The following is a 144,179-nucleotide window of genomic DNA, read 5'->3' as shown; positions in this document are numbered from 1 at the left end:
CATATTGCAGAAGTAGGACGGGCGATCCTAAATGAGAAAAACATGCCTGATTATTTTTGGGCTGAAGCAGTAGCAACTACTGTTTATATTATGAACAGAACCCCCACTGCAGCTGTCCATGGCATGACGCCTGAAGAAATGTATACAGGTCAAAAACCAGATATTTCTCACTTGAAGGTATTTGGTTGCATAGCTTATGTTCATGTTCCTGATGAGAAGAGAACAAAGCTGGATCCAAAGGCAGAAAAATGCATCTTTATTGGATATGCTCAGCACCAGAAAGGGTATCGCTGTTATAACCCTTCCACCCGCAAAATAAGTGAGCAGAGATGTTGTTTTTGATGAAATGAGCAGCTGGTATGCACCAACTGTTATGGTAGGAGATGCAGATGCAGGAAATGGGAATGCTGCAATAAATGCAGAGCAGCAATCTCAAGCCTTGAGTGGACCCAGAGAGTCCTCTACTAGTGGATCTAATGCATGGACAGGGAGATTGAGATCTAGTGAATCGTCACATGGCAGTCCTGATAGTGTTGTGCAGGTATCACATAAGGGAAAAGAAAAAGTGGACCATGTTCCAGTGTTTGATGTGTCTGCTGGTAGCTCTCATGTTGATGGAGAGTCAAGTGGCTCTGAAATGAGCCTTGATGAGGAACTTGGGATTCCTTCTGTTGTTACACCTGGTGCAAGGAAAAGCAGGCATGATTTAAAGACTCCTGCAACTGATCCAGTTGTACGGAGGTCCACTCGTATTAAGTATCCAGTTGACAGGCTGAGATATGATGGGTATACAGCACATCACTATGCTTATATGGTCAAGGTTCTAGAGGAGCCAGAGCCCACATGTTTTGAGGATGCAGCAGGGCATAAAAATTGGGAAGCAGCTATGGATGAAGAGATGGCTGCCTTGGATGCAAACCACACTTGGGATTTGATGCCTTTGCCTCATGATAAGAAGGCTATTGGCTGCAAGTGGGTTTACAAAGTAAAGCACAATGCTGATGGGCCTGTTAGCAAGTACAAGGCAAGATTGGTTGCCAAAGGTTTTGCACAGACATATGGAATTGACTATGAGGAAACTTTCAACCCAGTTGCAAGGATGGCAACCGTGAGAGCAGTAATTGCTATGGCTGCTGGAAAGGGATGGTCTTTGCATCAGATGGATGTGAAAAATGCCTTCTTGCATGGTGACTTGCAGGAAGAGGTTTATATGATGCAGCCAGAAGGTTATGAGGATAAAGCACACCCCGATTTTGTATGCAGGTTGCGCAAAGCCTTGTATGGCTTAAAACAGGCGCCGAGGGCATGGTCAGACAAGATAGGGCAATATCTTGTCACTATTGGATTTCAGATTTCCAATTCAGATTTTTCACTTTATGTGAAAAGGACAAACAGAGGGATTGTGCTTATAGTCATCTATGTTGATGACTTGATTATTACAGGTGATAGTGATGCAGACATTAATGAAGTGAAGCTGCTGTTGAAGCAGAAATTTGAGATGAAGGATTTGGGAGAGCTGCGTTACTTCTTGGGCATTGAGGTTATTAGATCCCCGAGTGGGATATGGCTGTTGCAAAGGCAATACGGTTTGGACATGCTGTCCAAATATGGGATGACAGGCTGTAAGCCTATCTCTGTTCCATTGGAGCAGAATGTGAAGCTCAATGCAGAGTCAGGTGAGCTTCTTGAAGATATTACTATGTACAGGCGCATAGTAGGTAGCTTGATTTACATGACTATAACCCGACCAGATTTGAGCTATGCTGTGGGGCTGGTGAGTCAGTTTATGCAGACACCGAGGAAGCCACATTTGGATGCGGCTAGGCGCATACTGCAGTATGTGAAGTCCACATTGCATTATGGACTGTTTTATGAAGCTGGGTGTGCATTACAGGTACATGGATACACAGATGCTGACTGGGCTGGTAGTGTCTCAGACAGGAGATCTACTAGTGGTTTTATGTTTTCCCTTGGGAGTGGTGCTATCAGTTGGAGCAGCAAGAAGCAGCCAACAGTTGCCTTGTCGAGCACAGAGGCTGAGTACAGGGGTGCAGCAATGGCTGCATGTGAGGTAGCTTGGTTACGGAAGCTACTTGCAGATATGGGACAGTCAGTTCATGCAGCAGTTGTCATTCATTGTGACAACATTAGCAGCATCATGCTTGCTAATAACCCAGTTTATCATGCTAGAACGAAGCACATTGAGGTGCATTATCACTTTGTGAGAGAGAAGGTTCTAGCTGGTGAGATTGATCTTGTCTATGTCAGCACTGAGGAGCAGGTGGCTGATATTTTTACGAAGGCATTGGGTACCGAGAAGCTTCGCAGATTTAGGAGCTTGCTTGGTGTACGTGAGATGGATTTGAGCTTGAGGGGGAGTGTTGAGATATCAAGCTCTATCCCCGACATATCTCCTGGATGACTATCATTTATGTCACCGCCTATGTTAGTTGTACTCGTGGTGTAGTTAGACTACCACGTATGTTTTTGGTTTGGGTTCACATATGAACCACGTATTCTAGGTTTTGACATATAGGGTATTTCCCTCTTCTATTGTATTGTTGTTGTGTGCAAAAGTGAAGAAAGGCTTCACCCTCCAACCTTGTGTCCTCTCTCTTTTGTGTGTTGTGAAGAAAGCTGAACTTGAGTCTCCTATCTCTCTCCCTTATTTCTTTACAACACACACACAGGGGAGAGAGAGAGAGAGAGAGAGAGAGAGAGAGAGAGAGAGAGAGAGAGAGAGAGAGAGAGAGAGTATCATAGCTTCTAATGGTAGGTTGCATTTAATTATATTCATTTTGCATTAACACCCAATGGAGTGGAAAATTCTCTCTTGAAATTTTAAGAGGTCATGGATCAAAATTGAATTTCAACTATCTTTGAATTAGGTAAATTTAAATACAAATTTAAAGAAAATATCACAGCGACAACAATTTGAGGCTAAAGTATCCCATCAAGTAGCATTGAACCTTCAAGATGTTCTTGAGATAATGTTAAGAATGCAAGTTCAAATTTTTATTTTTTAGAATTCCATCAAAGACTATCAAATATTCAAGATGTAAATGTATGTAGATTATTTTGAATTTTACAATTTTAAGATAATCTTAAAAGTGCAAGTTCAAATTTTTCTTTTTTCAAAATATCAACATGATCAACTAAAGATATCATTGAATTTTATTATTCAAAATGCCACGTTCCTTTTTATTTTGGAAAGATCAATATATCCTCAAAATTTTCTCATTAAAAATGCCATGTAGTTTGCCATTTTATAAATCCTCAAAAACTTTTGGGTAAATGACAAAAAGGAGCAAGCATACAGGGATATGTAGTGGAGTTAGTTAATAGATAGAAGGAAAGACACTGTGTAAAGTGCATGCATGGGTGTATGTATCCAACCTTGTTGCATAAAAGACATTATATATAGAAAACATTTATACATCCTAAGATTTGACAAGAATTTGACTTAGTTATGACTACAAAAAGTTCTTTTTTCTTTGTTGGTATCATTGCATTAACTTCATTCAAATATTCTTTTTGTATGCATTAGATTCAAAATGATGTTAAAACATCTTCTTTGAAAGACATAATCAAATGGTGACATATCAAATATGTGGACGTTCCCTATAGTCCTTGAAGGTGGAGCTAGACTTACTCTAGTTCACAGAGATTGATCCATCATTTGTTCCATCAAGTGAGTAAAAGGGACCTCGCCTTAAAGGTCCAAAATCCTAAATTTTGAAATAAAAAACTTAAGGGATTGAATCTTCTTCCAAGAGTGTTGCTTTTCATAACTTCACATCCCTTAGGTAGTCAAAGTTACCCTAGTTCTATTCTAGTGCATCTAGCCACCAAAGCATGCTGATAAGAGAGGGGTGACATAAAAAGGTTACACTTGATTTGATAATCACAAGATAAGTGTTTGGAAGAAAATAGTCTCATATCTTTCGACACATAAGGAAACTGTCACCTCATTCCATCGAAGAAAGGATGCATTTGAGATGGAAATGATGTCCACATTTGGTAAGTTTCTTTGGGTTGTTTTTTTCATAAGTTGCAATGTGGAGATTCAAAATTAGAAATAGCGATCAAATAAGCTATTAACCAATTATAAAACCACCATTTACTTGCACTTCCTCCTTCAAGGTAGTGCTATACTAAAGGATTGAAACTCTTTTTTGAATTTTTACCTGTAATTTTATTTTATTTTTGCTTAAGATGTTTGTTTCGAATTGCCATTTATGGAGATCATCCTATAAAAAAGTGCACTACCCAAGTGCACTTGTGCACTCTTGTTTATATATGTTTTTAAAAGAGCTATACATCTTAAGAAATTTTTAAACTAGGAGTCAATACCCAAGTGCAATTGTGCACTCTTAAGAAAATTTAAGAAAAGCTACACATCTTAAGAAAATTAAAAAAAAAGTCTAATTGGTTTGAGCATTGGAGTTCCAATCCTTAAGCCATAGGTTCAAGTCTTGGAGGACGGGTCTGGTTTCTCGTGTACATGAGTTAACCACTATTGTGGACCTTGTGCCCACGGGGAAGGGCAGAGTGCCCCTTCCTTTAAAAAAACAAGGAAAAGAAGATGAATAGCATTCAAAGAGGCATGCACGTTTAAAAGAAGCCGCCATTTTACTTTTACATGGTGGATGGACGAAATAAAATCCCACAAAATAAATTTATCTTCCAAAATGAACACTCACTAAGATCGAGTAGGCTAAAAAGCTCTAATTAATAAAAAGACTAGGTTCACACCACTCGTCCCCCATCCTCCAATAGGAGAATGCCACTAGTGCCATTATCTCCTTGCAAAGACAAAATCATGCCTTTGCAAGGGAAGAATTGGGTTGTGATATAGTCGTTTGGAGTGCCAACATGTATTCATCTTCAGTTAATTGTGTAGCAGCCAAAAAACCATTGTAGTTTAATGACAATGTACTATCTTGTAAGAGAATGGATTTGATGAGTTTTATTTATTGTGCGACGGTACTTTTGTTGGATTCATCTTGCAATAGCGGCATAAATACTTTTGTGGAGGGCATGGGTTTATGTGGGAATCCAAAGCGGCACTTTCTTTTGTTTTTGAAACATGTTTTCCGGTGCTTGTGTGTTTGTATTTTTCTTTGTTGACATGGGAAGGCTTTACGCATGCAAGCCCATGAGGATGATAGAACTTGACTTACTAAAATTTTCATTGTCTTGAAGCAAAGGTTGTCTATGGAGAAGGAAAAGCAATGATCCACATTTGTTAATTCCCACCTCGCAATGTCTTGATATGATATGTTCTTGGGAATGTTGTAATTTTGTGGATTATCAAAGAAAAAATTGGGAACCAAAAGTTTCTCACAAAATTTGTCTTTGAAAATGCTTAACAGGGAGAAACCTTTGGATGGTGCAATTGCAATAGTTTGAGCTTTGAAGTCCACCAATTGTTGGCTTGTGTGAATTCCATGACCTAAAGATTCAGTCATAACTTCTTCTTTTGTAGGTTCTTGGAGGTTTTTGTCATTGTTCTCTTGTTCTTTGTCTTGTAATTGTATAAGTTTGAGATGGTCTTCCCAAAGATGGTTAATATGTATGTTGTTATCTTGATATAGGGGAGTTGCAAATAACTCTTATAATGCAAGCATTGCAAAAGTGGGTCGCATGATTCCGCTCATGTAGTTATGTTTGAATGCGAGTTTGCGCTTCAAGGCTACTCCATCAGTATCATGCTCATTTAAAAAACTTGGTAGCACTTGTTTGGGCTTGGTCTACGTCAGCAAATACATTGACAACACTTCCATGTAGGCCATATTGACCTTCATACATTAGCTCCCTAATTTGAGCAAATGGTATTCTAATAGACACCAACCATGCTTCAATGCCATTGAGATTCCTTGTGTATTTTGTTTTTTGATTCATTTGCATGTTCTTTGAAGATAGTAAAGAAATTTTTTCATTCTTCACATCTTTATTAGCAAAGTGAACATAAGACCTTAGTTGATGACTAGTTTGTCACTACATTTACTCCATTTTCTTGACTAAATATTTGCCATGGTTGTCTTAAGCTTTTTCATCATTGATTGAGATTTTAATGAACCACAACATACACATGGAAAGCATCTGGTGGTTTTTGGGCTGAGGCAATCAAGACTGCAGTGCATGTGATCAATAGATCACCTAGCAAGAGTTTGGATGGTGGTATTCCTGAAGAGGCATGGAGTGGCAAGAAGCCCTCTTACTCTCATTTACATATATTTGGGTGTGAGGCATATGCACATGTGCCAAAAGAGATTCGGAAGAAGCTAGATCCTAAGTCTAGGAAATGCATCTTACTGGGTTATGGTGAAAGTGGAGAGATGGTCTATCGTCTCTGGGATCTAGAAGCAAAGAAAATCATACGAAGCCATGGTGTGGTCTTCAATGAGAAGAAGATGCATAAGACACCCATGAGGGATGTGGAAATGAGGAGAATCACTTTCTAGGATGTGAATCCACCCGCATATGTTGATAGAAAGCAAGTTGTCCATGCACTGAATGTGTAAGAAATAGTGCAACCAGGTACTCCCATAGGTACACAATCAAGGGTAGATGATGGATCATCTATTGGTGGTAATGATGAGCCAAATGTGGTTGATATGCAAGTGGGACAACAAGCTGAAATGCCCTTGAGAAGAACATCTAGAGTGTCTAGATCGCTTGAGAGATTTGTTCCAGGGGTAGACTATGTGATGCTTATATTGATTGCGTGAAGCCTTCTTGCTACAGAGAGGCTATGATGCACGAGGATTAGTGCAAGTGGGAGTATGCTATGCAATCAGAGATGAGTTCACTCATAAAGAATAGGACTTGGTACTTGGTTTCTTTTCCACATGGAAAGAAAGCATTGCCATGTAAATGGGTCTACAAGATGAAGGCCACAAGTGATGATGTGCCTAAGTACAAGGCCCATTTGGTTGCTCAAGGGTTCAAGCAAGAGAAGGTGTGGACTTTGATGAGACATAATCTCCAATTGTGAAGATGACCACACTTGTGTACTTGGACTTGTGGCAATAGAGGATATGGAGCTTATGCAGATGGATGTCAAGACAGATTTCTTGCATGGGGATTTGCATGAGGAAATTTACATGGTACATCCTGAAGGCTTTGAAGAAAAGGGCAAAGAGCATTTGGTTTGCAAGCTGAAAAAGAGTCTCTATGGCCTTAAGCAAGCACCTAGATAATGGTATCACAAGTTTGATGCTTTTATTCAGTCCTAGGGTTTCAGAAGAAGTGAGATTAATCAATGCCTCTACCCAAAAAGGGCTAAGGATAATAGTTTGATACTCATGGCACTTTATGTGGATGATATGTTATTCTCTAGCAAGAACACTTATGAGCTTGATGCATTGAAGGACAAATTGCATGAGGCCTTTAACATGAAGGATTTGGGACCTGCAGGTCATATTCTTGGTATGTGAACACGCGTGACCGGCATAGGAAACTCCTTTGGCTTTCATAGAAGGAGTATGTCACAAAAGTGTTGTAGCATTTCAATATGGAGGGGCGGAAGGCAGAGTACTCCATTTCCTCCATACATGAAACTAAGTCAAACAAATAGACCCAAATCAGATGAGGAGAGATCCATGATGTCCAAGGTTCCTTATGCATTAGCGGTTGGGAGTCTTATGTATGCTATGATAGCTACTAGGCCGGACATTGCATTTGGAGTGGGAGTTGTGAGCTGATATATGGCTAATCTAGGAAAGAGGCATTGGGAGGCAGTTAAGTGCATCATAAGGTATATGAAGGGTACCAAGGAGGTGTGTATCTGCTTTGGCAGAGGAGAGATGCGTGTATTTGGGTGCACAGATTCAGACTATGTAGGGCATGTGGATAGCAAGAGATCCACTTCTGGTTATGTGTTCACCTTTGCAGGTGGTGCAGTGTCATGGATGTCTCACACATAGAAGTGCATTGCTTTGTCTACCATAGAGGCCGAGTATGTTGCAGCCACAGAGGGTTGCAAGGAGGCTATATGGCTTGACTGGCTAGTGAGAGATTTGGAAATTCATACAGGTGTACCGATATTAAATAGTGATTCCATGAGTGCTATTCAGCTAGCACAGAATCCGGTCTTTCATGCAAAGACCAAACACATTGAGGTCAGGTACCATTTTATCAGGGAGGTACTTGAGGACAAGCGCATAGAGCTTGTTAAGGTTCATAAAGATGATAACCTTGCAGATATGCTGACAAAGAGTCTACCTAGTGAGCGGTTTGAGTATTGTCATGTTTTGATCTGCATTGGATAGTATGGTGTTGTTCTCCCTTAAAGGCACATTGGCCTTTAAGTGGGACGTTGTGGGGGTTAAAGGCCACTGTATATTAACCCCAGTTATGTACAATACTCAAACACACACACATATATATATATATGGATGACATAGAAGATAAGGGCATTCTGCACCCACCAAAACTTGTGTGACTCTCTCTTTTGGCTCTCTCTCACCTTCTTCCATTCCGTTTCCGTTGTTGAGATCTCTCAGAAGCTCCCACTAGGCTTACAAGTCCTCAGCTTGCTTCTAGCCATTATCAAATCTTCTTTGTACAATTGGATAAAGGGAAAAGGAAAACAAAGCACAATGTCCACATATGGGCCTCTAATGTGAACTGGCACTTGTGTTCACCTCCATGTAGGGAAAAAATTAGGGGCGAATTTTAGCCCAAGGTCTAATTTACAGGCTTTCCCAAGTTGGTTGGGCTAATATTTAGAGCTTAAATTTGATAAATTAGCCCAAAAATATAGGTGGGCTAATTTTTAGAGCCTCAAATTTGATAAATTTGCCCTAAAAGTGGTAGCATGGCTAATATTTATAACTCTATATGAGGAAAGATTCGCCATTGACCTACACTATCATGATCTTGTTCCCCTTTTATTTTTTACCCTCCCTCCACGTTGCACAATATCTCCAGTAAGAGAAGGAACTTGTACATTAGTTTGGTGCATGAGCAGCAATAAAGATGAAGGTGGTCTCTGCTAACACAAACACCTCCACATGCCTCACAAATGTGCTCAATCAAGTCATCATTGATATTCATAAAATGTAGAATGCCAAATACCTACAATCATAAAAAAGCTCTCACATAAGCATTTGTTAGCAAAAGAAGACATAGATATTCCAAGTGAAGGGAGGTGCCTTTGTCCCATAGCCCAAGCATGAAACTTGGATGACAAAAGCTTGCTTCAAATCGTCTTTGGTTGGGCCATCGGGAACCTCAACTAAAATACTAAAGTCAAATACACAAATGGTACACTTTTCTTTCAGAAATGATACATTCTTCAAGATATACATCACCACACCTTCTTTGTTGAACTCTTGTATAAATTGAGTGAGAGTGGATTTCCTTTCATTGACAAATGAAAACAATACCAAAGACAACGAGTCAATTGTAGGAAAGAAAAAATGAACCTTACTTCTCTAAATGTGAAATGCAAACTAAGTTCCAATGTAACTTACTATAGCTCTATCCTCATTGCATGGCCCATCAACAACAATGATTTGATCTTCCATGCCTTCACTACTTGCAACTTTAATGATGATAGTCGCAATTGTCCCCATTAGATTTGCTATCAACAATTTACCAAAGTTGATCATTGCAGCAGTAGAAACATATGCGCGTAGTGATTGATCGGGTAATAAATGAAGATTGGGCCTGCAAAAGGTTTCCCTCTAATGATGTATGTAGTGGCATCAAGTAGTAGGAAAGATATACAAGTTCCACCTTCATTTGTGCCTCTTGCTACAACACTTGCCCCTTCTATCCTATAGACTCCTCAAACTTGCAAGAAGTTCACAAATTGGTGAATGTAAGCATTTGGTATGAGCAATGTTATTGTGTGAGAACAAAACTTGTACATAAGGTCTCCTTTTAAGAAAGTAAGGTACTTTTGATTTATAACTTTGTAAGCACCATACTTGCAAAGAAATTTTCCTCAAAGGAAAATCTATGAGGTGCACAATCAGACAATTGAGTGATGCTTAGAGATACTAATGAATTCCCCCCTACAAAGTATTCTTTTGATGGAATTATTTCTTTTGCAATGATTGGATTGTGTGGTGATGGTAGGAAATTGTTAGAGTCTTCACATCCTTTGTAGGAATTCACTTCATCATTCTCTTCTTTGGACATAAGTTGTTTGCTTGCTGCAAATAAAAAATATGAAAAGACATTTGCAATTAGTGAAGCTATTTTAAGAGGTTATATCGTTTACATGTTACTGTGTATTGCTCTTTGTTATGAAGTTAAATTACATTATATCTTATCAATGTACCATCAATTCAAAAATCATAATTTGGAAGAAACAAAGTAATAAACACACAATTTGACTTATATATTTAAATCCTCAATAGCAAAACATGGTTTTCATACATGTTACAAATTCAAATCTATGGAACAAAAAACAAATCCACCTCACATTTCAAATGAGTTCTTTTGGCATGCTGATTTTCACCAATAAAGTAAAAATAAATAAACATGGAAAAAAATAGATTCAGGTTCAATCCGAGTCAATGTTAATGATGTCATTTACGCCAACTTTATGTGCACATTCCTTGTCCTCCATTGGTCTCACATGTTTGTTTCTAGTTGAATGTTGGACATAGGATGTATTGGTATATTTAAAAATAATGTATTCTGAGTTCTCCCGTATAAGCCTCTTCATTGATAACATAAACACACAAAAAACAATGACAACATGAAAATAGAGCCATAAAAAAATAGAAGCAAAGTTGGCTGATTACCTTGAGCGTAGGCCTCTTGGGCAACCTCCTAAAGTGAGTTTTTTAGAGAACAACATGGGGTCTTCTTGATTGGGAAATAATTCAACAAAGTTTCTTTGGGAGGCTTGCTCGGGGAGGCACAAACTAAAGGAGTGGATTTCGGAGTAATCGGGGACACACTCTTTTCCATGTAAGAGCATGCAGAGGCTGCAGTACCCCCTACCACAACAGTTGACAGATGGCAAAAAGAATGTGTTAGAATACTTTTAAAGGAAAATACAAAGTAATTTAAGAATAATTTTAAAGGAAAATACAAAGTAATTTATTAACAATTGTTGTTTTCGTTCTACTAAATGGGGCACAATACAAACCCAATGTTTAAAAAAAAAAGCATTCGAAGGATGTTTCTCCAACAATTAATGTGTTGTTGAAGCAACAAAGAAAAACTTGTGTAAAGCTTTCACAAATTGATGTACATTTCTAATGAAACTCCAAAACAAACTTTCATCAAAAGAAGGAAATAAAAGCTCCCACGAGGGTCAAGGTGTTCTTGGGTGTAGCCAATCATGAAACTATTTTAGGGGCCATTTTAGGGCCATGACGCGATGCGCTGTTGGGTGAATATTTGAATTTTGCATGGACCCATGCTCTTGCTTAAAATTTTCCCGGTCATGAATGCGCACTGGCGTAATAATGAGATGAAATCTTTTAGTTTTGAACACCACATAGCTCGACATATAGCATCTTTGGCACAGTGCAATCTTTGGCCTACGCCGCTTGATCACTTATCATCACACAGCCTTTTGCCGTAGCTTTACCACCTGTCACTGGGCACTGCACATATGCAGATCATTAAAATTGAAGTTTGGCTTGGAGAGACCAACTCGCTAGTTCTTGGAGTAATAATTAGATGCAATACATCATTCTGAGCACCACCGCAATGTAGTCTCTGGCCTGTATCAACATAGTCTTTGGCCTATCATTGTGCAGCCTTTTGCTACATCTTTGCCCATAGTCCATGCAAATCATAGGTTGGCTTGGAGAGACCACCGTTCTTTCAAGGTTGTCATGGAGAGACCACTGCACTGGTTCTTGGAGTTATAGCTCCGCTACCTATTTTTCCATATTACAGGAGGTGGTCTATGATGACCAGCGCGTTGGCAAATAGAAGGAGATCTATGATAGCCACACCATTGGTTCTTGGAGTTATATATTTGTGTACCAAGGTAAATGTATTCATTGTACAACCAAGCAAAATGCAATTGATGATATGGCACTTCAAGGGTCCCCTTTAGAGGCAAGGGCCATATCGACATGCCATTTTTGTCCAATGGCATCCTCGATATTGTATAATGCCGTCGATATGGCCCTTGCCCCTAGAGGGGACCCCTCAAGGGCCATATCATCAATTGCATTTTTTGAAAGTTTAATTGTATTTTTCTAGATGTATCTCCATGCAACCACAATGGTGGGTTGTTGGAGATATTTTAGCACTATTTTGGTCATAAACTAAGAAAATTGTAGTCCTTCTTTCTTGGTATTTTAGTCCTTGTTGCGATAAATATAAATGAGGGCAAAAGTACAATTTATAAAGTGAAAATTGAGCAAAAGACATTAGAATGTACATCTGCATCCAATAACAGGTTATATAAAAATTAACAACTTATACCGAGCAAAAATTGAATAGAGGATCTTATATTTATAAAAACTCGACAATTGTTGAGAGCCTTAAAGGCCAAAAGATTATAGCTAGCGGCCATAACCATTCAAATATAAAAGTTAACAACAGTACATATTGAGAACCTCAAATTGAACAAAAAGAGATTACATAGATATAATAAAAACTCAGGAATTGCTGAGAGCCTTAGAGACCAAAACATTACATCCAGTGAGCCAAAAGATTGTTGAGAGCCTTAGAGGCCAAAAGATTACATTTAACCATTGTTGAGAGCCTTTTTTTAGCAAGAGGGAATTTGTACAACTTAGTTTTCTGCTAGTCTAGCTTGTTGCATTAAAAAAATTTAGGGAGCCAAATGATGATACGATGGAGAGGTCGAAGACCATGCACATTTCCAGGACTTAGATTATGGCCCCCTCAACAAGTCGAGAGTACTTTGCTCTGAAAATACTAAGGCCTTTGTCAACATCTAGGGGGAACCCATACAACACAACCATAAAGAGGCCGTCTATGAGCATGCCATCTAAGGTGGTGACATGCAGATGTGTGGGGAATCGACTATGGGAATGAATGGTCTCCACCAGTGCTAGCATTTCTTCTCCAAGTGAGTACAACACAATCACCTTATATGAGAAGGTAGATAACATTGGGATCAAAGAGCATCAAGGGGGGGTGGTAGTAGGCATGGTGAAGATGAGTGGATGAGTAGCATATGAGTAGGGGAGTGGATGAGTGACGAGAGTTGGAGGAGGGAGGGTGGAGCAAAGTAGAGCAGGGATAGAAAAGAGCTAGAGGAGGGGTGTGGATCAAAGAAGCAGAGTGTTTGGAGCAAAGGAGTAGAGCAGGGGCGGATGAGAGCAATGTAGTAAAATGCCAAATGCCATGGATCTTATATATATTATAAAGTTTAAGCCACCATGGTGGCTTGGAGCCTGGGGTTCCTTCCATATTAATTGCAGGCTACCATGGTATAATCTTAGGCACCACCCTAAACAGGCTGGTAATCATGAAGAAGATGCCATGTGGTGGGTGAGCAGGCCACTCCGATGGCTAGTAATTAACTGCTATGAGCCTGGTGGAATCTTAGCCACCCATGATAGATGTGGCTAATGAGAGCCACCACCACCGGGCAATAATTCCTACAAAGGTAAATCATGAAGCTCTAATCAATCATTACCATGCACTCTCATTCTCTACTAAGCATGCGAGCTCGGTGATTGGTAATTTTTACTACACTTGTAGTGATCATGCATGCTTAAGCATGGTGGTGGGTGAGCGGTGGCTGGTAATTTTAACTGCCAGCCCAGTGGAATCGTAGCCACGATAGATGTGGCTGTAATGCACTCTAGTACTCTACTGAGCATTCAATCCCAGTGACTCATAATTTTTACTACACTCATAGTAATCATGCATTCTTAAGCCCAGTGGTGGTGAGTGGTGGCTGGTAATTTTAACTGCTAGCTAGTGGAATCATAGCCGTGATAGACGTGGTGGATGATGAACAACCACCATCATCGGGTAGTAATTCCCACAAAAGTAAATAATGAAGCCTAATCACCTCCAATCCCTCATTACCATGCACTCTAATACTCTCCTGAGCATGCAAGCCTAGTGACTGGTAATTTACTGCACTCGTAGTAATCATGCATGCAAGCCCGGTGGTGGTAACTAGAAGCTGAGTGATTGTGGGCCACTGCAGTGGCTGGTAATTAACTGCTAGCCTAGTGGGTCTTAGCTGCCACCACAAACATGGCTGGGAATCTTAGATGCCACCACCTCTAATCATTCATTACCATGCAAGTTAGTACTGTCACCTTGAATTAGTTAAAATTCGAACCAACCACCGCAGTGGCTCTCACCTTGACAGTGTAGTTGGTGGGCTACAACCACCGTGGTAGCTCTCACCATGACAGTGTAGTTGGGCTACAAACCACTATTATGTTCCCTTAACCGTTTCATCTTCTATCCCTCTTGACCATTTCATTCTCCCTTGCAATATCAAGCCTCCACTATTCCATTTCCTTCACTGTTTCATCTTCTATCCCTCTCCACCATTTCTTTCTCCCTTGCAATCGGACTACAAACTCAAGCCTCTACTATTCCATTTCCTTCACTATTTCATCTTCTATCCCTCTCGACCATTTCTATCTCCCTTGCAATCTTCTTGAACTTCTATCCCCTCTCGTAATGGACCCTGCACAGTCTGGGAGCTTCCTCACACAATCTTTCCTCCCCCTCTATAGCATAGTGCGAGAGCCCCTCTTCCCTTGATCTTGAAATCATGACATATGCGAGCTCCTCTCTCACTCTTAAGAAGCCCAATTTGGATGCTCTCCAAAACTTCATCAAGTTGGTATAGGAGGTGAATGTGAAAGAGGGGCAACTAGTTTATCAAGGTCAGAAGATTACCATCAATGAAAGCATGATTGAAAATGCTCTAGGAATTTATTAATTGTAAATGTGGTGGAGTCAAGACTTCGAGCTTGCCAATAGACCTCCAAGATGTGCTGAAGGGTCATTGTTTGCTTGGGTGTAGCCATTTTTGGTGAGGTTCAAGGACTTTTCTGAATATGGATATCTTGCATGACCCATAACTTATGCATTGCTCAACGGAATTTGGCTAACTTTGTCTTCAAGTTGTAGTACACATTCCAAAGTTACTTGAACATGAGAGCAAAAAATTATGGAATAAGGATTTAGAATGAGACCGTTAAAGCATTACAAGTGCTATGTTGCATGTGAAGCATGCATCCTGAAGACTATAGGATATAGCAATTTATTCAAAAACATTAGAATATTGTTCTATACATACATGCAACCAAGTAATCACTCTAAAGTACACTACGTGAGCTTCTCCTCAACCCAAGAACACACCTAGATGAGATCATTATGCATGGCTTAATGGGCCTCCAATGTTGTGTTAAGATATCGAGCTCCACTCGTGATATGCCAGGGTGACCATTATGCATTTATGTCACCGACTTGTTAGCTACAGATGCGGTTGGTACACCGCCCATGAATAATAGCTAGATGACAACTATCTTTATGTACTCTAGTTAGTGGCTCAATTGGTATGCCACCTTAGTTAGATGAGTTTGGTTTGAGACCCACATATAGGGTTCACCTATTCTTTTGTACTTAGAGTTCTTTTGGCTTTCACAACTAAGAAGAGAAAAACTATTTTCAACCTCCACCTTTGTGTATATTCCCCCATTATGTATGTGAGAAAGTTGTAAGTGAGACTCCTTCCTTCTCTCCCACTCTCTTCATATGGTATCAAAGCTCGGTTCGTGGTAAGGAGCTCAAGAAAGCAAACCAAGTTCGCGGTGTCCTAGTAAGAGGATCAGTGTTGTTTTCCTTTTTTTTCGAGTTTGGGAGCAAATCTATGCAGATAGCACAACTGGAAAGTGCAAGAGTGCACTGTCTTAGATTAGGACGCCCTTCACGGTGTGGTGAGAGGGCATTTCGAGGCTTGTTTTGGTGGTGGAAGTTTTTCGCAGGCACTCAGGAAAGTGCCATGTTTTTGCTGTGCAACTACTATTCTTCAGGTCAGTGAAAAGTTATCATAGAAATTACATCGTATGCCTGTGCGCAGAGATATTTGGAGTGACAGAATCATTCTTATTGCCTGTTGATGCATAATCGTCACTAGGAAGTGACTGCATGGTCAAATACCACTCTCATCAATTTTGCAGATTTGCCCTTGTGAGGCAGAAGTTGTGTTTTTTTGCAGTGACATAATATTTTGCAGTGTTCTATAATGGCATCTGATGCTCTTTCACAGATTGTCACTGAAAAGCTTGACAAGAACAACTTCCAAGCATGGAATTTTAGAATGACGAATTTCCTTAAGGGAAAAGGCTATTGGGAGCTGAACAAGAACCAATTATTCCTAATGTTCCCAATCAATAGGAGTTGCAGGCATTTAAAGGCTGGCATGAGAGAGCCAGAAAAGTTATGTACTGGCTATCTATTAGTATTTCAGATTTTATGATTGTGCATATTCAGGATGCAAGCACACTGAAGGAGGCATGGGATACTTTGACAAAAATGTATAGCACAAATACACAAGCCAAGAAAATACAGCTCAAGCAAGAGTTGCATAATGTGCAGAGAGAAAATATGAGCATCAATGACTACCACATGAAGGTGAAGAAGATTGCAAATGTACTTGCTTTTATTGGGTCGCCAGTGGAAGATGATGATTTAGTTTCTGTGACCTTGAATGGTCTAGGAAAGGATTATGCACAATTCCGGACGTCCATTGCCATCCGTGAGAATTTTCCTAATTTTGAGGAGTTGATTGCTCTTCTAATTTTTGAAGAGCAGAGAAATGGTGGTGCATATTCTTCCGGAGGAACTTCAAAAGAAGCTGTCTTCTACTCAAATGCTGGAAGAGGTAGAGCAAATTCAAGAATATGCAGCAAATTCAAGAGGATTTGGAGGCCATGGCAAAAATCAAAATATGCAGCAAATTCAAGAAAACTAGTCCTATGGAGGAGGACGTGGTAACTTTAGAGGCAAGGGAGCTAAAGAGATCGTGGTGGATGGCAGAGAGGTCAAAATGCAAACAAAAATGTTGAATGCTACTACTGTGGTAAAATGGGTCAAATGGTTAAATACTGCTATAAAAAACAAAATGACATCATGACTGGAAAATTGCAGCAAGGCAATTATGAATCCTCTAGTAGACAGGGTGATGACAGAAATGAGCATCTGTTTATGGTGTAGCACATGACCAATTCTGTGACAAGTGCAGAAGAAAGCAATGATGTGTGGTATGTTGACTCAGGTGCGTCAAACCACATGACAGGTCATGCAGAATGGATATAGGATGCAAGGCAAATGGAAAGATGAGGATTTGTGGAGATTGGTGATGATACTGCACATCCTATTGTGTAGATTAGCAAAATTCCTTTGTCTATGTAGGATGGAAAAAAGAAATACCTGTCTGATGGATTTCATGTCCCAAATATCACCAAGAACCTAGTTTCTATTGGTCAAATGGTTGAGCAGGGCTTGCAAGTCAGATTTAATCCTCATGGATGCTTTGTTGAGGATATGAAAAATAAGGGTCGCTTGATAGCAAAAGGGAAGAAGAAGGGCAGGATGTTTACATTAGATGTGGACATGCCTAAATTGAGTGCAGCAATGTTTGCACATGGGATTGGTGTAGTTGCAGATATTGATATCTGGCATAAACACATTGGTCATGTTAATGTACAATGACTTAAATTAATGTAAGCCCAAAATATTATTGTAGGATTGCCTAAGTTCAAGGCTGCAGAAATGCATAAGAAATGTGAAGGCTATCAATTTGGAAAACAGGCAAGGAAACCATTTCCTAGACATGTTCAAGAGAGTAAAGCCATTAGAATTAATCCACTCTGATGTATGGACTACTAAAGCTGCATCTATTGGGGGCTATCATTATTTTGTCCCTTTTATTGATGACTATAGCAAAAAAGTTTGGGTGTATTTTATGAAAAAGAAAAGTGAAGTGTTTGGGCATTTCAAAGCTTTTAAAGCTATGGTTGGAAAAGAAACAGGCCTGCAAATAAAATGCTTAAGGTTAGATGGAGGGGGAGAGTACCTCTCAAATGAGTTTGCAAGTTTGGTACAGGAGCATGGCATAAAGCAGCAATATTCATGTAGTCATACCCCACAGCAAAATGGACTTGCAGAAAGGAAAAACAGGCATATTGGAGAGGTATCTCATGCCATGCTCAACGAAAAAGACCTGCCAGATTATTATTAGGCTGAAGCAGTTGCTACAGCAGTCTACATAATGAACATGAATCCCACTGCAGCAATACATGGCATGATGCCAGAGGAGAGGTATACTGGTAGGAAACCATATATTTCTCATTTGAAAGTTTTTGGTTGCATTGCATGTGTTCATGTGCCAGATGAGTTGAGATCCAAGTTGGATCCAAAAGCTGAGAAGTGCATCTTTATTGGTTATTCTCTGTAGCAAAAAGGGTATAGATGCTATAACCCTTCTACTTGTAAGTTTACATTAAGCAGAGATGTTGTTTTTGATGAGATGAGCACCTGGTATAGACCAGTAAATGTGATTGATGATGTAGATGCACAAAATGGTAATGCTGCACAGAATTCATAGTAGCAATCACAAAATATTAGTGGACCTGTAGTGTCCTCTAGTAGTGATTCACATACTTTGCCATGGACAGGAAGATTGAGATCAGGAGGATCTCCTCAAAGCAATGCAGATAGTGGTATGCAAGTATCACGAAAAGGAAAAGAGAAAGTAGATCAGCCCATGGTTGATGTGAATGTAGGTCACTCTTATGTGGATGGTGAATCTAGTGTCTCAGAACAGAGCCTTGATGATGAGTTGGGTATTCCTTCTATTGTTACACCTAGAGTAAGGAAGACAAGGGATGTTTTGAGAGCACCTGGTAGTGAGCCTATTTTGTACAAGTCTACCAAAGCTAGGTATCCTATGGATAGGCTGAAATATGATGGATTTACAGCCATTCACTATGCCTATATGGTCAAAGTGATACATGAACCAGAACCCACTTCTTTTGAGCAAGCCATGGGAAAAGAAAAATGGGAGAAAGCCATGGATGAAGAAATGGGTGCCTTGGAAGCAAATGCTACATGGGAATTGGTGCCTTTGCCTAAAGACAAGAATGCAATTGGCTGCAAGTGGGTTTATAAGGTGAAGCACAATGCAGATGGTTCTATGAACATATACAAGGCAAGATTAGTTGTCAAGGGGTATGCACAGACATATGGCATTGACTATGAAGAAACATTCAGTTTGGATGGCAACCGTAAGAGCAGTCATTGCTATGGCTGCATCAAAGGGATGGTATTTACAGCAGATGGATGTAAAGAATGCTTTCTTGTATGGTGATTTGCAAGAAGAGGTCTATATGGAGCAGCCACCAGGTTATGTTCATGCTGTTCATCCTGTTTGTAGGTTGAAGAAATCCTTATATGGCTTGAAGCAAGCACCCAGAGCATGGTATAACAAGATAGGACAGTATGTTGTCACTACTGGCTTTCAAATTTCTAAGGTAGATTTCTCACTTTATGTGAGAAAAATAGAGAAAGGCATTATGTTGCTTGTCATTTATGTTGATGATTTGATCATCACAGGTGATAGTGATGAAGATATCCTTCATGTGAAAATGTTATTGAAGCAGAAGTTTGAGATGAAGGATTTGGGAGAGCTGCATTACTTCTTGGGCATTGAGGTGATTAGATCCACAAGTGGGATATGGCTCTTGCACAGACAGTATGGCTTGGACATGCTGTCCAAATATGGGATGATAGGCTCTAAGCCTATTTTAGTTCCTTTGGAGTAGAATGTGAAGTTGAGTGCAGATGTAGGTGAGCTTCTAGAAGACCCTACTATGTACAGATGCATAGTAGGAAGTTTGATTTATATGACTATTACCAAGTCAGTTTTGAGCTATGCTATTGGGTTGGTAAGTCAGTTTATGCAGGCTCCAAGGAAACCGCATTTGGATGCAGCTAGATGCATACTGAGGTATGTGAAGTACACATTACAGTATGGACTGTTTTATGAGACTGGGGTTCAAATACAGTTGCATGGATACATTGATGCTGATTTGGTTGGTAGTATTTCTGATAGACGATCTACAAGTGGATATATGTTCTCTTTTGGGAGTACTGTAGTCACTTGGAGCAGCAAGAAACAGCCTACAGTTGCCTTGTCAAGCACAAAGGCTGAGCATAGGGGTGCAGCAATGGCTGCATGTGAGTTAGCTTGGTTGCATAAGCTACTTTATGATATGCATCAGGGCCAACTGTCATTTATTGTGACAACATGAGTAGTATACGCTTGGCAAATAACCCAGTCTATCATGCTAGAACAAAGCACATTGAGGTGCATTATCACTATGTGTGGGAGAAGGTTCTAGTAGGTTTTATTGATCTAGTTTATATCAACACCGAGGATCAAGTAGCTAACATATTCACGAAGGTATTGGGTGTAGAGAAGCTGCGCAAGTTCAGAGATCTGCTTGGTGTGTAGGAATTGGGATTGAGCTCGAGGGGGAGTGTTGAGATATCGAGCTCCACTCGTGATATGCCAGGGTGACCATTGTGCATTTATGTCACTGACTTGTTAGCTACAGATGCAGTTGGTACACTGCCCAGGAATAATAGCTGGATGACAGTTATCTTTATGTACTCCAGTTAGTGGCTCAGTTAGTATGCCACCTTAGTTAGCTGAGTTTGGTTTGAGACCCACATATAGGGTTGACTTATTCGTTTGTACTTAGAGTTCTTTTGACTTTCACAACTAGGAAGAGGAAAACTATTTTTAGCCTCCACCTTTGTGTATATTCCCCCATTATGTATGTGAGAAAGCTGCAAGTGAGACTCCTTCCTTCTCTCCCACTCTCTTCACATGTTGTGCTAAAGTGATGCATACCCGTTTGAGGGAACACTCCATAACTTTATTTTGATTTGTTGAAAACCAAAACGGATTGAATATTTGGAATTCAAACTATTGGGACTAGTGCATGGTGCTATTAAAACATTGACAGTTGTTGGTATTGGTATCTAGATTCACCCTAAAATGGAAGAAGTCGAAAAGTGCAATTTGTGCATGTGCAAAGATATTTTAATAAATCCAACACTATTTACAATTTTGAATTGTTTCTTTTTCCATGCACTTGCTTGCTATATGGTGTGGGAGAGGAGAGCACACACAAAGGGATAGGAGACACCAAAAGTGGTGGAGCAAAAGCTACTCCAGCTTATTCCTCTATCAAATATATATGAGTATACATGGGCACTGTACACGTGGGTGGGCACACTGCCCTTTACCCCAACAACCTCCCACTTAAAGGCAGTGTGCCTTTATGGGAGTATAGTACACATATAATACAATCAGCCATAGGCTGAAAAACAAGATGACCAGACCGTCATCCTATGCCCATCAACACTTTACAATGTGCAAAGTGCATAGAGGATAAGCTGCTAGCAGACATCAGGTCTGCAGGATAGAAAATGACAAGTTGTAGATGCCTATCAACCAAGATCTCATGCCAGATCTCACTGGGAGAGTGAACTCTCACCACCACATGCTCCTGTGCTAAGTCCATAGCACCCGAACTGTCACTGTGCAGAGAAAATGTCTCTGTACCACCTGTGACCATAAGCACATAACCTACAATAGACCTCTGCTCGTCTACCCAACCTGCATCACCTGCATGCTGCTCCTGGAAGCATAAGGACCTGATGTCCACAACCGCTTCCCTACTGCCAAAATCTACCATAATCATGCTACCAACTCCCACTGCAACGGAAGTAAGAACTGAAAGTGTAGCCCCAATGGCAAACATGTGAGAACCAAGTCTCAACACAATCATGGATGCATGAAGTACTATGGCTACCATAACAACCATAACTTGTTGCTCAACTGATCTGTGATCGTCAAACCTGCTGTGTTTTAAGTATATGGAGCCAATACACGCAATGGAGTACTCAGTAACTTCCCCCTCTCCATACTAAAATAACCAAGTATCTGACAAACATCATCAAGACCATGCAGCTCCCACTGCAAAGCATCCCTGTCCATAAGGAACCATATGGCAAGTAACCTCAGAAGGATAGCAACCTCCTGAATACTGAGACCATAACTTGGCTCACTACGCATCACATCCTGAGCTCTCATAATGGTATCAAACCTATGAAGCCAAGCTCAAGGGGATTGCTTTTGGCCATGGATGCACTTACGAAGCAAACATATCAATGATTCCTACCCATACGCAATATGACCCGAGTCAATAACTGCAGAAACCACATCTGTCCTGGCATAACCAGCCAATGGATCATACCGGGCATCATTAGCCAAGGTATCCTCCTCACCATGCATGGTCTCATCCTCATCTGCAAGAGGCACTCCACATCCTGGGAGTAAACTATAACTGTCCATAGAAGATGCATCAACAATCTCCATAGGAGTATAAACCTGTGGAATACTAGACACATCTGATCGTCTCTGACCAAAGTCAGGAAGTAATTGTGGCTGTCCCAACTTTATAACTTGCTCACCGTGGGAAAAACCTCCCACTCCAAGGGATATAGGCTGTCCCTGTATAGAATTCGGAGGTATCAGTGCACTTACACCCTCCTGGAATACCACTCTCCTGCTATCCACAGTCCTGGGCTATCTAAACATAGCATCCTCTCTGAAATAGACATTATGGCTACATATCAACTCTCTAGTTGAAGAATCCCATAACCTGTAGTCCCTACTGGACTCACTATATCCAAGGAAGATACACCTCCTCGATCGGGAACCATGAGCATAAGCCTCGTAGCCAAACACATGTAAATGCTCATAAAATGGTTCCCTGCTTGTCAATAAGTCAAATGGCACTCTACCATTTAGAGATCTCCTGGGTAACCTGTTAAGCAAGTATGCAACTGTCTTACATGCCTCAGCCCAATAGCATTCGCGGTAAGACCTGCATATCGGAGCATGCTACCAATCCTGTCCAATAGAATCAGATTTATGCCTTCTGCCAAGGCATCATGAGTAGAAAGATGAGGAGTGGTCAACACCCTCCTGATACCAAGTGTATCACATAGATGCTGAATTCTAGAAGAGGTAAACTCTGCATCACCATCAGTCATCAAGCTCAATAGCTTCTTTCCTAACTGATTTTCAGGATTACCCAAGAAGTGCTGAAATGTATCATATACATCATGCTTCTGCCGAATCGGATATACCCATATGTACTTTGTAGCAGCATCAATAAATGTCACAAAGTAAGAGGCACCACCTAGTGAAACGGTAGGCATAGGCCCACAAACTGCACTATGAACCAACTGCAATGGCTCAACATACCTCTCACTTACTGTCTTCCTCATAAAGGAGGATCCTGACTGCTGACCATCATCACAATCATGACATAAAATTTGAGAGACATCCATAACAAGAATGTATCTCAATGTTGTAAGGGCTTCCATACCTGCAGTAGACATATGTCCAAGTCTGGCATACCATAAACTAACTGATGGCTGCTTACTAATCATAAGCATCTTATCTTGGACACCTGATACATGCAATGCATAAGAGAATCCAACCCGTGATCCCCTAGTCATAACCAGATTGCCTCTAGCAATCTTCCATGCATGATCACCCAAAGAGACATGATAACCTACCTCAATCAACTGTCCAGTATTGATCTTGCTCGTATGAAGTCCTGGTATATGTCTAACCCTCTGTAGAACAAGAATAGAGCCACTAGGCATAACAAGGTGGATATCCCCATAACCATAGACATCCATAGAATGATCAATGCCCATCAAACCACTCTCCACAATGCATTCCTGATATGCACTGAACCATGACCTATGAGGGGTCATATGACATGAAGCACATGGATCTAACATCCAATCACCGAGAATGGGTACATCAGTGGCCAAGAAGGAGGTGTCAGACATAGACAAAAGAATGCCTTCATCACTGCTACTATCAGTGGAAACCTTGGCATCCACACCTTGAAGCTCAACATGCTTCTTCTCCTTCTTCCTGTCATTCTTAACCTTGCTCTTCTTCTTGCATTTTCTTAGCCATTTCCAGCAGTACTTTTTCATGTGGCCATACTTTCCACAATAGAAACATCTAACACAAGTCCGAGAGCTAGAATTGCTCTTGGAATTCCCCCTTGAACATGATCTGTTTCTACCAATTGATCGACCTTTGAAGTGCATATCAAGGCTATATTTCAGCCCTGAGCATTTCAACCCATCATGCTGTAACATAAAACTATCATGGTCATACATCCAGCATATACGAGTATAGAACTCATATGCATGGCAGTCTACACCCTGTACACCATCATGTACCTGCAAGTAGACTGACTTCAAGAGTGATGACTGAATGATAGAGCATGCTTGCTCATCCATGTCATCCCAATCACTCTGTTTAATGCCATTAGGCTTGACACCTTTGCATTGAATGGGCTTATGCTGCCTCTTCATCACTAACACATCATAAATCTGCTCTTTCCAATACTGAAAGTTTGATCTATCCAACCTCTCAATATCAAATAGGGCACTACCAGCTGTAGATGCCATATCTGTGGCACAATAGCTCACAACCAAAGAGCAGTATAGTGCAATAGGCAACCCAAATGACAAAAAAATATAGTGTTGTCTAGACCAATCAGGTCTCCAAATAAATTGGCTAATCCAATGCTCAAAAGCACTAAGCCATAAAGTGGCATAAACAAGAATATATGCAGCCCAGTAACCTACCAATGCCTGGCAATCCAAGTAAGAAATGCACTGAACCAAATAAGCAATGTCTGCTCAACCAATGGCAATAGGAGCCCAGCTCAACTATCCATAAACATCAGTGCAGCATCCACCAATGCAAATCCATAATGCATCGAAATGGCATTTACTGCATCACAAATGCATCATCTCAAGTGTGCAACCCTCTGGCATCAAAATCAAGCATTCACCACTTGCCAAATCTGCCAAAGTGACTTGCCAAAATGCCAATAATGCCCCTGAACTGAAGTGAGATCCCAATCACTTTCTGTAATTTACTGTTGTGCAAGAGAAATTCCAACAACAATACCTCACAGCCACTTTGGGCAAGATAACACGCTGTCCTTGTTTTTGAACAGTGATATCTTTTCACCAAAAGACCGGATGCCAAAGCTGTAAACAGCAAAGTTGTAGCTTGTAGAAAGATCTACAACTTATCAGTTGATCTCAAGAGCTAAATCCTTGTGGATTCTCAGATATTCTCACCTGAAAAATAGCTTCTTGCACATTGGTCACAAATAGACAGTAGACTGCAACTTTTTGTGGTCTTGCAGAGGCTGTAACTCCTGCAGCTTATACCGGATGAACTTGCTCCCAAAAGAAAAGTTGTAGTATGTTCTGTGAACTACAACTTTCCAGTTCGGCACAAAGTGCAATACCGCACCAGGAAAGAGATATTCAGTGCTGAAAATGACTGTTTTGTCATAAAAACAGCAACAGCAGCTTCCTTGAATGTTTGCTGCCCTTTACAGCACTCATCTGCTCTGGCAAAAAACAGCCCCAAAAATGGTCAAAATACATCCAGCAGATCACCCCGTATGTCAACTGCAACACCAACAAAATGGCAAGTACAATGCCCAACCAAATCAGCCCTGAGAATGCTCACAGATCAGCAATTAAATAGCCCAAAAGCACTGGCAAAATAGCCCCGAAATGTGCTCCAAACAATGGCAAGTCATTGACAATACATCCTCCTTAGCTGTTCAATGAACTTACATAAACACCACCATACATGTAGGTGTAAAACTGTCAAAATGTCCATTGAATCACTGTCAAAATGAGCTCAAAGCATGTGTCCTCAGTCGACAAAAGTATCTGCAATGGCCTCTGACAAGAGAACTCCTAACCTGAGTCTCTATTAGCCTACTGTCACTCAGGGAGACCTACACCTATCCCCGAGTCAAGCCAAGACCAACTGAAAGAAACTGACACTGTCTAATGCCCAGCACGGACAAGATGCAACAAATTATGCCCAACAGGACCCAAATGCATGGGAAAACACGAGCTAACAAAGCTCAACTGCAACTGAAAGAAGCTGCATAGTGCACAAGCACATATCCCACACAATGTCCACAAGGCGTACTTTTGCAAAATGTCCCGCAAAGAGACCAAAATCAAAAAATGCTTAGCTCCAAGACCTCAAATGCAACACCGGCTATCTCCCAAGCATACAACTGCATCAAACATGCAATCCACAAGCTCCCCAACAGCTCATCTTCTCCAAAGTGGATGTTGTTGCTATCACTAGGCTACTCTTCCTTTGCTCATGGGATGGAGTTGCTGCTAGTGCTGGGATGCTCTTGTTCCTTTGCTCACATCTCTTCCTTTTGAAATAGTGTGTTTCCTGCCATCCTCTCAAGGGCACCTCTAGTGTCCATGGCTCCATCAGCCCTTACAAGTGCCTCAGACTTGAAATACTCTCCTGCTCACGAGCCATCTGCAGCAGCTGCATCTACAAAGAGCTTTTCTACAACCCTCCATGCAATGCCTCACCTCCAATGACGAGCAAGATTCACTTGCTCCATAAGCTGGCAACACACGACATCATGGATGATCTCCATCGACGGTCTCCTTCTAACGCTAGGCGATCGACTCCATAACCCTTCTCATAAATGAGCTCAAGGGCTCACAGGCAATCCAAAATGCCACCACCAGCTGCTCAACAAGCTCCTGGATGGCCTCCGAACAAGCTCCGCAAAATGGCAAAGAAATATGTTTGGATGATGTCTACCCAAAATCTCTCGAAGCAGTGCCTGTTCTCCTCTCACCGAGCTCCTCGTAGATCGAACGCCATGGGCTCTGATACCAATTGTGGGAGAGGAGAGCACACACAAAGGGATAGGAGACACCAAAAGTGGTGGAGCAAAAGCTACTCCAGCTTATTCCTCTATCAAATATATATGAGTATACATGGGCACTATACAAGTGGGTGGGTATACTACCATTTACCCCAACATATGGCTCATAAGCATGCCAAAGGTCATTGCATTTAATAATATATAGCATCACACTCGATAGCGTGCCCTTTGGAGTATTTGTGTTTTGAAGCATTTAGGCCACATTGCACTTGTTTGGGATATCCAATTCTGCTGACGTGTATCATCGGAGGGGGAAAATTGATAGCTAAAATTTTGCTACTCCCGTGAATTTTGAATTTTCACACCTCCTGCCCCATGCTAGTGGGAACCTAGAAATACTAGGAAAGTCTTTATCCTTAGGGTTGGGATTCCTTGGCTCATAAAAGAGAATTCAAGAAATGTCTGTAATATTTTTATTATTTCAAAACACAATGACATTTTGCTTTTTCAAGGAAATTCGAGACTCCAACTATCTTATCAACCTCTCTACAGCAAGCATCTCCCAGCTCTTGAGGCCAGTCTACTGCACAATGGCATACCTCTTCACACACACGGATTACACACTATAAGTTTGCTTGACTTTGTTGACTTATATGCCCATAGTAACTCCTCCTTTCCCTTGGGGTGCTCTTCATCCTGGTCTTTGCGGTCTATACATCTTCGCCCCTGCCAGAAGAAACCTACATCATGAGCTTGAAAATTACCTTAAAGGAGCAAGAAAAACAATAGCCAGGGAAATTAATATTCACTGTCTTTGCTGACTCCAAGTAATAAACCCATCATCGAAGCATGTTCTCCTTGTAGCTATTCTCCTCCTTCTTCTTTGGGTTTTGTTTTTATGAGGATTTCATCCAACATCATTTTCAGATAGAACAAAAGCATTCCAAAGTCTTTTGGGTATACCATAGATTCATAGTAGGTGGATCGGTGTATAGAGTTTGGGGGCTAGATTTAGTACTGGGCTCTTAGTTGTGTTTGCACTCTGCACTTAAATAGGGAGAGAGTTCATTGAGCCCGACCTTCTCATTCGTCAGTCTCATGTTAGTTGTATAACCTAAATCTTTCGTCTCACATTAGTTGTCTAATAGAAATCTTTCGTCTCACATTAGTTGTCTAATCGAAATCTTTCGTCTCACATTAGTTGTCTAATCGAAATCTTTCGTCTTACATTAGTTGACTAATCTAAATATTTCAATCTCACGTTAGTGGTCTACTCGAAATCTTTCGTCTCACATTACTTGTCAAATTGAAATTTTTCGTCTCATTATTTGGAAAGTTGCCTCGTTGTCTTCTCCACCTCGGCTTCTCTCTGCTCCATCCTTCTTGGCATTGAAGCTCTCTTGTAGTTCCTGCATCACCTTTTTGGTTTCTGCATTCTCCCTTTTCAGCTCCTCCATCATCTGGTCTTTTTCAATGTTCAATGCATTCTACATGTTGCAGAGCCATTTGTAAAGACCTTCCTTTTCAGCTCTATGATGTTCAAGGTCCTTTTGCATATTTTCTAGCTCCTTGTCTGCCATGTCCCCATCATTTCTCACTTCTTTGAGCCTATCTCGGAGCTCCTTCATGCGCTTCTTTGCTGCTTCTCTTCTATGCCTTTCCATGCCGAACAATTTTGTAGTGGCTTGCTCTTATGCCTATGAGGCCCTCGTTTGTGCCTCCTCTACCTTGGCTTTTGCACCTTCCATGAGACTTTTCTCAAGTTGTGCTGCCTTTGCTACATCGGTGGATCTCTTGTAGAAAAGTCACCTTCTGAGACATCTACTTCTCGTATTGCTTAAAAGTCCCATTGAGGGTAGATGCCATTAGGTGCATTGCAACTATAGCGGATTGAGATGACAATTGGGATTTGCCATCCACACAATTCTTCAGGTTGGTTAACACACTCTTGGAGATCGCCCTTGAGAAAGATACATCACGTCCTTTTAATTGCTCTACTGCTGCTTGAACCTCTACCAGAACTTGCAGGTTCCTCTCATATCAGGAAAGAAGTGAATGGTCTTCTTCAGCACATCTTGGAGGTCTGTTGGCAAGCTCAAAATCTTGACTCCACCATCTTTACTAATCTGAGTGTTGGGGTATACATCTAGAATATCCTATCTCTTCCACTGCTTCTCAAAAAAGTGTTCTTGCAAAATCCCTCTAGAAATTCCTAGAGCATTTTCAATCACACTTTCATTGATGGTAATCTTTTGACCTTAACAGACTAGTTGCCCCTCCATGTTCACCTCCTGCACCATCCTGGTGAAGTTTTGGAGAGCATCCAAATTGGGCTTTTGAATAACGAGAGAGGAGCTCCCATATGTCACAATTTCAAGATCATGGGAGGAGGGGCTCTCACACTATGCTGCAGAAGGGGGAGGAAAGATTGTGTGAGGAGCTCCCAAATTGTGCAGGGTCCATTACAATAGGGGATAGAAGTTGCAAGAAGAGTGCAAGGAAGAAAGAAATCGTCGAGAGGGATAGAAGATAAGGCAATGAAGGAAATGAAATAGTGGAGGCTTGAGATTGCAAGGGAGAATGAAACGTTCGAGAGGGATAGAAGAAGAAATGGTTAAGGGAATGGAATAGCCTGACTACACTGTCAAGGTGATAGCCACCAGGTGGTTGTAGCCTAGACTACTATCAAGGTGAGAGTCACCATGGTGGTTGGCCTAAATTTTGAATAATTCAAGGTGGCAGTACTGACTTGCATGGTAATGAATGATTAGAGGTGATGGCATCTAAGATTCCCAGCAACGTTTGTGGTTGCACCACCGGGCTAGCAGTTAATTACCAGCTGCCACAATGGCCCGCAATTACTCAGCTTCCAGTTACCACCACCGGGCTTGCATGCATGATTACTACAAGTGCAGTAAATTATGGTAATGAGGGATTTAGAGGTGATTAGGCTTCATGATTTACTTTTGTGGGAATTACTGTCTGACGAAGGTGGCTGTCTCATCAGCCACATCTGTCGTGGCTACGATTCCACTGTGCCACCGCTCACCCACCATCACACTTTAACATGCATAATCACTATGAATGCAATAAAAACTACCAATCACTGGGCTCCATGCTCAGTAGAGAACTAGATTGCATGGTGTTGAGTGAGTAGATGTGCTAATGAGTGATTAGACATGGTAATGAGAATTACTACCCAGTGGTGGTGGCTCTCATCAGCCATGTCTGTCATGGCTAAGATTCCACTAGGCTGGCAGTTAATTACTAGCCACCGAAGTGGCACCACATGGCCTCTTTCTCATGATTACCTACTGGTAGTTTGGGGGATTCCACCACGGAGGCCTGCAATTAATATGGATGGAATCCCGAGCTCCAACCACCATGGTGGCTCGAACTTGATAATATATATAAGATCCGTGGGATTTGGTATTTTACTACGTTGCTCTAATCCACCCATGCTGTGCTACTTTGCTCCACACCCCTCCTCTAGCTCTTTTCCTCCCTGCTCTACTTTGTTCCACACTCCCTCCTCCAACTCTTGACTACATCTGCTCTCGACTTGCTATTGGGGCCGTAATCTGAGTCTTGGCAATATGCATGGTCTTCGCCATCATATCCTCCTTTGGCTCCCTAAAACTTTTTAATGCAACAAGCTAGACTGGTAGAAAATTGAGTTGTACAAATTCCCTCTTGCTCATGAGGCTCTCAGCAATGGCTGGATGTAATCTTTTGGGCTCTCAACGATCTTTTGGCTCATTGGATGTAATGTTTCGGTCTCTGAGGCATTTATGTAATCTCTTTTTGTTCAATTTGAGGCTCTCAGTATGCACAGTTGTTAAATTTTATATTTGTATTTGAATGGTTATGGCCGCTACCTATAATCTTTTGTTTAAGGCTCTCAGCAATTGCCGAGTTTTTATAAATGTAAGGTCCTCTGTTCAATTTTTGCTTGGTATAAGTTGATAATTTTTATATAACCTGTTATTAGACGGAGATGTACATTGTAATCTATTAAATTTCTCAATTTTCACTAGATAAATTGTACTTTTTTCCTCATTTATATTTACTACAACAAGGACTAAAATACCAAGAAAGAAGGACTACAATTTCCTTGGTTTATGACCAAAATAGCACTAAAATAACTCCAACGACCTCACCATTGTGGTTGCATGGAGATAGATCTAGAAAAATACAATTAGACTTTTAGAAAATGCAATTGACAATATGGCCCTTGAGTGGTCCCCTTTAGGAGCAATGGCCATATCGACGTGCATTATACAATATCCAGGATGCCACTGGAAAGAAATGGCATGTCGATATGGCACTTGCCCCTAAAGGGGATCCCTCAAGGGCCATATCATCAATTGAATTTTGCTTGGTTGCACAATGGAATACATTTTCCTAGGTACACAAATATATAACTCCAAGGACCAGCACGGTGGCTTTCATAGATCTCCTTCTATTTGCCACCATGCTGGTCATCATAGACCTCCTCCTGTAATAAGTAAAAATAGGTAACAGAGCTATGACTTCAAGAACCAACATGGTGGTCTCTCCAAGACAACCTTGAATTCTGGGTGATGACAGGTGGTTAGGCCAGAGACTATGCTGAGGCGATGCTCAGAATGATAGATTGCATCTCATTATTATGCATGTGGTGGTCTCTCTAAGTCAACCTATGATTTGCATGGGCTGCGGGCAAAGAAGCGACAAAAGGTTGCATGATGACAGGTGGTCAAAGCCAGAGACTACTGTTGACTCTCTGCCAACATGGAATTAGGTAGAACAGAATGTGTGTGTAGAGTAGCAGCAAAGCTCTACTTGTACTTGCATAAGGCTAGAAATAATCCCTCTTGGGAATCCAACTTGCAAGTTGTATGTGCAAGTTCTACATATGACTTCTACATACAACTTCTACATGCAAGTTCTACATGCGAGTTGTACATGCAACTCCTATATGCAACTCCTACGTGCATGTTGTAAATGCGAGTTCTACATGCGAGTTGTACATGCAACTCCTATATGCAACTCCTACATGCGTGTTGTACATGCGAGTTCTACATGCAAGTTCTACATACGACTTCTACATGCGAGTTGTACATGCAAGTTCTACATGCAAGTTCTAAATATGACTTCTACATATGACTTCTACATACAACTTCTACATGCAAGTTCTACATGTAGAGAGAGAATGTGTTACAGTTCCTACATGCAGAGAGAGAAGCTCTCCAACTTGTATAAATACCCCATAATGGAATGAAGCCCACACTCTTTTGGGCATTGTGTTGAGTTCTACTTTGGTATTCCAAGCAATTGTCTCAAGTGTCTATGCTTCCTTGCACTCCACGTCCAAAAGCATGTCCTAACCTTGCAACTCCTCCTCCCCTCTCCTCCAACCTTGCAACCCATCCTCTCCCTCTCCTCCTCCCTCCTCCTCTGCCTCTCTCCTCCTCCTCTCTCCTCCTCCTCCTCTCTCCTCCTCCCTCCTCCTCCTCCTCCTCATCCTCCCTCCTCTCTCTTCTTTCCCCCGTGCTCTTACACCTTCTTCCTCTCCCACTCCTATGCTCCCCCTAAACTCTTTGTTCCTTAACCCTTAAATTCCATGATCTATGAGGGAGACGAGTTCTCCACCATGTACTCTACCCTAAACCTTGGAACCTCCTAAACCTTGGAACTCCTTCTAACCCTGGAACCTCCTTCTAATCCTTGGAACCTCCTTTTAAACCTTGGAGCTCCTTCTAACCCTGGAACCTCCTTCTAAACCTTGGAACCTCCTTCTAAACCCTAGAATCTCCTTCTAACTCTGGAACCTCCTTCTAACCCTTAAACTCCTCCTAAACCCTGCAACCCCCAATGAAGGCAAAAGCCTTCATTACCTGAATCATGATGATACACATTCCTTTTACACATGCATGCACTTTGTTTGCTTACCACACTTAAGCCTACGTCTCTCATCGGAACACAACTCGAGGTCCTAAGCTACACATATACTATAACCGACAACACCGACATATCTATAGGTGACAAAAAGCCTCGAAACCCTGCATACTGAGAAAACCCTACTCTTCCTACAAAAGCCATAGGAAAGAGCCAACATTTGGTGCCACTGCTGAGGAGACTAGCATCTCAAGTAATGAGTGAACATATGCAAATATGTGCAAAAAAACAAACTACTTCGAACTTTCACGAACATAACACTCAAGGGCAAGGAGAGTAAAAAAAATTTCCATTTCTAGCCAAACATATCTACCCCAAGCATCAACCTTAGGTTACTACCTTAAGAAATTTTCTTTATTTCTTAAATAGAAGCCACTTGATAAACAATCAGGCTAGTAGTTGACACGAATGCATAGAGATTGCAATTTCGATCATTTCACCTTTTTGCAAAAGAGCAAACCGAGCTATCCGTAAAAAGTTATGGCTCGGGAAGAGTTTAAGGTTCAACCCTAAACCTAAACTCATTTCCTATAAAAATCCACTCCACCCCCTCATTCTTCATCCTTCACATTTTGCCTCCATCCTCTTCTTCATTCCAAGCCCTATGCAAGACACTCCTCCATCTCCATCGACCACCACCTTACTCCCATCCTCACATGGTAAGTGACTTTGAGCCCATCTCACAGTGATAACCTAGCCATCGACCCACCGTCCATTGTTCCTCAACAATCCCGTTATATCGAGAAAGACTTGGGGAGCGTTCAGGTGACCACCTCTTCCTCCTTTTGGATTTCCATCCATCAAGTTTTTTTTTCTTCTCTCTTTTTTTCCCCCTCCCATTTCCACCACCCCCTCCCCGCTTGGCGTATGCCTATGCGCCTTCTCAGACATGCACCAAGTTGGATGATAAAGTTGTCAGTTGCATTTTTATTGGGTATAGCTCTTAGAGTAAGGGCTATAAGCTCCACTAGCCCTACATGGGCAAGTGTTTTGTAAGTCAGGATGTTGTGTTTGATGAATCTTCCACTATGCCTTTGCTGGACTGTCAAAAATAGCCCCCTCCCCCCTCCATCTCCACCACCACCCCCTTCCCCCTTCTGCCCCCCCTTCCATCTCCACCACCCCCTCCTCCCTTCCCCCCTCCCCCCTCCATCTCCACCACCCCCTCCCCCCTTTCCCCCTCCCATTTCCACCATCCCCTCCCCCTTTTCCCCCCTCCATCTCCACCACCCCCCTCCATCTCCACCACCATCCCCTCCCCCTTTTCCCCCCTCCATCTCCACCACTCCCTCCCCCCTCCCATTTCCACCACACCCTCCCCCCTTTCCCCCTCCCATTTCCACCATCCCCTCCCCCTTTTCTCCCGTCCATCTCCACCACCCCCTCCCCCCTCCCATTTCCACCACCCCCTCCCCCCTTCCCCCCTCCCCCTCCACCACCATCCCCTCACCCTTTTCCCCCCTCCATCTCCACCACCCCCTCCCCCCCTCCCCCCTCCATCTCCACTACCCTTCCCCCCCTCCCCCCTCCATCTCCCCTCCCCCTCCCCCCTTCCCTCCTCCATCTCCACCACCCCCTCCCCCCCTCCCCCCTCCATCTCCACCACCATCCCCTCCCCCTTTTCCCCCCTCCATCTCCACCACCATCCCCTCCCCCTTTTCCCTCTCCATTCTCCACCACCCCCCCTCCATCTCCACCACCCCCTCCCCCCTCCATCTCCACCACCCCCTCCCCCCCTATCTCCTCCCCCCCTCCATCTTCCCCTCCCCCCTCCCCCCTCCTGTCCTCCTCCCCCTCCCCCTTTCCCCCTCTCTCTCTTTCTATCTTTCCCTCCTCCTCTCTCTCTCTCTCTCTCTCTCTCACTCATACCTCTCTCTCTCTTTCTCTCTCTTTCTTTCTCTATCTTTCTCTCTCTATCCTTCCCCCTCTCCCTCTCTCTTTCTTTCTCTCTCTCTCTCTCTCTCTCTCTCTCTCTCTCTCTCTCACTTTCTCTCTCCCTCTCTCTCTCTTTCCCTCCCCCTCTCTCTTTCTTTCTCTCTCTTTCTCTCTCTATCCCTCCCCTCTCTCTCTCTCTCTCTCTCTCTCTCTCTCACATACCTATCTCTCTCTCTTTCTCTCTCTTTCTTTCTCTATATTTCTCTCTCTATCCTTCCCTCTCTCCCTCTCTCTTTCTTTCTCTCTCTTGCTCTCTCTTTCCCTCCCCCCCTCTCTCTCTCTCTCTCTCACTTTCTCTCTTCCTCTCTCTCTCTCTTAGTATTTAATCCACCAAACTGGTTGATTCTCTCTCTCTCTCTCTCTCTCTCTCTCTACCTTTCTCTCTCTCACTCTCTCTCTCTCTCTCTCTTTTCCCCTCACCCGCCCCTCTCTCTCTCTCTCTCTCTCTCCCCCCCCCATCGTCGGCTGCTCCCTACACTAACCTAACAACAAACTAACCTATATCCCTTATTAAGCAAGGGCCTTAAGGCCCTTGCTACTGCAAGCGATCACGCAGCGCCGATGCGCCAGTGGTGCTCGTCAGCTCCATGCTGTGGTGTCCTCGCCTGCCTCCTCCCCAACCTCCCTCGACCCGCCCCGCTCGTGCAACCCCCACCTCCCTCCCCTCTTGCCCCGACCCCTGCCCCCCTCCCCTCTCGCCCCATGCACCCCTCCCCCCTCCCCATTCCCCCTCCCCTTGCGTGCCCAAGATAGTTTCCTTTAATGTCATGGAAGACACAACAGAATATTATCAGAAGAAAAAGACTATAACACAAATGGGATCCAAATTGATAAGAAGCTATAGTAGTAATCAAGAGTATCATAGTGGCATGCTCACAGGTATTGAGGACATTGTAGTAACAGATGTTGATGTAGAAAAGGTTTCTTGTGTTGCAAGTGACTCAAATATACTCACTGGTATAGAAGACTTGTCTTGTGTTGCAAGTGACTCGAACAGGCTCACTGGTATAGAAGAAATGTCATGTGTTGCAAGTGACTCAAATAGGCTCACTAGTATAGAAGACTCTGTGTTGCAAGTGACTCGAACAAGCTCACTAGTATAGAAGACTTCTCTTGTGTTGCAAGTGACTCAAACATGCTTACTGATATAGAAGACTTGTCTTGTGTTGAGAATAATAAGATGGGACCACAAAGAAAAATACATGCAAAGATCGATGGGATAAGTGATGCAATAATAGGAATTGATGATAGTAGTGACAATGATCATGATGTTTACCACTCAAACACAAGGCAAAAGGGGCAGAGAATCTGAGACTTGTCATGTTGTTCATAATATTGTTGCTAGCATGCCAGAGAATATAGATGGGAGAATCTTGAGTTACAAAGGAGAAATAGTTCAAGCACAAAATTCAAGAGGCAACAAATTGACATCAATGAACATGTCTACCAAATTGCCATTTCCAAGATATTATAAGGTATTAAATAATTCTCAAGCCCACAGAACATTTGATTATAAAGATGAAGATTCAAGGGAAATGGATTTGAGGTTTGATTGTCTTACAACTAGAAAACGCAAGACACTATTTACAAAAAGAAAGTATGTGAGTGTGAAGAGGCGAAGAATCATGGCATCCATTCCAGAACCAAAGAGACATGTAATGCTATCTGAGGAGAATATGGAAAGGATGCTTATGCAAGTTTGTTGCAAGAGAATTTGCATTAGAAAAGTTGGGAAAGATGATTGTGCAGGTATACCCCTTGGTATTTGGAGGAAGACAATGCCTAATAGACATAACTATCTTCTTCAAGAGTTTTCATGCTTTCTTCATCAAGGCACTAATCAAGATTTGAGCACAAGACACTATAAACCTAGATTGAAACTCATGGTTAATGGGAGACCCATTTGCAATCGAGGATATCAATGGTTAAATGGACTATCACATGGCACATACTCGACCATTTGGGCAGAGGTGAAAGAAAAAGTGGTTCATACAATTCATGGAAATACCTACAAGCTTAAATGCCATAGAAGCACTATAAATGCAACCGCAACATTAAAGCAAGTTCTCGAAGACCATGCATTACCGCAGCCTCATCTTCAACAAACAATGCTAGATGGACGCGTCGAATGCCAACAACATCTTCCTTGGGAATGACAAAGAAGGTCGTCCTAGAAACTGTCAATAAAACTTTACAAGACAGAGATGAGAGCATGATTTCACGATCAACCTTGTACAAAATTTGGCGTAGAGATTTTTGCCGTGTCAAGACACCATCAAAGCAAAGGATGTCAAAATATAAGACATGTGATGAATTAAAAAATGCCATTGAACATAGTAAATGTGAGCAGCAGTGAGGAAGATATATTAAATGGCGATCAATCCATTTACGTCATGTGCAGGATGCTCGAAAGTTGTATGCTTCTTGGAGAGAGGAAGCTATTTCACATGTCGATAAGTCCATGTGCATCACCATTGATGGCATGGACCAGAATACAACCACTTTGCCATGATATAGACGTATCCCATTGGCATTGGAGGGCAAACATGGACTAAAACCACACTTGTGTGGAATATTAGTACATGGATACTGAATCCTTTGTGATGTATGGATTGATAGTTTGCATGACCATGATAGTAACCAGGTTGTTACATCAATCATGAAAGCAATAAGAAAGGTCAAAGATGCTCACGGATGTTTACCTAACACATTGCGAATACAAAAGCTGATAATTGTTGGAGAGAGAACAAGAATAAATATATATTTGCTTTATGCTCTATGCTGGTTGGTTTGAAAATATTTGAAGAAGTGGAAGTTGGCTTTCTTCTTGTCGGCCATACACATGAAGACATAGATCAAATCTTCAGTGTTATCTCTGGTGAGTTGAAGGCAATGGATGTTTTGACAATGGAGGATATGCTATTTCGAATTGGGAAAAAATTTGGAGGTTCTCACAAGGAAGAACCAGAAGTGGCTATCTTAGAGAGGATGGTAGATTGGAGAGCATTCATAGAGCCACATTGACAAACAGGAGATGATGCCCTAATAGGACACACAAATCCACACTACTTTCGGTTTCACATGCATAACAATATTCCAGTGATGCAATGGAAGCACTACTCAGTAGATGATCATTTATGGAGTGAGTCATATGCTTTATTACAACGAATGATTCCATTGGAGGAAACTAGATTTGTTCTTGCAAAAAACAAATCACTTGACATAGATGAAATGAAAGGCTTGAAAGCCTTCATTAAACATCTTCAAAGTATGATACAGAAATATCCTGAGCAATCAATTAAGAATTTGGAGACAATTAAAACAAACCCTTACCATAGTTTATACCATCTAATGAGATTGAAGAGGGTCTATTTGTTGCAGTTTGGGCATCTAATCCAGGTTCAGAGTTAGATGACCAAGGTAGCCCAATTTGGGTTGCAAAGGTTGCTAAGATAGAAAGGGATGACAAGGGAACTCCTATAACATTTACAGCTTTATGGTATGAACCAAAGCCATTGAAAATCCTCCCGAGAAGATATACAATAAAACAACTCTATGAGGGATGCTTGCAAAAGAAACGTGAATGGGTTCCAAATAATGAGGGATTAACAAAGGTGGAAGTCAGTAGCATTATTCATTGGTGGAAATCGAGGACACGAAGTTTTAAAAAGAAGCATGGATACAATGTTGAAAAATGTATCACAATCCCTGATCCAAGTCGTGTCCATATTAAACATCATTTGGCAAGACTTGACCCATCAAGCGCAAATACATTACATGAATCTAATGACTCTGAACGAGATTTAGATGCATAAGATAATGTTTTGTATGCTTTTTTCCATACAAATGGTGTATCTATACACCACCAATAAGATAATTTATTGTATGGTTTGTTTTTCAAAAAAAGGGTGTATCTATACACCACTTATATATTGAATTCAACAAACTCTTTTTTTTCAAAAAAATGGTGTATCTATACACCACTTATATGTTGAATTCAACAAACTTTTTTCATATGGTGTCATATTTTCACTTCATAGTGTTAAAATTGAACTAGAGTTAGGAGACTACTATTATTATGATTACAGTTATTGGATGGGGGCACCATGAACGAGTTTGGGAATTATAACTTCACTGAGCCATTTGTTTTAAAATTAGAGGTCACCACTTGACTTTTTAGCTTAGTAAGGCCATATTTGTATATAAGTGACACATTTAGTGCTCTAAAAAACCCAATTTTTGAGCTCACTAAGTGAAGTTGAGTGGAGAAGATATGCTCCAAAAAAAAGTCCAAACCAAGAGAGAAAGTCCAAAAATTTTGAATAGTGTGTTGCTTGAAGAAATGAAACAATCTTTGGTAGTGCATGCCTTCAACATTAACGAGCTGACATGGGAATGCAGAATCTTAAAGGACCAACTTGCTACCGATCAAGAGGCCAGCACTTCACAAGCACAAGACTTGGACCAATGGTCCAATACCCTTGAAGACATTCCTCAACAGGCAAAGGTCACCTTGCAAATGAGAAAGCTTAAGGAGGCCTATACAACCATCTACCATCAATACAAAGAAAAAATGAATGAGATGCACTCCCAAAAGATAATCATCTCCAAGCTTGAACTCCAATTGCTAGTGCACAACAGTGGAAGACAACACCAATGAAACCCCACTTCAATGCACAAGGGTGGTGTACCAAGAGCTTGTGGCTGCTCTACAAGTGGAAGATCACCTCAATACACGCGTGCTTATTCAATGGAAGCAACTCCAAATCAGGATCATATCTGCTCATCCAACAATCAAATGGGAAACCCTGTGCATAATTTGCCAAGACTTGTCCGAAGATGAGAAAAATATCTTCTGCTTGTCTACACATGCTGGGTTTATAACACTCAAGATGGATGCTTTCATTGCATATGTCTGCCTCATGGGTAGTCCTCCCCTCAGGGTTATTGCAGGTTTGTTGCCATTGCTACAAAGGACATCCCTATTATTTGCAAGGTATGACATAACCGACATCCCACCCATGCAGCTGATCATCCCATCACACCAGCAAAAAGAAGTGTCGGAAGATGACAGGGCCTATCTCACATCCAACTTCCCATATCTAACCACTATTTCTACCTCGGGGGGGTCACTCATCATATGTAACCCTATCACGTGAGTTCAACAGAAGGATATTTTTTATTTCTAAAATTTACAGAAATAAATATACATAAGGGACTATTTAAAATAGTTTTGGAAAAATTTTACAGATTTGTATAGAAAAGGGGTACATTTTATTAATGAAAAAATTTACAGATAAGGGATTTTAAATATAGGCCTTGAACGCATGTGATATAGAGGGTTTATACATAGTGACCCCCTTGAGATTTCTACCAACCTCATAACGTCACTTACCCTTGCTGCTACCATCCTCCTAACCTTCCCGAGCTCCATCCTAACATCTATTCCCTCCATCATCTCTTTGCTCATGCCTCTCACCATTTTCAACTAACCCAACAGTCACAAACTTACAAGCCCCTCACACCTAGCTTCTTCCCCTCCCTTGCTAATCCTACCCTTGAGGATTACCAAGTTGCTCAAACCCTTTGCCCAGTTCTTCCCCCCCTCCCCTCTGCTCCCCCTTCTGCAACTAACATTTTGCCATATTTTTCCCCCATGTCACCAGATTCTCTCCCTGCCCTGTCATCACCTCCGACACTACTTGTGCTTCCATCAGCAGAAAATGACATAGTATTTGATTTTGAATATCAGGATCCGGATAATCCAATTCATACGCCCATGCCAAGTTCCAATGATGGGTATGATTTTGATGAGATACCACTTCCCAGTAACCCCATCAAGGAATTTTGGAGCAAATATCATGATATGAAAACTCGAGGTGGATGGACCCTGGACAACTTTCCTACCAACCTTCGTCAACGTCAAATTAGTGAAGGTTGGATTAGCAAGTTGGATCCACAACTTGATTGGCGCTGCCCCAAGCTCTTTGATGTAATCTTCTTGAAGGAGTACTTACGGGCACCTCCATGTCTCAGAACCCATCCCAAGTTCTATGCAGTTCCATGGCATAAAAAATGGGAAGCCAACATACACACTTTGGCTAAAGATCGAACCATTAATTGGCCAATGATCGAACCATACTCTGGTGTAAAATGGAATATCCAAGATACAATGGTCCGAGCACTTCAACAGCATGAGCAAATAATGTGCAGCAACATTGATCACTTCCTTCGCCTAAGTGCTATATTCTGTAAAACATTGGAATTCATTCTTGAGGTCCCATGTTACCTTGATTCCCATTTGCCTCCACTCAGCTTTAATCCCAATGAAAGGCTCGATGCTCAGATTATAAGCTGACTCTATCAAAGAGTGATCTTCTTAGAAGCACGCCACATATCTCTGTTCGAGCAAATGGTGGATACAAGCTACCTAGAAACTGCGCAAAAATTGTATGGTGCTAAGGCTTTGCAGCAGGATCGACTGGCACGACACAAGTTCCACAACCACTGGCTTAAAGGCATGGCAACCCAGGCACGTGCTTGCAATAATCCATAACCCGAGGACGGGTAATAAAATGGATCCGAGAGTATGTTGACTCTGTGCTAACATGGACTTAGGTAGAGTAGAATGTTTGTGTAGAGTAGTGGCAAAGCTCTGCTTATACTTGCATAAGGCTAGAAATAATCCCTCTTAGAAATCCAACTTGCAAGTTGTACATGCAAGTTCTACATACGACTTCTACATACAACTTCTACATACAACTTCTACATGCAAGTTCTACATACGAGTTGTACATGCAACTCCTATATGCAACTCCTACATGCCAGTTCTACATGTGAGTTCTACATGCAAGTTCTACATGCGAGTTGTACATGCAACTCCTACATGCACATTGTACATGCAAGTTCTACATGCAAGTTCTACATACGACTTCTACATGTGAGTTGTACATGTGAGTTCTACATGCAAGTTCTACATATGACTTCTACATACGACTTCTACATACTTCTACATGCAAGTTCTACATGTAGAGAGAGAATGTCTTACAATTCCTACATGCAGAGAGAGAAGCTCTCCAACTTGTATAAATACCCCATAATGGAATGAAGCCCACACTCTTTGGGGCATTGTGTTGAGTTCTACTTTGGTATTCCAAGCAATTGTCTCAAGTGTCCATGCTTCCTTGCACTCCATGTCCAAAAGCATGTCCTAACGGTCTTGCAACTCCTCCTCCCCTCTCCTCCAACCTTGCAACCCATCCTCTCCCTCTCCTCCTCCCTCCTCCTCCTCCTCCTCCTCTCTCCTCCTCCTCTCTCCTCCTCCTTCTCTCTCCTCCTCCCTCCTCCTCCTCCTCCTCCTCCTCCCTCCTCTCTCTTCTTTCCCCCATGCTCTTACAGCTTCTTCCTCTCCCACTCCTATGCTCCCCCTAAACCCTTTGTTCCTTAACCCTTAAACTCCATGATCTATGAGGGAGACGAGTTCTCCACCATGTACTCTACCCTAAACCTTGGAACCTCCTTCTAAACCTTGGAACTCCTAACCCTGGAACCTCCTTCTAAACCTTGGAACCTCCTTCTAAACCTTGGAACTCCTTCTAACCCTGGAACCTCCTTCTAAACCTTGGAACCTCCTTCTAAACCCTGGAACCTCCTTCTAACCCTGGAACCTCCCTTTAACCCTTAAACTCCTCCTAAACCCTGCAACCCCCAATGAAGGTGAAAGCCTTCATTACCTCAATCATGATGACACTGTTCCTTTTACACATGCATGCACTTTGTTTTCTTACCACACTTAAGCCTACGTCTCTCATCGGAACACGACTCGAGGTCCTAAGCTACACATATACTACAACTGACAACCCCGATATATTTGTAGCTGGCAAAAAGCCTCGGAACCTTGCATACTGAGAAAACCCTGCTCTTCCTACGAAAGTTGTAGGAAAGAGCCAACTACACTGTAGCATTGTTTAGAATGATAGATTGCATCTAATTATTATAGAAAGAACTAGCGTGGTGGTCTCTGCAAGCCAACCTTCAATTTTAATGATCTACATGGGTGTGTGCCTAGTGACAGGTGGCAAAGATGCAGCAAAAGGCTGTGTGATGATAGGTGATCAGGTGGCATAGGCCAGAGACTGCACTACGCAAAGCAGCGAAGAGATGCCATGTGTCGATAGGGTTCAAGTAGTTACATAATCACGGGCCTTTTTTATGTTAATAATGTGTGTTAATAACTTCACATTATCACGTTATTAAGAGCTTGGTAACAAGCCAATGTTCAGTGACCTAATAACCTGTAAAAACCGTGGCGAGATTTGGAAAAATCCCACTAGGGCCTGCTGTGAAATATGATTTTCCCGTTGAGCCTAGCGGGAAAACTCAAAAGCCCATCGGGATAATCAAAAATCCCAGCGGGCTATTTATTAACTCACTCATATTTAAGCAATTAGCTCATATTTCATAGAGTTTACAGTATGAACATACAATAATGAAATACTAAACTAACATTTTACAAAACCAATAGGCAATACCACTTACATATACTCTAAATAATTAAAACATTGCAAAATTTAAAAAACATAAGCTTTTGCATACCTAAGACCTAGTAGCAGTCAATAATCTTCTCTCTGGAGTTACCAATGTATAATTGGAAAGCCTCTCTATTGTCTTCACATGTGGTCCTACATAAAAATTATTATTGAAAAATACATGCACGCAGACTACAACACAAGTCTAACAATACAAGATACACATGATTCAAAATATAAAAACACAATAGTGAGCTTTTCTTTAGGACATATACTGCCCAAAACAGGACACAATGCCCAAAAGTCAACCACACAACAAAACACAAATGCAACTAAGATGAATGGCCTCCTCAAGGATTAGTTTTGCCCAACTCATTGTAGGACAACTAATCCAAGATTCATCCACTGCACAATACCTCTGTTAGAAACGTCACACGAGGACTACTACTACCCAATAATAGGACTAGTAGCCCACAATACACAACAAATAGCATACAATAACAAGCAACATGTGAGAATAGATATTAGGACTACTCTTTCCCAAAGAAGGACAAATGGCCCAAATACCTAAACACAAACTCTACAATTAACAAACTGATTGTCCTTGCAATGATACGTATCATGGACTACCCTTGCCCAACAAAGGACAAATAGCCCAATGATCTGTGTAACAAGCTAGGTCTCATCAACACTCTAAAGAAATGTCTATATCAAGGACCAACACAGCCCAAGAGTAGGACAAATGGCCCAATCAACAAATCATTTCAGAGCTTAGTTCTAAGAACAGTGAACAACCAAGCCTTAGCAAGGGTGTGCTGCCCAAGGAGTTGTCTCTACACGCTTCTCCAAATCTGGGGACATTTATATTATGTATTAAGAAAGCCTGCTGGGATGTAGTCATCTCCTGGTGAGGCCCACTGAGCTATTGCAATAGCTCGCCAGGAATAAAATTTCCTGACGGGATACTTGAATATCCTGGCGGGATAATTAAATAGCCAGTTTACCGATTAATCTTTTACCAGTTACGATAATACACACGTTATTAATGTGAGTTTACAACATAAGTACACAATGTTAACGTTTATGATATTACGTTAACATAATCCCTGTGTGTCAAGCTATGGGGTGTTCTGAACAAATAGATTGCATCTCATTATTACGCCAGTGCGCCTTCATGACATCGCCAAAATTTTCAACGAGTGTGGGTTCACGTAAAATTCAAATATTCACCCAAAAGCACATCATGTCGCGGCCCCAAAATGGCCCCAAAAATAGTACTGTGATTGGCTACACCCAAGCAAATGTTGACCCTGAAGAAGACCATTCACTTCTTTCCTAATACAAGAGGAGCCTACAAGTTCTGCTAGGTTTAAGCAACAGTAGAGCAACTGAAAGGACGTGATGTATCTCTCTCAAGGGAGATCTCCAAGACAATATTTACCAACCTAAAGAATTGTGTGGATGGCAAATACCAATTGTCATCTCAGTTTGCTAGAGTTGTAATGCACCTGATGGCATCTACCCTCAAAGGGATTTTTGAGCAATACGAGAAGCAAATGTCTCAGAAGGTGACTTTTTTCTATAAGAGAAATCCACCGATGCAACAAAGGCAGTGCAACTTGAGAAAAGTCTTAGGGAAGGTGCAGAAGCCAAGGTAGAGGAGGCACAAGCGAGGGCCTTATAGGCACAAGACCAAGCTAAGGCTGCTACAAAATTGGTCAACATGGAAAGGCATAGAAGAGAAGAAGCAGGGAAGTGCATGAACGAGGCTCTAAGATAGGCTCGAAGAAGTGAGAAATGACGGGGACATGGCGAACAAGGAGCTAGAAAAGATGCAAAAGGACCTTGAAGATCAGAGAGCCGAAAAGGAGGGTCTTTACAAACGGCTCTACAACATGCAGAACACATTGAACGTTGAAAAAGACCAGATGATGGAGTTGCAAAAAAGGGAGAATGCAGAAACTGGAAAGGTGATACAGGAACTGCGAGAGAGCTTCAAGGCCAGGAAGGATGTGGCAGAGAGTAGCCAGGGTGGAGAAGACAATGAGGCAGATCCCCAGGCTAGGAAGGATGCAGAGAGTAGGCACGGTGGAGCAATTTGCAATAGCCATGGTGAGGGTTGTTTTTTCAAAATACTGTTGTTGGAAGTCCAAAGAGTAAGCTACAAGACCCTGCAAGAAGATCACAATAGATGTTTGCATGAGCTTGCCATGGCTTTTGATAGTTATGAAAAGCAGTCCGTTGTCTTGAGAGATTTCCAAACTAGAGTGGAAGTCTTGGAAATGACCCATGAATATGTTTTTGGGCACTTTACGCAACTTCAATAGATGCTGATGGATTTAGATGAAGATGTTCTTCAAAGTGAGCAAAAAGTGGAGGAGATGAAGATGAACATCCGCAGCCTTAGGATGAGGGAGGAAGGAATCAAGAAGCAACTTTGTCATGTACAAAGAAAGACTGTGGTATTGATGGCCGCAATAGCTAAATTGGATGCCTATCTTCCTATGCAGCAGGGTCCAAAATGCATCGTCTTGCTGGATCTGATGGCCTGTGTGCTACCACCCTATGCACATTTTTTGCTTTGGGGTGTTTGTGCATACAAAATCACTATGTAGAGAATGCCATTTGCCATTGCCCAGGGCATGGATGGATCAAATGTGCCTGCTTGCTATAGCTATCTATGACAAGAAAGTAGATGTTGCAGCTCAATTTGCCATTTGTGCAAAAGATACAAAAGACAAGGAGCTCAAATTGAAGAAGGTTGAGACCAAGCCTGACTGTGAGAAAAAGGAGCCTAAAGGGAGGAACCAGCCCCCTTCAGGAAAGGAGCAAGAAGGGCCAAGCCTACAACTAGAAAGCTCAAATCAAAGAAAGCGAAAGCGGCATGAAGGGAGGTTCTAGGACCCTACAGGAAGGAACTAACCCCATTCTGGAAAGGAGGGCCGAGCCTATAATCAAGGAGCTCAACAAGGAGTCCTTGCGATGTAATCTATGTAATCTGTGTGTAATCTATTGAATTGTTAATCTTCTCTAGAGTTTACTTGGGCAATGTTTTCTCAGCTATGTGACTAGATAGTGTCCTTTGATCCACGCTAGCGCGATGATAATAATGAGACGAAAGATTTTGATTTGACAAGTAATGTGAGACGAAAGATTTCGAGTAGACCACTAATGTGAGACTAAAATATTTTGATTAGTCAACTAATATAAGATGAAATATTTTGATTAGACAACTAACATGAAACTGAAGAATGAGAAGGTCGGGCTCAATGAACTCAAAGATTTCGATTACCAAAATAACATGAGACTGAAGATTGAGAATGTCGGGCTCAATGAACCCTCTCCCTATTTAAGTGCAGTGTAGACACAACTAGGAGCCCATTATGAAATCTAGCCCCAAGACTCTGTACAGCGATTTAAAATTTGTACACCGATCCACCTACAGTGCACAGTATGGACTTGTCCAATCTAGCTATATAAAGAGTACTATTCATAGCACTATTAGTAGTAAGTACTTAGTATGTACTTAGCTAACTATTAATTCTAACAAAATCTAATTACTTATATGAGTAAATAGTATCTAGAGTGCACAGTATGTACATAGTGTAATACAATGGAATCCAACAAGATATAGTATTTTCTGGAATACTATTAGTCGAGAATACATACTATGTACTTAGCAAATCTAAATGTACTATGTATGTACTATTGTAGATAGTACTCTTGATACCAAGGGCTAGTGCACATGCCGCCATGAATGCACAGCTGGTGCCTTGCTTTGGAGAGTTGCACGAAATTCTAGGTTCATGTGGAGCACCACTGGTGCTCACAAAACACATGTTTCCTTGACGGATTTGAAATCTGATGAGAGATATGCATCCCTATCCTGCAAAGAATTTTCTTCATGAACACTTTGAGAAGGTTCACTGGTAGGATATGTGAAAATACCTTTCCTACTGCATGAAGATGCTATGCACACACACACACACACACACACACACACACACAGAGCAGTTGGTAGCGCCAACATTGAGTTATATTTATAGACACTTTGTTAATGTAGCATTCAATGTATGAGGGTGGCAGTTTTCAAAATTCTAGCCAAATTAGTATCCAAAGCATACTCTTAGCATACTATTCAGAACCAAAGTACTCTTCAAGCCTCGAGGCCAAAAACAATACTTTTTTATACACCCTACCATGCTTAGACCATAAATTCATGTCGAAAAGATCATTACCAAATCTACACAAACATATGTTAAGAATCGACAGATCTATAAAAACTCTCTCCATAGATATGAGAGGCCTACTATATAGAGAGAATTCATAGTAAAAAATTTAGCTGTATGACGATTTTTTATCAATAGAAATAGTTTTTGGAATATATGCATATTGATGATCTGGCATATTCTTCATAAAGATGATGTGGCAAGTGTCCATGTCACCAAATTTTGACCCATTTCATATAATTTGGATATTTTTGTGAATTTTTTAGTCTTTGTATTTAGAAGTTTACACCTACCTTATAAATTTACTTATGGATGTTCAATATAATTTATGTATACCATTGGCATGATGTAAGCATTTTCTTGAAGCATGATTATTATACAAAAAAATTGTGCCTAAAAATGCAAGGAGAAAAACAATTTTAAAGAATCTTAACAAATCATAGATTTTTAGGTTCCACAATTTATAGAAATTTAAGTATACATATGGGATCACAAAGTCCATTTTGTAGCCATCATTCCATGATTTATATTATTAGTTATTGAAATAGAAGTATTCATCACCTTCATTTAGATGGCAATGCATAGTACCTTAAAGCTTTTATATAGAAAGAAATATCAATAATACTTTATAATACCATCCAAGCTTTGCATGGTATGCATAAATATATTCCACGATTAATTCAAGTGAGTACGCCATTGGAGTTTTCATTACTTTATACTAAGCATTCAAACTCAAAGCTCTTACACACAAAGAAATTATAGTCCAAGCTTTGCATGGTATGCATAATTGTGCAACCAATGGAAAAAGATGTTACACAAGTTTAGATAAGTACTATTGGTGATCTCTAGCTTTTGAATGGTATGAGTATTGTTTAGGAGGTATTGATTTATTCAATCATTAACCTTTTAGTAGTTTCACCAAATTGGTTCAAATATAACAATTTGATTTTATAAGGCCAACCCACCCATGATTATCTCCAAAATTTGCATGGACGAGAAACAATGGAGCAATTCATATCATAATAGATCATACCTATATTTCAATATTCATACCTTATCTATGGTTAGAGCATACACTATAAGTTATGAAAAGTAAACGACCTTAATGACCTTACATGCATGCACACATGACTACTAAGATGGAAATTTGATTTGCCTACCTATGAACTTGGTCATTCCAAAGTTCATTCTAAGGTAAATTAATGTAGTGTTTATGGGTTTTAAGAACTGTGTGGACCAAATAATTTGTGCTTTCTAATATGGTGCAATAGTCAAAGAAATGGCATGGTGAGCAAAGATGATGGGTCTTGAAACACTTCAAAGAAGTTATTTGAGGAGTTAATTAGCCCGGCGGAGAGTTATTTCCACAAGGGTTGGAAATATAAATGAGGGCCAAATAGACTCTTGAGAAAGCTCAATGGATGTGGGAAGAAATAAAAGTCTCAAGAGACAAAAAAGGGCATGGCATCATGAGTGCTCTTCATGAGTAGTATACATTTTTTGATAGAAAGGGGCATTGACGATGAGCTCTTAGAGTAAGGTCATGTGGATGTCATCCCCTCCCATGGGCTTGATTGACTAGAGGAGCCATCTTCAGGTATAGTAGATGTCTCCCTTGCTCCTTGTAATGGAGCACAATATTGAGATGATGTCCAATGTGCATCTTTGTGCAATCCTCTTAACATGCTTGCTTCTCTCTCTCTCTCTCTCTCTCTCTCTCTCTCTCTCTCTCTCTCTCTCTCTCTCTCTCTCTCTCTCTCATCCCTCCTAATGAAGAACAATATTGGGATGTTGTCCCATGGGACTCCTTGCTCCTTTAGTAGGCATCCCCTATAATATCTATCACACACACATACACATGCACACACACACGAGTGCATGCATGTGCATGCTAATGCACATGCATGCATGTGACTTACTTTATGGGAGGCCTCATTTGTTACAAGCAAAGCTCCCCATGGACACTTTGAAGTGTGCCCAACCAAGAATGACCTTGGATCCATTGAACCTCGGGGCTTGCTGGGAGGAGATGGCGCACTCGAGTGTGCAAGCAATTGAGCAGTGGGGCCTCAGGGCCGCGAGCTACACTAGCACGGTCATTTCACCAACACCATTGGTGGAGGGAGGGAATTACACATAGGTCTCATCCAAGGAGGGAGGTTGACATGCTTCACCACCATGAATTGGGCTTGGGCTTATGGGGAGGCTTTCTCTTCGTGGAGTGTAATGACTTAGAGCTCATGGGGGGAGGAGGGTTAGGCAAGAAGTGGATTCTTCTATCCTCTTTCTTTTTGGCATGGAGGTCGTAGGAAGCCTTAAGGTTAACTTTGGTCATGTACAGTTTGTCCTTGTGCTCATCCTTTGTCAACCTTTGTGGCAACCGCTTCTGATTTGTAACAACAACTGGGCGAGCCACCATCGCTGCTTGATTGCCTGCTTTCTTCTTCGCATTGATCATGGGCTGCTTCCCCCTCGGCGGAGAAGATTGCCTCTGAGAAGAATCGCTCTCCTCGCTTGATTGCATCTCCTCGGCTGGTTTCTGCTTCGTTGGAGCTGCTCTATGCTCTATTGGGCGCTCAACTACCGGAGAAGAATCGGTATCAGAGTCGTCATCAGCAGTATACGTTGGGTGCTTCCTAATTATTCTGGGAGAAGAATGATCGCTGTGATCTGAAAAGTAATCATCTGCTTCCCTATGGGAGGAGGGCCTCGGAGAAGAATCGCTGTGAGAAGCATCCATGTGCTTTCCTCTGGCCGGAGAAGAAGGTCTGGGAGGAGAACGTCTGGGAGGAGAACCTCTGGGAGAAGAAACTATGGGAGAAGAACCTCTGGGAGAAGAACTCCTGGGAGAAGAAACTATGGGAGAAGAACCTCTGGGAGAATAACATCTGGGAGAAGAACGTCTGGGAGAAGACAGCGTCCTTGATTTCTTGCTCGCTTCGTCTTTCTCTCGAATGGCTTCCCCTCCCCATCCTTGTTTACTCCTCTTGTCAACACTAGTTGGTCCAGCCATTTTAGCCTTTTCGGAAGCATTAGGACGAATTTTCTCGTTCACCCTTCGTGTGCTTGAGTCTTCATACTTTGTGTGCTTCCTACTTCTAGGAGAAGGATGATCGCTCTGTGAAGAATACTTATATGCTTCCGTATGGGAGGAGGGAGAAGAATCGCTGTGAGAAGCATCCCTGAGGTTTCCTCTGGGAGGAGAACCTCTAGGAGAAGAACCTCTGGGAGAAGAAACTATGGGAGAAGAACCTCTGGGAGACCAAACTGTGGGAGAAGTACGTCTGGCAGACGACAGCTTCCTTGATTTCTTGCTCGCTTCATCTTTGTCTCGAATGGTTTCCCCTCCCCATCCTTGTTTACTCCTCTTGTCAACACTTGGTCCAGCCATTTTAGCCTTTTTGCTTGCCCTTTCGACATCGCCAGTGTTAGGACCAAATTTGTCCTTCACCCTTTCTGTGCTCGAGTCTTTATACTGCGCTGCAGCCTTGTGCTGTGGATGCTTGGTGTAGCCTCCTTTCTGCGTTTGAACCATTGATTCCTCCATTTTTCTTTTCTTGCTTGCCCTTTCAACTTTGGGACTACTTGCCTCTGTACTTTCCAGTTGGAAATCATCATAGTTTACAGTTTTGTGTGGGCGTTGGGGATGGACTCCTTTCTTCTGAATGTGTGCTACGTGAGGACTCCACCCGTGAATTGGCCGAGATTCTTTGGCCATTTTAGGTTTCTTACTTGTCCTTTTGACATCGCCAGCATTAGGACGAAATTCGTCCTTCGCCCTTGGTGTGCTCTTGTCTTCATATTGCGCTGCAGCTTTGTATTGTGGATGTTTGTTGTGTTTGTCTTGAATCTCTGCTACGCGCTTCGTTTGAACCCTTGATTCGTTCATTTTTCTTTTCTTGCTTGCTCGTTCAACATGAGGACTGCTTGCCTCGGAATCATAATAGTTAACAACTTGTTGTGGAAGTTGGGGATGGGCTCGTTTATTCTGCAACTGTGCTTCGTGAGGACTCGACCCGTGAATTGGCCGAGATTCTTTGTCCTTGGAGCGAGGTTTAACATTTTGTCCCAATGTTATTTCCTGGTGCCGGTGTGTCGACTGAGATTTCCGGTGCGAGTCCCTGTCCATGATATTCCAGCTCACTGGTACGCTAGTCGATAAGCTGGATACCCATGGAAATCAGTAAGCGATAAGTAGGATACGGATGCCGATCACATAACGAAGTTTTCGAGTGTCCTGAGCTATTTACAATGAGAATTTCTGAGTACAGAAGGATTTCAAAACCTGGAGTGAAAAAGCAACGTCGGATATGGAAAGCTGGATAGGGGAAAGGAGAAAAGCGGCGATTAACAAGCGAACATACAGATTTGCTTCCGAGAATGGTCGAGCAGAGGGCTATATCATTTTTGCGACGATCGGCAGATGATCAGTCTACGAAAGTAAAGGTGGCGGATGTACCAGTTCGCCTTAGAGACAACGTTTCATGTTACGCTGCATGGGTCTACTCTATTAAAAAACCTTTAATGGGATTTCTCGCAGTAGCTTGGTAATTTTTTGCTTTAATTTACTCGACATTCAGCGAACACATTCACAAAACCAAAAGCTCACAATTTCAAAAGAAATTTTAGAAAATTATCGTGTACAAAACGTAAACTTTTGATTCTCATTAAAGTATTCTCCCATTAAAGGCTTACAAAACCAAAATTTCTACAAATAGTATTGACTATAGAGATTCATAGGTTGTGTATTCCAACACAAGAAGCTTTCACAAGAGGAAGAAAATCCGAAACTCGAGGTACTGTGCTCCTCCTCAACTCGCTTTCCTCACAACTCAAGACTTGCTCATTTTGTACCCTCACCAATTGCAAGGGACTCGTTCTTGCTTATCATCAATGGGCTTTGACTGCATAACAACATATTCTTACCTGGCACTTCCCTCGCATCTCTTTTCACAACATAGTCGTAATACCTTGGTGTAGATTTAATCAAACCCTTTATCTGATTGTCCACTCGGGGCTTGTACGGGCATCGTTGCAGAAAAAGATATTGCAGATGTCACTAGGCAAGAGCACATAGGACGTGACCATACTCTTCCACAAGCATTGAGCTCGTATGCTTTCCATACCCTTACCTTGAAAAGGAATTACCCAGGATGCTAAGGAACAATAATTCCCACTTTCAAGCATTCTCAGCAAGCACGCACTTAGTGTCACGGCAATCCTGCACTTCAGTTTGAGCTTCCAGAACATGGATGACCTATCAAATATATTTGTGCTAGTAAAACAAACATCATTCTTCATTTCATCAGCTCCATAGCATACGTATAGCTCCATGCCTACCTACAAATCATTAGGAAAAAATGGACCTCATTTTGGGGCCTTTTAGGTTAGACAAAAAATAGAGATCCTCCAATGAGAGAGAGGCCAACGTTACGTTGGAAATTCTTTTTGACTTTCTCTCTCTAGAGATGCTCGATGCACTAAGTTCTTGCTCTTGTTTTCTAGCGTGTCATAAATGCTATACCAAATCCTGAAATGGATAAATTTGCATTTTGAAGTTCCTGCTCGAGCATTTTTTAGTGTGTAATGAATGTCTTCCCAGAGAGGTCAAAACGACCAAAACAGGTGCTTGATAAGAATGTGCTTAAGAAAGCGATTTGGGCAAGTTCCCAAATCGCTTTGAACTTAAGCCCATTCTTGTCAGGCAACTATTCTGGTTGTTTTGACCCCTCTGGGAGGCCAAATTTAGTGATTCAAAAGTTGTTATGGGGGTTTTTCCTGCTTAGGACACAATGGTGATGCCAAAACCACCAAATTCCACACTAAAATAGTAGAAATCCATTTGGATTCTTGGACATAGCATTTATGAAACACTAAATAATGCTCAAGTGGGAATTTCAAAATGTCAGTTTATCTATTTCGCAATTTATATCTCCAATTAAATTCTCAACCACATAAATTTGTGCTTCTCATTCTAGAAATTCTGAATTTTGAGCCAAAAATTTTAGAAAATCATGAATTTCTTACAGGGCCCCAAAATGAGCTCCACTTTTGTAGGCATGCATGGCATCCGAAGTTACTCCCTTGCAAAGACTCTTGAAGTGAGGCTAGCCAACATCCTTCATACACTACCCCAACATCCCTTGGTATGTATGTAGATTCTGTTGCTTGAGTACTCGATACATTCTAGAAATGTAAGTAGTAGAGCACATCACCTCTCTCTATGGCACGAAAGCAAGACATGCACGCCTCCTCAAGATATTTATCCAACTTCAAAACCACACAGTCAACATCTACATGCCTACCTCCAACACCTATCATCACACTCAACTCGATCAGCTTTGGACCTTCGCGCTTCTTCCCCTTCTTCGCAAGCCTTCCTCATGCAAACAAAAATGAAGAGGCAAACCAATAAAAGTTCACATGTACTCAGCAACAAGAGTGCATCTCCATGTAGCAATCCTTTATGAGATTGCCGTTCGAACTGATCAAATGAATTTGATAAGTGATCATTAAGTCTTCACACATGAAGCAAACATGTCATGTGGTTCATCTATGTAGATGAGGATGCACATCACACTCTTCCTCTAGTGTCCCCAAATGTTGCTTTCAGAGACATATTTGCTTTGATGGAAATGTCCTACTACTAAAATGCTTTAGCTAGGCCCTTGAACAATTATCAATCTTGTTGGGTTCTCCATTCATTGCTCAGCCATAGAACTTGAGCAAATGATATTCCCATACCTCATCAAGTTCCTCATCTTCCCATACCTCATTAAGTTCCTCGTTTGAGTGACTACATTTACCATTTGATCTTATAAAATATTAACATTTTCTTTTAGAAATATTTCCATGACATTCAATGTTTTCTCAAAGGGTTAGCTATAGCTCCTATTAGAGTTATTCATTAATACAAGTGTCAACTGCCCCTTTTTTTGCAGAGATTTTCCACTCATCTCGCTTGCTTGTGTGGCTTTGAGATGGAGCCTTAGAGCTAACTTGGAGGCCACTTTGTGCTTGATCTCATTATCCAAGTAGCCTTACTTTTGTTAATTGAGACAAGAGAAATAGCTCCCTTTGTAACCTAAAAACTGATTGAGTCACTCATCATAGTACTAGAGATTGCTAAGTCATACAATTGCATATAATCATCCTCCAACATTCAAGTCATACTATCTTAGATCATCCTCTAGCCAATACGTGCTTGTAGCTTCTTCAGTTTCATTCAATGTTTGTATATCTTGTGGCTCTCTTAACTTAATTTAAGTCCTATTCCAAAAAACTTTTGTTGTCTCCTTGCTATGGTTGGTTGTTGTGTGTGCTCAGAGAATTGCTTCTTGGGAGGCTTTCCTTTGTATGAGCTTTGTATTAAAAGTCCCTAGAACTTGGTTACTAGGGTGCTAACATCACTTAGCATCATAGCATCTAGGTTTTGGATGCTTTTCATTTGTTTTATACATGCTTCAATAGAATATTGGGTGCACCTAAAGATAACATTAGGTTGATCTAATTATGAATTCTTAATCATTGCTCCTTTGCATGTGTGTGTCCTTCTATCTTAAGCTAACTATGGGACTTTGATTGGCATTCCACTTGAGGCTTGGGCCGAGGTACCGCAAGGGGGTGAGGAGTGACTATTGATGGTGAATCATGGTCTTGTTACTCTATAGATACCTAGAATTTACCCTATGCTTAATATCTCATGTGTACTCTGTGTGTATGTGTCATCGACAAAAAACAAGCAAGAATATGTATAACCATGCTTCAAAAAGTTTCTACTTATAAAATGTCCAATAATTATAAGGTAATATTGAATGAATCTTCACTTTCATGTCCTTACAACGTACCTTCAACCTACATCTCCACCGTTGACCTTGTGTGTGTGAGAGAGTAACAAGATACTTAATGCTATGTCAGACTTGGGGATTGTAATATTAAGGAAACCTACATATTGTGTGCATTCGAGGGGTCTTTTGAAAAACCCCTTTTTTTTTAATTTTTCATGAATTCAAATAAAAGCCCCATACATGTATTTATACATATCCATCAATTTACCTTAAATTTTTGAACTGAAAAACCCCCTCCATTTGAACCCATGTGGTAATGTACTTACATATTTGTAGGTAAACCCCTTGGATGTCGGATGTGCCACTAGTCTATAATCAAATATTATCATGTCTGGAATTAGTTAAAATTGTGAAATGAGCAAGAAATTACACCAACAAATGAAGAATGTGGTGCAATACTAGGCATGGACACAAAACTTTAAATGGAAACCTTGGATAGAGTCATTTCTTTTATTTGCTATATACAAAATTTTTCCTTTCTTTTCCAATCGCATGTACAACAATCCCATTTGCAAGAAACATTATGTATAATACTTCAACCTCAGGGGATCTAGTACCAGAAAGGCTACATATATCTATAATTCAAGATATAATAAGAGCCCACTTACATATATAAATTGGAAATCTTTTTTCCCTTTAAACTTTACATTTGTTTATTTTGTGAAATTTATTAAAAACTCTCATGTATGTAGATTTTCTATCAATTTTTGTAGATTAAAACACCTCTCTCTTCAACCCACATCTTAGGGTCCTAGGGTTACATACTTTTAATTGCACACCCTAAGTCTCAATACTTATTAATGGAATTCCTTTGGACATAAATTTATTTCGAATCCACCTTTTTAAAACATGTCTACATATTGACAATACATGAAACTAATACAAAAAAGCTCATGTACAAAATAATATGTATCCCTATCAGACAAGGATATTTTGCTACTATTTAAGCTTGAAATAAATAGCACCATTTGTATACTTACCATGTGTCATGACTCTTTTTGTATTCACCAACATGCCTAAAGCACACAAAAATGAAAACCTAAGCATAGTGTAAGCATGATGTGAGTGGAAGCAAGGTAAGAACAACTAGACCAAGCATAGAACTATACAATTTTCCTGATTATCCTTTGAAAGCACTTGAGAAACCTATGCTGCTTATTAGCCTATGTAATTGGGGGATAAATATTTTATAATAGCTAACCTTCCAATATACAAATCAAACTCACTTTGAGATTGGGGAAGAGTAAATGTCATGTAACTAGACATGAATGCAACATGCACAAATTCGTTCTTATGTTATTCCTTTTTTCTTTTTCAATGAGTTTCCAACTTCTTGATTTACATAAAGAACAATGCGTTATACTTGATTGGACTCCCTTTATTTTGTGCCTACGCACTTGTGTCAGTTTCCAAATGCACTTTTACATCTTGCAAAGGTAAAATTATCCTTTTTGCTTTGCCTAAAGTCCAAGCACACAACCAAAAAGAAAAATGTATTAATATACTAGAATAGTATCCCTCTTGTAGTGGAGGATTTCAAATCCTAAATGACAATTAAACAGAAGAAAAGGCTCAGGTCCATCTATGGTTCATTCCAGGAGGACCAACAGCAATGGTAGTTGGATATTGTTAGAGTGCACTACTACACATAGGCCTTGTTCTGATGATTAAGCACTGACGTTTAGCACGTGCGGTGTGCTAATTGTCGGTATGTATGGTGGGCTTAAAAAGGTCAGTATATACCAACATTTACTAGACTTGTAAATGGTCGGTATATACCAACATTTTATAGAAGTGTAAAAGGTCGATATATAACAACTATGAGACACTTTCCTATACCGATGTGACAAAATATGAAGAGGGGAGAGGAGAAGAGTGGAGATGAGGAGAGAGGGCATAGCTAGAGAGCACACCTTAAATGACTAACTGTACACTAGATTTAGTTGAAAAAATAGAATATATACAAACCCTTTTAGGGTTAGGGTTAGGGGATCTAACCCTTTCCTTTATAGCACTCTATAAGGTTAGTGCTATGCACATATGATCATGTGATGGTGCTATGCACACATGATCACATGATGTTGAGTGTGAACTCTCAACACCTTCCCTCAAGATCAACATCATGAAGTAGGCCTTCCCTCAAGATGATGATTCTGGGGAATTGAAGAAGGACTAAGCATTACATTCCATCACACCCCTTTAATGGGAATGTCCTTCCTCTATGTCAAACCAAGAGCTAATTGGTGTTTCTCAAAAAGCTCTTTACCGAGTGGTTTGGTAAAGATGTCTGCAACATTTTCTTTGCTATCACAATGTTGTAGTGTGATGTCACCAAGTAACACTCTTTCTCTGATGAAGTGCTCTCTGACATCAATGTGCTTTGTCCTAGAGTGATATACTGGATTTTTGGCCAATGCTTGAGCTGTTTGATTATCACAGTATATTGTTGTTGGCTTTGACTCATCAAAGTAATTTGTTTCTGACAATAGTCTTCTGAGCCATATAGCCTCACATGCACCTGTAGTGAGTGCTCTATATTCTGCTTCAGTCGAAGACAAAGAAATAGTTGGTTGTTTGTTTGACAACCATAATATAGCACCTTCACCAAGGAGAAATGCATATCCCTGTGTCGATCTCCTGGTCTCATGATCTCTGGCATAGTCACTGTCACAGTATCCATGCAACCAAATATGCGGAGATGCCCAATGCGTGGCTTGTGTCCAGTGAATGCTTCATAAGGAGTCATACCCTGTATCGGTTCGGTAGGAAGCCGATTAAGCAAATAGTTTGTAGTGGCTATTGCTTCTATCCAATACTGATTCGGAAGATTCTTTTCACTAAGCATTGCTCTAGCACTGTCTGCTAAAGTCCCATTCTTCCTTTCAACTCTTGAATTGTATTTGCACATGTGAATTGTCTTTGAATGCCGTGATTTTTGCAAAAGTTCATGAATGCTAAAGACATGTATTCACCTCCTCTATCTGATCTCATGACCTTGATCTTTCTGCCTGTTTGGTTTTCTACCATGGCTTTGAATTCTTGAAATCTGGAAAACACTTCAGATTTCTCTTTCAGAAAGTAGACCCAACAATATCTATTGTAGTCATCGATGAAGGTCAAGTAATAAAGTGAACCATTGATGCTGCGGGTCTGGGCATAACCCCATACATCTGTATGTATCAAATCAAGAATACCTCATGCATGAGAGGTACTTCTGACAAAGCTGGTTCGATTTTGTTTGCCGAAGCAACATGCTTCACAAACTTTTCCAAGAAATTGTAGCTTTGAAATCCCAATTGCCATATTCTGATTCCTGAGATCTAACAAGTACTTGAAGTTGACATGACCATATCTCTTGTGCCATTTTGCAAATAGTCACATCTGTTGCGGTTGAGCTGACATGGCATGCTTATTTGGTATTGTAGCTAGCATTCTGTATAAGCGTCCTTCCTTGACACCTTTTGCTACTAGCTAACATCTTTTGTATTTGTCTCTGATAGTGCATTCATCACTATCGAAGATGACTTTGTAGTTGTGTTCTGTCATTTGACCTACTGACAAAAGGTTCTTGCTGAGCTTCGAAACATAGAGCACATCTTTGACTAATCCTTTTGTACCAGTGAAATTGTTCATAGGGATAACACCTGTCCCTTGAACTGCATTCGATGTATTGTCTGCTGTGTAGATGACATTTTTTTGTCCTTCTAATGGCTTCATTTTTGTGAACCATTCCTAATGATTTGTCATATGAGATGATGCACCGCTGTCGATATACCAAGGATCCTGTTCCACTTGGTCGACTTGATAGCTATAATCCTCTTTGGGATTGAAATCAGTGTCTAGGTACACTGTATCAGTCTGATGCAATTTCTCACATGCAAGAAACATATTTCCATGTTCATTTGCAAAATGACTGTGACTAGAATGTCCACCATGATGATTTCCTCTGCCTCGAGAATTCCCTCGATTACTGCTGGATTGACCGTCTTGGTCATACTGCTTCTTGTGGCAATCTCTTTCATAGTGTCCAAACTTGTGACAGTAGTTGCACTGAATGTTTGTCACATTGGTGGATGCATTTCCTTGTCTTGGTCGTACTGCTTCTTGTGGCAATCTCTTTCATAGTGTCCAAACTTGTGACAGTAGTTGCACTGAATGTTTGACACATTGGTGGATGCATTCCCTTGTCCTTGAAATCTTCCTCGGTTGGAATGATTTCTTCTTTGCTGATTCTGATGTTGCTAAGGATATTGATTTTGATTTTGTTGCTGATGACCACTTTTCTGGTATGATCTACCTCTACCTCTGCCTTTGCCTCTGCTTCTGTCTGAAGCTATGAATGCTTGATCATTAGAATGACCTTTACGTGCTTGAATGGCCTGAGTCCTGAGTTCTTCACCAAGTAGAACTAACTGAAGTTCTTCCAGTGTTAGAATTGGCCGTTGGATGGTAATACTCTAGACTAGATTTTCATATCCCTCTCCCAGTCCATTCAGGATTACTTGAACCATTTCTGTGGGGTTCATAGTCTCTCCTGCTGCTGCAAGTTGATTGTTGTAGTCTTTGATGCGGAGTACATAAGCATGACTGCTTTCACTATTGTTGCAAAAACTCTGGTTGATCTGGTTTCTCAGGGTGAGAATCCTGGATGTGTTCTTGGACTCTAGAGAGTTGCGAACATATCCCATGCTTCTTTTGATATCTTGACTGTGTTGAGCTGTCCTAGCATGACATCTTGCACATTATGCTTGATCAGGTGATAGGCATACTTGTCTTTCTTATCCCATTCTGCTTGAGCTCAGGCAATGGCAGGATCTGCTACTGGTGCAGAAACTGTTTGTATAGATGTAGATTCTGTTGTAGATCCCGTTGCTGATGTTGTGACAACAGTTGGAGTAGAGTTACTGGTGGCTGGATTGTCCAATGGTCTAGGTGTAGACCCATCGACATACTCCCATTTGTCTTCAAGCACAAGAATGGTCTCCATTTGGTATTTCCATGTACCATAATTGGAGTTATCTAACTTAGCAGATGCCTCCAGATTGAGGTTGCTAGTCGACATGGTGCAAGAAATGTACTCAAAAAGTGTCGTGAAAATATCTATATGAATCAACTGCAAATACACTGTCTATGCCAAATGAAATCTTTGAACCCTCGGTGAAGATAGAAACTGCAGTATATAAAATCTGATATGTATTACAAGGCCTATGGCAATGATGTCGGGAATAGGCAAGAGGCTTTACAAGGCTAAAATGTTGTGCACGATGCCGTGAGATAGCCGAATAGGCTTTACAATGGTGGCATGTGTGTGTGAAATCAAATGCTATCTGCCCACTATGAATCAATCTGCAATGCCTCTGAACTCTGAAGTCTGCTCACTGAACTGATGAACGTAAGGTTTCAGGTAATGATGTGAAAACGTATGTGAGCATATGGATTGACTCCGAGTACATACTAGTTGGGAATTTCGGGCATGGCTTACATTGGCAACTTGGGGAAATTCAAAGCGTCTCATCTATGGCGATCTAGTCTACTCTGATCTAGATCTAAACCAACCATCGATTGATGAAAGAACAACAAATAATTCCTTTTCTTTTGTTCTTTTTAAGTGCTGGGTCAAATGCGCGATGTAGAGGCAAATGTGCGTGAAGGAAGTGGTTTTGTCAGCGAGGCTAAAATGTGAGTGTAAATTGTGCCGAAATATGCGCATGATGTGACGAGCGCGTAGAGCATGAAAAAATGAGCGACTTTCCTTTTTGGAGAGCCCTCAAATTCTTCCTGGATCAAGAGATACGACTTGATCTAGGTGGAGGGGCAAAAGGACTGCTAATGGTGCTCAATGATGATGTGTCACTGTGAGTCACATGTAGTGATGATGTGGCACTGTGCCTAGCAAGAGGTGTGCCAGTGGAGCCCTGTGTTGAGGTGGCAGAAGTGGTCTCATGAAGTGACTGTGAAGCACTATGTGTGCCTGTAGAGGTCAGTGCTGACTGGATAGCTGAGTTGGCACTATTGAGGTGGCACAAATGATGATGTCAGCAAGGTGACATGGCAATGATGATGTGGTTGTGATGACATGGCACTGATGATGTGGCAAGATGATGTGTCCTAATGATGTGGTAGTGGTGATGTGTCCTGATGATGTGGCTACCATCATGGCAGATGACATGTCAGTGCTGACATGGCAGTGTGGATAAGATGATGATGTGGCCTATTGAGCCGATAGGGGTGATGTGGCAGCCTCATGAGGCTACTGACATGTCAGATAAGGATAACGTGGCACTTGCAGATAGGTGTGCCATGTGGCAATGTGTTGGTGGTGCCACATGTGGATAGGCTAACCAAACTCTGGTAACCCAACCTAAGGTTCAGGTAACTAGCCCTATCCTCAAGTTCTGCCACATGTTGGAAGGAGGTTGACCAGAATCTTATAGATTCTGATGGAATCTCAAAGATTTCGTCTTCTTCTTCGTTGGAGCTCTGCAATGAGACATTAATGGTGCTATTGAAGGTTCTAAGCCATTGATGAGCCGATTGGAAGTAGGTAGTGGCTGGAGACTACCTTTGGAGAATATGGCTGCCATTTGTTGGAGATGCGAATGCGTGTTTGCTGCGTTGTTGAAGAAGCGGACGATTGAGGACCCGTGAGGTGCTGAGGAGCATCAAAGGTCATAGAAGTCATTGTAGAGTCTGCCTTTGGTCGCTTGGAGCAGTCGCGTGTTGGAGATGAGGTACGTTTGCTGGCTAGTAAAGCAGGTCATTTTTTGGTGCTGAGGAGCAGCTCGTGCTACTGTGGAGTTGGCTACGATGAAGATCTTGATGCGCTGTGGTGTGGCCGATTTGCTTGAGTCAGGATAGCTCGTGAGCCATCAACTATTTTTGGTTGGAGAGGTTGCCGGCCAATGTTGTGGAGGCATTAGGACGAAGATGCAGAGTTTGTTGAAAGAGCTAGTGCTGGGCTGTAACCATTGGAGACTCTGTGTAAGGCGATCGCTGTAGGGCTTGGTTGATGACCAATTGAAGGTCGGCTGGCAGAGGTGAGCCATTTTGAGGAGGAGCTCGAAGCTAGGTTGTTGGAGACTAGTCCACAGTATGGTAGAACAAGGTTTTGGAGTCTGCAGAGCTCATGGAGGAGGCTGAAGCTCCTGAGGATTGAGGCACTGGTTTGGCAATGGACTCTTGAGATATGGCATTTGCACTGCAGGTGAGGGAGATGGCCGTCATTCACAAAAGATGGTTGAGCGTTAGATGGCTAGTTGGCACAAAGATAGTTCAGGCTACTGCTGGCCGGTCGTCGAGTTGGTGGATGCAAGGCATATTGGAGAGCTTGGCGGTCCATTGCAGAGGAGCTAGTTGGCCGGTGAGGCATGGAAGAACTACAGCAGGAGTCACCTTCTGTTGGAGTAGCCGCGTTGTCATAGCAAGAGGCTTAGGAGCCCAGCGAGTAGCTTGGTCGTGAGCCGGTGCAGCAACAATTCACGATGGCTTTTGGCTTTCCGTGGAGAGGCTTTGCTGATAAGTTAAAAGCTACAGAGACCTAAAAGTCTCTCTGAAAATGAAGAACTTTCAAACTAGTAGAAATGAGAAGAACTCTCTCTTTGTCTCTGAAAAAAAACAGATCTCGCAAGTTCTCGCAAGGTGCTGAATATCTCACAATCACTCAAAAAGAGATGAACTTTCAACACTCACAACTGAAATCTTTATCTCTTTCTCCTAAAGAATGAATCAAAAAAACTCTCTCTCACACATAGATTAACAGAATGAACAAAGATTCTTCTCAATGGACGGAAATCTCTTTCATTAATGGAATGAAAGAATGCTCACTCAACAGAAGTGAAAGAGCACTCAATCTCTCGATCTCTCAATCTCTCTCACAAGAATGATGGTGCCTCAGCGGAAGGCAGAACCATGCTCTAATACCATGACAAAATATGAAGAGGGGAGAGGAGAAGAGGGGAGATGAGGAGAGAGGGCACAGCTAGAGAGCACACCACAAATGACTAACTGTACACTAGATTTAGTTGAAAAAATAGAATATATACAAAGTCTACAACTTGTCTACAGATTATTCAACTTAAATTGAAGAAAATGCAATCAATGTGAGTTGATGGTAAGGATACCTCACAATACCATTGATCTTGAATATACATTTCTAACATCTTCTTGTAAGCACCCTTTCACTGGAATTGGGAGGACGAACTATCCAAGCAACAAAGAATTCATGTCAATTGAATATAACATAATCATAATTACACTAACACATCACAATTATCGGTACACTAATATTATAGCTTAGAATACCTATAAGACCTTGTGCCAATCATGGGACTTGAGGCCACTAAGATTATTTTCCTTTGAAAATGCTCCTTTAAAGCAACGCATACACCCTGTCATTGGTGTTCAAAAAGAGGCAATGTCTGCCTTGAGGACTGCCTCCTCTCTCTTGGAGAGGATCCAACGGTTGCTTTTGAGAGGACAACTTTATGACCATGCACTTGGGGCCACAAATGAGGCATCCTATTCATAGTGCACAAGTCTTCTCGCACTCCTCTAAAGTCTCTGTCACCAACCAAGTGTGCCCAAATAGAAGCCCCTCACATTCTTGAAGATATGCATGGGATCCAAGAGATGATTGATTTGTAACTGACCCCAATAAGGAAGCTCATGAAAGATGGATAACCTCTTCATGCCAGGAGAAGGATCCTCTCCATTTGCCCTCCAAGCTTGAATCCAATCACTTGCCTTCAAATATGGTGGTGGTGGATCAAGCTGGCCTCCAAGAGCAAGATGGTCCAGCAGAAGGTATTGAGCATGACCTCCATAAACCATTTTCCTCATATGTTTGGAGTGTCCTGCAAGCGCACTCAAACCCTTCCCACAACTGGACAAGCATGGTACCCACTTATTACAAGTCTTGTATGCGTACATGAATGTGTTAGTATAAGACGTGCGCTAGAAAGAGAGTCATAAAAGTATCTAGAAAGAGAGTCATAAAAGTATCATTTTACATGTAAATACACAACCATGTACCTGTGCACTCTCCATATCCTGGGTAGTCATGCATGGTCCACATCAAGATTCCCCTGACCAGAATTTCATTGGTATGTCTAGGGGTTCTGGAAATATCAAAGACCTGTATGCCTCTCCATAACATCTGTAACTCCTCTATCAAAGGTGCCATGTACACATCCATATTTTTGGCCTTGTACTTCCTTGGCACAAGTAGTGCAAGCATGAGATGTTCCTTCTTTATTGTTAGCCATGGTGGGATACTGTAATTCACCAAGACTATAGGACATGTCAACCAAGATGTTGAGCATAACCCAAAAGAGTTCACACCGTCCATGGCGAGCCCAAGATGTAAGTTTTGTGGCTCCCTTGCAAAGTTCGGCCACCACTAATTTCTATGTGCTTCCAAGCAGCACAATCTGTATCCTCAATGTGTCATCAGTGGACCGATGTGTAGCATACTAAGTCATCAACATAACTATGGATTTGCATTGAAACATGTGATGTATTCTAGCATTGATGGGAAAGTGTCTCAAGATCTTTACTGGGATCTACTTACCCTGCAAGTCATCTCTATATCATTGTTCCCCACACTCCGGCAACTAGCCAAATCTCTATGCTCACGACGAAACAGAATGCAATCAGTACGATAAGCATGGATGGTATAATAATCCATACCCACTATTGTCAACATCTTCTTCGCTTCATCTCTTGATGCGGGCATGGTATTTGGTGTAGGCAACATCTTCTGGAGAAACCTATCGCAATTCAAACATATATAGGCTTCGAATAATGAGAAACTATGATGATTCTCAAAATAATCAAGATCTAAATTATGAGATAAATTAATGCAGGAGCTAACCTCATTAAGGTCGAGACACTTGTATCAGACCACCCATACTTTGCCTGCAGATTGAAGATTGAGAGACAAACCTGTAGTTTTGACATCCTAGCACCCTCGTACAACCATGTTGATTGCAAGTCTCACATATTGGCCTTAGACTCAGACATCACATGTACATGTGATGTAGTGTCCCTAAAAATAGGATCCATCATGTCCCCCATACCCTCGTCATCATTTGGCACATCCAAGAGACTATCCTCTTGCTCAAAGTGTGAAGGTATACGTGCCTCATCTTGTCTCAAGGTTTCATGTAAATATAAGATCCTATCTCAAGGTTTCGTGTAAAGTACGCATGCACTCATGAACTCAAATAGCATTGACTTACGAGTGATCTATCACCACGTGCACCACCAATGGCCAGTATTGGTGTAGGCTCCTCCCCATACATTTGCAAGTGGCACATGACAATATGGCATTGATATTGTATTTCTCGCTTGCAATGAGTGCAATGACAATACAACCTTTTTGTAAACCACTCCGCGCTCTCAAGCATTGTTGCATCATCTGACAAGCTTCCCTTCCATTTGCACACAGGTCTCCAAAATTGCAACACAAAATGCAAGGAAATTCACTCATGTTAACACCCACAAAGTACAGTTGCCGAGTGCAGGGTAATTAGTGATTAGAGGTGATTAGGCTTCATGATTTAGTACAAGCTCAGGGAGTTTGATCCCCAAATACCCCAAGGCCAAAGATTGCAGGCAATGTACACAAGTTGCAGGTTCTATCTTATCGTATTGCAAGTTCCAGGTGATAGGTTGTATGTTCCAGCTGCAAGCTGCGGTTAAGTGTCTTGTAAGAGTTAAGCCTAACCATTCCAGGTTTTGAGCCTCATACAGGGGGTTTGAGCCCCAAATAGCTTAAGGCTTGGAGGCACGAGGCTAACACAAGCACTATTTCGGAGCTGGTTAGGAACACCTCCTAATTCCAGGCTTGTCCCAAGTGCTCTTATATGGTTAACAAAAGTGCTATTTCTACTAGTAGGGAGAGATGGAAAAAATAGCAATATGCCTTGGCACACTACGGGCCCAAGATCCTTTTATGTAAAGAGAGGGAGAGTGCTAAAAGGAAAAGGGTTGGCCCTCCCTTCAAAAGGTGACATACATGTATAAAAAGCCAAAGGGTTGACTTTGTTCTTCATTGTTGTTTGCACAAGTTTGAATACAAGTGCTCCCTCTTCTCTTCCAAGAGTGTTTTGGGTGCTCCCTTGTTTCCATTGTAGTGCCCTTGTGTTTTCCACTCCATTCCCCTTCACTCTCCTCTTCCCTTCTCCTTCTCCCTCCCTTCTCCCCTCTCTTCTCCCCTCTCCCCCTTCCCTCTTTTTCTCATGGAAACACATTGCAACAATCCAGAGGCCGCTTGAGCAACACTTTCGGATGGCTCGGAAAAGGTATGTGATAAGGAAAGAATTAAAGTAGCCACCCTAGGATGTGGACTACAAGATGTGAAGATGTGGATTGAGGATACCCACAAGGAGAGATGTGGATGAGAGGATCCCACATGTGTTGACTATTCAAAGGGCACTCTCTATATAAGAGGCCTATCATGTATTGTTGAGAACACACACACATTACAAGAGATATAGATTTGTTATCTCCCTCTCATGTCTTATTTAGTGTGCTTTGAGCCTCCTTAGTTCTTCTGCTAATCTTGTGTGCACTAGGCTAGTATGATCTGCACTTTGTCATGGTATCAGAGCTTAGGTCTAGTCTCCTAAATCCATTGTAGGCACACCTTAGGAAGCTTATGTTTTCTCCTAGGTTAGTTCTGGTTTTAGATTGAGAGTTATCTTCCATGGCAGGGATGATTTTAGTTTGTTTTGGGGAAGTTCCACTCATTGAGAGCTTGAGAGCTGTTTGACTCTGTTCTTTGAGAGAGAGAGAGTCAAGGGAGAGTCTCTTTGGTCTCCATCTACAAGCCTAGACTACAATCGATTGGTGACTTCTATGTGGATTCCATCCACCATAGTGGCTGCTTGTGTGAACTCGCACCATCAGGCTGCCAATGGAAATTTCCCTCGATTGCGGACTTCTGTAAGTTAGCAGCCCCCATGATTCTCAAAATCTAGAGACAGTAGCTAACTGACAAGCACAGCCGTGGACAGATTACACTCGACTTGTTCCAGAATCTCCATCTCTAATTAGAAGAACCAACCTGCGCATACAACGATCTCGTGGCTCCTACTTGACCTGTTCCATCTCCAACGAGCTCATGAACTGCAGCAAACAACGAGGACCATCTTCTTCATGGCTGATCTCTCTAACCACAATGAAGTCCACAGTGCCATCAGCCTTGTAGAGGTCGCAGCTCTCCAAAAGGCTCCAGCTAAAGCTTCTACAAACGAACATGACGCACCAGCCATTTGATCCCACGTCCAGTAACTGACTCCATCGACAGCCCATCCAAGCAATTGTTCTCTGCAACGACCCTCTACTAGCTCTCCTTCAATGGATGCACTAGCTCCAGTCTTGCAACGCTATCGCCGTCTGTACAGCAGAAACGAATTCTCTGCACATCTTCATCTTCAGATGGAGAAGGAAGAACAACAGATAGAGGAGCCTCTCCTTTTGAGGTCCGCGACTAGTTATCAATAGCTTCTATTTGAGGAGGGGCAAGAGTGTCGTCTTTGTAAGCTGCAGACGTGCAGCGCCATATCTGTCCTCTCCATCGCCGTTCGCGTCGTCGGCACAGAGAAGCTTCAAAGCTTCTTCTATGTTTTCTCTCTAAGGTGAGACCTTAGGACATGTGGCAACTATTGCCAGAAACACGTGGCAAGATAGAATATTACCCGGGTAAGGTTAATTAACCTTGGGTTGGGAGTGGTTAATTCTTTGCCACGTGGTAGAGAGTTGGTCAAACTAACTGTGGTTTAGTTAAACCGTGATTAAAGGCTTAAGGTTAGGCTACCAAGTGCCACCTAAGCACATAGCCCTTGCCAAGCATAGTTTGGAATTTAACATATGAATCCCTCTACCACATCATCTAGGCCCCCTCTTCTTCACAAAAACTTCGACAAGCCGTAACTTGCAATCCAGGAGGAATTTGGACATGCTCCAAAAAGAAAAAGTGATTGTCTTTTCAAGCTCTACGTGCCTTTCAAGTCAAAAACATTGTTAGCAATTAGACACTACCAATATTGAAAGAAATTAATTGGTAAGACCTTTGCAACAAATGACAAATCAAAGCATGAATGCACACATCATTGTTATAAGCATGCCGAAAGCACAAGTGCATGAGATGACCATAGCAAAAATCATGGCATCCACACACAAAGCATCAAAGCACATGGAAGAACAAAGCATCATGCATCCAGCTACGTCAAGCAAAGAAGCAAATGCCATCGACATGAAGCATTGAAAAGCAAAAACCTTGCCAACCTTGCCTATGTTTTGTAAATCAAACCTGACCACCTGAGAGTAGCTATGAAAGCACCCAGGGGAGGTATTGACATGTTAACCACACTTTACCACCTTAAGTAGCAATGCAAGCACTAAGGGGAGGTGATGGAATGTAACTCACATCTGACCACCATGTAGTAGCCAAAGGGTCATGCCACCAAGGGGAGGTGTTGAGAGATATGGTGCCATGAGCACATAGATTAAAAGGCAAAGGTATGTGATAAGGAAAGAATTAAAGTAGCCACCCTAGGATGTGGACTATAAGATGTGAAGATGTGGATTGAGGATACCCACAAGGAGAGATGTGGATGAGAGGATCCCACATGTGTTGACTATTCAAAGGGCACTCTCTATATAAGAGGCCTATCATGTATTGTTGAGAACACACACACATTACAAGAGATATAGATTTGTTATCTCCCTCTCATGTCTTATTTAGTGTGCTTTGAGCCTCCTTAGTTCTTCTGCTAATCTTGTGTGCACTAGGCTAGTATGATCTGCACTTTGTCAGTGTGTCCTACCCTTCCAGGGCTAGGTTTACCTCTTTGACTAGCGCTAGCCCATCGTACCCTTGAGAAAAACCGTCCTCTTGAGATCTTTTGTCCTGTTAGTATAAGATCTTACGATCTTGGTATAGGCCTTGTAGTGGGCTGGTACCTACCATAGGACTTCTTAATCCTCAATCTCCTCCTTTTTTGTTGCCGAAGTAGTGGACTTTTTGGCCTTAGCCTTGCCTTTGGATACAGAGTATTTAGGACCTAAAGGGGGCTCTTCCATTGTACTTATAGAGCCGACAGGTGTGGTTACCCTACTTACCATGTTTCCCCAGTTAGAGGAGAACTCATGGTGAGCAGTAGTGGCACCTATGTAGGACAGCCAGTCAAGACCTGATTTTACCCTTATGGTTCCCTTGCTTACCTCTTGGGGTTTGAGCATGTTAAACATCCTTAGGGGAACCACCGAGATCAGACCCTCGAGCTCTGGGGTGGTGATCTAAAACCCTACTCTTTTTGTGACATCTATGTTGGCTAAGATGTGCATCTAGTTCTGCAATAATTTAAACTCGAGGAGAGGTGCATACCAAAAGTCGTCAGACTCCTTCTCATCCTCTTCCTTGTCATAGGGTTGGAATAGTTTTATGGAGGTGGTTCAGGCAGTGGTATTGGACTCCGCGGCAAAAAGGTGTCCTAACAATGGGAAGGCCTTGTAGGTGTACAGGTCCACTCTCATGGTCTGCTCCTCATGCCGTAAGTAGATATTATCATTGCGCCAGTCATGCATGAGTCTAGACATTCGCAAGAATGGTCTACCTAGGATAGCTTCATATCCTGGCTATTGAGTGAATTCCATGACCACGAACCTAATAGGGTACGTGAATCCAAACACCTTAATGTTGATGCCAGTCAACACTCCCTGGGGTTCAGCAGTTCCTCCATCAGCTAGCTTTACTACCAGATGGGTCTTCTCGAGTGTGGGTTTTCCCCATTTCTCCGAGCATTCCTTAGTGCAGACAATCACTCCTGCTCCCCCATCCAGGATGGCTTCCAACTTTTAGTTTTGGTAGACTACAAGGATAGAGGCATTTGTGTCATCACCCTTCAAATACTGGCCTAGCTTATTGATGCGAATCTTGGGTAGGTTCTACCCATTTTCTAGTGTTGATTGGTTGGGCTTAGGGCTAGCAGGGGTTGGAGGTAGCAACGGTCTATTCATCCAATTGGACAAATCATGCCATAGGATGGGATTTTCTCTTAGCAGAGAAGCAATCGGCATTTTCACCTCCTTCGACAAGAAGGCAACTAGCCCGGCACTATCGTAGGATCCTGGTGTAGCTTCTTCCTCCATGGATAACATCTTATTGAAGCCATACAAGTCTCTATCATCCTGGAGGTTATGCAACACTAGGTCTTCTTGGAACATATCCGGAGCATCTATACATTATTAACTTAAAAACTAATATAAATATAATGTAATTATTGTATAAATTTAAATAAATATATAAATTATTAATATTATACATTAATAACATTTTAAATTATGTATATTATATACTAATAACCTTTAAATTTTAAAAAGGTAGCCAATCAAAGAATTGAATTAATTTAAAACATAAGGAAATATTAAATTTTACACACGTGATTTTAGCATGTATCCTTTTCTTCCATGTGTATAATAGTTGTTAGTCAAAGAATCAAGAATTAGAGAATGTATTTGTAAGGTAGGTATTTAAAACCATAGAATCTGGAAGAGGTTTAGCATACTTGCTTATCTTTGTTATAGTATGTAATACTTTGCAAAAGCCTTAAACTTTGTTTAAGGCTTTGCACAAAACTGTAGTACCATTGAATCCATTAGGATATCATTTTTTTACTTTAGCAACCACTAGATATCCATGGTATGAATCCATGATATGGAATACATATTTCTTCTGAATATTTCTTATCACATACTTCTTCATTTCTTCTGATACACCATGCAACATGAATGTAAGAAAATATGAATCGGTGTGCTTTTAGCCTATGTGCTTGTCCCTAATCAGTAGGATACTTTGACTAGGTCTTATAATCACTTAAAGTAAATCCTTTGCAAAGGATCATACCTAGTATTGGATATAAACAAAACACTTTGGAAAGCATATATTATATATTCTATATATATCGAAACTAAATACTTTGGAATGCATATTTTATATAGTCTATATACCTTAAATCTTACACCCTAAATCTTAAATCCTAAAGTTCCCTAAATCTTAGGTTATACAATCTAAGCTCTAAAACTTATATAATAGTCCTTATCCCTAAACCCTAAACCCTAAACCTTAAACCCTAACCCCAATACCTTAAATTCTAAAACCTAATTTCCAGATCCTAAACCCTAGATTCTAGACTCTAAGGTCATGACCTTATATACTAAACCCTAAACCCTAAAACAATAATCATTATCCCTAAACCTAAATGCTAAATCCTAAATCCTTGTCCCTAAACCCTAAATCCTAGATCCTAAACCCTAAAACCATAATCATAAACCCAAAACCCTAAACACTAAATCTTAAACCCTAAGCCCTAAATCCTTAACCCTAGATACTAAATCCTAAACCTTAACCCTAAAATACAACCAAAATTTAATGATTTTTTTCAATTTGTGCAATAGGTTGAATATATCCCCCAACATGTGGCTTGAGCAATAGGTTGGGGGATATATCCAACCTGTTGCACAAATCAAGAAATTTCTTGACTTGTGGAACAGGTTGGATATATCTCCCAACCTGTTGGATATATCCCCCAACCTGTTGCTCAATTTCTTGATTTGTGGAACAGGTTGGATATATCCCCCAACCTATTGCTCAAGCAATAGGTTGGATATATCCCCCAACCTATTTCTCAAGCAACAAGTTGGGGGGTATATCCAACCTATTGCACAAATCAAGAAAATTCCTTGATTTTGCAAAAGGTTGGGTGCACCCTTAACCTATTGCACTTACAATAGGTTGGGGGATATATCAAACATATTGTACAAATCAAAAAAATTCATTAAATTTTGGTTGTATTTTAGGGTTAGGATTTAGGGTTTAGGGTTAAGGATTTAGGATTTAAGATTTAGGGTTTAGGATTTAGAGTTTAGGGTTTAGGGTTTAGGGTTTAGTGTTTAGGAGTTTAGGATTTAGGGTTTAGGGATTAAATGTTTAAAGTTTAGGATCTAGGGTTTAGGTTTAATGCCTTCTCTGCTAGTTTTGATATAAAAGTTATTAAGTAATAATAAGCTCAATGATCATTTATTGTGACTTTTTTTGAGTTGTTAATCTACTTTTGTACATAAAATAGGTATTCACCTAACAGAGGGTATGGATGTGGTATTATATAAGAAGAATGAAGTGGTAGCTTTTGCACGAATTCATAGACTTGATCCTATGAATGTGTGTCATTTCCAACATTGTGGTGAGAGAAGATGTGTAGTGATAATCACCATTAGGGGAGAATTGGGGTCTTAAAAGGGCCTCATAAGAAATGTATTACGGATTGCTTAGTGGGCTAATGCAAGGGGCTTGGAGGGTCGAGGCCTAACCAGCCCAACTTAGGTGGGTTAAGCCCACATTTGAGCCCACCTCTCCCCCCATCAATGAGGGGAGGGGGCCACTTTTTGAAATTGGAATTTCAAATTTTGAATCTCCCTCCCTCTCTTTCTCTCTCTCTCCCTCCCTCCCTCTTTCTCCCTCCCTCCCTCCATCCCTCCCTCCTCCTCCTCCCTCTCCCTCTCCCTCTCCCTCCCTCCCCCTCCCTCCTCCTCTCTTCTCCTCCGTCTCGCTCCTCCTCCTCCCTCTCCCCTCCTCCTCCTCCTTCTAGCTCCTCCTCCCTCCTTCCTCTCCCCTCCTTCTCCAACCGCCCAGGATCCCTCTCCTCTGCTCCTCCCTCCTGCAGAATCTCTCCCCTCCTCCTCCCTCCTATAGCATCTCTCCCCTCCTCCTCCCTTCTACAGTAGCTCCTTCCCTCCCTTCTACACCTATCACCCTACTCTTCTCCTCCTCTTCCTCTTGCCCTCATCTGCTTCTCCTCCTCCCTCTTCCTTGCTACTCTCTCCCTCTCACTGCTCCATCTTTGCTAGCTCTCCCCTACATTTTAGCTTGCATCACTGATACCTCTCTTTGAGTACTCATGGCACCATTCAAGGACATATCCAACAAGTACCATGTGAACCTACAACTGGAGGCAAAATATGCAAGCACACACTCTTTGGGATATAATGGAACTCCTCAAAGTGTGCTCCACAGTCTTCGATTGAAAGGGAAGAAGCATCTTGACCTTGGGTGGATGGAAACTGGTATCCTTTAGACCGTGCCACCCAAAAGAGTCCTCCTTTTCATACAGTGCATGATGTTGTTCGGTTTGTTGGAAAGGGACATGCTGGATTGCTCGGTTATTGCAATCAATTGAACCATTCTCAGACATTGGCTATGCAAGCAAGCGAGGTGCAGAGAGCCCAAGCAGAAGAACTTACACATTTGGGAAATATTACTATTGTGGCAATGCATACTAGTATGCAAGATCTCCAATTGCAAAACAAAGAACTCAGTGACAAAGCACATGCACTAGACTTGGAGCAACATGAATTGGAAGAATCAATCCAGAAGCTTGCTGAAAGCAAACAAGATTTAGAAAGGTCTATCTATGGCCAAGTTCAACGTGCTGTGGAGAAGGAACGAGAGAAGTCAATAGAACGAGTACAAAAGTTGAAGGGAACACCTTTGGGACTGAAGGAGAGGAAAAGACAATTGCAATCTATGGATGCATTATCAACCAATAGTGGTGCCCAAAAGAGGAGAATACGGGCTGCAAGGTTAGTTCCCCAAATTTTCAATAAAATGTCTTACCCCAAAATATTTGTGGTGTTGCATTCTTTCCACTAAGACTCATTTGTACTCTACTTTAGGAATTTCATGGAGAATGTGATGGGAACAATGGAAATGGATGATAGTGATCCTTCATATGTTCTAAGAAGTTTAATAAAGCCAAGTGATGTCATGGAAGTGTTGAAGGACCCTAGATAAAAAGGGCTCCGTAACAAGTTGCTAGAGAGGTAATGAAGGATTTCAAGGGCCTCGTCCATGCAAAGGAGGTGCTTGGAGCTTGTGATGCTGCTGGTGTAAGTCGTGAAGCTTACAACTCTGTTTTTAAAATTTTCAAGTCTGCTATGGAGGAAAAGTATAAGTTATCTACAATGTCATTGCCAACACCATGGTCTGTAAGGCTTGCACATCAAGAAACAAACCAATGTGCTAGAGAAAAGCTTGGAGGATACCATTGTGTAAGTGGCACAATGACTTGGAAGAGTAAAAAGACATCTGGCATCCAAACATTTGAGATGAATGCTTTCAATAATGTTTACATGGATGTAGAGAATTTGTAGAGAGCCATGGTCAAACTCTATGGGATGAGAGAAGAAGGTAAGAGAAATTCCCTCTTCACATTCAATGTTATTTCTTCTGATTTCTATATCCTTACTGAATTTCTCTTTCATTGTACAGATGGCAAGCTAGTATTTGTTATAAAAATGGATGAAGCTCAATTGGTAAAAGAGCACAAGCTAGAGAGGGTGAGCATTTGTATTATGAACGACGCCATGTGCTTTGCTCAAGGGGATGAGGAAGTTGAGCAAGGTTTCTCAGTCCAATCTGAGAAGGACATATGGTGACTTGTAGCCTTTGAGACCGCAAAGGAGTGCCACGAGACATTGAAGTGGGTTTTGGAGAGAACCAGCATCCGGTTGATTATTCGAAGACAAGAGGTAAGGCAAACATCAATTGTGGATGGGCATGGAACGTTTCAAATTGAATGGCATCTAGCTGGTGACTTGAAGACCCTCAAGTGCTTGTATGGTTGTGATATAGGTGCAAAATGCAAAATGGACATGCTTGTATTGCACCCTCTCAGAAGATGCAAAAGGGAAGCCTACAGTGGGAAAATGGCATCCTTTCTTGCAACCAAAGTGCAGCCCCTGATCATCACAAAAAGGATCCTAAGTGGGACCCCATTCTACCAATTCCATTGGAGTGGGTACACGTGTGTACTTTGCATGCTAAACTGTGTATACTTAATAAGTTACTCTATTTCCATCTAGTTTATGCTTGGAATTTGAGGCCACAACAAGTATTTGCACAGTGCATTGCAAAAGCTGAAGAACTACTCTCACTAATGGGACTTCACGGAGGCAATGTGAAGCATAAGAGGACAAGAAACAATCAAGAAAGACACAAAATCTTCCTGCTAAAGTGTCCATGGGTGGAGGAAAGGCAAGGAGGTTCTTGTTCAACCACAATGCTGATAAAGAAAAACATACATCGGCTCAAAGCACCCTAGGTTGGGAGTACTAGAAAGATTTGTGTGAGTGCACCATAAATCAAGCTTCACCTCTGCGAATTACTACTTTGAGAGAGAAACTGTGGACAAAAGCTTGATGCATTTATAAAGTTGCTTAGACAAGGTCAAACAGATGAGCTTTATTATGAGAGATTCAAGACAGCATTGGGAGAATTCATATCATTGATGGTAGAAGCATGGGGGGAGTCACATATTACACATTACATGGTAATCCTCCTTAGGTTGAAATTTTGTGCTTTAAACTTGAGTCAGTTTATGTTTCTAATACAATGCTTTTCTTTACAACATATTCTTTACGCACACGCACCATGGTTTGTGGAGCAATGGGGCCCTCTGTCCATTTGGAATACTCAAAGAATGGAGAAATCACACTATAGAACAAAGGCACCATACTTCAAGAATACAAGGTATGGGGGTGGTATTGCACGAAGCAATGCACTACACAAAATGTTCGATTGGTTTTATTGATGTCTAGAGGCCAGGACTCTCAAGCGCAATAAGGTAGAGGTCTCAAGTCTCGCAAAAGCAGTTCAATATGTCAAGAAGACAAGGAGATGTGTTGCTTGGAAGTCCTCAATAGGGAGCCAAGGGGTTGCGCTTTGGTTGCAATGCTTTGGTTGCAATGTAGAGCCAGACAAGGGAGGCGTTGGGTCCTAAGAGAGCCCCAAATGAAAAATGTTTGATGAATAAAGTTAACACTATTTTGAGTCAATCATAGATTCCAAAATTCACAAATTTATTTGAAAATTGCAGAATTGCATGTGCGACATGGTAGGGCAGAGGGGTGAGTGGGGTGGGAGGGAGGGTGGTGAAGATTAAGTATTACCAAACTAGCAACAAAACACTGGGGGGGGAGGAGGTGCACTCAAAAAACCCTAATTTAAAAGAAAAACCCTAAAGTGCTTTAAAAAAGACTATATAAAGCACTTCAAAACCCTAAAATCTTTCATTTCTATGGCACGAGTTAAATAAACTGCTAGACCCACTAGATGCCGTTTAGACACTACCCGCTGTCCTCCTCAGAACGCCATGGCCTCCGAACACACTGCAAGCCCCAGTGGCCAAGAGGGCAATGATCACCAGGGATCTGAAGGCGGTTCTCATCATCAGGATTCCAAGCAACATGAGTCCCCACCATCCGACTCTCATGGGGGATCCCAGGGATCTCTGCACCATGAGGAATCCCAACACGATGAAGGATCGAAGCATGATCAGGGGTCCTCTCAATCCTTCCACAAAACTAACCATGGAAGTAGAGAGGTCTCCCAAGAGGGGTAAAATAGTCCAGTCAATCCTAATCAACTTCCCCTCCCTCCTCCGTGGTGTCTTGGCGTGGAGCATCTAGATGAACAAGGGGAGCAAGAAAGGCAAAGAGAGGAGATGGAGAGATTATAGGGGCCACAATAAGAGGAAGTATTTGGCAGGCTCGCAGATATAATGAACCTTGGCCCCAATCCTCCAACCAAGCAGACCGCATGGAAGAGCACCATCAACCCTCTATGCCTCGAGATGATCAGATATGAGGAGCCTCTAGTACGAGCTGAGCAAGAGCCTTAGTCTGCTGTCTCATAGCCTTGTGAAAAGGAAAAGAGACCAAGGACAAAGAAAAACCCTAGGCGCGAGAAGCCACCTTGAATGACCCACCAGACACAGGAAGAGGAGTCTGAAGAGGTGGTTGCAAGGGAGGAGAGGCGAAAGAAGTTTAAAGCGGATAAGCACCCATGGAGCCATGTCCACAGGCCAATGCAAGGTCCCCCAAAGATTAAGAGGCGCAAAAAATCATGCATGAAGGCACTTCAGGAGATCCGCAAGTTCCAAACCACTATGGACAATCTCATTCCCCGTGCACCCTTCCAGTGTACTGTACGTGAAATAGTACAGCATTACAAGAGTGATGTGCATTTCACTTCAAGTGCTATGGAAGCAATTCAAGAGGCGACGGAGCAGATGACAATAGGTCTTTTGGAATACGCGAACTTATGTGCTATCCATGCCAAAAGAGTAAAAGTGATGGACAAGGACCTTGCACTCACCAAGCGCATCCGTCCCTCCCTTAGGCCCTAGATGTTGTTTAGGTTCATTTGGTGTAACCTGAATCATTTTTTAAATCTCTGCCCTTTGAGACCAATGAATAAAAGATATCTTTATGTTCTATTACTATTCCATGTTATTATACATGTTACGTGATGCTTTCCATCAGTTTATGCAAGTTCAGTGTGAATTTGAGTGGTCAAATGATGTTTTTCAACCGTGCAATAGAAGGCAAATGTGTTCGGCATCGCGCGGGGAGCCTAAAAATGGTAAAACCTGCTATGGCGCATATGGGGCCTATTTGACCAAGTCAAACAGGCCCCATATGCACCATAGCGGGTTTTACGTGATCTCGAACACATTTGCCTTTTGCCGCGTCGTGAGATTCTTATGGGATTGCTCAGAAATGACCATTATAGTGCAAATATTTATCTGATCACATACTTTTGGATAGAATAATGAATGAAAATATTAATGCCAACAACAATTAAAGTTACGAAATACAATGACAGTATAAAAAAAATTTTGTAAAAGAACAAAAAATGGGGCGCTGTACAAAAGTATAGCTATATTCATATAAATTAAAATTTATATACAATAAGGTTTTAGAGCCTTTCTCTCTTCCCTAAAACACTGAGAACATCGGGCTTTAAATTCCCAAATACACTCCTAGCTCTAAACCTAGTCGATAGAGAGTCAATGCTATTGTCGTTGCTGGCCAGGGACATGGCTACTGCCATCAAGGCCATACCTTGAAAATTGGTTCCAAAGGCATTGAGGGCAGCCATGCGGTTCACCAAAATGACCTTGTCAGCATTGCGATTGTTGTCAACATGACCAATCACTCTTGACAAGGCCTTGCACTTCAGGACGTCATCAGTGCCATGTGGAGAAAACTTTGTGGATAACCACAAAGTGCCCTCTTGCTTGTCCAAGGTAATGTGCCAGTGAGTGATCTTGGCCGAAGCTACTGCGAACAAGGCGTTGCCGAGATGAGAATAGGTCGACCTCAAATGCCTCCTACAACAGTCCAACATTACATTAGAATTCCATTAAAGCAAAAGTATACCAAGAGAGAAGAAATTCAAAGCTCATAGTTTCTTACCACTATGAAGTCATCATGCTCAATCTCTTCCTCTTTGTCAATGAGGATGGATGCAGAGGCCTCATGCTATTTGGAGTGAGATGTGGAGGCTTCTTCCGGAACATCAGGTAGGTTAGAGTAGATTGATGTCTCTGCATCTTTGATTTGGGCTAGTGTTAAAGCAAGAACCTCTTCTATTGAATCATCTGCTCCCAAAAACCCAGGTTCTTGCATAGTCGTGTCCACCTTGTATCCACACAGGATACCAAGAGCTTCATCCTCCCGGAGACCAAACATAACCTCTATGTCATGGAGAACGAGGTATTGTTCTCCATCGACAAGAAGGGGAGCAAGAAACCATATCATTGTCGCGGGGTCAATAGAGGTGGTGCCCGAGGTGGATGGAATTTGAGAAGTAGAATGGGGTTCAGGAGGTCGCTGGAGCACTTCCAGGGCCAATGCATCTTCCCACTCCTCAGCTTCTTCATCTATGGGCTCTTCATTATAGATGTTGGGCTCATCTATAGAAATAAGAGTATCGAAAAGGGCAGGGGCAGGGTCAGGGCTTGAGGTCGAGGCCTCCTCTTCCATTTGTCTCTCCTGGAGAAGGAAAATAAAGGTCATTTCCCAAGATAGGAACCTATTTCCTGTCTTCCATTTGTCTCTCCTGGAGAAGGAAAATAAAGGTCATTTCCCAAGATAGGAACCTATTTCCTGTCTTTCTGATGACTCCACATGCTAGGAGGTCATCAGTGTCCACCTCCCTAAACCTTAGGGGTGTGAGCTGGGCTCGAAAGCGATCTAAACGCTTCACAAACCTAGGTTCTTGATGAACAAGTACTTCAAATAATCAATTGGGACCCATCTTTTTGTAGACTCATCAAGTTGATATACAAAACTCGCGATGTAGTCTTGCATGTACTTGATGAGGTCTTCAAAATCATCTCGGGCTCCCAAGTAGGTGCCTAGGACATCTGTGCTCTTATCAAAGACTGGAAATAACTCCTCCTCTCTATCAATTAATGGAGTATGGGAGATGAAATCGTGGAAGGTAGACCTAGCAGAATCCATGGTAGTTTGGTAGCTAGGAGAACTATGGCTATGATAGTGAAACTTTGAAACTAAAGTAACTTTATAACCTATATATACCCAAATGTTCTAAATATAAAAAATAAAAAGAATTATAATTTTTTTGGGAAAAACTTGACATTGACATAAAACAAAACCATTCAAAACATCAAAGTTAATTGCACCATTATTAATTGGAAAATGTCAAAATCCACAATTGTTCCACCCCACATTTTCTAGACAATCTTCAATATTGCAGGAGGGATAAAAGTGGCACTATGCAAGAGCTTCTCTACACGCTTTCTTATCTTTTCACCATTTAAGGTAAAGTGAAAGGATTCAGACATTCCATTCTCCATGACCAATAGGTGTTCCCGCACGTCCCTGAGAGTCCACTGTGACGTGACAGTCACATTCTTAACATCTCCTAAATGAGAACCAATACATAAACTTACCCCTGTATTATCATCATCGTTAGAGTCAAGGGGGAGCCAATTGCCACTTGTTTTCTTCCAGTGCCTATATTGGAAAGCAAAATATAACATTTGGCGGGAGATGTGGTACTTGACAACCACATTGTCCTTACATACATGGCATTGAAACAGATCACCCTTTTGTTCACCTGACCTACTTCCCCAATTCACCCCAAGCAATTCCTCAAGGGCATTCTCATGTAGGCACTTGCATGACCACATGGTTTTTGTTCTGTGCATCTAGATATTATGAAAACAAGAAGCAAAAATGTGTAGAGGCATAAACCAAGACAACCTTACCCATTTAGAGCCAAATGTAAACTTCATGGCCATGCCCACATCCTTTGTAATATTTTCCTTGTATGATTGCATTGTTCTTGTGTCCACCATGTTGCAATCCATGTCTTCAAGTTGTGGTGTTGCAATGCATTGAAGATGGCCATAGCCTATGCCATCCTTGGAGTAATGTACTTGGCATTATACTAATAGATATTTCTCTGTTTCAAAGCAAAGGACTTCTCTCCAGCATGCATTTGCCTTCCTAAATCCTCATGAATGGCAGTAAACTTACCTAAGAAGCACTCAACTGGTTCCCTCTCCTCAAAGTCTGAAGGAAATACATCTGCTATGCACAAGTGCTATTTCAAAATGCAATTTCAAACTGACTCATTACACTGGTTCTATTTAAAAATACAATTTCAAGCTGACTCATTACACTTCAAAATCTTACACAAAATGCAGACTTACAATGCGACGGTATTGTCGATTGATTGCTTGACATAGGAAGGCGCATGTCCTTCCCCATGTAGATGTATTGCACCTTTGCAAGCAATCCTTTCTTCCCAAGCTTGAACTTTATGATGTGGCCCTTCCATTCATGCAAAAGGTCACCTCTTTTGCTCTTGGGAAGCTTATGTGGACCCTTGGTAGACCCTCTCATGACTATCCAATCATTCAAGCTGTAGGTGCAAGGCACCCATTCACCTAGTGCATTTTTGCTCCTAGGGGACACAGAGTACATGTATGGTCTCCTCACCATGCTTGTACAAAGTTCACAACAGCAATAGTGGACTAGAAAGTGCAGCTTGGAGGGAGAGAGCAGCTCCAATAGAGGGAGAGAGAGGGAGAAGGTATAGAGGGTGCAATTGAAGGTTGAGAGAAGCTCCAAGAGATGCTATAGCTAGGAATGGAGGGAGAAAGAGTAGAGAGGGATGAGCAACTACTCTAGGAGGTGTTGTAGCTAGGAATGGAGGGAGAAAGAACAGAGGGGGATGAGCAACCACTACAGGAGGTAGGGAGGTAGCAAGCTAAGGGTGTCCACTTCCGGACCACTTTCGGGTGAGTGTGACACCCGCTCGAGTGAAAATACAAAGGTTTTGCTTCGGTGTGCAATACCTCGATTGAGGTATTATCTCCAATGAAACTCACACACAAGGACAACCGCGCCAAGCCAATACCTCGATCGAGGTCCTAGACTTTTTTCACCGAACCGAGCCTATACCTTGATCGAGGTCTCGTGACATGCCACCTATACCTCGTTCGAGGTATCGTGGCAATCCAGCTATACCTCGATCGAGGTATTGTGGCAAGTCCACATACCTCGATCGAGGTATCGTGGATAGATGTCTTCGATCGTGTCAAATACCTCGATCGAGGTATGTGCCATCCGACGGGGCAATTGACATACCTCGATCCAGGTAACGTGGCAAGTCCACGAACCTCGACCTGGTATGCTGGACCGATGACTTGGCCGCATGTCCGATACCATGATCGAGGTATGTGGCATCCGGCTGGCAGCTGACATACCTTGATCGAAGTATCGTGGTAGGTCCATACCTCGATCGAGGTAGATGGACTGATGTGTATGGGGCATGTCAAATACCTCGATCGAGGTATCGAGGTATGACGGAGCGATGTATATGTGGCATGTAAAATACCTCGATCGAGGTATTGTGGCATGTCTATACCTCGATCGAGGTATGATGGATCGATATATATGTGGCATGTGAAATACCTCGATCGAGGTAGCGAAACCCTAAATTTTCGTATATAAAGAGAGGGACCCCCCTCATTCTTCATACCTCAATCGAGCTCCTCCTCATCGAAATCGACGAATTTGTAGGAGCTTAACGGAATTGCGGCAGCGACGGAGAACGACCGATGGACAACGACAGAGATGGACAGAGCGGGAGATTCCAGGTAAGGTTTTTTTAATGGAGCTTTTTTTTTGCGAAAATTTATTTAAATTTTAGTTTATAGGAATAATTATAAAATATTTCGAAATTTTAAATGCATCTTAAAGTTTTTTTAAATTATCTTTTGAATTACGTAATTTTTTATTTAAAATGTGAAAATGTATATATTTTGTTTTTTAAAATCATCTTTTAAAAAACAGAGATTAAAGTTATTTTTTAAATTAGTGCTATTTTTATTTAAATTAAAAATAGTTTAAATTTTATTTTTAAAAATCATCTTTCTAAAAAAAGAAAATAAGAGTTTAAGGTAGCTTTTATGTTATTTAAGTTATTTAAGTTAGTGAAGTTTTTATTTAAATGTCAAAAAGTATATAATTTATTTTTTAAAATCATCTATTAAAAGAGATTAAAGTAGTTTTTATGTTATTTGGTAAATTACTGAAGTTTTGAATTAAATATAACGTTTAAATTTTATTTTTAGAAATCATCTATTAAAAAAAAGAAAATAAGAGTTTAAAGTAGCTTTTATATTATTTTAGGTTATAGGAATATCTAATTTAATTACAAAATATTTTAAATTTTCAAATGCATTTTAAAGTTTTTTTAAATAAAATTTTTTAATTACGTAATTTTTTATTTAAAATATGAAAATGTATATATTTTGTTTTTTAAAATCATCTATTTAAAAAAAGAGAGATTAAAGTAGGTTTTATGTTATTTTTCAAATTGGTGCTATTTTTATTTAAATAAAAAAACGTTTAAATTTTAGTTTTAAAAATCATCTTTTTAAAAAAAAGAAAATAAGAGTTTAAGGTAGCTTTTATGTTATTTAAGTTAGTGAAGTTTTTATTTAAATGTCAGAAAGTATATATTTTATTTTTTAAAATCATCTATTTAAAAAAAAAGAGATTAAAGTAGTTTGCATGTTATTTTTTAAATTAGTGAAGTTTTGAATTAAATATAATGTTTAAATTTTGTTTTTAGAAATCATCTATTAAAAAAAGAAAATAAGAATTTAAAGCAATTTAATTATAAAATATTTTAAATTTTCAAATGTATTTTAAAGTTTTTTCAAATAATTTTTTTTAATTACGTAATTTTTTATTTAAAATGTAAAAATGTATATATTTTGATTTTTAAAATCATCTATTTAAAAAAAGAGAGATTAAAGTAGTTTTCATGTTATTTTTCAAATTAGTGCTATTTTTATTTAAATAAAAAAACATTTAAATTTTAGTTTTACAAATCATCTTTTTTAAAAAAAGAAAATAAGAGTTTAAGGTAGCTTTTATGCTATTTAAGTTAGTGAAGTTTTTATTTAAATGTCAAAAGGTATATATTTTGTTTTGTAAAATCATCTATTTTAAAAAAAAGAGATTAAAGTAGTTTGCATGTTATTTTTTAAATTACTGAAGTTTTGAATTAAATATAACGTTTCAATTTTGTTTTTAGAAATCATCTATTAAAAAAAAGAAAATAAGAGTTTAAAGTAGCTTTTATATTATTTTAGTTTATAGGAATATCTAATTTAATTATAAAATATTTCAAAATTTCAAATGCATTTTAAAGTTTTTTTAAATTATTTTTTTTAATTACATAATTTTTTATTTAAAATGTGAAAATGTATATATTTTATTTTTTAAAATCATCTATTTAAAAAAAGAGAGATTAAAGTAGTTATTTTTCAAATTAGTGCTATTTTTATTTAAATAAAAAAATATTTAAATTTTAGTTTTAAAAATCATCTTTTTAAAAAAAAGAAAATAAGAGTCCAAAGTAGCTTTTATGTTATTTAAGTTAGTGAAGTTTTTATTTAAATGTCAAAAAGTATATATTTTGTTTTTTAAAATCATTTATTAAAAAAAAGAGAGATTAAAGTAGTTTGCATGTTATTTTTTAAATTAGTGAAGTTTTGAATTAAATATAACATTTAAATTTTATTTTTAGAAATCATCTATTAAAAAAAAGAAAATAAGAGTTTAAAGTAGCTTTTATATTATTTTAGTTTATAGGAATATCTAATTTAATTATAAAATATTTCAAAATTTCAAATGCATTTTAAAGTTTTTTTAAATTATTATTTTTAATTATGTAATCATTATACCTTCCACGTGGCGCATACCAAATCAATTGGAGACCAAATCTTGCATGGATGTACGTCTAGGGTAGCCTAAGAGCCATGCAAAGTTTAATCCCCAACAGATAAGTCCACATGCCTATTTGGTTAGTACGTGCGCCTTTTTTCATACGCAATCACTAGTAGCGAGTGCTTACAAAAATATACGCATTATACCTTCCACATGGCACATACCAAATCAGTTGGAGACCAAATCTTGCATGGATGTACGTCTAGGGTAGCCTAAGAGCCGTGCGAAGTTTCATCCCCAACAGGGTTTAGGATTTAGGGTTTTTTAGGGTTTAGGGTTTAGGGTTTAGTCGTGCTAGTAGGGATTGTAAAAATGTATGCATTATACCTTCCACATGGCGCATACCAAATCAGTTGGAGACCAAATCTTGCCTGGATGTACGTCTAGGGTAGCCTAAGAACCATGCGAAGTTTCATCCCCAATAGGGTTTAGGGTTTAGGGTTTAGGGTTTTCTAGGGTTTAGGGTTTTTTAGGGTTTAGGGTTTAGGGTTTAGGGTTTAGTCGTGCTAGTAGGGATTTGTAAAAATCTATGCATTATACCTTCCACGTTGTGCATACCAAATCAGTTGTAGACCAAATCTTGCATGGATGTATGTCTAGGGTAGCCTAAGAGCCGTGCAAAGTTTAATCCCCAACAGATAAGTCCATACACATATTTTGTTAGTACGTGTGCCATTTTTCATAAGTAGTCATGCTAGTAGCGATTGTAAAAATGTATGCATTATACCTTTCACGTGGCGCATACCAAATCAATTGGAGACCAAATCTTGAATGGATGTACGTCTAGGGTAGCCTAAGAGCCGTGCAAAGTTAAATCCCCAATAGATAAGTCCACATGCATATTTCATTAGTACATGCGCCATTTTTCATACGTAGTCGTGCTAGTAGGGATTGTAAAAATGTATGCATTATACCTTCCAAGTGGCGCATACCAAATCAGTTGGAGACCAAATCTTGCGTGGATGTACGTCTAGGTAGCTTAACAACCATGCAAAGTTTAATCACCAATAGATAAGTCCACATGCCTATTTGGTTAGTACGTGCGCCATTTTTCATACGTAGTCATGGTAGTAGGGATTGTAAAAATGTATGCATTATACCTTCCACGTGGCACATACCAAATCAGTTGGAGACCAAATCTTGCGTGGATGTATGTCTAGGGTGGCCTAAGAGCCGTGCAAAGTTTCATCCCCAACAGATAAGTCCACAAGCATATTTTGTTAGTACGTGTACCATTATTCATACGTAGTCGTGCTAGTAGGGATTGTAAAAATGTATGCATTATACCTTCCATGTGGTGCATACCAACTCAATTGGAGACCAAACCTTGTATGGATGTATGTCTAGGGTGGCCTAAGAGTCATGCGAAGTTTCATTCCCAACAGATAAGTCCACATGCATATTTCATTATACGTGTGCCATAGCTTTGCCACAGTCGTGCTAGTAGGGATTGTAAAAATGTATGCATTATACCTTCCACGTGGTGCATACCAAATCAGTTGGAGACCAAATCTTGCGTGGATGTATGTCTAGGGTTGCCTAAGAGTCATGTGAAGTCTCATCCCCAACAGATAAGTCCACATGCGTATTTCATTAGTACGTGCACCATTTTTCATACGTAGTCATGCTAGTAGGGACCAACAGATAAGTCCACACGCGTATTTCGTTAGTACATGCACGAATTTTCTTAGTCACGTTTTTAAAATGTCCTAAAGCACAAAACACAATTACAACATTACTACTAATAAACAATTTTTTGTTTTACAAACACAACAAATCCCATTGAGAAGACAACAGACATCATGTATAAAATAGAATCTAATACAATGATGTGTATGAATGTGTATACAACCATCATAGTGAAATACAAAAATGAGTCCATGAAAATTACAATGGTACAGTCACACAGTGAGCCTATACATATCGAATACAAAAATATGTAATCAACTAGTGATACCCAATAAAAATCAATCTGATCAACTGATGATCCCAAAAAATATGATATGTAATGTGCTACTCCTCAGGATCAGCTCTCATGCCAATAGTTGCAAGTATGCTCTCGTGATCCGCCACTGCAAGGTGCCATCGTGGAGGAGTCGTGGAGTGGACATCGCCTTGCGAGTGCGAACATGACTCAAAGTAATCTTGATCACAACAACAAGATGAGAATACATATATGCCTCCTGATCCGCCATGTACTCCTTGAACTCAATATAGCAACCACGCCTCTATATCTGCTGAAAATAGTGGCCACCTATGATCATGCTATGAGCATTGAAGTGCATCCCATGCCCATCCACTGTATCCTCATTCAGCACACTCCACCATAGAGCATCGCAACAAGTAATAATCCACACCCTCCTCATTGCCCTCCGAAGCAATAACCGCGAAGATATCACCAATATGCAACATATCTGTAAGCTGGTCATAATCTCTAGAGGAACTGAATCCCGCATCCTGATCATCATGTACCTCCTCCCAAGGCTGGAAGGGAGAAAGCACTCGCCGTGCCCATGGATCGGCCCATGGTATTATGGAGCACCCTCCCCAATCATCATCAATGCATGCAGAGCAAAAACATGCAAACCATCGAGAGAAGATCGTAGGGTGAGACTCACCTATGCTTCTGATGGAATGGAAATCAAGAGTGCCAGACACTGAACGACAATCAAAAGGCCTAGACCGATCAATACTCCCAATGTCCATGCACCAAAAATACCAGCTCACCACCCTATCGTCACGTGACTGAAACGAGGAGATAGCACTAGTGGATAAGTGCTGGGCTGCACCACCGCACCACATCATGTGCATCCTTGAAGCGATTGGCACTGTGACGCAACTGGTATCGATGCAAAGCATGCTTCATGCAAGCACCTACACCATCGTGCTCTCCCTTACCGTGCCCTGTCTCGAAGTTGCTCCATGTGATCGGAATGTCTGTCTCACAGTGCCATCTGTAGAACCAATAAAACTGTCTAGCATATTTGAACTGACCACCATAGCCGTCTGACCAGATCAGTGCCACTGCCATGTGACACCATGATCCCTCAAGAAACTATCATGCAAAGTGAAGCAATGCTGCACAAAATGGGCATCATGCGATCGATCATCACTACTGTAGAAGTGATACTCTCGCACAATGACGCGTGAGTCCAGGGTACTATCCATGCCATCCACATGAGCCTGTGCATGACAATAGCTAATGTGCACAAATATAGCAACCTGCAATATGGCATTGAAAAAAAATATGACTATTGAAATAATTCAATATAATGAGGCCATAAAAAAATAATAACTCAATCACACGTCATTTGTTCGGAGAAATAATACTCCGATTGGATCTCACACTGTGGTGCAAAGGTATGATTCTCCGCAAAGTCCACCACTGAGACAACCACCCCTATAGGAAATGTCCTCAAACATGCACGGAACTGACGATCCTCCCATTTCGCAATGTGCGAGTGGCGTATGTAGCGGTACAGCTTCCCTCGAAAACTATCAATGAATACAACACGTGGTGTCTCCTTCCCCACAAGCTGCAACCTCCTCGACTGTGCACCACCATCTAATGTCAAGGTACCGTACTCATACTGCTGCCAACAAACCATCTGCACATCACAAGTATCTAGTGCAGCTCGTGGCACTCTAGCAAAGTCACCACACAAAGTACACCTACCTTCCACACAATCAAGGGAGTGGAATAAAGCATCACCATCTCGTGTACACAATATGGAATGAATGAAGTCGCGAGGGCTAGTAGGAACCACTCCCCTATGACCATCAAGGGAACGGAATATGTCATACATCAATCCAAAATCCACATGGTAGCAACAACAACATGTGTCACGTGTGAAGATAGTGGGAGAGAGGGAAGGAGTCTCAGTTGAGGCTTTCTCACAATCACAATGGGGGAATACACACAAAGGTGGAGGCTGAAAAACAGTTTTCCTCTTCTTAGTTGTGAAAGCCAAAAGAACTCTAGTACAAAGAAAATAGAAGAACCCTATATGTGGGTCTCAAACCAAACTCAACTAACTAAGGTGGCATACTAACTGAGCCACAAACTAGAGTAGATAAGGATAGCTGTCATCCAGCTATTATTCGTGGGCGGTGTACCAACCGCATCTCCAGCTAACAAGTCGGTGACATAAATACACAACGGTCACCCTGGCATATCGCGAGTGGAGCTCAATATCTCAACACTCCCCCTCGAGCTTAATCCCAATTCCTACACACCAAGCAGGTCTCTAAACTTGCGCAACTTCTTTGCGCCCAATGCTTTCGTGAATATGTCAGCTACCTGATCCTCTGTGCTGACATAAACTAGATCAATAAGACCTAGTAAAACCTTCTCCCGCACATAGTGATAATGCACCTCAATGTGCTTTGTTCTAGCATGAAAGACTGGGTTCTTTGCCAAGTGTATGCTGCTCATGTTGTCACAATAAATGACAACTGGCCCATCTGTAGACTGATGCATATCATAGAGTAGCTTATGCAACCAAGCTACCTCACATGCAGCCATTGCTGCACTCCTGTACTCAGCCTCTGTGCTCGACAAGGCAACTGTAGGCTATTTCTTGCTGCTCCAAGTGACTGCAGCACTCCCAAAAGAGAACACATATCCACTGGTAGATCGTCTATCAGAAATACTACCAGCCCAATCAGCATCAGTGTATCCATGCAACTGTATCTGAACCCCAGCCTCATAAAATAGTCCATACTGCAATGTGGACTTCACATACCTGAGTATGCGTCTAGCCACATCCAAATGCGGTTTCCTTGGAGCCTGCATAAACTGACTTACCAACCCAACAACATAGCTCAAATATGGCCTGGTAATAGTCATGTAAATCAAACTTCCTACTATGCGTCTGTACATAGTAGGGTCTTCCAAAAGCTCACCTGCATCTGCGCTCAGCTTCACATTCTGCTCCAAAGGAACTGAAATAGGCTTACAGCCTGTCATCCCATATTTGGACAGCATGTCCAATCCATACTGCCTCTGCAAGAGCTGTATCCCACTTGGTGATCTAATCACCTCAATGCCCAAGAAATAACGCAGCTCTCCCAAATCCTTCATCTCAAACTTCTGCTTCAATAGCATTTTCACATGAAGGATATCTTCATCACTATCACCTGTGATGATCAAATCATCAACATAAATGACAAGCAGCATAATCCCTTTCTCTATTTTTCTCACATAGAGTGAGAAATCTACCTTGGAAATTCGAAAGCCAATAGTGACAAGATACTGTCCTATCTTGTCAGACCATGCTCTAGGTGCTTGCTTCAAGCCATACAAGGCTTTCTTCAACCTGCAAACATGAATAGCATGAACATAACCTGCTGGCTGCTCCATAAAGACCTCTTCTTGCAAATCACCATGCAAGAAGGCATTCTTTACATCCATCTGATGTAAAGACCATCCCTTTGATGCAGCCATAGCAACGATTGCTCTTACGGTTGCCATCCTTGCAACCGGGCTGAAAGTTTCTTCATAATCAATGCCATATGTCTGTGCATACCCCTTGACAACTAATCTTGCCTTGTATCTATTCACAGAACCATTTGCATTGTGCTTGATCTTATAAACCCACTTACAGCCAATTGCATTCTTGCCTTTAGGCAAAGGCACCAATTCCCATGTAGCATTAGCATCCATTTCTTCATCCATGGCTTTCTCCCATTTTTCATTTCCCATGGTTGCTCAAAAGAAGTGGGTTCTGGTTCCTGTATCACTTTGACCATATAGGCATAGTGAATGGCTGTAAATCCATCATATTTCAGCCTATCCACAGGATACCTAACCCTGCTAGACCTACGCAAAATAGGCTCACTTCTAGGTGCTCTCAAAACATCCCTGGTCTTCCTTACTCCAGGTGTAACAACAGAAGGAATACCCAACTCATCATCAATGCTCTGCTCTGAGCCACTGGATTCACCATCCACATAAGAGTGACGTGCATTCACATCAAACATGGGCTGATCTACCTTCTCTTTTTCTTTTCATGATACCTGCATACCACTCTCTGCATTGCTTTGAGGAGATTCTCATGATCTCAATCTGCCTGTCCATGGCGAAGTATGTGAACCACTGCTAGAGGACACTCCAGGTCCACTGATGTTTTGTGATTGCTGCTGTGAATTCTGTGCAGCATTACCATTTTGTGCATCTACATCAATCATCACATTTACTGGTTTATACCAGCTACTCATCTCATCAAAAACAACATCTCTTCTCACTGTGAACTTACGTGTAGAAGGGTTATAGCATCTATACCCTTTCTGCTGCAGAGAATAACCAATAAAGACGCACTTCTCAGCTTTTGGATCCAACTTGGACCTCAACTCATCTGGCACATGGACATAGGCAATGCAACCAAAAATTTTCAAATGAGAAATATCTGGTTTCCTACCAGTATACATCTCCTCTGGCATCATGCCATGTATTGTTGCAGTGGGAGTCCTGTTCATTATATAAACTGCTGTAGCAACTGCTTCAGCCCAATAATAATCTGGTAGATCTTTTTCATTTAGCATAGCCCGAGATACCTCTCCAATATGCATGTTTTTCCTTTCTGCAATTCCATTTTGCTATGGGGTATGACTGCATGAATATTGTTGCTTTATACCATGCTCCTGCAAGAACCGTGCAAACTCATTTGAGAGGTACTCTCCCCCTCCATCCGACCTTAGGCATTTTATTTGCAGGCCTGTTTCTTTTTCAACCATAGCTTTAAAAGCTTTGAAGTGCCCAAACACTTCACTTTTCTTTTTCATAAAATACACCCAAAGTTTTCTGCTGAAGTCATCAATAAATGTGACAAAATAGTGACAGCCTCCAATAGATGCAGCTTTAGTAGTCCACACATCAGAGTGGATTAATTCCAATGGCTTTTTACTCTCTTGAACATGCTTAGGAAATGGTTTCCTTGCCTGTTTCCCAAATTGACAGGCTTCACAAACCTTGTGCATTTCTGCAACCTTGAATTTAGGCAATCCTGCAATAATATTTTGGGCTTGCATTGATTTAAGTCACTGTATATTAACATGACCAATGCGTTTGTGCCAGATATCAATATCTGCAACTACACTGGTCCCATGTGCAAACATTGCTGCACTCAATTCAGGCATGTCCACATCCAACGTAAACATCCTGCCCTTCTTCTTTCCTTTTGCTATCAAGCGATCATTATTTTTCATATCGTCAACAAAGCATCCAAGCATCCATGAGGATTAAATCTGACCTGCAAGCCCTGCTCAACCATCTGACCAACAGAAACCAGGTTCTTGGTGATGTTTGGGACATGAAATACATCAGACAAGTATTTCTTTTTCCCATCCTGCATAGACAAAGGAATTTTGCCAATCTGCACAATAGGATGTGCAGTATCATCACCAGTCTCCACAAATCCTGGTTTTTCCATTTTCCTTTCATCCTGCATCCATTCAGCATGACCTGTCATGTGGTTTGACGCACCTGAGTCAACATACCACACATCATTGCTTTCTTCTGCACTTGTCACAGAATTTGTCATATGCTGCACCATAAACAAATGCTCATTTCTGTCATCACCTTTGCTACTAGAGGATGCATAATTGCCTTGCTGCAATTTTCCATTCATAATGTCATTCTGCTTTTTGTAGCAGTCTTTAGCCATATGCCCCATTTTACCACAGTAGTAGCATTCAACATTGCTGTTTGCATTTTGGCCTCTCTGCCATCCACCACGACCTCTTTGGCTCCCCCTGCCTCTAGAGTTACCACGTCCTCCTGCATAGCACTGGTTTTCTTGCATTTGCTGCATATTTTGATTTCTACCACGGCCTGCAGATCGGCCTCCTCTACCTCTGCCTCTACCTCTGCCAGCATTTGAGTAGAAGACAGTTTCTTTTGAAGTTCCTGCTGAAGAAGATGCACCACCATTTCTCTGCTCTTCAAAAATTAGAAGAGCAATCAACTCCTCAAAATCAGGAAATTTTTCATGGACGGCAATGGATGTCCGGAACTGTGCATAATCCTTTCCTAGACCATTCAAGGTCACAGAAACTAAATCGTCATCATCCACTGGCGACCCAATGGAAGCAAGTGCATCCGCAATTTTCTTCACCTTCATGTGGTAGTCATTGATGCTCATATTTTCTCTCTGCACATTGTGTAGCTCCTGCTTGAGCTGCATTTTCCTGGCCTGCGTATTTGTGCTGTACATTTTAGCCAAAGTATCCCATGCCACCTTTGGCGTACTTGCATCCTGAATATGCACAATCATTGAATCTGAAATACTGATAGACAGCCAGTACATAACTTTTCTGGCTCTCTCATGCCATCCTTTAAATGCCTGCATTTCCTGTTGATTGGGAACATTAGGAAGAACTGGTTCTTCTTCATTTCCTGTAATGAACTCCCAGTAGCCTTTTCCCATCAAGAAATTCGTCATTCTAAACTTCCATGCCTGGAAGTTGTTCTTGTCAAGCTTTTCAGTGACAATCTGTGAAAGGGAATCAGATGCCATTACAGAACACTGCAAAATATTCTGTCACTGCAAAAACACAGCTTTTGCCTCACACGGGCGAGACACGGGCAGATTTGCAAAACTGACGAAAGTGGTATTTTACCACACAGTCACTTCCTAGTGACGATTTTGCATCAACAGGCAACAAGCATGAATCTGCAACTCCCAAAATCTCTGCACACAGGCATACGATGCAATTTCTGCGGCAACTTTTCACCGACTAGCCGAGTAGTGGTCGCACATCAAAAACAGGGCCTTTTTCTAAGTGCTTGCGGAGAACTTCCGCCTCCAAAATGGGCCCCGAAATGACCTCAAATCAGAAAAATAAAGTCACCACAGCATATAATGCCCTCTTGCCACACCGCGAAGGGCGTCTCAATCTGAGACAGTGCACTCTTGCACTTCCGGCTGTGCTACCTGCACAGATTTGCTCCCAAACTTGAAAAAGGAAAGCAACACTTGTCCTCTTACCAGGACACTACGAACTTGGTTTGCTTTCTTGAGCTCCTTACCACGAACAAGGCTCTGATACCATGTGAAGATAGTGGGAGAGAGGGAAGGAGTCTCACTTGAGGCTTTCTCACAATCACAATCGGGGAATACACACAAAGGTGGAGGCTGAAAAACAATTTTCCTCTTCTTAGTTGTGAAAGCCAAAAGAACTCTAGTATAAAGAAAATATAAGAACCCTATATGTGGGTCTCAAACCAAACTCAACTAACTAAGGTGGCATACTAACTGAGCCACAAACTAGAGTAGATAAGGATAGCTGTCATCCAGCTATTATTCGTGGGCGGTGTACCAACCGCATCTCCAGCTAACAAGTCGGTGACATAAATACACAACGGTCACCCTGGCATATCGCGAGTGGAGCTCGATATCTCAACACTCCCCCTCGAGCTTAATCCCAATTCCTGCACACCAAGCAGGTCTCTGAACTTGTGCAGCTTCTCTGCGCCCAATGCTTGAAGTGCATCCCATGCCCATCCACTGTATCCTCATTCAGCACACTCCACCATAGAGCATCACAACAAGTAATAATCCACACCCTCCTCATTGCCCTCCGAAGCAATAACCGTGAAGATATCACCAATACGCAACATATCTGTAAGCTGGTCATAATCTCTAGAGGAACTGAATCCCGCATCCTGATCATCATGTACCTCCTCCCAAGGCTAGAAGGGAGAAAGCACTCGCTGTGCCCATGGATCGGCCCATGGTATCATGGAGCACCCTCCCCAATCATCATCAATGCATGCAGAGCAAAAACATGCAAACCATCGAGAGAAGATCGTAGGGTGAGACTCACCTATGCTTCTGATGGAATGGAAATCAAGAGTGCCAGACACTGAACGACAATCAAAAGTCCTAGACCGATCAATACTCCCAATGTCCATGCACCAAAAATACCAGCTCACCACCCTATCGTCACGCGACTGAAACGAGGAGATAGCACTAGTGGATAAGTGCTGGGCTGCACCACCGCACCACATCATGTGCATCCTTGAAGCGATTGGCACTGTGACGCAACTGGTATCGATGCAAAGCATGCTTCACGCAAGCACCTACACCATCGTGCTCTCCCTTACCGTGCCCTGTCTCGAAGTTGCTCCATGTGATCGGAATGCCTGTCTCACAGTGCCATCTGTAGAACCAATAAAACTGTCTAGCATATTTGAACTGACCACCATAGCCGTCTGACCAGATCAGTGCCACTGCCATGTGACACCATGATCCCTCAAGAAACTATCATGCAAAGTGAAGCAATGCTGCACAAAATGGGCATCATGCGATCGATCATCACTACTGTAGAAGTGATACTCTCGCACAATGACGCATGAGTCCAGGGTGCTATCCATGCCATCCACATGAGCCTATGCATGACAATAGCTAATGTGCACAAATATAGCAACCTGCAATATGGCATTGAAAAAAAATATGACTATTGAAATAATTCAATATAATGAGGCCATAAAAAAATAATAACTCAATCACACGTCATTTGTTCGGAGAAATAATACTCCGATTGGATCTCACGCTGTGGTGCAAAGGTATGATTCTCCGCAAAGTCCACCACTGAGACAACCACCCCTATAGGAAATGTCCTCAAACATGCACGGAACTAACGATCCTCCCATTTCGCAATGTGCGAGTGGCGTATGTAGCGGTACAGCTTCCCTCGAAAACTATCAATGAATACAACACGTGGTGTCTCCTTCCCCACAAGCTGCAACCTCCTCGACTGTGCACCACCATCTAATGTCAAGGTACCGTACTCATACTGCTGCCAACGAACCATCTGCACATCACAAGTATCTAGTGCAGCTCGTGGCACTCTAGCAAAGTCACCACACAAAGTACACCTACCTTCCACATAATCAAGGGAGTGGAATAAAGCATCACCATCTCGTGTACACAATATGGAATGAATGAAGTCGCGAGGGCTAGTAGGAACCACTCCCCTATGACCATCAAGGGAACGGAATACATCATACATCAATCCAAAATCCACATGGTAGCAACAACAACATGTGTCACGAGTGAAGATAGTGGGAGAGAGGGAAGGAGTCTCACTTGAGGCTTTCTCACAATCACAATGGGGGGATACACACAAAGGTGGAGGCTGAAAAAGAGTTTTCCTCTTCTTAGTTGTGAAAGCCAAAAGAACTCTAGTACAAAGAAAATAGAAGAACCCTATATGTGGGTCTCAAACCAAACTCAACTAACTAAGGTGGCATACTAACTGAGCCACAAACTAGAGTAGATAAGGATAGCTGTCATCCAGCTATTATTTTTGGGCGGTGTACCAACCGCATCTCCAGCTAACAAGTCGGTGACATAAATACACAACGGTCACCCTGGCATATCGCAAGTGGAGCTCGATATCTCAACATCACGCTGCTGAGAGCATCGCACAAACCATGACCTGCATAGCTCAAATCACCTCTGCCCAATCCTAAACTCCAGGTGCGCCTCTACAAACTGAGTGTATAACTCAGCCTGGGTACACTCCAAAAAACATGCACCATGCTCAATGTACACACCACGTGACACCCTCTTCCGCAATGCCTTCTTGAACACCGGGGATGCTCTGCAATGCTCCTCCCAAAACTGTTGTATGAAGGACCTAGTGGAATCATCCAATAATCGATCGCTGCAAGGTGCACGACCACTCGAAGCCCAAAGAGAATCAGTCTCACTATCCTCTAGACTCTGCGTCCTAATCATGCCTGCTCGCAAAATGTGAGCGGTGCAATCTGAAGAAGACGTGAAGCGGTACGCACATGGCCTATCATATGAGGTCTACTAATGGTAGCCACAATAGCACGACGTGTTGCCAAGGCATCACTGGAGTTCCTATGCTTAATAGAAGCATAGGAACGTCGAACACTGCTAAGGACCTCACTACATACAACCCTATCTCTACGTGCACCAAGACCAGCAAGCCTCCTATGCTCTACCAAGTCAGGGTGATCAATCAGGGACATGAGAAGAGCAGATTGTGAAGCTGGCATGAGGTCACTAAAAATAGACTACACAATCTTGCTAGTACGATGACGGATAGTGGACTTCGGTAAGTCACGTCGTGAAGCAACACTGCTGCTGCAAGTTGGGGCAAGGGGATCAATGGGAGATGTTAGGGTGGACGGGGGAAGGGAGGCGCCAAGGGGAATGGGGGGAGGGGGAGGGGGAGGGGGAGGGGGGAGGGTGGAGGGGGAAGAGGTAGAGGTGGAGGCCAAAATGTAGGTGGCTAGGGGAAGGTCAGAGGCTCGAGGTAGGGGAGCGGATGAGGATGGGGGGACAATGGAGGTGGGGGTGGGGGTGGGGGATGGAGGTGGAGGTAGAGGTGGGATGTAGAGGTGGAGGTGGATCGGTGGTGGCAGTGCGAGCTCTAGCTCTAGAGGCTCTCTTGCACTCACGAGCCTTCCGCTTGCGCTCCTTGTCAATGAGATTTGGGGGGGATTCCTACATCTTTCACGTCAACTAGCTCTATGGCTTTGAGGACCCGTTCTCAATGAAAGTAGGATGGAAGGTGTGACAAAGTGATGAGGAGGCAAGAATGGCTAAGAATGGGTGAAATGAACCAAAACGTGGTGTCTTATAGAGAGCCTCAACTCATCCATTAGATTGCTCTTAGATTGCTCTTGATTACTATTGGTGGAGAAGGTGCTAAGATTGAAACTAATTGGCTGGAATCCAATGTTAATTTCAAATATTTGCATCATTTTATTTTATTCCAATTTTGTTACCTCCAAATACCTCGATCGTGGTCATAAACCTCGATCGAGGTATGCTATGCCTAGGTCATATACCTCGATCGAGGCATTCAATGCCTCACGCAGGTCATAAACCTCGATCGAGGTACTCTATACCCCACGGCCATATACCTCGATCGAGGTATTCTATGCCTCACACATCGCGGTCATAAACCTCGATCAAGGTATTCTATGCCTTTCGCACATCGTGATGTGTATACATGTGGCTGATGTGGCACCATGCATGGTCATGATGAGGCAATATGGTGTGGAATATATGAGTCTCTTCCATGACGTGGAAATGTGATGTGGCATGAGTTGGCATTCATGAGGTGGTAGATTGACATGGCAAATTGAGGTGGAGGGATTGGTGATGTGGCAAGGTTGACGAGGTATGCCAAGGTGGCAAGGTGTGATGACATGGCTCCAAGAGTTCCTATGATGTGGAATGATGAGGTGGCACATGTGGCTGATGTGGCAGCATGTGTGGCAATGTAAGGTGACATGGCAAGGAGTGATGTCACATCTCCTTGATGACATGGCACCACGTGGTCTAACAACGTGGCATGGTTACAAGGCAAAAATAGATGACTCAGCCTTCCGCATGGGCAGCATGCACACTCCAAAGGCTTGCCACTAGGGTCGGTGATGCTCCTAGCCTACCTCACCAAGCCTAATACCAAGCCTACCTTGTCTTGGTATTAGGCTTGGGTGGCCCTTTTTCCCCCACAAAAGGGAGATTTCAATCTTGGAGGCCATATCGTATGCTTCCCTTACTCAAATTTAACCAAAATTTTTTCCTCTTATTCATCATGCGGAGGACTAAAAATATTGACATTATAGTGGAGATAATTAAGTTGACTAGTGCAGGTGTCATTCAAAATGCAATGGATAGTACTTCACATCTAGACATCCATAATACTACATCTCATCTACAAGTTCATAGTACTTGTAAATGGGGGTTAGCTTTTTTGAAATCAAGTTTGCCCAAGACAGTTTCCTTCAATGTCATGGAAGACACAACAGAATATTATCAGAAGAAAAGGACTATAACACAAATGGGATACAAATTGATAAGAAGCTATAGTAGTGATCAAGAGTATCATAATGGCATGCTCACAGGTGTTAAGGACATTATAGTAATAGATGTTGATGCGGAAAAGGTTTCTTGTGTTGCAAGTGACTCAAATATACTCACTGGTATAAAAGACTTGTCTTGTGTTGCAAGTGACTCGAACAGGCTCACTGGTATAGAAGACTTGTCCAATGTTGCAAGTGACTCGAACAGGCTCACTGGTATAGAAGACTTGTCTTGTGTTGCAAGTGACTCAAACATGCTTATTGATATAGAAGACTTGTCTTGTGCTGAGAATAATAAGATGGGACCACAAAGAAAAATACACACAAAGATCAATGGGGTAAGTGATGCAATAACAAGAATTGATGATATTAGTGACAATGATCATGATGTTACCACTCGAATGTAGCGCAAAGGGGGCAAAGAATCTGAGACTTGTCATGTTGTTCGTAATATTGTTGCTGGCATGCCAAAGAATATAGATGGGAGAATCTTGAGTTACAAAGGAGAAAGAGTTCAACCACAAAATTCAAGAGGCATTGGCAACAAATTGGCATCAATGAACATGTCTACCAGATTGCCATTTCCAAGATATTATAAGGCATCAAATAATTCTCAAGCCCACACAGCATTTGATTATAGAGATAAAGATTCAAGGGAAATGGATTCGAGGTTTGATAATCTTACAACTGGAAAATGCAAGACACTATTTACAAAAAGAAAGTATATGAGTGTGAAGAGGCAAAGAATCATGGTATCAATTCCAAAACCAAAGAGACATGTAATGTTATCCGAGGAGAATATGGAAAGGATGCTTATGTGAGTTTGTTGCAAGAGACTTTGCATTACAAAAGTTGGGAAAGATGATTATGCAGCCATATGCCTTGGTATTTGGACTAAGACAGTACCTAATAGACATAACTATCTTCTTCAAGAGTTTTCATGCTTTCTTCATCAAGGCACTGAATCTCAAGATTTGAGCACAAGACACTATAAACCTAGATTGAAACCCATGGTTAATGGGAGACCCATTTGCAATTGAGGATATCAATGGTTAACTGGACTATCACATGGCACATACTGGACCATCTGGGTAGAGGTGAAAGAAAAAGTGGTTCATACAATTCATGGAAATATCTACAAGCTTAAATGCCATGGAAGCACTAAATGCAACCGCAACATTAAAGCAAGTTCTCAAAGACCATGCACTACCATAGCCTCATCTTTAACAAACAATGCTAGATGGACATGTCGAATGTTAACAACATCTTCCTTTGGGAATGACAAAGAAGGTCATCCTAGAAACTGTTAATAAAACTTTACAAGATAGAGACGAGAACATGATTTCATGGTCAACCTTGTACAAAATTTGATGTAGAAATTTTTGCCATGTCAAGACACCATCAAAGCAAAGGATGTCAAAATGTAAGACATGTGATGAATTAAGAAATGCCATTGAACATAGTAAATGTGAGCAGTAGCGAGGAAGATATATTAAATGGCGATCAATCCACTTACGTCATGTGCAGGATGCTCGAAAGTTGTATGCTTCTTGGAGAGAGGAAGCTATTTCACATGTCGATAAGTCCATGTGCATCACCATTGATGGCATGGACCAGAATACAACAACTGTGCCACGATATGGACGTATCCCATCGGCATTGGAGGGCAAACGTGGACTAAACATACTTGTGTGGAGTATTAGTACATGGATACCGAATCTTTTGTGATGTATGGATTGATAGTTTGCATGACCATGATAGTAACCAGGTTGTTACATCAATCATGCAAGTAATAAGAAAGGTCAGAGATGCTCGTGGATGTTTACCTAACACGTTGCAGATACAAGCTGATAATTGTTGGAGAGAGAACAAGAATAAATATATATTTGCTTTATGCTCTATGCTAGTTGGTTTGAAAATATTTAAAGAAGTGGAAGTTGGCTTTCTTCTTGTCGGCCATACACATGAAGACATAGATCAAATTTTCAGTGTTATCTCTGGTGAGTTGAAGTCAATGGATATTTTGACAATGGAGGATATGCTATTTCGAATTGCAAAAAATTTTGGAGGGTCTCACAAGGAAGAATCAGAAGTGGCTATGTTAGAGAGGATGGTAGATTGGAGAGCATTCATAGAGCCACATTTACAAGCAGGAGATGATGCCCTAATAGGACACACAAATCCACACTACTTTCGGCCTCACATGCATAACAATATTCCAGTGATGCAATGGAAGCACTACTCTGTAGATGGAGATCATTTATGGAGCGAGTCATATGCTTTATTACAACGAATAATTGCATTGGAGGAAACTAGATTTGTTCTTGCAAAAAACAAATCACTTGACATAGATGAAATGAAAGGCTTGAAATCCTTCATTAAACATCTTCAAAGTATGATGCAAAAATATCCTGAGCAATCAACTAAGAATTTGGAGAATTAAATCAACTGAAGCACTTATCCAATCTTTAGAAAGACAAGAAAACTTAATGACCATTGAATATTGTGAATCCTTTTGGCCGAAACAAGCTAGGTCACCAAGTTTTCCTTTGGATATAAATATGTCAGTAGATATGGAGGAAGCAGAGGAATGCCTTTCACCTTGAAAATATTGTGGCAGGAAGGGAGACAAACCCTTACCAGAGTTTATACCATCTAATGAGATTGAAGAGGGTCTATTTGTTGCAGTTTGGGCATCTGATCCACGTTCAGAGTTGGATGACCAAGGTGGCCCAATTTGGGTTGCAAAGGTTGTTAAGATAAAAAGGGATGACAAGGGAACTCGTATAACATTCACAGCTTTATGGTATGAACCAAAGCCATTGAAAAATCTCCCGAGAAGATATACAATAAAACAACTTTATGAGAGATGCTTGCAAACAAAATGTGAATGGGTTCCAAATAATGAGGGATTAACAGAGGTGGAAGTCAGTAGCATTATTCATTGCTGGAAATCGAGGATACGAACTTTTAAAAAGAAGCATGGATACAATGTTGAAAAATGTATCACAATCCCTGATCCAAGTCGTGTCCATATTAAACATCATTTGGCAAGACTTGTCCCATCAAGTGCAAATACATTACATGAATCTAATGACTCTGAATGAGATTCAGATGCATAAGATAATGTTTTGTATGCTTTTTTCCATACAAATGGTGTATCTATACACCACCAATCAGGTAATGTATTGTATGCTTTGTTTTTCAAAAAAAGGGTGTATCTATATACTAGTTATATATTGAATTCAACAAACTCTTTTTTTTCAAAAAAATGGTGTATCTATACACCACTTATATGTTGAATTCAACAAACTCTTTTCATATGGTGTCATATTTTCACTTTATCAACATAGTGTTAAAATTGAACTAGAGTTAGCAGACTACTACTATTATTATTATTATTATTATAGTTATTGGATGGGGGCACCATGCACAAGTTTGGGAATTATAGCATCATTGAGCCACATTTTTTTTAATTAGAGGTCACCACTTGACCTTTTAGCTTAATAAGACCATATTTGTATACAAGTGATCCATTTAGTGCTCTAAAAAACCCAATTTTTGAGCTCACTAAGTGAAGTTGAGTGGAGAGGATATGCTCCAAAAAAAAGTCCAAACCAGGAGAGAAAGTCCAAAAATTTTGAATAGTGTGTTAATAGAACATTCATGCTTGGCGATATATGAAACATGGATGATATAGAGTGCATGCATGCAATATGGTACAAAATGAAAGTTGTATAGAACGTATGCATAAAACATGATAAAAAATGCATTTTACTAGAATGCATGCATGTAGCATGATACAAAATGAATTTAATGCATGCAAACATGCAAACATGCAAAAAAAACAAAAAAGTCTCCTTCAAGAGAGTCAAGTGATAGAAGTCATCAATGCATGCAATGTGTTTTACCACCCTGGATATTGGATTCAAAGTATGCAATTCTACTCTCTCAACCTACACAGCTTGTTTCTACTAGGTTTATTGTTGTTTACAAATGACGCAAGGCTGAAGAACTGATTCACCTAAGAAACCCATTAGATTAGCAAGTCGATCTTAGACTATAGCAAGGAAGACAGCCATGAGGCGACTCTCATGTGAAGAGCGTGGACAAAGAGAAAGAGCTTGAAGCTCAGAGCCTGTAGATATAGAATCCTCAATGACCTTACTGTAATATCGCCTTCATGATCCTCCTTCCTTCCATAATTCGTGAAACCAACATATTCCTATTAGCTATTCCATGTCCAATACAACAAACTTTGAGGCATGTTATTTTGCATGGGCAGCCACGTTTATCACATGTGTAGCCCCCCAAATTAGTCTAAGGTAAGACGGATGCGTCAATTTTATGAGCAAAAACCTATGAGCAGGTTTATCCGAGCGTGTTTTTCAAGAGACTTAAAAAAATGTATTTCTTAAGGAGACATGGTTTTTACACTTTTATTTTCACTAGAGCTAGATCCCTTTATCATAAAAATATATAGACTAGTCACTCATTCATTTTTACACAACATAATTTTCTTATTTAGAGACATCCCTTTGTACCCCTCTTATTACCTTAAAAAAGTGTTGATTCCTTTAAGAAACATCCCTCATAATCACTCTCAATGTAATAATACTATGCATATATAATTACTTATTAACTCATATCATATGGCAATATCTTTTTAATGTTTTTATAGCATAAATAACAAGATATTTATGGACATGTTTCTAAAGAAGTTTAAATTACTATAAATAAGTATTAACTTGGGCTTATATATCACTCTCATAAAATACATGTAATATCTAATACTATATATGCAAGATTTTCCAAAATATAACTCCACAGATGTGCTCAAATGGGGTGTTCCGAAGTGGTTGAATGACTATATTTGGACATTGGATATGAAAGTTATGTCACTTTTAAAAGTGTTGTCCAAGGTAGTTTCGCCAGCGAAACTACCTTGGGAGACCTGCTTCAAAGGGGTTTTGCTGGCGAAACTACTTGGATGGCTTGCTTCAATGAGTTTTCTTTGAAGAAACCCTTTCATGAAGATAGGTTGAGAGAGGGTTTTCAATGTCACCCCCTATTAAGTAAAAGTTGTAAGAAGGATCATAAGGGAATTTTCACAGAGAAGTCTACTCTACATGTGGGTTTCTTCAAAAGCCATCCCATTATGCTCTCACCATTCCTAAAGATTCACCTAAAGATTTTTGTATAAAATAGGCATTGCTATAATACTTTGCATATTTCTAAGTGAAACTATGTTTTCTTCTGATCGATTTTTGCCATATTTATGCATAGTTGGAAGCTTTTTTTTTCCTTCGCTCGAATGCTCGGAAGATTTCGCTCAAAAAATGCTCGTCCCCAGGTAAGACCACTTGGCATTAAGCCTAACCATTTAAGAAAATTTTGCCAAGGCTCCAAAGGTCCCCCATGATGATTTTGCCAACGTTCCCCCCTAAAAGTGAATGGGGGCTCGGATCGGAGATGAGTTGTAGAGAATAAAAATTTACCACATGATCGGCTACCAAAACACCATCAATTACCATAAGAAGGCACTATGTTGTAAAAACCTTCCGGGTATTTAAAAAACTAAAAGCTAGTAATTTATCATTAATAGTCTAAACAATACTACTAGTAAATGATAGATTTACCACTAGTGAATGCAAGCTTACCACTGATAGAGTACTATAACTCAAAGGCCATAAGTACTTGTGGAAAAATTAGTAAAAAATTGGATTGCCAATACTAACGACTTTACCGACAGTAAAGGCCCAAGGGTCTATTACCACTAGTAACAATCCTACTATTGCTAATAATGATACTATTCTTGGTAGTAATAGTGTCACCCCAACTATATAGGGAGCTCGCCTGGCCATTCTTGATGCTTTGGATTTGAGATCTGATTTTCCTCTTATTTTTAGCCCACCCAGGGCCTAGCCTAGGGAGTGCATTGTGGGTCTCAGCATTCATGAGGAAAGGGTCTAGATGGGACTATTATATCCTTGGGTATAGGCACATGGATGTTGGCATAATCAACACAGGCGCATTGGAAAAATCTTCTTTGGTTTACATAGTGGTCTTAACTAAGGCGTCCGATGCGTCCTATTTTCTTTCAATCCTTTGGTGCCAAAGTTTCCCTCTAGAATGCTCATGTCAAACATTTGTGAACTTTTAGAACCTCCTTAGGTGGCCCTTTTGAGACCCCAAAACTCCCCTAATGAATCCGTAATGCCTTCAAATCATGTGGAAAGGTAGGGATATGAAGTATTCATTATGAGGTGGTCCTTAATTATTGAGTTAAGAATAAGCCCAAAAGAAGATCTCTACATGCTAACCAACCAAAACAATAATTCAAAGAAATCAACACAATTGTGGAGGTACTCCCACTACAACAACATCAACTTAAGGCTCACATACAGAGAGGGGTTTAATGTAAGGTATTGCAAGATTTGTTGTTTTGAAGGTACTTATATTTTGCCAAAAAGTCATCTTAAAAAGCTTTTCCTTTGTATTACACACCATAGGAGGTTTTTCTTGCAAACAGATATACTAATACCCATATGAGGTTTTTCTTGTATGGCTATTCAAAATATATACTATTACAGTACCTAAGCAATACATATTCTATTGCTAAAACCACGTCACTGTATTGAGGGCTCATATGCAATAGATTCCCGGAGCAGACATTCAAAGGTTAAACGTACTGGAAAAGAGCGACGCAGTACTTTGGGCAAGGGTACAACAGTTCTGATACAACCATGTTCATGTTGGTCGACAAACTCTTAGAAAACTCAGGAAAAAGAAGCAAATGATTCTGCAAGCTCAACTGTAACTTTTGGAAGCGTTACATTATTGCCTAGTATATATTTCACCGCCACCCCACAAAATTGAACTGGCAGCTAGCATGGGAACATGCTGCGAGCATGCTGCATAGCTCACGTACATCTTGATCAAATCACAGCAGGCACGGCCATCTCTCTACCCAGCTGGAGATCCAGTCCTCCATCTTACCATGAATTACCTTTGCCGTCACGGCATGAAGTAGAGCTTCACATCGATTTGAGCTCTCATCTAACGACAGCATCGTTAGTTTCTTTTATTTAATACCTTCTCGGGATCACAACTTCTCAGTGAAAGCTCAAGCATCCTCTTGATCGTTAGCTAGCTGCTCACTCAAATCTCCCACAAGCTTGCAGCTGCAGCGATGGCGGCCTCCCGATTCGTCAAGTTAGCCTTCGTGCTGCTGCTGAGTGCTGTTATCAGCGCTTGTCCGTCCGAAGCTACCCACACACATCAACCTTCCTTCCGGATACCCGCTTCCGACGTTATTCCAAGCAAGTCGTCTTCCGTTACGCCCACAGGCACATGCCCCGTTGATCTATCCAAGATTGGTGTTTGCCTTCCTCTCCTGGAAGGCCTGCTGGGAGATCCGCTCCAGAGCGACTGCTGCGCGCTCTTGGGTCTCATCGGACTGGACGTGGAAGTATGCCTTTGTGTCGCCATCGATGCCAATATTTTGGGGCTCATTACTGTCCATGCCAAGATCGACGCAATTGTCTCTATCCTTACCACCTGCGGACGCCAGGTCCCGGCCAGCCTTTCCTGCCCATGAGGTACTTTCCTCGTCCCCAAGAGAAAGTATGCGCTCAAACAAACCCTTCAACATAGTTGTTCATGTTGTTACTCCATGGTATTGTTAATCATGTTTAATCCCCTCATTGCAGGTTCTGAGATGGATGCATCAAGTATTGATAGCGTGATTGGCCACTAGACTCTAGCTTCTGAAGCAGTGATCAGATATTTATGATTCTAGGAAAGAAGGTTTGTGAGGATTTATCGGATTGTACTTATCCGTTGCAGTTTCAATCATTCAGTGTGTGATTTTTATTACATAAGGAAGTTTGTGTTTCATGCACGTCGATCCAACCCGTGGATACCGTAATGTATATGAGAGTTAGCTCTATATAAACTTCGCGATTGCGAACGTAAGACTTTCCAATCATATTTTTGTAAGATCCCATCATGAAAAGATGGCAGTGTATAAAGTTTGGATGTATCAGCGTATCAGCGATGCACTTGTAGTTCTATTTAACGGCGCCTTTCACTTCAATGCTAATTATGAAACCGGCTCAATGAAATTGTTGGGAACTTGCTACACGGTAGATAACAATTATGAATGCAAATTGAAGTTAAGGCACCAATTTCGAATTTTAAAGTTGAGTTTACAAGGCATCCACGTCATTCAAAAGTACAATTTTGATTATTACAAATGTGATAACTTACCGAGATGATGGCTTACTTTTTCTCTCCATCCAATCGGACTCCGGTGCAAACATGTCAATTTTCACACACGATAGTCCAAAGAGGTAGAAAGAATGAACGTTTCATTTAATTAAATCTAATGCAAAATTAAAATAGCACATATATGCATTTATATTTATATATATATAGCATCATTGATACACAAACTTGGGTGGGGCCTTCCATTTCTTTTTGAGTCTTTCAATTTTCTAATTGTTAGGTTTAAGTTCGTCAAAAGCGCCATAAATGAACAAGTGCTAAGATCTCCAAATTACATTGTGGGTAGACATAAAGGTCATCAAAATTGGATTGGTGTTCGACGTGCTTGCATTGTAGGTAAAGGCTCTAGCCTACATACAAATTTAATAATAATGAGATTAACTTACTAAAAATAGCAATAAGGCATTATTTATCAAATTTGAAGGATACTTATGAAACACAAAGGCATTTTCCCATTGAATCTATCAACAACTGAAAAAAACTATTGAAATTATGGCAACCTAGTACTTTAGGACACAAACACTTGGGATGGGGCATGATGTACTCTAAACTATCTTTTCTACTAGAGAATTTCCTATTCTTGTTTTGTTATCAAGCAATCAACAAGTATGTTTAGACAATGTCCTTGAAATACTCACAAGCCATTAGCCCTTTGCAATTCAAAGGGACGGCTCTTTCTTAGGCCTATCACAAGGAATGAAAAATCAAATATAGGACCTAGCCATCCTAGAGCTATATATACTAGAGTCTCATCTCTTACCATAACATTCCTGATTGATGATAGGCATATTGCACAATATCTTGTTGCATGTCAATGCATGCAAATCAAATATAATGTGAATTTTTTGTTCATAGCATAATCTAATGAAAGAGCTTGGTGCATATACATACATGCCTCTATTTAGCATAATCTAACTTTGCCGAAATCGATCTCTATGGAGATTGCACAATATTGATTCAATATTGCAAGCCTTTTTCTTCAATTGAGAAATAGTCTTTGATTGACAAACACAAGGGGCAACATTATAAAGAACTTATGACTCAAGAAATAGTGCCATCAGCATAGTAAACTACATGTGCACTAAAAAATGTTCAGCTATAGAAACGTGACCATGCCACAAGGAAAGCATATTGCTCCATATGCACATGCAGATCCTCCTTATGCTCCCATCACTTTCCCATGTTCTCCTACCTTACCGTCAACATCACAAAAATCTGATCCCCCTGAGTCCATCTACAACAAATTATTTAAACATACCACTATACTTCAACACATGCTCTTGTCCGTGAAGACACTAGTTCATCTTTTAAAATAAGAATCATCAATTTTCTCGAACATTAGAAATCAATAAAATTGTGAGTGGTGCTATGAGAAAAAAAAGCATTGCCAATACATAAATACTAATGGGAGCCTAAAGTAGCACCTCTTTCATGATAGTGAATCTATTCTTTGGTATCATTCTTTTCCACCAAGTACTTGGATAGTTTTGGTATATAACGACTCTCCAAATGCTTCAAGACCTTACACAATGGTGCATGAGCATGGACCTAGCTTCTATAATTACAATTGTCCATTTCTACAAACGAGGTATTTATATTTATATTTAACATTGAATCCTGTACACTTATAGAGGAGAGTCAACAAACGTGTAGAAATATGTAGATTTTTTATTATAAGGCCATTTTATTTGCATGCTTGCTTGCACGTGCTATATGCACATTGGTAGTGACACCTAATAATTTATTGGAAGTTTTTTGAAAGAAAAATGTTGGTCTTTATATACTTTACAACATTTTTTACATTTCACACCATGCCTCAAACTACTTTTCCATCCCATTCATGTGGTCCATCCAAAAAAAAAAGAACTTGGAGACCCTTAAGAGGGAGAGTGCGTAGTTTGGGACCTTTGTGTGCACATGTAAAAAGCACCCCCTACTAAGTGGAGTGGAATACAAATAAGTGTATGCTTGGACCTGCTCAATTGTCACTTTCTGGTCTTGCAATAGCAGATGGACATTGTTACTTTTCAATAGTCCAACCTCAAAATCACCCATAACATAATCTTGGTGTCGCATATTGTACCAAGTATAGGCTTTCATGCATTGATACTATATAACCTGCAATTTACACATCTCAGTAAATCTCACTAACTATATCATAGATTGGAGTGCAAAGAGTGCAAGAACCATCCATCATACATGAATACAATCACAAAAATGTCCAGTCTTACAAAAGCTCTGACATCATAGCTTGCAATTTATGTTCAAATGGAAACAACCAATGAACACAACCATCACAAACCAGAGGCGCACAAACTGTAGACATAGCAGAAATCTAGTTATATTGCAATGAATCAAAAAGAGGGCTTTGAATTACAATGAGTCATTTCAAAATGTAGCAATTCAAGTCCACTGAGCTTTAATAAGCTGCTAACAGGTCCAACGTAGCATCTACCCATACCCTAAGCATTACTTTTACATAAGACTATTATCTTGATCCCTAGAAGGAATCTTGCATTATGTAACTTTTGGCAGGCATTATGCATGCGTTGAGAGCAGTGGGCTAGAGGTCTACAAATGGTTTGCCTATGGAGCCTCCATTACCATCAGCAATCAAAGAGAAAACTAGCAAATATCTTACATCCAAACAAGCTCAAAGCATTTGAAAACGGCATCCTTCTTGATCATTCTACGAATTTCACAAAATCCTTCGATCAAGGCAATGATCCAACCCAAACGCACTGATGCAGTATTTAAAAAGTGCTCCAACTTAAAACACTCCCGAAGCCTCTCACTTCCCATTACCATACCAATTATAAGACAACTGACAATTACAAGAAGAATACAAGGCCACCAGTATGACTACAATTCCAAGCCATAGATAATCCTGTGTTCATCCTCTTACACGAGAATCTCAGTTTGACTGTGGTCCTTCTGTTCATCCTGTGATGGAGATCAATCAACCAACTCAGAAACTCTATTGAAATGTACGGAAAAGTCATGATATTGTTTAAAAAAAGATGGCTGCAGCAAACCTGTCAGTTAACACAATCCAATTAGCATAAAATTTTACTCAGATCCACAACTTCGAGGAGGGAAAAGGGACTCAAATAGAAGAACCCATAAAATAAAATTGCAAACCTCAACACGATGCTTGTTTACCCATTGCTAATCGATACAGAGGTAATTAAACATCGAGGATCTTTAGAACATGATAAATTAGAAGGCCAGGAGTACCTTATCCATCTTTGACCATCAAAAGAAATCCAACTGTCACTATGCCTGGCTTCATTCATTCATTGATGAAACCCTCTCTTCGACCTTCAAAACCAGGCCGCAATAGCTTCTTCTCTCTCTACAAAGGAGCAACATAGCAGAGCAAAAATCATGACTAAGGAGCCATATCGCCAGGTGCCAATCATGCTCTCAAACAGAAATGAGACAAAAGAAAGGAGCTGAACATGCATCACATTAGAGTGTCAAGATCTGCACAGTGAATAAATCACAACTTGTGAAAAATGCACACCCTCAGGATATGAAGCCTTGCACTGATGTCAAGAAACCTGATTAATTTCTCAAAACAAAACTTCCCCAAGTACAGAGCAAATAGGAAGATTCAGACTTATAAGTATCATATATTTATCCACCTTGGCAATTTTTCTTTCCTTCTTTTGTTGTTTGCGTTCTTTGATATGCTCCGACCGGTTCTGCTGTTTTGCCTCAGCTGCCTGTTTGACTGTTTCTTTCCTCTCCAACCTGCCAGACAAGTATCCAATACATGTTTGATTATGATTCTTCCTAAATTGTCAAGTTTATCTTTTGATTAAGACGTGAGACTGCCAACTTTCGCGAACCTCGGTGTGGCAAAAATAATGCAGAGGCAAGAGGATACATCTCAGCATCAGCTTATTCCAATCTCTCATATAATGTAAGACACAGAAATAATGATTACTTGCCATTTCTTAGAACTCTTCTGTCGTTGGTGCTTTTCTTTCTTTATGCTTCGTTTCAAACGGTTCGGATCATCAAGCACCTATCACAAAGAAAATAAGGAAAGTCACATGTGAATTCGGTAGCTCCTTAAAATACATTATGTCATCAGTAAGTGCTTCAATCAAATTTTATAATATAGAGACCTGCCTGCTGCACCTCTAATTGTTGACTCAAGCAAGTACATGCTACATGATGATACATAAAAGTTTCAGGCAAAACCAAGAAAAATTCCAACAAAAAATGATAGTTAATAATAAGGAAGCGGAAGGATGTTGATAACACATGCCACATCATTCTTAGCCAATGCTACAGGACCTTCTGAATAGATGTATAGTTTGGGGCAAATCACTGATACCTTTGAAATAAATCTGTTATCCATAAAAAGGAACAATTGGTGGTAGTCTTAGCCTAAACAGAGAAAAGATTAGAGAGAAACACAAAAATCTATTTATGTCTTTATGATACCAATCTAGTCTATGGAAAAAATAGTACAATGGGGTATGAGACAAAAAAGTACATAAAGAGAGAGAGAGAGAGAGAGAGAGAGAGTTCTGATCATCTATGAGAGACCGAAATGGGGTATGAGACAAAAAAGTACATAAAGAATCAAGAGAGGCAAGTGCTACATCCCACCTTGTACAAAAATCAACAAAGAAAACCCGGATACCATGAGAATTAAAAGCACTAGCATTAATTATGTGGGGTACCATCATTTTACAATGAGTCAAGGGCAGGAGTGAATGCAGTGGGTTTGAGATTTTCAGGAATCAATGTAAACATGTATCCCAAGTAACTCTGCATTGGCCTTGCAGGGTACCATCTTTAATATGATTCAAGGGCTGATGGTTGCGATTTTAAAGAAGTCAATGCTAACATTAAACTTTAAACATGTATCCCATGTACGTCCGCATTGGCCTTGCTACAACCATTCATGAACAATGTGAAATGCAGTGGAACTTGGCTTTGTTTGGAAGCTTTGGGAAGGAAACAAATATCACTTCAAAAGGCATTCAACGTGGAGACCAACTAGTGAGACGTTAAAATAAAATAAGCAAGAGCTTATCGCATCTTTGTATCTCAGCTTATTCCAAAGCTTTCATTAGACACACACTCGAGATCAGAAAGAATGGTTACCTTCTCACCAGTAGCACGACTCATTGCAACGCTCCATGAATGCTTCAAAGACACTTCCTATACATATATACAAAATATACCTTTGTAAGACTAGAATAAGTCCAATCATACAAATTAAGAATTTTTGTTGTTCTAAAGATCAAAAATCTACAAAGAAAATAAAAGAGAAGAAAAAAGAGGTAAACAAAAACTTTTATGAAAAACAAAAGGATGACATACTTAGCAAGCAAAGCAACACTTATGTCGTCATCAATCCCCAAGCATAAGCAGCTATACTGGGTTTCTAAAGACCCGCGGAGTCTCTTGGGCAAACCCAATGCTTACTAAAATACGTCAAATAAACAAAAGACAATGAAAACAAGAAATAAAGAAGAAATAAAGAAGAAACGAAGCAGGTGACTAAGCAAAAATAAACAAGCAAGTCAAGAAACAAAATCTTCCAAAAAACTAGAAACTCTCTCTCTCTCTCTCTCTCTCTCTCTCTCTCTCTCTTATTTAAAACATAAAAAGCTAAATGGCCCTTTACACTTATGTATCGTTTCTACAAAGAGGCAAAAATGCATTTCTAACTTAGAAAGCACAAGCATACTCAAGCAAACTCTCTTTTGAAACTAAAAGAAAAACGGACTATTCAGCTCCCCGCTTTTTGTTTTCAGCTTATGTTCAATCATTCTAAACATACCTAAGGCCGATACACCATAGATAAAAGACTTCATATCTAAGAATGTAGAACTTTATATTTTCCTTGGATTATACCTCTTGTGTAATAGTAAAGTGATCAAATTACTACATTGAGTGATAAAAGACTCCTTAGTTGTACAAAGGCGAGAAAATCTATGGAATTGGGAAGAAATGACTCCATATTTTGCCAATCAGAAATGTTTGAGTCAATGTGAAGCATTTTTATAATGTGTAAACCACTATATTCAGGTTGTTCACGTTTATCGTATATATCAACCTCTAATCCTATGGTAGATTGAGAAAGTCTAAGATCTAAGAAAACACAAGAATCCCCTCTTGAAGTGCAGTTCAATTCACAGGAGTCACGAGGATAGATTCCTTCTCCAAAAGCTCTAGTGTCTTTGTACATAAAGTCTTGAAAGTTAGGAACATCTGGTACAAATAAATCATCTATAAAACACCTAACTTGACTAAGCTTATGTAAAATGATAGGGCAGGTATCGATAAAAATAAGACGTTGCATAAACTCAAATTCATAGGTGAAAAGATAAAAGTTTACTAAAAAGACGGCACAATTAGTGCCCATGGGGATTCCTATAACTCGTTGAAACAAAGAATCACCTATTGTGATGTAAAGATTATCTAAAAGAAAATCTATCCAAGAGCAAACATTTTCTACACTTACTACCTTTGTGTATCTTTTCTTTTTAGAACCTAAGTCATGATCTTTATTTTTTAGCCACAAAAAGTCAAAGCATAAGGCTGTTTTCTCAACTTTTAGCACTTTGTATCTATTTTTGTCAAATCTCAGCTTGAAAACTTCAGCCACTAGCTTTTTTATTTCTAAACTTCAGGTCTTCCAGCTCGATCTTTCTGAACAGCGTGGTAAAATCATAGGTTTGAAGGAGAATAGGAGACTCTTTTTCCTGAATGCTTCGAGAGGAATTAAAAAATTTTACAACAGGAATCACTCCTACAGAGTCATTTAAATTCCAGCTTGAGTGCGAGGGGACATCTACCTCTTTTACTAAGTCCCTCCAAAGTTCATGGACACTAGGCAACATGGCTTTGAAGCAATAGCTTAGCCATTTAGAGACATCCGTCAAAGTAGTCTCACATTAACAAATAGTCCATTGCCTTCTTTCGATTACCCTAAGTAAATTTGAATGGATATCAGACAGATGCTGCTTAAAGCTTTTATACACCCATTTGTATGCCCAATACTGTACAGCTAGAGTTGCATATTCAAAGAAAGGAGGCCAAATTTTAAGTAGAACAACTTTGCATGTAGGAAAATCAAATAGTGAATCTTCACGAGGCCTTCCTTAGGATCATTCACATGATTAATTTGATGGCCTTTCGATATCATACATGCAAAGGCCAATTAAAAACAGTAGCACATTTGGTAAAAGTAGACAACCTGGCCTTTTTCAGGATCTTGCATATCCGATTGCAGCTTTGTGGCCTACATAAGCAAGCAATCCATTAAATTACCATTAGCGCACGTGTACCAAAATAAAGTATTTGCTGCTCAAGTCCAAAGCCTATTTAGATCTCACCTTTGCCAACAATTGTTCCTTGGAATCCTTGCGCCTCTTCTTCCTTCTATCTATATTATGATTGTCAACACCCATTTTGACTCGTCCAAATTCAAATGATATGGGAGCTGCAGGCTCCTCCTACAAAAGTATCGACAACAAATAAACTTTATTTCTTTCTTTTTCTTTTCTTTTTTTGGGGGCAGAGCTTTCTTAAATATATTATTACAAGACTTCACAGCCAATCACACAACATTAAGACAAATAACCATCAGTCTTTATTGTTGTAAATATTCTATTGGGATGTAATTTACACATATCCATACATTTGTGGGGTCAATAAAAGACAAGGATGCTTAGTTGAAAAAATATACTCATACATCATACGAGACTAAGCAAGCGATCCTATCTGCCACTAGTAAAGCTGCAAAGAATAGCTAAAGCAAGGAAAATTCAATGACTTAAAACCTACCACATAAGAAAAACAGTGAATGAGTGTCTCATTTGGAAGAATATTCCTAAGAAATTTGCACAAGATAGTCCCTGTCACTTGTTTGAATGCTTTTATTTGAAGTCCAATACTTTTCTAAGAACACGCGGCAAAGAACAAGTCAGTGAATGACATGGCAACATGTTATATGACAATTATTGTTGCACATCAGAGGACATGGAAAATGGTTTCAAGTTAGAGGGACACCTTATATTAGGCAAAAGCCAACCTTCTTAAGACCAATCTGAACCATGCCTTCATTCTTGGAAAGCCTACTAGTGACTATAGGCACCACTCCTTAGATGCCCTAGCCTTTTCCAATGCTCATGGATAACAGTATTGGGACACAACAAGCGTCCAAGGTTTGGACAGAGACCGATTATCACATGATCAATTTGGAAGGTTGAGAAATACAAAAATTAATAATTTTAAACAATAAGCAAAAATCATTGAAATCTATCCAATCAGGAGACTGAAGTTCCGTGGAAACGCTGATATGTACCCTCTAGAAGATAAACATGAACAAAGGGTAGGAAGACTTTGTGCAATAGACAGAGTATGTGAGCCTTAACTTATTGTAGTCTATTTGAAAATCAATTACAAATTAGAAAAGATTCAAGAAGGATGACTACAAATGCAGGATATGCAGGCTCAAAGTCTAAAATTGTGATTGCTTGTTTGTGTTAATTAGCAATACTGGAGCCTGGGATACAACGTGGAAGGAGTAAACATGCCACCCTGGACCTCCAAGCACATGCACTTGCAATCTCAAGGGTGGGTGATCGCATGGAGCATTTGGTGCAGGGTAAGGACTCGCCTTTTAAGGCTTAAGCCCCTCGCACCAAACCTTGAGTTTTCAAACACCTTTACATATTCAGACCAGACTTGGGTATATGTCATGCAGATATTTGGGCCTTCATTTTCTATCATCCTCATGTGCATCCTGTAGACCAATAACCTGTAAAGGAATGCCCATCCCTCAGAACGCTCCCCACCAAGTGGACTCTGTGATCGGCATGTCATCTGTGTCTATTCTCTGATCCTCTAAAAGTCTCCTAAAGGTCTGCCAGGCGCCTACTGTAGAAGCAAATCCCCTCTTCCATCTAGACCACTGCATGTAGTGTGACACTCCAAGTGGCATGCCATGGTCATCCAATATCAGATTTGATGATAACCTGAACGAAGATCAATCTTTAAAAATTGTGTTGTGTGCAGCAATTGATCGAAAAGGTCATCAATGCGAGGCAATGGATACTTGTTTTTTATAGTGAGCTTGTTGAGGGCTCGGTAGTCGATACAGAGGTGCATGGACTTATTCTTCTTTTACACAAGTAGTACAAGAGATCCGAAAGGGCTGCGACTAAGGCGAATAACACCTTTGTCGAATAGTTCGGTCACCTGTCTTTGGATTTCTTCATTTTGAGAGTAAGAAACCTGATAAGGAGGTTTCAACGGTGGATTACTACCGGGAATAAGTTCGATTGGATGATCCACTGGTCATCAAGGTGGTAACTCCTTTGGCAATTCCTGTGGGAAAATATCCAGGTAAGGCTGGAAAAAGGGTTTGTTGAGGTACTCAGGAGGATCCTTCGTCGGTGTCTCCTCAACTACCGTAACCAACAGAAGTACAGTCTTTACTTTACGTTTACGAACCCACTTCTTACTTGTAAGGCGGAGGCAACTAGAGTTGAAGGAGAGTCCCTAGAACCAATTAGCTCGATACGTTTTCCCTGGTGGACAAACTAGATAGTATGGCTGCGAAAACTGATTGATGGATCATAGTCATAGAGCCGCTGTTGTCCGAGGATGACATCGTACTGAGAAAGAGGCATGATGTCAAATTCAACTTGTCTATATAATGTTGAATGCGAAAGAACAGGTTTTTGACCCTGGTGTTGCACAAGAAGGTAGTTCCATTAGAAGGTTCGATCCCATAGTCCATGGAACTAGAATTAGTGGTCAACCGAAGTCTTTCGACCATAGAACTAGCTAGGAAATTATGAGAGCATCCACTGTCAATGAGGATAGTGACCGTTGTTCCACGAATCGATCCTTGGACGCAAAGTACTTGAGTGGCCAGGGAAGGTTCGGGGTTGCTGGTAAGGCTCATATGGATGGTATTTGCCATTCGAACAGCTTTACCCTTCTTGTCTTGTGCAGGAGTAGCATCTTCTGCCTAGGAAGTGCTGGGTTCCATATTGGAATTTTGCTTGGGTCGCTTTGGAAAATCGAAAGATGGTACAAAGTCATTTTGTGCTGGAGATGTTCTTCTTGTCAAAGGCTGCACCTTTGTGTTGGTGAAGAAGGTCATGACTTTGTGAAGAGGAAGAGGCACGATCCTTAGAGGAGTGCTTCTGTTAAGATCCAACATAGGACTTCTGAGACTCGTTGGGATCTTGAGACTGTCGAGGACCTTGATGTTAGAATTATTATTATATTCTAGCAGTGACCAATGTAATGTAATAAGTAGGTTAGGGGCACTTTTCCCTCTTTAGAGGTTTTTCCCCCTAACCACAGTTAGTTCACTAACTACGGTTAGTGAAGCATAAGGTTTTGTCACTTAGACAAAACCTTTCCCTCTTCTTGTATTACTCACTTCATCTATTGCAAACTTACGTTTAGCTCTCTATATCTGCTTCTCTCCTCGGAATTCTGCCATTGTCCGTGTGTGAGAGTGCTCTTAGATCCTGAGCTCCTGCTTTCTGGACTAGCTCCCACATCTTCTACTTCAACTCCCAAGCTCACGTAGCTCAACCTACGCACCAGCCTCTAGGTGCCGTACACTCTGCCATACAACCAGCACTCTTGGACCGTACAGCCTTCCGCTCATCGTCCATACAAATCAGCCGTACGAATCAGCACCGTACGCTCCGTTTCGAATCAGCCGTCGTACCTTGGTACCTACTCGTCCGTACAACTGTACCTGCGTACCTGCATCAGCACCGTACAGTGATAGCACCTACATGCAAGCAACCGTACAGCGTACGCTGTACGGATTTCAAATCTGCACTTTGCCATACAACAACACAAGGCTTCTGTACGGTGTACGGCTTTCAAATATGCACTTTGCCCGTACAACAACGCAAGGCTTCCGTACAGTACCTGTAACCTGTACTGCTTGCTTCAACCGTACGTGTGCCACGCCATCAGCTCCAGTACCTACAAGCATCATTTGAACGTTGTTGTTTGTACAGGCTCAATCCATCAATTGGATTTCGTTGATGCACAGGTTCATTTGACGTAAAGTAGTATCTGCAAATTCGTTTTTCATTTGCAGTCAAGCTTTTTAGCAAAAATTTGGGACTTGTGTGCATTCTGGAACAAAGAATTGCTTTTTGGGTGAAATTTGGCTCAATTTCAGCTCAACGTTTGGGATTTTTGGCATTCGGATGCATTTTGACAGTGTACAAGCGATTTGGGATTTTTGCAGGGTTTTTTTAACTCAATTTGAGTCACATCTGAGCACTTGGGAATTTTCATTTGGACACATTGGCAGTAGAATTTACTTCTTTTGCAGATAAATTGCAAATTGGGGCTTTTAGACAATTTGCCCCTTTTTGAGTTGCAATTTCTTGCAAAAATTTGGGGCTTTTTGCTTTACACAACAATTTCTTGCATTTTTGGGGCTATCAGGCAATTTGCCCTCTTTTGGATGCAATTTTCCTGAAGAAATTCGGGCTTTTGGCATTTTGATGCAATTTGGCAGTGTACAAGCATTTTGGGACTGTTGCTGGTATTTTTGAGTGACATTGGAGAATATTTGCAAGATAATTGAAGTGCATTCTGAGCCTTTGACAAGCTATGACAGTATTTGTCACTGTGGGCAGATTTTTCTTTGCAAATTTTACTTGTGCATTTTATATCCCAAGAAGGGATTTCACTTGGTCAGTCTGCTGTATTTTTTGAGATTATCTGGTGAAAATGGCTCAGAACAACTCAAATGAGGTGTTCGAGGTTCTCACACAGGAGGATAAGTTGGATGGCACCAACTACTCCTTGTGGAGTTTCATGGTTCGCAATATCTTGGTTGGCAGACATCTTTGGGATTATGTCAATGGAGATGAAGCAAGACCAGATACAGCGACTACACCTATCACTCCTACAACTGGAGGCAGGGGTAGAGGTACAAATGCAGCACAAGTTGTTGGAGCAGCCACTCCAGAAGCTCCTACAGCAGAGCAGAAAAGATGGGACTCTAGAGATGCACAAGCTCTTTCAGTAATTTCCAGAGGTTCATTATACCTCATATTCGGTCATGCAAGACATCTATGGCAGCTTGGGAGATACTAGAGAGTATGTTTGCAGCAAGAAATGATGCTAGGGTTTCCTTTCTGAAGCGAGAACTTTCCCATACACATATGGAGGAGGGAGACTCCATGAATTCTCACCTCACAAAGCTTCAAGACCTCAAGGAACAATTGCTGAATATTGATGAAGTCATTCCAGATTCAGAGATGATCACCACCACTCCGAACTCTCTTCCTGAGTCCTATCTCAGTTTCCACACCTCGCTGAATTTGTCATTGACGGGGGGGGCAGCAACCCTCTCTCCTTTCACGAGTTGGTAGGACTTCTGTTGCAGGAGGAACAAACTCGCAGAAATATGGCAACCCCTGGCGAGCATACTATGCTCTCCAAGTTCAAGCCCAAGGGTAAAGGGCAGCAAAAGCCACATGCCAATCAGCCCACACATCAGCATAAAGCTCATTCTCGACAGCCTTCTTATAAGGCAAAGGGTGATACAAATAAGCAGAAAAAGAAGGGCATCTGTCATTATTGCAAGAAGCCAGGTCATTATATTGGAGAGTGCAAGAAGCGCATAGCCAAAGAGAAGAAAAGGGATTCCGGAATGGCTATGTTAGATGCATCAGTTCCACATTCTCATGATGGAGGAGATGTTGCAGCCAACTTTGTTGAAGAGCACTATGCCTTTCTGTCTTGCACTTCAGATTTTTCAGTGGGTAGTTCTGATATTACAGCCACTAATGATGATGACCCATATGCTTTCTTGACTTGCAGTTATGATCCTTCAAAGGATGAATGCTCTTTTAGCGTTGATGAGACACTTCATACTTGGTATTTTGACAGTGGTGCTTCAAAGCACATCACTTCCAAGAAGAGTCTGTTTGTAACTCCGCATTCTTCACCCACCAAGAAGAAGGTAACTTGTGCGAATAATTCTTCTTATTCAATGTGTGGAGTGGGAGACATTATTCTCACATCCATTGATGGCACAGATTTCAGAATTTCAGATGTTCTCTATGTGCCAGGAATAAAGAATAATTTGCTTTCAATGTCCTCACTCAATAGAGAAGGATTTCAAGTTGTTTTTTACGATAAGTGTGCGATTAGAGACAAAGAGAATGATTGCTTTGATGTTGTCTGGCACTTTGTATCGGGGTCTTTTTCAGCTTGATTTAAAAGATCCCATCTTGCATTATCAGTTAGCACTCCCACTGTTGCGATGCAGAATGCGGAGTTATGGCATGCCAGGTATGGGCACATGAGCTATGGCAGCTTAATGACACTTCAAAGGCATGATATGGTTGATGCATTGCCTCCTTTGGAGTCGCCTCCTCCTCATGCATGTGAAGGTTGCATTCTTGGCAAAATGCATAGACTTCCCTTCAAAAAGAATGGTGCAATGAAAGCTACACAGAAATTACAGCTTATTCATAGTGATGTCTGCGGTCCCATGAGGACACCTGCTTTTGGGGGTTATCTCTATTTTGTTACATTCATAGATGACTTTACCAACTACACTTGGGTCTATGGTCTCAAGGCAAAATCAGAAGTGTTTATGCATTTCAAACACTTTGTGGCTATGGTTGAGAATGAGACAGGACTCAAGGTGCAGACACTTCAAACAGATAGAGGGGGGGAGTATATGTCTCATGAATTTGAGACATTTTTGAAAGAAAAAGGCATCATGCATCAGCTTGCAATGAGGCTTACACCTCAACAGAATGGCAAAGCTGAGCGGAAGAATCGCACTGCCATGGAAATGGATAGATGCATGCTCACAAGTAAGAAGTTGCCTCACAGGTTTTGGCTAGAAATGGCATGGGAGAAAGCCTTCATTGGACCATTTCAAAGTTTTTGGTTGTGTTGCATATGCCCACGTGCCTGTGGAGTTCAGACACAAGTTGTCAGATAAGGCACTCAAATGCATTTTTGTGGGATATAGTTCACAAAGCAAAGGCTATCGTCTCTACAATCCTACTACATGCAAGATTTTTGTTAGTAGAGATGTTATATTCTCTGAAAATTCTGCACATACACATGCTGAATTTCAGATTCCAGCATCTTCAGATAATGTGTTTGAGGGGATGCTTCCTATAGCATTTGGTTCCCCCGCTGAAACTCGGAATTTACAGCAACCTCCGCCAAATCCACATGTACACATTCAGCCCCCAACTGATTTAGTACAACCTTAGGGTGGGGGTGTGGATGAAGTTGTCAGGCAAGAAATTCAAGAGATACACGCAGCCAAAACAGTCCCGAATTGGTTGCTTCAAACTCTCAGGGAGAGTAAGCTTGAGGCTCCATTGCCTGGCAGGACTCGTAGTGCAGTAAGGCACACAGGGGGAGCTCTTTTAGTTGAATCGGCTTATGCAAGTACTCTTCTTGATGAGGAAGAACCTGAGACATTTGAAGAAGAAAAGGATAATGTGCATTGGATGAATGCCATGCACGATGAATTGCAGTCCATTCATAAAAATCAGACTTGGGATGTCGTGGATTTGCCACCAGGTAAGAATGCCATAGGTAACACGTTGGGTTTTCAAAGTCAAAAGAAAGCCAGATGGGTCCATTGATCGGTACAAGGCAAGGCTGGTTGCAAAAAGATATGCTCAGAAAAAGGGCATAGATTATGAGGAGACTTTTGCTCCTACATCCAGGATGACCACCATCAGGTCAGTTATAGCAATGCCTGCAAATTTTGAATGGAATGTTCATCAGTTGGACATTAAAACAGCTTTCCTTAATGGAGACTTGTTGGAAGAGGTTTATGTCAAACAACCTCCGGGCCTTGAAATTTCAAGAAATGCACATCAGGTATGCAAGCTGAATAAAGCTTTGTATGGGCTGAAACAAGCCCCACGTGCATGGTATGCAAAAATTTATGCCTTTCTAACCAGCAAGGGGCTGCACAATAGTCCAACTGAGAGCACCCTCTACATCAAGAAGGATGGGGGGGATATTTTGGTCATCATTCTTTATGTAGATGACATGCTGCTCACCGGATCAAATGAGGAAGTAATTGCAGATTTCAAAGTCCGATTGAAAGCTACATTTGATATGTCAAACTTGGGCTTGTTACATTTATTTTGGGGATCCAATTTATTCAAGAGAAACGTGGCATTGTTATGTCTCAGTCCAAGTGTGTTCAAAAGCTCTTGGACAAATTCAACATGCATGATTGCAAGCCTATGTCCACTCCCATGGAACCAGGGCTGAAGCTTACAATGCATGATGCAGGTGAATCAATTGATGTCACACTCTATAGCTAGGCTGTTGGATGCCTCATTTATCTCTGCAATACACGACCTGATATTCAGTTTTCAGTTTCTCAAGTAAGCAGGTATAAGCACAACCCAAAGATTATGCATTGGCCGGCTGTAAAACGCATCTCCCGTTACTTGCAAGGTACAAAGTCTTTTGGCTTGATGCTTCCCAAGGGGGGTGACTTACAAATGCATGCTTGCAGTGACTCAGATTGGGCTGGAGACTATGATACTAGGCAGTCCACCAGTGGGAATAGTTTCTTTCTAGGACATGCTTGCATTTCTTGGTTGAGCAAGAAACGATCTACACTGGCTACCTCCTCATGTGAAGCTGAGTACACGGCAGCTTTCATAGCGACAGTTGAATGTGTTTGGCTGCGTCGTTTATTTGCTGATCTTCATCTTTCATTGGAGGGTCCTTCTCCGATTCTCACTGATAGTCAAAGTGCTATAGCAGTGGCAAAGAATCCTGTGTTTCATGCTCGCACGAAGCACATTGAGGTTCACTATCACTATGTCAGAGAGAAGTTGCATGCAGGAGAGATCACTATGATCTATGTGTCAATGACAATGTTGCAGACATCTTCACCAAAGCACTTCCACGTGAAAGTTTGAGGCATTTCGCAGTGCCCTGAACTTATCTCCTTTTGGTGATTGATCATTTCCTTGTACATGACATTGGCACTACAGGGGGATGTTAGAATTATTATTATATTCTAGCAGTGACCAATGTAATGTAATAAGTAGGTTAGGGGCACTTTTCCCTCTTTAGAGGTTTTTTCCCCTAACCACAGTTAGTTCACTAACTCGGTTAGTGAAGGATAAGGTTTTGTTACTTAGACAAAACCTTTCCCTGTTCTTGTATTACTCACTTCATCTATTGCAAACTTACGTTCAGCTCTCTGACTCTTCTACTCTCTCTTTATCTAACACTTGATTACCCGAGTTTTTTCTGAACTTTGAGTTATCTTGAGAGCGAGCACCCTTGGCCGATGTAGAGTTCTGTGATTTGTTAGAACCCTGCTTCCCTGTGTTCTGGAAATCTATATTGCACTTTGCGTAATCAATAGCGCCAGCAACGGTGGTGATGTTTGCTTTGAGGACATCAATGCGTAATGAGGGATTTAGGCCTAAGATGAAAGCATGGAGGCAATCATCATCAGTCAAACCATCGATCTCCAGCACCAATGTGGTGAACTGGGAGAGTTAGGAAGACAAGGAGCTCGTTCGCTTCAACTATCGAAGTTTTGAGCGTGCTTGGAAGTCTGCATTGATAGGTATGAACTGCTTACGAAGCACGTGTTAAAATCGTTCTCAAGTTAGTACACTTTTGCCGTCCTTTAAGCGTCGTTGCCACCAAAGAAAAGTTGTATCCTTGAGGAGGGAGGCTGCCAAGGCAATCTTCTTGCCTTTAGTGAGGTCGACAGTGTCAAAGTACATGTGCATTTTGGCGAGCCACTGGTCAACTATTCGGCGATTCCGTTGACCAGTGTAGGCTTCTGGCAGTTTTATGTCAAGTCTTTTAGTTTTGGAAGCTTGAAGTAAGAGGTAGAGGGCACAAAGTTCAACGTTTTCTACCTCTGGTGGAATCGGGTCCACATAGTCGTAGGGTGGCGTCATGCCATCCTCTGTATGTGTGGTACAGCGAGAATCCTGGAGTTGCTGCACTTTCTAAACCAAATCGGAAATGTTGTCCTGAAGTTGAGAAATCTGAAGTTGAAGTAATGCTTTGCCATGTATATTCACGGATCTTTTTTGGACTAGAGTCGCTTATCTCCGACAGAGGTTGGATGCGAGCCGTTCGACATGTCTAAGGTCTCCGTGAGAAGAGCACAAGACAGCGCTCTAGTTTGTACCATTCCTGGAGGAAGATCCGTGCTGCTCCCTAAGATTGCTCATGTTGGATGGGGCAAGCAAGGTAGGTTTGGTACCACCCGTGACAATCTAGCAAAGGAGGTCCTAAAGGAGGTAACACTGGTGATGCGGAAATGGGTGTTACTGCTCGTGCGGGCTGGAGAGGGTACAGCATCAATTGTGAATTAGAGGGGGACCTGATGTCGAGGTAGATGAGGACATATTTCGGGCTCAAAATTTTGAATTTAGGGCTTGCTGTAACAAGGGTCGAATCAGCGAGCAAACAGTCTGGTTGTGAGCAGATATGTCGCCAGCAATAGCACAAACAACCAGTTGGGTCTCGATCTGTTTGTAGAGGCGATATCTTTTGTAAAAGAGGGACTGGCTGAGGTGATTTGCAGGAAAGAAAAGTGGGCGAATTTCTGGCACAAACTTCTTGTTGCAGAATCTGGGCAGCAAGGTGACGATAGAAGCTGCAAAGGGGATTTGTTCAAAACAAGAGGGCTTGTAGGCAGGTATGCAAAGGAGCCGGCTGCTGCAGGCAATCGAGATATGTGCAAGATGGAGGCCTGACGAAGGGCACGGCTTGCTACAAGAAGATGGCGCAATCACGTGCGGCAGAAATAAGGCGGAGCAGATTGCAGGAAATCGCGTTTTGATTTTTGTGATTTTAAGGCGCCTATTGCTGGGTGGTGGTTACCAATAATTAAAACATGGGTTCTATGAACCCTTGGGTAGTCTAGGGTTAGGCCTTGGGTGAAAGGCTAGTTGCCCTTTTTAGGCCCTCTAGGTACCTTTTTATAAGTTGGTGCTTGATGCCAAGGGGTGTGCTTATTCTAAGGGGTATGACCCTTGGAATAGGTGTACCTTTTCATAAGGGGGTGTATCCCTGTTTTGAAGAGGGGTGTCCCCACAAGAAAAGGTGTTTCTTTTTCACGATGGGGTGAGCCCCTTGGGTGAGGAGTCAAAAACTCTTCATCAAAAGGTGCATCCAACGGTGAAAAAGTTGCATCCCTTGGTCTTGGGACAGCCCAAGCACATCAAAAGACACGATTTTTGTTGTATCCATTCACATCAACTAGTGATGTGACGAAGATGGAGAGGCCACTGATGACTTAGGTGGGATTGGCGCTAAAAAATTTTACGCTCATTCTCTCCGTCTCTTACATGCACAACATTCGTGGATCTCCTTCTAGCGGAAGTAGAGGTATCAGATAGGCGCTAGAAGGTGGGGGGCATTTCCTACAGGTAGGAGCGAAATTTGCTCTGATACCACTGTAAGAAATCCTAGATTTACTATATTTAGAAATGTACTAAGGAACATAAAAGAGACTGAAATAGCAAAGAACAAGGAATATTTGTATTGCTTGAGTGTTTATAGTGTGTCTTCCATACAGTTGGGCCTCTCTTATATAGAGAGTGAAAAGAACAAGGAATATTTGTATTGCTTGAGTGTTTATAGTGTGTCTTCCATACAGTTGGGCCTCTCTTATATAGACAGTTGGGCCTCTCTTATATAGAGAGTGAAGAGTCACACATGAAAAGGTGTGTACTCCAAAGTGTATGTGCATGAAGAGGTGTGTAACCCTTGTGAAGGGTGTGACCCTTTATGAGCGGGTATAATACAATGGTAGTGTCTCTTCAATAGAATGTGTCTCTTGTAAAGGGTTGTGCCTTATAGGAAGTGTCCCTTTAAAAGGGCATACCCTTCCACAAGTGTCCATTCATCAAACCATCCATAACTCAAGGTATAGAGAAAGGAATACGTCACAGATCCTGACACTCTTGAACCAATAACGACTGAAGTAATACATGAGGCTTAAGCGGTCACACATACCCTGTTTTTTGTCAAAAACCTATCTCACATTGTTTTTCCATCCATGAATTTCCATCTCAATTTTCCATTGCTGCTCATGCATTTTTTCTAGTGGTAGCCAACTCCCTCTTAGAAGAGTATGCTCACTTGCCCCTTTTTTTCCTTAGCGACACTTTTGCATGGCGGGGTAGTATTCACTTATTGATCAAGGCTAACAGGTCCAAATTTTTAAGTCTAGACTTCAAATTCAAATTGAAACTTAAAAATATTGATTACTATAGAGTTGGAATCATGTAGGTCCACAACTAAATTTTGGCAAAAATTTTACTCTCAATGACTTTGATACCATACTAGAAGTATCTCCATAGCTAAAGCAGTTACCACTAAATCAAGAAAAATAGGGCAGGTTTTGTTTCGAGTGCTTTATGAGCTCTCTCTCTCTCTCTCTCTCTCTCTCTCTCTCTCTCTCTCTCTCTCTCTCTCTCTCTCTCCACCCCTCAGCCTCCCCCTCGCCACCCCTCAGCCTCTCCCTCGCCACCCCTTGATGAAACTCGAAGATGTGAACACGCTCTACAATCGCAATGGACTCAAAGTGGACAGCAAAGCAAAGGCGGGACCCACTTCAGCCACAGCTTCAGTGTCAGCTTTAGTCTCAGCTTCAGTCTCAGCTACATCCTCATACTCAGCCTCAGCGCCAGCCTCAACACTAGCCCCAGCTTCAGCCTCAGCGTCAGCTCTAGTTCCTGTTCCAGCTCCACTTTCAGCTTCACTTCCACCCACAGCCTCTACAGTTACAGCTACTGGCTCTAATATACCCACCCCTACCCATGATATCGATTGCCCCACCCTCCCCTAGGATAGAGGGGTTGTCACTGACACCATCTCTCCCTTCTTCTCCCGCTACAGTTCTCTCCGATTATGACACCTACTTTGGAGGGGTCATACACTCTTCCGTACTACTCGACCTTTCTCTCCCCTCTGCCTCTCAGTCAGCACACACCCCCGCACCCTGCTGGGATCGCCTCCTTCAAGCCACTATCATCCCCATACCGCACCCATCTCACCCAGCCTCCAGTCTCATCCTCACACTTTCAGGCCACAGTCCTTTTAGTTTCTGTTAGAGCACGGAAGAGCTGACCTATCAAAGGCTTGGGAGTACTTGTTGATGGAGGTCCAGAGCATCCGAGAGCGCGAGAGGGAGCAGTCACGCTTCACACAAGAGCAAACACGCTTCACCCAAGAGCAGGCACATCTCATACAGGAGCAATCTCAAGCTATCGGAGTCCAAGCTGATCTTATTCAGAGGCTCAGACAAGAGATCTCACAGCTTTGATAAGACGTCACTGCTATACGTACAATCCCACGAAGCACCCCACTTGTGGAGGCACAGATTGCGAGCATGCAATCTACCATCGAGGAGACGTCCAGATGGGTCGACGTAGCCAAACGGGAACCTGCAAGGGTAAACGTTTCGGCTACCCTCCTAGAGCAGCAGTAGAGAGCCAGCAAGGCTCTCAACATCATAGTAGGTGGGATTCCCCGCACCGAGGCTACACCGATGGCAGATGCGCAAGCCTCCGTGACCACTACCCTAGGGGCGACTCAGCATAGGATTGAGAGAGCATGGCAGGTTGGGAGGAACCCCAACCGAGACCAGCCCCTTATCATACGGTTCCAAGGGAGGCGGGGTCTATGAGACCCAGACATCCGAGACCCTATCCTATACCATATGGAACTGTAATGGTACCTTATGGTGAGAACCAGGGAACTTCTCGGAATCCCATACAGGTCACAACACAGTCTTTTACACAAAGACACATCAGAGTCCAAAGCGCCCACTGCTAGTAGTCAACGGGTATACATGGGAGTCTGCCTACAGAGATGAGCCGAGGGATACAGGAGCGGTTCGAGGGTCAAGAGGAGTCATAGTCCTTTACAAATCCACACTTTTGGGAGCCATCTCAGTGGAGCTAAGAGATCTACACTCCAAGTTTCTCTGGATCCGGATTCGAAACATGGATAGTTGGGGATTTGTTTATTGCAGTTTGCTACTTCCCCCCCGAGACCTCCCGCTTTGCCAGAGATATTCGAGGGGAGGATGAGACATCCCCGTTTGCTGCTCTTTATCAGTCCATTGTTGACTTCTCTAGCCGCAGGGAAATCCTCCTAGTTGGGGACTTCAACGCGAGGACACACGCTCGTCACGCACCACTCCTCGACTTCAAGGATGATTCCACTCTACTACCAGACATTGACCTTGAGGACTACGAGTTTTGGTTGACAGACGAGGACCGCTCACATCTTATGGGCAAGCCCTATTAGACCTTGACAGAATACATGATCTCATTATCTATAATTGTCTTAACAGATGGTCCGCATCAGGTGGCTTCACTTGCTTTCCACATGGGGGAGGCTTCAGTGTTGTGGACTCATCATGGGATCCCCTGCCTTCACATCTCGCATCACTGACTTTACCATAGCACCTCTCCCTCCAAGGGCTAATCACACCTATCTTTTCTTTAGCATTTCTACCCCCCGCCGCATAGCACCTTCTACCCCGTTGAGTTCTTAGTCCACCTACCATGATATACGCTTTGATCGCGATCACTCACCTACTTAATCTGGCCGTCTGTACATACTTCTCGCATACATTGACTTTATACCCCTATTAGAGGATCGTGTTGGTTAGTCACTCGGTCACTACACGAGGCTGCTCTTCATACCTTCCCCCACACCACCTGCTCCACCCATCCACCACCACCTGGGACCGTACCCTATAATAGCTGGTACGATGATGAGTGTAAGGCTTTATGCCATCAGCTCAGATTCGAAACAAAAAATAACTTTTCGAGCAAACCAGAGATGCTACGCGAGTAGCGTCGTCTGGTACGCAGGAAGAAACTTGACTTTGTGCACCGGAACGAGGAGAAGCTACTGAACATTCTATTCAGTAACAACTTTGTGTCACCCCCATTACAGCTAGATGCTGCATTTCAGGTCATTACGTATCTGTACTGAGTCAAGGAGTATGGGGATTACACATCCGGGCGTAGCAGGGTACCATGGCTAGCACTGTCCTCTTCTATGGCACTTGCAACAAGGGGAGACCAGAGGTGCTGGTATGCACGCACAAAGAGATGGTTTGTAGGACTAGGGCTCCACATGGACAAACTACCTCCTTCCCAATACAGCATGGATGCTCCTTTCTCTCCCCTCCTATCACACGAGGTCAACCAGGTTATCCATGAGGATCTACTACAGCTACACACATTCTGGACTTGGTTGGGCCCAAGTGATCTTCCAGTGAAGCTGGGCTTCCACAGAGATCACTTCTTACATATCACAACGGAGGGTTTCATTGATCCACCAGGATACACGCAAATTCACCTACCCCACTCGCTGAGGATCTCCCTTGGGCAATTCCGGGTCTCTTCACACAGACTTTGTATCAAGAGCGGCAGAGCAGAGCGGTTACCCAAGGAGAGGCGCATATGCACAGTGTGTGACATGCAAGATGTTGAGACAGAGGAGCATTTCATCTTCAGGTGTCCTGTTTACTATGAGATCCGAGGGCGTTTCTATTGCCTCTTCAAAGATAGTTATGGGATTTTGGCCCGTTTCCTCTCCTACCCAGACCAGCAATGTTTGGCTGGTTTCATTCATGAGGTGCTCAAATACTGCGATAGGATACTCCGAGCACGGAGACAGGAGCAAACTTCTTCCTCGACTGATACCTCTCATAGCTCTATCGCGGAGTCCTTTCAACTAGATCATATAGACCCCCACGAGGCGAGACCTCGACATGGCCGTGACCCAGAGCCTCTCACCCGACAACTCAGATAGAGGGTTGACTCACATATCATACTTGGGGACATCCCCTCCTTGTTTAGGGTCGGATCCCGACCGACAAGGGTCACAGTGGCCTTGGTTAGACGCAGAGCTACAACCAGGAGACATACCAGGACTACACCCTTGGGGGGGCCACAACGCCCTCCATCGCTCAGCCTATTCTCTCTCGTAGCACGTTCTTCGTAGCCCTCAGCACATCCTAATCCTTCACGCCTTAGCCCTTAGCCCTTAGCCCTTAGCCCTCATCCCTTGGCCTGTCGTAGCCATCTTCTACGCTTCTCCTATAGCCGCCTAGCAGCACCCGTTACCAACGGGTCAGATCGAGCAGGGTCGGCGCATCAGGGGGGTCACCACCTCTTTTCTCCACCAACAGCTCTAGCGCAAAGGTCAGGGGGGAGGCAACAGTCTTCTTTCTTCATCTAACCCCGAGCTGGGCTGAAACCCTTCGTCAGTTGGGGGTTAGTTGAGCTAGGGGGCATGGCCAGCAAGGAGTGGCCCAGCCTCTATCTTCTTCTCTTCCCCAGCACTCTTCTTTTGCAGCAAATTCCTCCTATTGCTCTTCCACGGCTTCCCTTCCAGCCTCATAACTTCCACCCTTTCACACGTGTGAGCTGTCAGAAAGAGAGGGTTTGCTGCTAAGTCTGTTCCAGCTATCAAACAGCTGTCTAACTGCTGCGATTAGGGTTTTCCCTTCCCAAATGCTTCAGGACTACTGTGAATTGATCCAAGAGGCCCTAGACCCTGCTGCAAACTGTTTTCCAGCCACCTGCTGCTGCGAATTGGATTTCCATCTTATCAAAGTGTGCCAGGCCTGCTGCGATTGGTTCTAGAAGGACAAATCTTTGCTGCAATTTGTTCCAATGCTATTTAGGAGCTGCGATTTTATTGACGGGATAGTTTCCAAAGTCTTCAGTTTCAATTTCAGTTAGGCCTCCTCCTCCTCAGGAATGCCCGCGGCTGAGAGGAGCACCAGGAGCAATTCATCTTTCTGATCAAGTTCGTGACCCGTGGAGAGGGAGCAATTCATCTTTCTGATCAAGATTGTGACCCGTGGAGAGAGGCGGAGTTCTCCAGACACTCCGGCAGCCTTCGCTTCTCCTATTGGCCAATGGAGACAGGGGGGCTGGGCGTTGCACAGTGGACACGCATCAGTTGGGCACAATGGGACAGTGGCCCAGCTAGGTCTTTTGGGACTTCAAGCAGCCCAAGGTGCTGCCTATATGCATCCCATGTTGCTGCTGTTCTTGTTCTTAGATCTGCCCATGTAGCTAAGCCATGTGGCAGTCCTCATTATCTCTTGATAAGCAACACATACCCTAACCTTGTGCAGGTGCCTTTGTCTTGATTGGGAGCTCACATGCGACATTTACCCTCATGCTCCAACAACCTTTGCACCGGCAACAGAAAAATATGTACTCCTGATGTTTTTTGGCATAACGAGGGCACTTACAAGTCAATACTCCCGCAAGCTCAAGGAGCTCGAGATGGTCAGGAAATCAAAAAAAAGTATGTGCTGCTGATGTTTTCTGGAATAACAAGGACTCATGTCACACATTCCAGATGTGCTAGCATACACTAATATACAACTCACCTTAATTTCCCGATATAGCAAACAATTTTATAAAGCAAATAATTACAGCTTCATCAATCAAGCAGAAAGGCCTGAAGAAATAACTTTAGAATATTGGTATAGCTGAGGCACAACTACATAGCAGAAAAGACGTGCCGAACATCCAGACAGTATCAACTACCTTATTTTGTGTCCTGTAATGTCTTTAATATAACATCCTGAACAAAGGCTCCAGATAATACACTCCCCTCTGGCATAAACTACACCAATCCAGACGCAGCTCAAGAAAGAATAATAGAAAAGCAATGCAAATGAAACCAGATCTCGAGCCATGCATTAGTAACAGTTTCCAACGGGGAATTTACAATATACGTTAATTCAGAAATTGTGTAACATATATCAGACATGTGAGATACAACATTGCTTGCTTACTTAAAAGAAAATTGCAACCAAAGATGCTATTTTGCCTTTAATGTTGGAAGGCAACTAATACACCTTCCCGCATGACCACATTTTGCTATTGTATACACAAAAATAAATGGCAACTTTAGGACGAATTTGACTTACCTTCCTGTCAGCATCTTCCCTGTTGTCAGGAGCTCGTTTCCTATGCTTAACCATTGGCACCACAACATTATCTTCAGTACTTGTGTCTGTAGGTACTCTCTGCCTCTTCCGTTTCTGAGAGTCTCGCTTCTTTTCGTTTTGCCAATTCCGGGCATTTTTAGCTGCAGCAGCTGCCGCATCTGCATTTCTTCTAGCCCGAAGCATCTCCATCCGTTTACGAAGGCGCTCCCGGAGTTCTTCATAGGTTGATGCTCTAGTCTCTTTCCCTGAATCCATAAGCAAATATGAGTAATGACTCTCTCTCTCTCTCTCTCTCTCTCTCTCTCTCTGTGTATATGATCACTGAGAGCTCTTGCCCCGCGGGGTTCCGACATGGACAAAACCCAAAGCTAGTGATGCAACATATCCAACAGAGGATGGATGCACAGATTACTCTTGGAGACATTCCTCCCATGTTCAGAGTTGGAGCGCGACCGACCACTCAAACACCAATAGTTGGCATTCATTTACAAGCACTAAATATTGGTAAGTACCTACATTTGGTGCAAAGAAAGGGAAAAACTGGGAAAATTATACCATAACAGATGGTTCTCTACTTCATAAGAGTAGATTTCCATCTCAAATAACTAATAGACTAGGCATATGAGTGTCACAATAGGTCAAGTGTAGGACATAAAACACAATGCCTTCAAACTCTCTTCAAAAAAGGTGGTACCATAATAAGACCTAAGAACTCTAATCATGGGACCACATAATCTTTGCAACCCAGGTTACACTCAATGGCATAAATGCCATTCAAGAGAAGGAAGAACAGGACCGGCAGCTCCTCATTTGTCTACTCCGATCAACAAGGGGGGAAAAGGAGAGACTTCCACCTCCATTCAAGCCTTCCTTTCTAGGGAAGCTCAACATCACACGATACGATGGTAAGCAGGAACCCTTAGTGTTGACCTTGTGGCTCAATCTGTTCGAGAGCTATATTTCAGTGATGCCTACGAACAACAACGAGCGGTGCATCCGAGCATCCATGCACCTTAAAGGCGAGGCGGTCATCTGGTGACTCAAGTGGCAAACATACCACTATGATGCAGATGTGTTTATAGCTGGACGGAATTCGTGAAAGACCTTCAATCACAATTCTTGCCACCCCAGTACCTAGACAAGCTCCAGTAGTTCTACGCACTACGCCAAGAGGACACCGAGTCAATGAATCATTATGCCAATAAATGCACTTGAGTGTTCATACAGTTGCAGCTAGAGGACAATCAGAAGCTGAGCAAAGTCCTTCATGGACTGCGTTTAGACATCCAATGGTACATCTGTAGTTTTCGGCCACAAGACTATGAGTGTGGATACGAGCTAGCTCACAACTTCAAGCTCATGCACAAGGGTCAAGGACCCAAACAGGTCAACAATGAGAAGCCCCCAGATTCTGCCGCTCTTGATAGAGGGAAGAAATTCGGCACGAGGCAGCAAAAGAAAAACTGGATGGCAAAAGACAGCAACGGCTATGGAGGATACTTGGACGCAAAAGCCCGAGCTACCTATGCCAAAGAAATTCGCTGCTTCTTTTGCCATGAGCAGGGGCACAAATAGCAAGATTACCCACATTTTAAGAAGCTTCAAGCAGATGGAGCCAAGTCAGTTGGTTCTTCTACAGCTTTGACTCCAACCAAGACTACCTTGGTAGTGATAGAGGAGATCAAAGATCAGCAAGAGAGGAACTCTCAACAGTTTCCCACTATGTTCCACTTCTACGGCTAGATTGGCGGTGGCCAAAATATCCTTATTCTCGCAACTTCAAGGAGTTTCGAGAACATCATTTCTACCAAAGCCCTTCAGCTAGCCAAGTTGACTCTCACCCCCTCAAAAATCATCGCCCTGAATGGGGCATTCATAAGACAGCAGGCAGAGAGCAACAAGGTGACCTCAGCAACCACTCTAAAGATAGTAGGATGGGCAGATACCCGTACTTTCAGGGTAGTACCTACTCAAGACGCAGGCATCATCTTGGGAGCCCGATGGTGGCACCTGTTTGAAGTTCGTCCGGACTGTGTCGACAATCCTTCTTAGATTCCTCCTTCTGTCCACCTATTAACCCAGAAGTGTTCCCCTGCATAAAAGCATATGCCGTGTTAGCATTTTCGATAAGCTGAGACATATTGGAGACTTTAGTCTTCTTGCAGTAGTCTCTCAACTCCTTAGGCAGCCTGCAGCAATATTTCTCAACCTGCTTAGCAAAACGAACGATGCAATAGGAGCTAACAGGGACATGGTAAGCCATGCGGCTGAAAACACCTGTTTTAAACCTACCCACATGTTTGGTGCAGTGTTTTGCATTGGTCCACCACTGAAGTGCATTCCCCTTTAGAAAACTTGCAGCCCCCAGCGTATTTTAGATGACTCTGTGAAATTCCCTCCTGTGTGGACTGTCATCAAACTGCTGCAAAAAGGTCAAGGCCTTAAGTCTATCCTGCATCCCATTGAATGTCTCAAATTTTACTGCTGCACCAGCCTCTTTAAACAGTGTTTTGCATTGTTCCACCACTGAAGTGCATTCCCCTTTAGAAAACTTGCAGCCCCCGGCGTATTTTAGATGACTCTGTGAAATTCCCTCCTGTGTGGACTGTCATCAAACTGCTGCAAAAAGGTCAAGGCCTTAAGTCTATCCTGCATCCCATTGAATGTCTCAAATTTTACTGCTGCACCAGCCTCTTTAAACAGAACTAGGGTTTGGTTCTCAAAATTCCAGATCATGAGGGTTGGCTAAAGAACTCTTTGCCTCACCCTTTGATTTTCGCAATCCTGATGGCACGCGGTATCCAAAGGGAGGAGAGGCATACATCGTCCCGTCTACGTCAACACGACCAGTACAAAGACCCCCGAGCAAGAAGCTTTGCTTCAGCAATACCAAGACATGTTCCTCACATTGAGCCTTCCCCCAGCCTTACCACCGAGTCAGCCAAAGGACCATCATATTGAGCTCTTTCCTGGATCATCACCCCCCAGCAAGCATCCTTACCGTCCACAGTAGCAGAAGTGGAGCAGCCTGAAATTGTTGATGAGGCCGAGGTCGTTGAAAGGCAGATTTTACTTCATCGGTTCAAAAGAGGGACAGGCAATCGACAACGCTTGTATGCAGTCAAGTTCAAGCACAAGTGCTCTCCCAAAGCACCATGGGTGGAAGACGATTTTTTCACAGATTATCCAGACCTCCTTGCAGCATGCAAGGCGGCCTTTTCCCTACCCTAATGCAAAAGCGGATGTCACAGGCATCCACAGCCCGTGGCCATGCTGCACCACCACGCAGGCAACCAGCACAGCCATTGCCACACAAGCAGCCACATCAGCCGGCTGCCACGCAGGCAACACACGTCAGCAGCAGGCAGCACGGGAGATGCAAGTGGCAGCAATGACATCAGCACACTGCCACATGGACTGGTCGGTGCCAAGTCATCAGGTCAGCAGCAGGTCAGTGCAGCAGCCTGATCCAGTCGGTGCAGGCAACCCTCCAGTCGGCCAATTTCCAGGCCCAAGGGGGCGATAAAAGGAAGCCCCATGGTTCCTCATTTCTTGTCCACTTCTGAGGCCTTCAGTGCTCAGCTCAACAGCCAGGATTCCCCTCAGCAGACCAGCAGGGTAGCCTTAGATCTACAGGAATCATCTAGTGGGGATTCAACTCCTGTCTACAGTTCAAGTTTCCATTACAGTTTTGTATTCAGCCCTTTGGGAATTCATACATTCAGTTATATATTACCTCTTCGGAGGCCCGCTATATTCTCTCTCACACATCCACAGCATCACTTGTGTATTGAGTGCATTATTTCTATCAGTTCAGTTAGTGTTGAGCAGGACAGAGAGTGAGTCAGCTATCTCCTACTACATGTCTCTAGTTTTATGTGTCCGCATGTGCAACGTTTGACATATGTTTGTAGAGGATGGAGCAGATTTGTACCTCAGCCATTCAAAGGGGGGACAATTGCAACCCAATCCTGTGTCCTGTGAATGATGATGGCCTTTGAGTTTCTTTCAAGCACCATGCATGAGTGTAGCAGTCAGACTTACGCTACTTGTCTGCCCTTTTAATCTCAAATATAATTTCATACACTACATGTATATTTTCATTTCAATGCATATTTGATTTCTGAAACTGTGGGGCAGGTGGTCTTGCAGAGTGCATTGCACCTTCTATCTCTGAAATTTTGCAATCAGCATTTTGGCACAGACTCACCTCCAGCATCTTAACTATCTTCAATTAATAACAGAATCTTCTTTGATTTACAGAAAAGCTGATGTGCATCAGATCAGCTGTGCAGAAGTGCTCCTACCAACTGCATCTCATGCCTTAGTTGTAGAGGCCTAGACGAAATCGTCATTATTCTTATCAAAGGGCAGCAAATCTTTATGTTGTTTTGCTTTATGTTAAAGCGCTTGTCTACCAGCAGGCCAAATTTGTGCACGCACATGTCTATTACAATGTATTTATCCTATCACTTCCACACCAAACTTTGAAGCAAATCAGCCAAGACTTCCTTGAATATAATTCACTCTGTGTGTTCCTGCAAAGTTTATTTCACAAGGTTAGTGTTTCTGTGATGCTTTCAAAGTATTTTGATCCCTACTGTACTACTTAAAGAAGGCCCATGTTTGTTGATGAAAAAGAGACACTAACTAGACATAATGACAACTTCCACACTTGAGTAACCACAGAGAAGGTCATCCAAGTGCATTCACGTTTTCTCCCTTTGAGCGTGCTTCACAACACTAAGCAAATACTTGTATGGCAAAGGGTAGCTTAACACACCTCTTCACAAATCTGGACAATAAAGCCTTTAAAACAGGTACAAATAAACCCAGACCACAGAATTGCCTTGGTAGCTTGTACAACTGTTAGCAACCAGATTCACTCACCACACTTCTTGGCAGTTTGTACAACTGTTAACGATGACTATCATCACAAGCAGTTACCTCGAAGTCTGTCATTTGCAGCCTGCTCTGGTTTGTCTTTCTCTTCTGAACTCCCAGGCTTCTCAGTTTCTTGTTGCTGAAGCAGCTCCAGGGTTGACCTGAAGTTATCAGGGTCGAGCTGGCCCACAAAAAGCAACGAGAGTCGAAACAGACAATGATGAATATTTTGAAGAAACAGACTCTGATTATTTTGCATCTGAAAGTCACTTTACACACAGCTGCCGTTTAAAAAATATCCTAAAGAGGTCAATTAGAGCTGGATTAACTATAAGTAGCGTACCCGAGCACGCTTTGCTTTCTTCAAATTCTCCTTTGTTGCTTGCTTGGCTGCAACACGTTCAGTCTTGCTCATGCCATGGTGCTGCAGGCCTTACACTAATCAGCCAAACACTACATAGACAAACTTTTAGGGCCATCACAATTACTACACCCAAAAAAACAACATTCCAAATGTTGAGATAAACTACAAGCTATCCTCAGTTGCTAAGTCCGTGTCAAATTTTATGTAAGATGATTCCCTGTTTTAAATCTATTGCCCAAATATCAACTTCAAGAAGAAAACTGCAAGTCTGCGAAACAAAGTCAACATATGTTGCAAGACTTGAAAAAAATGAGGACCATGCTCAAGTTCCACCTATTTATTCCATGTCATACCATCACAAAATGCATAGAATCTTTGACGTGACAGACATCCGCTCACAAAGGATCAAATCTCGGACCCTCCATGTGTAGAATAAATTTAACAAGGGTCCAGTCACAAAGGTTCAAACCATAACTCCCTAGAATGGATTTAACAAGGGTCCTTGTTTGCACCCCCTACTGGCTGCCAAAAGTCTGCAATTGATTGTACTCAACAGCCCTTCCAATGGGGCTTTATATAGGGCTTGAAGCCCTGCTGATCTGGCCCAACAGCCCTTCCAATGGGGCTTTATATAGGGCTTGAAGCCCTGCTGATCTGGCCCACAATGGGCCAGATCAGCCGACCAGACCACAATGGGCACCTATAAATCCCCCCTCCCCAAAGTCCATTTCCCTAGGCTTAGCCCCAGCGTTGCTGCTGACCATGTCTGCCCATATGCAGGCATGTATGCAGCATTATATGCCCTTCCACAGGGCTAACCTCCCCCCCCCCCCCCTCTCTCTCTCTCTCTCTCTCTCTCTCTCTCTCTCAGACATGCAGATGGTTTGTAAGCCTAAGACTCCATATGGACAGATTGTCTGCCACTCTTTCAGCATAGCCTTAAGGCCCCACCCATCCCACACAAGGTGAATTGGATCTCGGACAGCTCCACACATACAAGACCTGGCTAGCACCCCACCAACTTCCAGTAAAGCTCAGCTTCTACAGTGACCATTGCCTGTAGATCTCAAAGGAGGGTTTTATCGATCCCTTTGGCTATACTCGGATCCATCTCCCGCATGCCTTGAGGATCTAAACTAGGCAATTCCGAGTGTACTCTCATCCACTGTGTTTTGAGATAGGACAAGCAAAAGGCATCTCATGTGAAAGACGGAACTGCACTTTATGGACACATAGGAGGTTGAGTTAGAGGAGCACTTTGCATTCAGATGCCCTATGCACTATGAGATACAAGGACAACACTTTTGCCTATTTAAGACCGACTCCTTCAACTACAAACACAAGACCAGGAGGACCCGTCGGAACCCAACAACTGGACGATCACAGACTTCTTCCACCCAGGTGATCCATACCAGAGATCGCAGAGCACACGACGCATCCAAGTTCCAAAGAGCACAGCACAACAAACTTGCCCTCGTGTTGAATCCAGCATGAGATGCAGTATGCAAGCAAAGAGCTTTGCAAATAAAAGGCCATACAGAACAATAAAGATGGAAAAATAATCACAACATCATCCAGCCGCAACTCTGACAAAATCGTAAGGTGAAATCTGCATGTCCATTAACACAGCTGAGAGGGTAACCATATGTTTGAACGAGGGGTGCAAGCAAGATGAGCTCGATTCCAGTGATGATACATGCAATGAACTGAAGAGTTAAGGTCCAAGGAAACAGACTTCATAAAACATCTGAGAGCTTCTGACTGAACTTGAACTCGTGTATTCTCACCTGTATCAGGCTACTCTTCCATTTACTTCTTGCGAGTTGAGAACAGCCCTATATTATAGAAAAGGTCCAGACTCGAGGCTACAATACTACCTAAGCTGGAATCTGTGAATGTCAACAGCCTTTTTTTTTTTTTGAATGTCAACAGCCTTTAATTTTGTGCCTGGACAAAAACTTCCTCAAAATTTGAACCCTGCTCTGGAGACCCCCTGAACGCTTCGTTACTGAAGAAAAGGGAGTAGTCGACAGCAAAAGTTTCTCAGTTCAATTTGCCTTCTTACTTTTTATGAAGCCCTGCTCTGAGCAAAGGATGGGCAATGCGAACGATGTTTGTACTAATTCCAGAAAATCATTCGCGACTGCATCTTTGCTCTTAAAATTGAATCTAATAAAATTCAGAGAATCACAACAAAGCACATAGAATTTTGGTCCAGAAAAAAGATCAACGTGTGCATGACCAACCAGTTTATCTCGCAGGTCTGATTAAAAGCATAAGCCTTTACTGTGAGGGTCAGTATACGCTTGTCTATAAACGTAAACTGCAAAGATACGATGCAATCTGTGCCTTAAGTTCCTTGCTGGAGACCTATCATCAACTACAGTATGCGCTAGATATTTTTGAAGATCTGAGCACTAGCTGGATGACGTTTATGATCATATAAGTAAAACAAACAAGGATCTTCAACATTTTCAACTGATGTCATCTGATGAGTCACCGTAGAAACTCTTGAAGTCTGACCAGAGAGGAAAAGCAAGCGAGATATTAGCTATACGTGAAAATGTGGAATTCCGAATAGTAACATACTGAAGGGATATTTTGTTGTGCTTACTTCCGACCAACTTTAAGCAACCTGGAACGCAAAGCAGAATCTTAAAGCTACACGCCAAGACATACCCATTTATTCTCTTGGTCTTCTTTTGCCAGATAAAACTTGGCCGGTATTAGCTCCACAAGCTTGTCGAAAACTGAAAAACAAGATTAGCAAGTTTGATGAACGAAGCAAAACAGCATCGCCCAAAAAAAAAAAAAATCATGGATAGTCCGCAAAACTACTCTCGAGATTGGTGCAGCTCACATATGCGATGTTCGAGGACACGAGCTTGCAGTTGGGAATCATCCATATCAGAGCACCCTTCCAATGCAAGGGAGTGTTGATGGTTTCTTAGCAACAGCTATGATCACAACTCTTCGTGGGCTGTTGCTAAAAGGGCTGTTGCTCTTTCCCAAGATCTCCACCCACAAACTTTCAAATTCACAACTCAACAGATCAGTCTTTTGCCCAAGGTTTTGGGCAAATGTGCTTAAAGCCCCTATCTTTGAAAACCCAAGGTTTTGGGCATTTTGCTTGAAGCCCGTATCTATGAAGATCTTTTCTTTTTCTTTTTTTTTTTTGGCATTACATTGAAATTGAAAGTGCAAAGAGCTGCCCCATCGGAGGTGACCAAGATAGAATCCTTAACACATCCTCTCAAAACAATTCGTGTCTTGACTACAACTCCACAATGCCAATTTTTTCAAAAAAATCAACATCGAAATAATGCAATCGAACACCTAGTTTGTGTAAAGGGGAGAGAGAGGTTGCGGACAAGGTGGGGGAGCTATAAAGACGAGGTGCGTAGATCTAGATGTGGTCCACGTTTCGAACAATGGAAGGAAGAGTGACGCTTGCACCTAGACGGGTATCAACTCCATGTATCCTCGGCCTCCGACATTGTTACCAAGACATGAGAACTCGAGTAGGTCCTATGTCCTGCAAAACCCCACTGGTGCCACTAGTGTCTTTTCTGTTACACATGTGGCTCGGTCCACTTGCTGGTCGAGCTTTTACAGACTTCTACTAAATGGTGCCACATGTTGGTGGCCTCATTGATGGCGACTAAAACAATTGCTTGACAAGGCGCACAAGCTGAGTATAGTAAGCAGGAAGGTCTACATTGTTAGTCTAGGGAGTTAACGCACTTTGTGCATAATGGCCTACCACTCGGCCTTAAATGTTTCTCTTTGTCGCCTAGCCTTTTCCTTAATCATCAAATCAAACTTATGGCATACACATACATAGAGAGACACTTTGGCAAGTAGGTAATCTAGGGTAATGGCTCAGCGCAGAGGTTGGTGCATTTGTGGTTGTGTAGCCTAACCATGGCCTAAGTCAATGCCACATCCGTGGTGTGATAGGTCATTCGAAAACTGGTCTTGTCGGGAACAACTCGCAAAATGTTAGTGGGGACCTATAGACCTGACGGCAAAATAGACTCGCTTGATGAGAGAGAGAAAGAGAGAGAGGGGTTTGGGCGGCAGAGGGGAGGGCGGGGAGGGGGGCAAGGGGAGGTAGGTGGGGGGAGGGAGGGGGGGAGGGAGGGAGGGAGGGGGGGGGGGGAGAGAGAGAGAGAGAAAGAGAGAGAGAGAGTTTGTAAGGTTTTAGTGTTGTGGACTACATCATGGGATCCCCTACCTTCATATCTCACATAACTAACTTTACCGTAGCGCCTTTCCCTCCAAGGGCTGATCATACCTATCTTTACTTTAGCATTTCTAACCCCCGTCGCATAGCACTTTCGACCCGGTTGAGTTCTTACTCCACCTACCATGATATACACTTTGATCGTGATCACTCACCTACTTACTCTGGCCGTCTGTACATACTTCTCACATACATTGACTTTATACCCCTATTAGAGGATCGTGCTGCCTGTCACTCGCTCACTACACGAGGTTACTCTTCACGCCTTCCCCCACACCTGCTCCACCTGCCCACCACCACCTGGGAATGTACCCTATAATAGCTGGTACGATGATGAGTGTAAGGCTTTATGTCATCAGCTCAGATTCGAAACAAAAAATAGCCTTTCGAGCGAACCAGAGATGCTACACGAGTACTGTCGTCTGGTATGTAGGAAGAAACTTGACTTTGTGCGTCGGAACGAGGAGGAGCTACTGAACATTCTGTTTAGTAACAACTCTAAGGACTTCTGGCGGAGATTTCTAGAGGGACGGTCCCTCCCACCACACACTAACACTCAGGTATGGTTTGATTTACGCACGCTCTATGATATCCCAAATCAGCCAGCCCCTAACCTATCACATATGCCACGCCCCACATCCTGCACCCTCTTCACTAGGGGGGGGTAAAGGATGCCGTAATGAAACTTCATAATGGCCGAGCGAAGGATCATGAGGGACTATGCACTGAGTTCATTGCATATGGGATTAACCTCCTAGCCCCGACCTTTCCAGTATAGCATGGATGGTCCTTTCTCTCCCCTCCTATCACACAAGGTCAACCATGTTATCATGAGGATCTACTACAGCTACACACATTCTAGACTTAGTTGGGCCCAAGTGATCTTCTAGTGAAGCTGGGCTTCTACAGAGATCACTTCTTACATATCACATCGGAGGGTTTCATTGATCCACCACGATACATGCAGGTTCACCTACCCCACTCGCTGAGGATCTCTCTTGGGCAGTTTCAGGTCTCTTCACACAGATTTCGTATCGAGAGCGGCAAAGCAGAGCGGTTACCCAGGGAGAGGCGCATATGCACACTGTGTGATATGCACGAGGTTGAGACAAAGGAGCATTTCATCTTCAGGTGTCTTGTTTACTATGAGATCGAAGGGCGTTTCTATTGCCTCTTCAGAGATAGTTATGGGGTTTTGGCCCGTTTCCTCTCCTACCCAAACCAACGATGTTTGGCTGGTTTCATTCATGAGGTGCTCAGACATCGCGATAGGATACTTTGAGCATGGAGACAGGAGTAGACTTCTTCCTTGAGCGATACCTCTTAGAGCTCTATCACAGAGTTCTTTCAGCCAGATCACATAGACCCCCACGAGACGAGACCTCGACATGACCGTGACTCGGAGCCTATGACCCGACAGCTCAGATCGAGGGTTGACTCACATATCATACTTAGGGACATCCCCTCCTTGTTTAGGATCGGAGCGCGACTGACATGGGTTACAGTGGCCTTGGTTAGACGCAGAGCTACAACTAAGAGACGTACTAGGACTGCACCCTTAGGGGGGCCACAATGCTCTATTGCTGACCTCATGCCTCCACTTCCACAGCCTCATCCATCCTGATGTCCTACTGCTGCTGCTACTGATGATGATGGTTATGATGCTGTCGATGATGATGCTGAGATTGATATATATATAGTCGGGATATGACTATGTTGTTGTACTTAGGAATTAGTATTGCCATTTTGCATTTTCTGCATTGGTATGGATGCTCATTTAGTAGCTCCACTACCACAACTCATTGTATCAGGTTTTTCACAGTCTCATAGACCCATCGGTCTTCCAAAGACTTCATCATGACTTCTTTTCAGTTCCTTCATTTGGTATTAGAGCCACGTCCTCCTTGAGCTCCTAGCCTCCATTTTTTGCCATGTCATCACTCCTACCACCTCCTTTCTCCTCATTCACTAGTTTGCCCTCTTCTCATCCAAAATTGCAAGCTTTTTTTCTCCCTCTACATGTGACTATTCCTTGAACCCTCTGAGCTGTAGAACCATCTTCCTAGGGCACACTTCCACCTCAAAGCATTTTGCGAGATTTTGCTCTTGCTACCCTTGCCGATAACTTCTTCACATGGTGACTTTCTGCAAAATGTCGCCTGTAGACTCAACCATTTGCAAAACCCTCTTAGGGGAGGCTGGGTGACGTTATGAGCTAACTGTTGACGAATTTTGGGTGCATTTGGTCCATCGAAGAAGGAGAAAAGGCAGGAAAACCAATCGGAATTGGCAATACTCCCACAAACAATGCCGCATGAAAATGTGCCTCTTCTTCATGCTGGACACTCTCCACAGTAAGGGCTTCCATTCCACCCAAAAGCCCTTTGTTTGCTGCTCTAGAAGTCTTCAATTGAGGCCTCCAACTTTAGACTTCAGTTTGGGGAAAACAGTCAAACATATGGTCAAAGGTCAAAATTATGAAGGGGCAAGGTGGTCAAAAGTTTCCTTGTTCATCATTTTTCACTTTTGCTTTTGGTCATCTGCTCATATAATGTCTTCTAGCATCGATTCAAGATTGATCTTTGGGTTGTTGTCCAGTTACTATGTTTGAGTATGTCTATGTTTGGATGATGAGCTTCATTGACAACAATGGTGTAGCCTATTTGATGCTTGAAGGTGACGCAGTGTGATGAATGCAGTTTCTATCATGATAGTTGAAGGCTATTTGCACTTCACTTGGATGGTCATATTTTGCCTTACATTCATGTATTGCCTTATGAGTCATATGAGCCTTACCTTTGTACAAGAGTAGACACTGCCCTTGCAATGACAAGTGGTAAGACCCTCTTCATATTCAATCTATTTGAAGGCATATGGGATGCAAGAAAGATCAAAGAGAAAAGGAGCTACAAGATTGGCTACACCAAGAACCTCTCTAATGACAATGAACCTCACACTATGGTAGCTTGGAAGAGAAGAAGGAAAAGGACAAGACATGCCATCAAAGGGGGGTATTTCCCCACATCTTCAATTTAGAATCTGTGTGTGTGTGGTCAATAAGGTTCTCT

At 41.8% G+C, this 144,179-nt stretch overlaps 1 protein-coding gene and 1 pseudogene across 3 annotated transcripts; one reads left to right on the top strand and one right to left on the bottom strand.

The window, feature by feature from the left end:
* Window positions 1–82,273: 82,273 nt before the first annotated feature.
* Window positions 82,274–106,177, top strand: LOC147887427 (cortical cell-delineating protein-like; annotated as a pseudogene). Its single transcript, XR_015543211.1, has 5 exons — window positions 82,274–82,312; window positions 96,751–96,812; window positions 104,979–105,031; window positions 105,461–105,908; window positions 106,020–106,177. The product of XR_015543211.1 is annotated as a cortical cell-delineating protein-like (transcript).
* A 2,830-nt stretch (window positions 106,178–109,007) lies between these two features.
* LOC147887426 (uncharacterized) lies at window positions 109,008–139,995 on the bottom strand. 2 transcript variants are annotated; one of them, XM_087394614.1, is made up of 12 exons: window positions 139,726–139,995; window positions 139,545–139,615; window positions 136,845–136,925; window positions 136,565–136,682; window positions 131,597–131,862; window positions 113,964–114,083; window positions 113,825–113,869; window positions 111,724–111,780; window positions 110,553–110,629; window positions 110,244–110,352; window positions 109,834–109,951; window positions 109,008–109,539 (listed from the first exon to the last, which is right to left on the bottom strand). In XM_087394614.1, exons 1-11 carry the CDS (start codon window positions 139,769–139,771, stop codon window positions 109,889–109,891), a joined length of 1,053 nt encoding a protein of 350 aa, XP_087250740.1. In that variant the 5' UTR covers window positions 139,772–139,995; the 3' UTR covers window positions 109,008–109,539; window positions 109,834–109,888. The 2 variants fall into 2 exon arrangements, with proteins under 2 accessions (XP_087250740.1, XP_087250739.1); XM_087394613.1 differs by having other exon boundaries at window positions 109,012–109,631; window positions 139,726–139,994.
* Between the last annotated feature and the right edge of the window lie 4,184 nt (window positions 139,996–144,179).

Source organism: Dipteris shenzhenensis, chromosome 23 (assembly GCF_047967505.1).
Source record: "Dipteris shenzhenensis isolate YYH24624 ecotype China chromosome 23, Dip_SZ_1.0, whole genome shotgun sequence".
In the NCBI taxonomy this organism is placed as follows: Eukaryota; Viridiplantae; Streptophyta; class Polypodiopsida; order Gleicheniales; family Dipteridaceae; genus Dipteris; species Dipteris shenzhenensis.
The sequence above is the reverse complement of the archived record's forward strand: the minus strand, read 5'-3'. Positions and strand labels throughout refer to the sequence as shown.

Coding starts and splice junctions, on each gene's coding strand:
- LOC147887426 (XM_087394614.1), bottom strand. CDS start 139,771: ATGGATGATTCCCAACTGCAAGCTCGTGTCCTCGAACATCGCATAT. Junction 136,683..136,844: donor AGAAAGCAAAGCGTGCTCGG/GTACGCTACTTA, acceptor TTTGTGGGCCAG/CTCGACCCTGATAACTTCAG. Junction 109,952..110,243: donor AGGAAAGAAAAATTGCCAAG/GTGGATAAATAT, acceptor GCTCCTTTGTAG/AGAGAGAAGAAGCTATTGCG.